Source organism: Patella vulgata, chromosome 6 (assembly GCF_932274485.2).
Source record: "Patella vulgata chromosome 6, xgPatVulg1.2, whole genome shotgun sequence".
NCBI classification, from domain to species: Eukaryota; Metazoa; Mollusca; class Gastropoda; family Patellidae; genus Patella; species Patella vulgata.
The window spans coordinates 16,089,823-16,234,001 of record NC_065884.2 but is presented as its reverse complement, the minus strand read 5'-3'; the positions used below and the strand labels follow the sequence as shown (position 1 = coordinate 16,234,001).

Here is a 144,179-nt window from a genome sequence, read left to right as displayed (position 1 = left end):
ATTTCAAGCTTTTGTTCGTATGTGCGAGTAGATAACTTCCGTTTTGGTGCGAGTAGATAACTTCCGTTTTGTAATCATCTTTGAAAAATGTCCTACATTTTCCCGGAAAGTGTCTTGTACAGCAGACAGCGAGTTTCAATTTTCCGGGAAAATTCTATTATTGCGCCGCATCAAATAGGCTGATTTAGGTCAAAATGATAGAGGAAAGTATTTTGGAGCTCTGTGCATGGAATACCTAACCGTATTTTAGACCATTGGGACGAAACTGATAGTGAAATTATGAACATACTGCCGATCCGACTTAGATGAAGGAAAAAAGCCGAAATTAGATCAAATGGACCGAACATTTTGATCCGAGTTGAGCAAAGATCCAACTAAGGAAATCTGACTTATGCGCAGAAATTTAATAAGAAAAACCTGCAGGATCAAAGGGTCCAAACGATTTTTACCGAGTTGAGCGAAGATCCAACTTATGCAAGGTTTACTGTACATGTTAAGACACAAAGTTCAAAATGTCCGGTACAAGTTGATTATTTCCAGACCTGAGTTATTATCAGAAGAGTTGTATATTTTGAGAGAGCCTTAATAATATCCTAGTGTAATTCAATATAGTATTTAGTTTTCTTCATTAGTAACAATTCTAACAAAGTTAGCAGGAAATATACCAATATTACCATGACACATCCCTTCCCACCAATCATTCTGTTTATCTGTTTTTGTTAAAACTATAATTTCATCTCCTGAAAAAGGACAACATAACAAAATAAAATATTTTATGAACCATTGGTATGTTGCATATATAGTGCCAAAGCTTACTTTTAAAGCATTCTGTCTTCAACCAATCTAATTAGGAGATGAACATTTCCTGTTTCGCATTTAGAGGGGTGTTATTATGCAATAGACATGAAATGAAATGAAATGGGGTTTAACGTCCTACTGTTCTGCTCCTAACCTGGGCTAATGAAGACGGGGCAATAGACATGTCCTGAGATCATTAGGACCCAAGACACGTTAGCATCGTGGGTTCTAATGTAAAATCTCAGGACATGTCTATTGGACAAGAACACCCCTCTAAATGCGAAACAGGAAGTGTTTATCGACATTGTAACATGCTATTTTAGCATTTTAAAAGAAATTACTAAAACAGAGGGGTGTTATTGTCCAATCGACAGTGTCTAATTGACCAATCAAAACGCAAGATTCACCCATAAGCATGTTACAATAACCAATTCATCTCCTCCATCTAAGTTTAATTGCTAAATTGCACTGAAACAATTTAAATTATAATGGCCTATGTAATCTCTTTTGATTGATAATCATCCACATCTTTTATAAACTCTACAGGTCAAGAGTTTTTGTCCCCCGCCTTTCGAAGAAAGCAGGGGACTATTAAAATGGGTTCGTCCGTCTGTCTGTCTGTCTGTCTGTCTGTCTGTCTGTCTGTCTGTCTGTCTGTCTGTCCGTCCGTCCGTCCGTCTGTCCGTCCGTCCGTCTGTCTGTCTGTCTGTCTGTCCGTCCGTCTGTCTGTCCGTCACACTTTTTGGGACACAATAACTCTCTTCCTAATTGAGCTAGAATGTTCAAACTTGGTGTATGTGTTTATTAGGTCAATGCCTTGATGGAGTTCGAAGATGAGCATTTTCCGCTTAGGGTAAGCAGAGATAAGCAATTTGATTAGTTGATGCTTTGGGACACGATAACTCTCTTCCTAATTGGGCTAGAATGTTCAAACTTGGTGTATGTGTTGATTAGGTCAATGCCTTGATGGAGTTCGAAGATGAGCATTTTCCGCTTAGGGTAAGCAGAGATAAGCAATTTGATTGGTTGATGCTTTGGGACACGATAACTTTTAATTGAGCTAGAATGTTCAAACTTGGTGTATGTGTTTATTAGGTCAATGCCTTGATGGAGTTCGAAGATGAGCATTTTCCGCTTAGGGTAAGCAGAGATAAGCAATTTGATTGGTTGATACTTTGGGGCACGATAACTCTCTTCCTAATTGAGCTAGAATGTTCAAATTTGGTGTATGTGTTGATTAGGTCAATGCCTTGATGGAGTTCGAAGATGAGCATTTTCCGCTTAGGGTAAGCAGAGATAAGCAATTTGATTGGTTAATGCTTTGGGACACGATAACTTTAGTTCTAATTAAGTGAGATTGATGAAACTTGGTGTATAGATTTATTATATGAATACCTTAACTAAGTTCGATAATGAACATTTTTTGCTGAGGGTAAGCAGAGTGATAAGCAATTTGATTGGTAGAAACTTTGGAACACAATAACTCTCCTTCTAATTGAGGTAGAATGTTCAAACTTGGCATAGGTGTCTATTAGGTGAATGTTTAAACTTGATGTATATGTAGATGTTCATTAGGTGAATGTCTTGACTGAGTTCAATAATTAACATTTCGAGCAGAAGCTAAGCAGAGCTAATCGATTTCATTTGTCGATGGTTTGGGACAAGATAATCTTGATTCTATCTGATAGAGAGTGATGAAACTTAGTGAAAAAAATAAATGTGCGATTAATTAATATGTGTCATCTATTTATTTTGCAATTTCGGCGGGGGACATCAGCCTCACTGTTGGCTTGTTTAGATTTACTTTTCAGACTATATTAGGATAGTTCAGCAGGTCCTGTAGAGAGGAACGCTATTGGAATTTGGACTTGCCCATCAATTTATTGTAGAGTTACTGTCCACCTCACTGAAACCTGAAAGTCCCCATAATCAACATTATGTAAATCACATGCTGTAATGTCTAATCATACATCTACTATTGTAACTGTCAAAATTTGATTCTGTCACACGTTTGCAATTCTGTCACATGTTCGCAATTCTGTTAATTCTGAATGTTTCTCTTAATCAAGCACCCCGAAGATTGAAATTACGTACCTTGTTTAAATGAGAGATCTGCTGGTATTTGACCCGGGAAATCAAACTCGGCTACAGCTTTACATGCATCATCACTTGTCATCTGTGTTATTCTATCCCATGGTGAACCACCAGGACTCTTAGTTCCAACATGAGCTGAAATTTATATATAGATAACTACTGTCTACTACAAAGAATTATCTTGTATTAAAAAAAAAGGCGTTGCCATGTCGTAGTGCCCAGACTTTGCGAGAGATAGACTGAGAACTGGGGAAAATTGATATGGCTCAGCCTCTCAAAAGATCTGTTAAAAAGTTAAAAACTAACATCTATTGCATTTACAAGGATTTTGGAAAGGGGAGGGGGCTAACTCCGGAATGGAAGGTCAGAGAACACTGAACATTGATAGGGTTTGTTTGTTCTCTCAACTGCTTCTCACCAAATTCGAAAAAGAGCTGTGGAAAACTGTGGCCTCTATCCTATTCATAAAGTTTTCAGCTAAGTGGGATATAGCTCTGAAATAAAGGCCATGCAATGTTGATTATCAGTAGGGTTCTTCATCCAATGCTTCAACCGTGTTCACAAGGTTTTCGGAAAAGTAGGCATAACTCCAGAACAGAAGATCCAATGCATACCAAAATCAAGCTCATCCAAAATCTTTTGACGCTCAACATATTGATTTTAAATTTTCTTTAAAAGGGACACCAAATTTTTGTCCACAAAAGTACATTTATCATGATGGTTTCCCCTACCTCCAGCATACGATTTAGTAGATCTGACTGTAGTTACTGTTCTTCTAGTGACAACAGTTCTACTTTCTCTACCATGACTAGTCAATGGAGATCGAGGTATAGGTGGTGAATATTCTGATTTTGTTGGTGTATTTTCATTAGATCGGAAATTCTGAAATAATAAAAATTTAACATTTTCACTAATGTATCCAATTTTAACATTTATAACAAATCCAGACACAGGGAGAGAGAGAGAGAGAGAGAGAGAGAGAGAGAGCAATGGGGTTTAGCGTCCACTTGACACAAACTAGGTCATTTCGAGACTAACACATGGTTCAAATTTATTTCAATAATTCGCTTGCGTGTAGGGGCCTTTAGCAGTGGGAGGAAACTGGAGGACCCGCCAGAAACAGGGATTTAAACTACCAGTACATTAAATTGATGATGGACACCCAAGTAGAAGTATTACAATAAAAACAGTTTTGCTTTTCAAGACTTATCCTGATAGTGACCAAAATGATATGTCACTGGGAAAGTATTTGAATCAACATGGATTCACACTAGAACTTTCGTACCAGTTGGACCCCACCCTCTTTGTAGACTTTTGTCTTCTTATAACTTTTAGTACATTAAGTCAGGCCTCTTATGAGTGCCTAATTTTTTAAATGAAATGAATGGAAAAGAGAGAAATGGTTTAATGTCCACTCAATACAAACTACGTCATTTCGTGGCTAACATGGTTCAATTTTATTTTAATAATTCACTTGAGTGTAGGGGTCTTTAGCAGTGGGGGGGAAACTTAAGGACATGGAGAAACAACACAAGGGTAGACAGGTAACCCTACTAGATCATTTCGTTGCTAACATGGTTCAATTTTATTTCAATAATTCTCTTTCGCGTAGGGGTCTTTAGCAGTGGGGGGAAACTTAAGGACATGGAGAAACAACACAAGGGTAGACAGGTAACCCTACTAGATCATTTCGTTGCTAACATGGTTCAATTTTATTTCAATAATTCTCTTTCGCGTAGGGGTCTTTAGCAGTGGGAGGAAACCGGAGGACATGGAGAAACCACACAAGGTTAGACAGGTAACCCTACCCATTGTCAAGTTCAAGTGGGGAATCGAAACCATGCCACTTGACTCAATGAAAGACCTGCACGCGTGAAACCACTAGACCACCCAACACCCTTAAATGGAAACCGCAGGACATGGAGAAACCACACGAGGTTAGACAGGTAACCCTACCCATTGTCAAGTTCAAGTGGGGAATCGAAACCACCCCATTTGACTCAATGAAAGACCTTGTGATTTCACGCGCACGCATTAAACCACCAGACCACCCAATACCCTAAAATGAAATTGGGTTTAATGTCTTACTGTGCTGCACCAACCGAGCTAATGAAGGCGGACGGTGTGCTATTGGGCAATTTTGTCCTTAAAGTGAAGCTATATTTTACTCTTATTTCAGTTTCCAAAAGTCAGGAGATGGTTAATGTGCTGCCAAGGGTTTAAACAGAACCTCATTGTTTTTGTACCATCGAGACAACTAAAGACACTTATTCTTGCCAGACCTTTGGGGTCTCCACTACCGCACCAGGAAACCAGACTGGAAAATCCCAATAAGCTTCTCTACCAATATCAGGATAGAACCTAAGAACTTCTTGTTAGTGAGTCTGCCCAATAACTCATTAAGACTCTTTTCTGACAGTGCTGACTTACACCAAATTTAGCTGATATTCCTTCTGTAACTTTAGTTTTAATTGTGTCTTTATGTTTCATGGCTTGTTTTTGAGCAAATTTTGCTGCTGATTTCAAGGCTAAATCTCGATGTTCTCTTAATACATCATATAAAGCTGTACATTCATCTGGTGGTTCAACATCACCAGATAATATCTGATGAGCTCGGATAGCTTCTCCATAAAATCTACAAATCAACAGAAAAAAGGTTTACTCGCATGGTAATTTTGATTCAATATTTCGCACTCCACAAAATTTCATAAGAATGGTTCAGAGTCCTAACTACTTTCCAGTCCATTTAAATTACACCAGCAATTAAGGTGAAGAATCAATAAAACAGCCATTTAAAACTATCCAATCTGATTAAAACACAGGCCCTATTTCGTTTTGTTTTTTATCGTTCAAAATTCTGTTTTACTTGTCTTTACTACACTAGGATCTGGAAGAGTTGTTATATTACCGGTGTTCTAGTTGAAGTGGGAGATTTACCAATCAATCGGTCTGTTACGGCAAGTTCTTGGCGTGCGATGCATGAAACTGTGGGTAAACCATTAGAAATGTCAATGCTGATTGATTAATCAATGTCTGATGTCACAGGGTCAAAAGCCGCATGTACGACCCCTGACATGACCTTCAAGTACAACCAGTCAGATCTTCATGTAGTGTAGGCCATCGAAAGAATAAAAGAACGAAACGAAATATAGATCTGTATTTTAATCAGATTGAAAACTATCATATTAATGTGGATGTATATGGCAGTCACCTGTGGCTATTGCTCCATTCCACTTTTCTTGTAAATGTTCTTTTTTTTTCAAATTCAAAATAATTAGACATTTGATTGAATGTAAGATCCTTATCAAATTCATCGTGTTCATAATAGGTATTTTAAACATACTCTTTGAGATATGTCGAAAATTATTTTAGAATTAGAAGGGATGATTTTTCTGCTGGTGTATTAACAAGCCCCATCTATGTTACTTTATTTTAGATTTTAATTAAAATTAGCTTCGGATATTATATTAAAATCATTCAAGGTTTTTACTCTTTAAAAACACTTGAATTAGTGGTGATATTCAAAAATATCTTACTTTCTATTGGCATCTTTTCTTTCAATAAGTGCACTTCCTTCAACAGAAATTCCAGCAAAAATTCCCTTTGTTTTAGAATATGTGTAAATAGCTGCAGGACTTCTCACAGCTACATCAGCTTCCAAATTTCTTCCAAGTGGCCCAGCAGCTATGGTGAAATTACCACCTAATGTTAAATTACCTCCCTTAGAAAAGGCATCAACTGCGGATCGAGAAGTCAAGATGATAACAAAATCGGTGACTTCAGCTCCAATTTCAAATCCTCCTCCAAGTCCAGCAATAGCTATAGCAGATGGAGCTGACCAACCTGAAACATATACAATTATATAATTGTCACTGTCATAGTCAAAATATACAATATAAAAGGTTAGTGCTGGCATGATATATCGTTGAATCGGTGTATGTCGAATCGTATTGTAGCACCCAATCGCAATATGAATCGTATCGTGACTGCAGTGGCAATACCCAGCACAATATAAAGGTCTGAGGTACATGGAATGGAATGGGGTTTAAAGTCTCATCATTATATGGTCATTTTGGTTTCTATGGCTTTGTGTAAAATGTGCGAATCTTGCCCACGCAGCAGCATTTTTGCCATCTTTAAATTCTAACTGCCAATGTGTAATTAGTTGGACCTCATTTTTTTTTGTACTATCCAAACAACTAGGCACAATTTCCTTGTCAACTATGCATCACTCCTGACTGACAAAACCTATCAGGCTTGACAAAACAGAACTTTATTCTAGTAGGATTCAAGGCCAGTTCCCTACAGCTTGAATACGGCATCCCCCCCTCCCCACCCTTGGGTCCTAATGATCTGCAGGACATGTCTATTGGACAATAACACCCCTCTAAATGCGAAACAGGAAGTGTTTATCTCCTAAATGTCAGGAATTTTTTATGGGGAAATAGACAATTATTTTCATGAACACATAACATGTGGCATGTGAGAATGATTTGAACTTTTACAATATTTTCATGCTTTATACATGTATGTGCAATAAAGTTTTTGTTGATGTCTAAGTTTGGCTGCAGTATTAATAATAATTTTATTAGTACCTGTACTGTAATCTATGTCATCATCGTTCTTCTTAGCTATAACAATTCCACTTCCCCCTCGAGCTGTCACTAAAAATCCCATTTTTACAACTGTCAGTATAGCTAAGCCTTTTGCCTTGACAAACATTCCAGCTGAAAACAGCAAAGTAAAGAAATGGATTATAAAAATATGGATCACAGCATTGTTGGCACATGCCCCATTCTAGTGTTACGTCATTTGAGGTATCAGTTTAAAATTTTAACCCTTGCCCTGCTGCTTTTAATCACAGAGAAAGAGAGTCACGGTGGCTAAGTGAGTAAGACGCTGGTTCGTTAGCTTGGAGGTCGCAGGCTTGCTCCCAGTGTTCATTGGGATTTTCCAGCGTGGTGCAGAAAGGAGGGCCTGACCAGGATAGCTGTCTAATCATTCGGATGGTACGAAAAAACAAAAACCTGAATCACAATACGCATCGTATCATGACTGCAGTGGCAATACCCAGCACTATCCACCCATGATCTTCAGTGTGAACGCTAACCACTCGGCAACCCAATCCATCTTCTGAACCAAATCAAAACAATACTATAATATTGATCTATTGCAGCCATCATTGTCAACAAGTCTACAGTTAGATCATTGTTTTGCGATATTAGTCATTGGTTGATTAATTATATCAACTGACATAAAAATAAATTTCATATAAAGGCATAAAGTCAAATAACTAATTACCTGGAATGAGTTTATCAGGTCCAACTTTGGCATTTGGAATGGTAAATTCTCTTAGAATTTTAGCAGCTTTCTTTGCCTCTGATTTTAGACTGTGTGGTATTGGTGTATTAACCATTTTGGTTTTTTTGATCACCTAACTATCATTGGTCCTTCTTAAATTATACTCTTATATTTTCTTCTTATCTACAAACTCTGAGAAAGAACACAGGCCTACAGTTTCTTAGTTAAAGATACATTTCTAATAAAAGTATAGCAAATTTGGTAGGCTCTATATGTGAAAAGTAGCGAGATACTCAATCTTACATGAAAAATACTGGCGTCCCCCCAAACATGTACACGGGGTGCCCACGAGACAAATATCTTCTAATTAAGGATGTCCGCAACTGACAGTAGCCTACCAAGCTGCCCGTATGATGTAAGTAGCGCTTTTGATGTGATAATCTAATGGCTAACACTTGTCAATCTTACGGCTACCATAATGGACAGTGTCTACCACAACCTGATAATGGATTTTCCATAAATCAAGCCATGCCATGTGTCAAAGAAGGATGCTTAAAATAGATTCTCTTGACAAATGGGATAGATCCAGATTTCTTGAGATTAAAATGTTTTGAGAGAGATATGGAATAATCTCTTGAGGGTTTGTCTTCAATTCATCCTTAAATTTTAAGAAAAACTCTTGTCAGAAGAGCAATACGGATGTCCTGACAAGGAAAGACAGTGTATGTAGTTCGGATGGGGATAAAAAAAAATAACAACAACAAAGATCCTGACAAGTGACAGATTAAAAGAAAAGTAGGCCGCAGCAGTGCTGCCCGGGCAAAGTTTCTATCCTAGCACACTGCATGGTGTCTGCCGGTCTTCATTTGTCCGGTTCATGCAGAAAAGTAGGCCGTAACAAGGTCTACCTCATTTCTTTTCTTGAAGTTTTGAAGTAAGTGTATTTCAGTGTCGAAGTTTCCGTGCATTACTGAACAATCTGGACTATCAAAAACAAATCAGAGTTGTCTCCCATACATGTATTAGACTTAGAGAAACACTCCAAAGTGATCCATTCACTTGATTTGATATGAAAATTTGTTTATTTCTGGCAATGTTCCTTCTGTCTTGTCCGCAGGTTTATCTTGTAGATTTTGTTTTTCGTGTAGTACGCGGTCTTCATGCCTTAGGCTTAGTCTACAATAGTAAAGTTTAGGGTGAACTACAGAATTCTATCATCATTATAATATAGTATCAGTCATAGAAAATCTTATAATAAGTTATAGCCTCCGGTAGGCCCTACACAAATCTAGCTTTTTGAGACAATATTTATCAGGGGCGGCTACGTATGTTACATGCAAAAATTGCATAGTTTTGGTCCACTTTACTAGTCCTATATGTTTCTTAAACTAAGAACTGGTCGCAATTAACCGCTACTCATCTTCTTGTTCTACTTGGCTCTTCAGAAAACGCCCCAGCCCAGACTCCGTCAATTGAAGTCCGATCGACATGAAAATTGGTATCGATTGGTGAATTAGATTTTTGAATTTCATTCAACATAGTCACTTCCTGGTCCATAGTCTGATCGTACTTGTTTTTATCTGAAAACTCGTAGGCCTAAGAAAAGGTTCCATAGATTTTTGTCAATTACTTACTACTGATGTGTCATTATGCTTATATTATATCATAAAAAATTTATAAAATTTGAAAAGGCATAATCAACATGAAAACGTATAAAGTAGGCCTATATTTGTATAATATCAAACTTCAAAGAAATGAAATGAAATGGGGTTTAACGTCCTACTGTTCTAAACTCAAAAAAGCTAGAATGAATTTATTTGGCTATGTCGGTCCTTCCCTCTTCTTTCTTTTCTTTATGTCTCTTTGTCAGGAATGTCGGGAATAAGAATGTCACAAATTGTTTAAATGTAGGCCTATAACAAACTGCACTTTCTTAGTTTACTTACCATGGGCCCGGGTTTATTCCGAGAAATCGCTCCCCGCATTTCACTCAAAGTTAACTTTTGCGGTGCAATTTGTTTTGGGAGCTTTTCTATATTTACCAGCATATTAAAAGAGAGTCAATGCCCATATAATTGGATGAATATTAGATGAATGACTACGTTGCAGGCTCATAGTTAAACACTATAAGAGTCGCCGATTTGAACAAAGACGTGCAAAATTAGAATGGGAATATTGCCCGGACAGCAACGTTTCCATCTGCTCTCCTTCGAATTCCAAACGGTAACGTTTCTTTAACTGTACGCCATTTAACAAAATTGCAAAAAAATTAAATACAAAGGGATTTTTAAAATAATTTATTGCGTAATACAAATGTTTCAAAACAGTCTATTAACCTAGCACCATCCAGGACTCCAGTTACCGTCAAAATATTTCGGGTTTGATTTGGGATCTGGAGTACTGTGGAATGGTGGGACTGCTGATGCCGTGTAGAAATCCAGACGAGCTTTCAATTTAGCAACAATGTCCGGATATTGTTTTGAAATATCAAAATGCTCGGTAGGGTCACCTGAAAAATACAGAACCTGAGTTACGAACGAGGCGACAATATTGACAAATAAAAGTTACACACGGATCCGCGACACCATAAACAATAAAAGTAGAGGCTGCAGGATAACTGCACAACAGAACAAAGAAATACCTTACAGCAAGAAACGGGCAGGTGAGGAGGAGTGTCTTTTTTTGTTAATTTGCAGTTCTTGAAGAGCATACTACACAAATAGTTAGTTGCCCGTACGTATTACTGAGTACAATTTATAAGGAATATAGAAGAAAAAAAATGGTTCTTTTAATATGTGGTCGTATACTTGAGTTTCCCGTAATACTGAGTTGGTCGTTAAGCGGGATTTAACTGTATAATATATAATTGTGCCATCGTTTTTGTACCAGGTGTGCGTATAATTACATGAAAACAGTAGTCTGTACATTAAAATAGTACATATTGTTTACTTTTGAAATATATGTGAACGATCTGGGTTTTAAATAGTGATTATAGCCGTTAACAAACAAGGTGGGTCGTCAAGAACTTTATTTGAACATCATGAAACCATTCAGTTATGGATTGCACTATAGGCTAAGAATATAGTGCAGTATTGAAAATATCCGATATTTCGACATATCATTACTACCCCTATGGATGTTCCATACAATTGAAACGTTTCGTGCCAACGCACCATCCTACTTATTTTTCACAATATTCAGAATTCACCCCGTGGCCAAACATCCCTGATGCGCATGTGAATTAATCAAAGACTTACTAGATATATTAAAAAGTTGGATTTTATTTGAAGATTTATAGTAGAGTTTATCATCAGTACAATAACCATATTGATCAGTACATTGTGGTATAGCAGGATTGCTGTCTGTAGGTAATGGTGTCCAGCCATCTGGTTTACCAGCATCACCAACTATCAACTTGTAGTCACCCATTCTGTTGCACAAAATGAAGGCGAAAGTTAACTGGTTGATCAAAAATGAAATGATATAGGGTTTAGTTTAACATTATACCTCTCTGCATCAGTCGTGCTAATAAAGATAGGCATAGGCCATGCAGTTTTTTTGTGGGGGAAACTTTGCTGGGGCAGCCGTGTGTCCGCCCACCTTTGATCGAATTCCAACTGCCATGGGTTCTTTTCCGTGCATGCCAACCTTTGATCGAATTCCAACTGCCATGGGTCCTTTTACGTGCATGCCAACCTTAGATAGAATTCCAACTGCGTGACAACCTATACACGGAACCTGAGTTTTTCGTCTCATCGGAACTACTAGAAGTCGTTTCCTACCAGGCACAGATTTAAATGTATTTAATTTGGTTGCAGGTGGTAATTTAAATTTTTAAGCCTGTAGTTTGAGCAAGTGTCGAAATGACCTGCTCCTTCAGCTGACATAGAGAGAGGATAATCATCGCAAAAGTTCGAATGCTGAATTCTGTAAAGGTATGCAATATAAAGATTCCAGCACAGTACCCGTCATTGTGCAATGAGTCGTGTCATGTACTTAAGACTGAATTATCTTTTTTAATAACGATGTGCAACTTCATATCTATTTTTTGGTTTTGTCAATTTTCTTACCCTTTTACCCACTTAAAGGCTACAAAAGCGAAATTATACCTTATTGCTGAATTATTTGATATTTGTTCAATGTTATAAATAAATTCTGTCCTGGCACTTGGAGCTACTCCTGTACGCAACATCTCCCATTGACTCACACCATCCATGGACGTATCTATAGTTAATACAAATGTTCATTAATGAAACTGCTTTTAACCCATAATATAAGTTGTATTAAAGTTTCATTTAAAATTGCAAACAGCACAGTATACACAGAATAATCAATCAGAAAATATGAGTCAATTTACTATACCTGGCGTTCCTCCAGCGAGAGAATATAAGTTGTATTAAAGTTTCATTTAAAATTGCAAACAGCACAGTATACACAGAATAATCAATCAGAAAATATGAGTCAATTTACTATACCTGGCGTTCCTCCAGCGAGAGAATATAAGTTGTATTAAAGTTTCATTTAAAATTGCAAACAGCACAGTATACACAGAATAATCAATCAGAAAATATGAGTCAATTTACTATACCTGGCGTTCCTCCAGCGAGAGAATATAAGTTGTATTAAAGTTTCATTTAAAATTGCAAACAGCACAGTATACACAGAATAATCAATCAGAAAATATGAGTCAATTTACTATACCTGGCGTTCCTCCAGCGAGAGTTACTAAGGTTGGATACCAGTCAACAGCATGCATCATTCTGAGAAATATATATATAAATAAAATCACGATATGTAACAAATAACAAAACAGGCAAGACCGTACATTATCCAGGAATCTCCGGTACGTAACGTCATCAACGCATTCTTCAAAAATCGAATTCAGTAAGTCGATGCGCAACTTCCCAAAGAACAAACTTGTCCAGCCTCATATTTTTATTGCTTACCAACTGAATGGAACCAGTTCCCAGTTCAAAAACACGACTAATTGTTTCGGGTAAATTCTCGATAGCCGATGCACTAATATGGAATATTGACATCTTGGTCTTGCTTCAGCAGCAACTCAAAATGCCATTGGGTTTTGAACTGATCTTTTTATAATACAGAGTATAATAGAAAGTCTTAGTTCATAATCGTTCATGCGTGCATAGATAGTTTAATTTTTTACCTAATAAAGTAATATGAAATACGAAATTTCTGAGTAGCCATACATCAAAAAATCCTTCGATGCATAAAATAACGTCCATTGATTCTTACCCTGTTTGTATGTAACCTGTTTTCTCCAGTAAACTGGTGCTATAGATGAATCCTGTTCCTTTCGTTCCACCTTCCCATAATGTATGTTTACCTCCACGTAATGGTAAATTATTGGCAGCATTTTCTACTGGTCCCCCATTCTAAAGTAAAAAAATTAAATACAGGTGTTGCTGTGGGTCTGCGTATATCTGTGGTGTCAGGTATTGCTGTGGGCTACTTACATCAGTAGTATGAGGTGTTGCTATGAGTTACTTACATCAGTAGTATCAGGTGTTAATGTGAGCTACTTATCTCAGTAGTATTAGGTGTTGCTGTAGGCTACTTACATCAGTAATATCAGACGTTGCTATGCGCTACCTTTATAAGTAGTATCTGGTATTGATATGAGCAACTTACATGAGTAGTATCAGGTATTGCTAGAGGCTACTTACATCAGGTGTTGCTACGAGTTACTTACATCAGAAGTGAAGACGAGTAATAAATTATCCATCAGTCCACTATCTAATAAAGCCTGAGTTATATTTCCTATTGCTTCATCTAATGCTGAAGTCATTCCTGTTAATTACACATACAAGATTGGATTGACAATATATGATACACCCGCGAAGACATGGTAATAATACAATACGTATCTAGAAATCATTATTATATCTTTAATAATCTTAAGAGGACGTCTACTGGAAAAAACATAAATTATGGTATCTGTTATTGAAATGTTCGGGAGATTCATTTTCTAAAGTATCAAAGTGATCACGGTGCAGTATCTAAATGATCACGATGCAGTATCTAAGTGATCACGATGCAGTATCTAAGTGATCACGATGCAGTATCTAAGTGATCGATATGATGCAGCATCTAAGTGATCATGATGCAGTATCTATTAAGTGATCATGATGCAATATCTAAGTGATCACGATGCTAATTTCTCTATAGTATAATGTTATATGACACATCTAATGATATCCACGAATGTCCTTGATTATCTAAGCTGATATGAAGTGATCACAATGATAGATTCTCTACTAAAATAATAAATGCTACTCTATTATGATGAACATTATACTTTGTTATTAAATAAGTTCAAATATTTACCACAAAATGTTCGTCTGTTCAAGTTGTGTATGTTCAGATACATGTTTTCATACTCGATTGGTACCTTTTTAAAACAATGCAAAGTATTATATAATACATGTATATCGGTACCCAGCTCAGACAAAGACAATGTTTGACCCATACACTCTATTAACTGAGAGCGTCAATTTCAATATGGTACTTGATATAAAGTTCCGGTTTGGATCACAATGCTTGCTGAGACAATTCCTCTGGGCTTTCTAATCTGGTTTTCAAATACCAGAGGACAGAGGTGCATATGCGACAAAATGGTACCTAATATCCAGAATGGCGCTGGCCTACTAGAGGAGGTTCCGGTTAGATCACAATGCTTGCTGGGAAAATTCCTCGCGGCTCTCTAATCTGGTTTTCAAATACTAGTGGCGCAGATGCGTAAAAACCCTAGATTCCATGGATATCATATTGGAAATAGCACTACGAGTAAGCCGTAAAGCCGCTGTCCGGGGAAAATGTCACTCATAACACACGGTTTGGTGTATACCCGTCATTAACCCAGTTTGGTGCCGAAAAGTACCCCCCCCCCCCAAACGTCATTTTATCTCGATTCCATTAGCTTCGATCCCTGAAAAACAGGCACAAGTGTACAATATGGATTCAGGAAGCACACATGTCGTCAAGCTACGGCATATCAAAAATCATAGTTCGTCAGTCAATGCACAATTGTCCAAGAATCAAGTATGCCAAGTGTCGATCGTGATTGAATTGACGGGCCTTGGATTTTGTTTGAAGAGAGACGGTTCCCAAGAACGACAACAAGAACAACAAGAGGTGGAGCCATTGGGGCCCAGTCACTGATCCAAATATAGAGTATTGAGTACAAGATAAGAAAGGCGCATCATCCAGACAGAGCGTTTCCGGTCGGTTTACAAGTGTGCACCAACGAAGGCAGTAGCCAAGTGCACATATTATTTTTATCATTATTAGCATTTTAATGCTTGTTTATATTTTACTTTACCTGTAACGGTGCGTGTACTGATTGGAAAGGTAAATACAGATAGAGGGGTTTACTGGCATCATGAGTGCGTATTATTTCTATAGCCTTGTCAGCAAATACATGCTGAAAATAAAAACATCTCTCATTAAAACATTCTGGAAACAAACATACCCCTCATTAAAAAGTACTGGTAATAATAACATTACTTATATTAAAATATGCTGGAAATAGAAACATACTGGAAATAAAAACATTACTTATATTAAAACATTCTGATAATGATAACAGTACTTATATTAAAACATTCTGATAATAATAGAATTACTTATATTAAAACATGCTGGAAACAAACACATCCCTCATTAAAACATTCTGGAAACATACACATCCCCCATTTAAAAAAGAAATGCTGGTAATAATAACAATACTTATATTAAAACAATCTGATAATAATAACATTACTTATATTTAAATATGCTGGTAATATTAAAATTACTTATATTAAAATATTTGTATTTACTTACAGCTGAATATCGTCCTTTATCTTGTGCGTCGACTGTGGAGTTCCTTTCAAAATCATGTCGAAAATCATAACCCATCTCTCCCTGATAACCTTTGAAAAATAAAGTATTTAATTCAACTTGAAGTATTAAATTTGGTTTATCGAACGTGTTATTAGCATTAGTAATGGGGTAAGCTCCAGATGATTAAATGTTTGTTACGAAAGATAAAGTGGAAGTCGACGTATTTACTAATTTCAAGTACCAGCTAAGGACAATCTCCTATTCGTTCACCAATGTAAAATTTTGCGTGAAAGAACCATTGTCATTCAATCAGTTATGTTCGGCGAACATTTGGAAGAGTCCAAAATGAATGGCAGTCTTCGGCGTCTAGTTATTCTAGTCTACACTGGTAGTATCCTCCTGTGGGGTATGTTTAGCCTTGTTCATCGAGTCGCTTCGTTACAAATGGCACTCTAAAGCATGCTGGCACGCGATTCGTGTGCCAATTTTAAAATTTTCATTTGTCTTAAATAATGGATGTCAGAAGCTCATCTTTTCACGGTAAGATAACAACATCAATGATGATTTAAACTGACCAACAAGTCGAAGCCTGTCGATGATACTGAGTTAAAGGCTTGCTTCCTTTAAACCCCGTTTCATTTTTTTGTTTCATTTCGGTATAATAAATCTTACCTCGTGTATGGTTAAAATAATCCTCTGCCCCAGTGTAATAACCAGAAAAACTGTCGAAACCTCGGTACGTCGGTGTACAATTTACATTACAAAATCCTACATGCCATCTGTGAAAAACATTAGATATAATTTGTCAGGCAACTTAAAAAACGCCCACGCAATTCCATAACTGTTTGTCTAATTCCTTACTGGCCTGCGACATTATGACACATTGAAAAATATTGCGAGGAATCAGTTCAGGAAAAATTATAAGCATTTTTAGCTAATTAAATAATATTTGAAAATTGGGTTTCGATGTTATGAGACAAAGTGCTTTCATAACTTTTATCTACCTTAGGCTATATCCTATACATATAATATCGTAACATTTACTAGATGAACTGAATCCGACATGTTGTTGATAATATTATAGGTTGTGTTTAATTATCGATTGTTACATGTTATTGACAATATTACCTGTGTGTTATATCATAAGATAAAGATAGCCTTGATGGTCTCAAAGAAACAGATACGGGTCAGAACATATGGTATGTAGGATTCCATATTTAATGACCAAATTTCTTATTAGATGATAAGATCCAATTTCTATATTGTTAGAAGGTATATAAAAGTAAAAAATTTGGCAGTTTAAATAGTCAAGACAGGGTGGTGGGGGAGCTTCTTGACCCAACCGAGTCACTGGGCTCGGCAGAAATGAGGACTGGTTACTTAAGGACTAGGAGTTGACCATCCTTGTTTACCCCGCATTATGCACCGGTTACGCACGTGTGTAATAATGTGTTCATGTTCTTATTTATGTTCCTGGTGTAAATAAAGTTTATATCATTTACAATACAATAGTTTAGATGGGGAAACATACTTTCCTATAGCGCGTGTTGTGTATCCAAGTTCCTTCAGTTTTTGTGGTAAGAATGTATATTTCAATGGAACACAATGTGGTTCTGATGGTCTGATTACACCATTCTGTAACGATAAGAAAATTTATGCTTCATGTTCTGATTTCTGTTCCACTGGTCCAGTCTATTAAAAGCAAGTACGAAAATAATATACAATGTACAAGGAACCGAAAATGACGTGATCGCCGCCATCTTGGAATTTTTACTCATATCAAAAATCAAGGAAACAATCATGCCAGGTACATGGATTGGTGGAACCTTGGGTTTCTTTAGATTAGTGCTTGAGGACTAGTTTCTGTTCCAAGAAGTAGTCCATAAGTTAGTATTTTACTGACTTGAGCTAACCTCTCATCTAGCCTTTGGTTTCAGTCAATCATCATTTCAAAAAAGGCTTCAAAGAGAACAGATGCACATAGTGATGGGGAATATAGTTGGATTCGCGCAGAATATTAAAATCGGAACTAAATAAAGGATTCGATTTATGATTTCAATAATTTTTCTCAGAAGTTTCTAACCTGTAATCCAGTATGGAATGGATAGTAACCAGTCATAAAACAATTCCGGGTCCTGGAATGTGAAATATATGTGTTATGGATGTAGCCATATAGTTTAATTATTTTACCACCTCATATAACTCATATAACCCTATACTATATTTACTTAATCTTCACGATAAAAAAGCCGACCGTTCCTAACAGAAGATTTTAAGCCTTTAATTTGTCTGCGATATCCCCGTAGATGGAACTATTATTACTATAACTACTACCAAAAGGGACATTGGGTGAAGAGAGAACAAACAGTTGATGATGGCGTTGCATTTTCGGTAGTATACTAATTAATTCGCGCCACTTCATTGGTGGCCAAATTAACAAGAGGGTTTACTTCTAAGCCGAACAGTAGCTTACCCACTTGTCGGGACATTAGCAATACAGTCTGATTATTTTTGGTGTGTATTGAGTTGTACTATTCGCGAGTTAGCCCCGGGCGGGACAAACTCTAGGTACGACCCTGAACTGCGAATCTGTAATTGATAAGCTTAAGTATTCACAAAGTTTAAACCAAGTTTTGTGTATTAAAATCTTCCTCTTGACTTGAGAAATACTTACGGTGAACAAACTGGTTGTACATATGAAGAATTGAGTATAACACCTTCTCGTGCTAATTTATCGATGTTTGGGGTTATCATTTGAGGATTTCTGAAGCCAATATCGTTCCATCCTTTAATAAAATTAATGTTATATCTCAGTGGTTATATTTACACCCATACACACGAAGTCGTACTATTCATACAACAATAAATGAAATGCAATGATATGGGGTTTTATTGTCCTACTGTTCTGCTCTGAACTGGGCTAATGAAGACGGGCATACGCCATACAGTGTGCTATGAGGGAAATTTTGCCCGGACGGCGGCACTACGGCCTACTCTTATATCGAATTCCAACTGTCAAGTGATCTTTTACGTGCACGCCAATGTGTACACGTGACCTCGGTTTTTCGTCCCATCCGAACGACTAGACAGCTGTCCTTGTCCCTCCGTCCTGCATCACTGACAAGGGGGAATCATACGGGAAAATCTGGATGAACTTTCTCGTCCAATGCAGGGATCGCACACCCGACCTTCAGGCTAGCGAGCCAGGGTCTTACCCACTCATAGCCACTGTGACCCCCGCAATACAACATACAACAATAACAGTAATTAGATAAATAACTATATTTAATAATAAATTATATTGTATCCTTGTTTATACTTCACATAAAGGGTAACTTATCGTTTATTATTGGAGCAAAATCACCAGCAGACACATGCACCTTTTAGACAAAAGAAGAGTAATGAATAATAGAACAACACATCATCCTCTATTGAGCACCTAGCTTGTTCTATAGCTTATCCAGGAAAGTTATTGTTAGTTAGGGATGCCAATATTTTAGAAATAGTTTTTATAGATTATTATAATGCAATATGCTAGAACCTTTAATGTAGACTAGCAAATGTTATTATATTAACTATCTACGTTTCAAATATCATATAATACATAATAAATAGTTAGTCTATGTTTTCACTATATTGGATGAACCTGAATATAATATAAGTTTGAAGTTATACATTTATAAAGGGGTTTACCTAGATCGTCTGCTGCTATAAATACGATATGTGGTGGAGTTGCACAGTTCACTAAACACAAACCACTCACTACTAGTATTAAAACTTTACAATACATGTAGATAGTAGCCATTTTCTAACTGGCGTGTAGTCACAACGAGTTCAATATCGCATATCATAGCACAACAATCGATTTATACCAAACCGCTGATTAGTTCATAGCTTGATTATAAAATGATAAGTTATTTAATCTTTACACATAGTCATTTAAGCGTATCGCTATAATACAACGCACTGATTCCTCAAATATTTTAAGGGGCGTTTATAGTAGGCCTACGAGCTATTATTCCGCAAAAGCAAATTTAATGTTACCCTAATTAGAATATATGGAAAGCAATTTGGGTCAATAATGATACAAAGAATTATCCCAGTCTAATTAAAATTATATCTTTATTTCGTTTCGCTTTTACGGTACATATTTGCTGCGCTACATAATACTTGTGTATAATGGAAAGACATTTCAAGCCCTCGACTTCAATGTTCAGTTCGACGAGATAGATATCTACAACAATACACTATGACACTAAGTTTCAGTCAACTATCTGCTAATGTGAGGAAAATCGCTACATTTTAAAGCCCCTGTCACACCACTGATATTTTTCGATACGATTCACCACGATGTGATATCCGCACTGATATTGAAAGTGCTTCTTGGTCGTTCTTTACTGGTCTCACTTTGCAAACCGTGACGACTCGCAGTTTTAGGCTTCAGTTTGATCGAAGTCTTAAATGGGCATTATCATTAAAACCGTGCGTAGTCGGGGCACTTTAACCTCGTGATATCTGTTTATCCAACCATCCGAAATCATGAACATTGAGCAAAACCTGGTATGGTCTGTTAATTGTAAATTCGAATCCTTTGTGAGGCCCAAAAGTCAATAGACGGAGATGGAATTATCTAGACCCTATGTCTAGTGGAAAAAGGGAAAATAGTTCAATATTCAGAAAAGTCGTATTACACGTGGCTACGAGGGCTGTATCGGGAATGACGTATTGAAATAGCAGGAAGAACCTCTTTTTTATTGGCGGTTTACAATGCACATGTAAGAACACAACAGAATGCTAAAAGTTGCAATATGTTATGTAAAATTTGGTCATGAATAAAGAAAAAAACAGATATGGAATATGAAACGAAAACGAATTTGAAACATGATTTCACCAAATTGGATATATTTGCTTTAACATTTGATTGATGTGAAAAAATATTGGTATCTAATTTAATCCTGGTGCGTAGATCAGCTTAGTTTACGGTCTGTCTGTGTACATACACATCTGCATAATGTATGTTTTGACGAAACATAAACGACCTCTTGAAATCGGAAGTTAAATATTTATGCAAATTGTTGTTGAAGTTCATGACTTTAGGCATTAAACCTTGTGCACAGTTGCCTAATATTGACACCAAGGAGCTGATCGCCTTTATTTGAACATGGTCTTCAAAAGAAAATACTTGAATGGAATCCATCGCAGCAGAAGGCGAAAATGTAACAAGTTAACGGACAAACGGACGAACAACAGCCATGGCACAATCCCTTTGACTCGATCGACTAATATCGAACACTACCTTCCGCACTAACTTTCCCCCTTTTACGACCGATCCATTTCATTTGAGGGCCGCCCTGGTAATGCTTACGTATATAAACTGTTTAAAATCCAGCAAGCAAAAGGGAGTTGGCATGGTCTAGTGCTCCAGAGTGTCGCGCTTGGAACTCTAGCTGACAGGTCATCTCTGACTTGCAGTCGTAGTTTCGATCCCTGGAGTGAGTGTATATACCTCTTTAAGGTGCCACCGACTCGCAAACAAATCTGAAACAATCGTCACCCAAACAACATACCTAATATGGTTGAAATTCATAAACCAAATTCGTAGAAGTAGGAAAAGTAAAAACTTAGCAGACTATGATAACGTACGACCATAAATAAGCCCTTTGGATGAAAAGAATTCATAATTATCATTATTTTAATAAATTACACAAATAAATAGAGATGATGTCGTATAATCTAATCTGTCCATTTGTGCAGAGATATAATTACATATAATCTGATTAAAACACAGATCCTATTTGGTTGCGTTTTTTATAGTTCAAAATATCGTTTTACTTGTCTTCACAACAGTGTAGGACATCGACAGTATAAAAAAACGAACCGAAATATAAATCTGAATTAAATCAGATAGGGGTTTAACGCCCACTCGACACAAACTAGGTCATTTCGGAACTAACACATAGTTCAGTTTTATTTTAATATTTAGCAGTTGGAGGAAACTGGAGGACCCGGAGAAAACCCACGAGGCTGTACAGGCGACCCTACTCCTTGGCACGTACAACCGGGGAATCGAAACAACGTCAGTTGACTCAATGACAGACCGTATGATACAGCGCGCACGTGCTAACCACACCCCCCCCCCCCCCGTTAATCAGATTGAATCACATATTAATTATCACTAAAATCTTTAACATTGCACTCCGATTGAATTGGGCATATTTTTTAAATAATATAGTTTAAACTATGTGGTAATTACAAATATTTAAAGATAAACATTTACAAGACATGTACATGTACGAAAATATGTAAGAAAATATGTCTTAGATATTTACCGCTATGACCACCCGATCCGCCTATTGTTAGCCTGCTAGTAGTAGAAAGTTGTTAGTCATTTTTAGATGCTCGTAGCAGCGCTAAGGGTGCCTCTGCGCCTCTGGGGGTAAATTGTTAGCCGCTACAGTAACAACTAACAAGGGCAGCCTTTGTTATCTACTATAGTAGCAACTAACAAGGGCCGTATAGTTTTTATTTTCCTAATAAATAAATCGAGACTTGGAAAACTAACTTTATTCCCATTTTCTGGTTATTGACGAAATGTGGACTTCTTTAATAAACAACTAAATTACTCATATTTTACTGCGGCCAAAATATTTATGAATAATACTAAAATAGGGATTAAAGATGAGATTTTGTGTAGATAATCAAGGCCCTATCCTATTTATAGGAGGAAACTGTGCGCTGTATGCATATATATTATTATTTAATGAACTTTCTTTTCAGAGGTCCCTATATTCTAATTTCGACAATTATAACATATACACTGTACATTGCATAAACTTCTCTCGAACAGTTCTGAGTCGCTTTTTGATCCACCATTTTATAATTTGCTCCCTTTACTATAGGAGTATTCTTCCCGTCGTAATGGATGTTTTGGTACATTAAAATCTGATCTTATCTATTATCTATTCCAATCGTATTTCTGACTATAGCAGTAACGATTTGTAGGCCTACTAATTTAATAAAAATAAAAAACCCCACGTAATTTGTCCTTTCGTTTTAAATGTATCGAACGTTAAATTGTTATTCGTAATATCTCTTTTCAATGCTAAAGTATGAAAACATTTGTTAGCTATGTAAATTCATCAAATCAAAAGTTCTAGAAAGATTTGGAATATTCTGATTCTGTAACAAATGTAAATTTATATTTCGGTCATTTTTGAAAATAGTGAGTTACTAGGGATTCGTCGTGGCCTAGATTCCGATTTGACTTTTAATGGAGGTATAACCGTGGCTGTAACAGGGACTTTCTTCTTGTCAAAATTTTATATCGAATGCAGCTAAGTCAATTTATTATGTCACACAGTTAATTATTATCTTTAATCCAGTCAAAAACTGGAACTATTTTGCGATATGGTTCCATTTCGAGCGGTGATCTGGTTATGCGACGCGTTTACCCGAATAATTCGCTTTCAGAATCTGATTATTCTGTTACCAATTTAATAATATAATTTAAAAAAAACAAAACTGTTTAGGATTATCTTATTTACGGAAGAGAACGTGTAGTGGGTCGAATGTCTCGTCAATACAATATCAGACATTCTGAGATTAATTTCTTTTTATCGTTAGATAAATTTATCGTCTCAAGGAATGAGGCCGAAAGTTTTGAAACTGAATCAATCGGGTTGACTGAAAAAAACAAAACAAAAAAAACCCCTAAGCATGTCGCCACGGCCATGGCATCATTATTTATATCTAACCTTTTCCAATTACCCCTAAGTACCACTAGAATTTCCAGTCAACAAACTCGGTCGATGGTTGGGCTAAAATTTGGGAATAGTTTGTTTGACTGAAATAAAAAACGCACTAACTCAAATATGATTACATCGTTTTTTGTCTATTTTGATTATTTTCCCCCAAGTTCAAATCTGACAGTTGAAGTCACAATTTTATTGAGATTTTCCTTCCAATAGCAATACCCTAAACAACGTGTTGACCTCTCTTTGCGAGTAAGGTCGTCATCTAGGGTTAAGGGTCAACGACTGACGTCATCAACTGAAAACAATGGCCGTACTAATATAAACAACTTGAATTAAGTCTGTGTCCGATGCATAAAACTGATGACAGCATAGTATCTAGTCGCTTCAGTATTTGACATTTTCATGTGGCCTCGCCCAGTCGATAAAATCAATCAGTTAGTTCAGTCGAATAATCCAGTCGAATAAACCAGTCGAAAAGTTCAGTCGAATACTTCAGTCGAATAATTCAGTCGAATAAACAAGTCGCTCAATATTAAGCAGCGGTGGCAGCGGGCTAAGATAATATAGTAGCAAATCATGCTCGTAGCCATAGCTGAAGGAGCCGGGGGCATGGGGTAGGGACCGGGGGGCTTCCCAACTAATTTCAAGAAATGAAAAGAAATGAAATGGGGGTTCAACGTCCTTTTGTTCTGCTTGGAACTGGGCTAATGAAGACGGGCATACGCCATACACTGTGCGATGAGGGAAATTTTGCCCGGACAGCGGCACTACGGCCTACTCTTATATCGAATTCCATCTGTCAAAGGGATCTTTTACGTCCACTCCAATGTATACACGGGACCTCGGTTTTTCGTCCCATCCGAAAGACTAGACAGCTGTCCTTGTCCGCCTCGAAAAGAATAGAGTCCCTATATATGATATGAACGAAGAAAGGGGATGGGGTGGGGCGGGGGTGGGGGGGATAAGGTATTTGACATTTTCATGTGGCCTCGTCCAGTCGATAAAACCAGTCAGTTAGTTCAGTCGAATAATCCAGTCGAATAAACCAGTCGAATAATTCAGTCGAATAAACCAGTCGAATAGTTCAGTCGAATAATTCAGTCGAATAAACAAGTCGCTCAATATTAAGCAGCGGGCTAAGATAATATGGTAGCAAATCATGCTCGTAGACATAGCTGAAGGAGCCGGGGCATGGGGTAGGGACCGGGGGGCTTCCCAACTAGTTTCAAGAAATGAAAAGAAATGAAATGGGGGTTCAACGTCCTTCTGTTCTGCTTGGAACTGGGCTAATGAAGACGGGCATACGCCATACACTGTGCTATGTTGGAAATTTTGCCCGGACAGCGGCACTACGGCCTACTCTTTTATCGAATTCCATCTGTCAAGGGATCTTTTACGTCCACTCCAATATATACACGGGACCTCGGTTTTTCGTCCCATCCGAACGACCAGACAGCTGTACTTGTCCGCCTCGAAAAGAATAGAGTCCCTATATATGATATGAACGTAGAAAGGGGATGGGGTGGGGCGGGGGATGAGGTATTTGACATTTTCATGTGGCCTCGTCCAGTCGATAAAACCAGTCAGTTAGTTCAGTCGAATAATCCAGTCGAATAAACCAGTCGAATAATTCAGTCGAAAAGTTCAGTCGAATAAACCAGTCGAATAGTTCAGTCGAATAATTCAGTCGAATAAACAAGTCGCTCAATATTAAGCAGCGGGCTAAGATAATATGGTAGCAAATCATGCTCGTAGACATAGCTGAAGGAGCCGGGGCATGGGGTAGGGACCGGGGGGCTTCCCAACTAGTTTCAAGAAATGAAAAGAAATGAAATGGGGGTTCAACGTCCTTCTGTTCTGCTTGGAACTGGGCTAATGAAGACGGGCATACGCCATACACTGTGCGATGATGGAAATTTTGCCCGGACAGCGGCACTACGGCCTACTCTTTTATCGAATTCCATCTGTCAAGGGATCTTTTACGTCCACTCCAATATATACACGGGACCTCGGTTTTTCGTCCCATCCGAACGACCAGACAGCTGTACTTGTCCGCCTCGAAAAGAATAGAGTCCCTATATATGATATGAACGTAGAAAGGGGATGGGGTGGGGCGGGGGATGAGGTATTTGACATTTTCATGTGGCCTCGTCCAGTCGATAAAACCAGTCAGTTAGTTCAGTCGAATAATCCAGTCGAATAAACCAGTCGAATAATTCAGTCGAAAAGTTCAGTCGAATAAACCAGTCGAATAGTTCAGTCGAATAATCCAGTCGAATAATTCAGTCGAATAAACAAGTCGCTCAATATTAAGCAGCGGTGGCAGCGGGCTAAGATAATATAGTAGCAAATCATGCTCGTAGCCATAGCTGAAGGAGCCGGGGCATGGGGTAGGGACCGGGGGGCTTCCCAACTAGTTTCAAGAAATGAAATGGGGTTTAACGTCCTTCTGTTCTGCTTGGAACTGGGCTAATGAAGACGGGCAGACGCCATAAACTGTGCGATGAGGGAAATTTTGCCCGGACAGCGGCACTACGGCCTACTCTTATATCGAATTCCATCTGTCAAAGGGATCTTTTACGTCCACTCCAATGTAGACACGGGACCTCGGTTTTTCGTCCCATCCGAAAGACTAGACAGCTGTCCTTGTCCGCCTCGAAAAGAATAGAGTCCCTATATATGATATAAACGAAGAAAGGGGATGGGGTGGGGCGGGGGTGGGGGGGATGAGGTATTTGACATTTTCATGTGGCCTCGTCCAGTCGATAAAACCAGTCAGTTAGTTCAGTCGAATAATCCAGTCGAATAAACCAGTCGAATAATTCAGTCGAAAAGTTCAGTCGAATACTTCAGTCGAATAGTTCAGTCGAATAATTCAGTCGAATAATCCAGTCGAATAATTCAGTCGAATAAACAAATCGCTCAATATTAAGCAGCGGTGGCAGCGGGCTAAGATAATATAGTAGCAAATCATGCTCGTAGCCATAGCTGAAGGAGCCGGGGGCATGGGGTAGTGACCGGGGGGCTTCCCAACTAGTTTCAAGAAATGAAAAGAAATGAAATGGGTTTTTAACGTCCTACTGTTCTGCTTGGAACTGGGCTAATGAAGACGGGCAGACGCCATACACTGTGCGATGAGGGAAATTTTGCCCAGACAGCGGCACTACGGCCTACTCTTATATCGAATTCCATCTGTCAAAGGGATCTTTTACGTCCACTCCAATGTAGACACGGGACCTCGGTTTTTCGTCCCATCCGAAAGACTAGACAGCTGTCCTTGTCCACCTCGAAAAGAATAGAGTCCCTATATATGATATAAACGAAGAAACGGATGGGGTGGGGCGGGGGTGGGGGGGATGAGGTATTTGACATTTTCATGTGGCCTCGTCCAGTCGATAAAACCAGTCAGTTAGTTCAGTCGAATAATCCAGTCGAATAAACCAGTCGAATAATTCAGTCGAAAAGTTCAGTCGAATAAACCAGTCGAATAGTTCAGTCGAATAATTCAGTCGAATAATCCAGTCGAATAATTCAGTCGAATAAACAAGTCGCTCAATATTAAGCAGCGGTGGCAGCGGGCTAAGATAATATAGTAGCAAATCATGCTCGTAGCCATAGCTGAAGGAGCCGGGGGCATGGGGTAGGGACCGGGGGGCTTCCCAACTAGTTTCAAGAAATGAAAAGAAATGAAATGGGGTTTAACGTCCTTCTGTTCTGCTTGGAACTGGGCTAATGAAGACGGGCAGACGCCATACACTGTGCGATGAGGGAAATTTTGCCCGGACAGCGGCACTACGGCCTACTCTTATATCGAATTCCATCTGTCAAAGGGATCTTTTACGTCCACTCCAATGTATACACGGGACCTCGGTTTTTCGTCCCATCCGAACGACTAGACAGCTGTCCTTGTCCGCCTCGAAAAGAATAGAGTCCCTATATATGATATAAACGAAGAAAGGGGATGGGGTGGGGCGGGGGTGTTGGGGATGAGGTATTTGACATTTTCATGTGGCCTCGTCCAGTCGATAAAACCAGTCAGTTAGTTCAGTCGAATAATCCAGTCGAATAAACCAGTCGAATAATTCAGTCGAAAAGTTCAGTCGAATAAACCAGTCGAATAAACCAGTCGAATAATTCAGTCGAATAAACAAGTCGCTCAATATTAAGCAGCGGTGGCAGCGGGCTAAGATAATATAGTAGCAAATCATGCTCGTAGCCATAGCTGAAGGAGCCGGGGCATGGGGTAGGGACCGGGGGGCTTCCCAACTAGTTTCAAGAAATGAAATGGGGTTTAACGTCCTTCTGTTCTGCTTGGAACTGGGCTAATGAAGACGGGCAGACGCCATAAACTGTGCGATGAGGGAAATTTTGCCCGGACAGCGGCACTACGGCCTACTCTTATATCGAATTCCATCTGTCAAAGGGATCTTTTACGTCCACTCCAATGTAGACACGGGACCTCGGTTTTTCGTCCCATCCGAAAGACTAGACAGCTGTCCTTGTCCGCCTCGAAAAGAATAGAGTCCCTATATATGATATAAACGAAGAAAGGGGATGGGGTGGGGCGGGGGTGGGGGGGGGATGAGGTATTTGACATTTTCATGTGGCCTCGTCCAGTCGATAAAACCAGTCAGTTAGTTCAGTCGAATAATCCAGTCGAATAAACCAGTCGAATAATTCAGTCGAAAAGTTCAGTCGAATACTTCAGTCGAATAATTCAGTCGAATAAACAAATCGCTCAATATTAAGCAGCGGTGGCAGCGGGCTAAGATAATATAGTAGCAAATCATGCTCGTAGCCATAGCTGAAGGTGCCGGGGGCATGGGGTAGTGACCGGGGGGCTTCCCAACTAGTTTCAAGAAATGAAAAGAAATGAAATGGGGTTTTAACGTCCTACTGTTCTGCTCGTAGCCATAGCTGAAGGAGCCGGGGGCATGGGGTAGGGACCGGGGGGCTTCCCAACTAGTTTCAAGAAATGAAAAGAAATGAAATGGGGTTTTAACGTCCTACTGTTCTGCTTGGAACTGGGCTAATGAAGACGGGCAGACGCCATACACTGTGCGATGAGGGAAATTTTGCCCGGACAGCGGCACTACGGCCTACTCTTATATCGAATTCCATCTGTCAAAGGGATCTTTTACGTCCACTCCAATGTAGACACGGGACCTCGGTTTTTCGTCCCATCCGAAAGACTAGACAGCTGTCCTTGTCCGCCTCGAAAAGAATAGAGTCCCTATATATGATATAAACGAAGAAACGGATGGGGTGGGGCGGGGGTGGGGGGATGAGGTATTTGACATTTTCATGTGGCCTCGTCCAGTCGAGAAAATCAGTCAGTTAGTTCAGTCGAATAATCCAGTCGAATAAACCAGTCGAATAATTCAGTCGAAAAGTTCAGTCGAATAAACCAGTCGAATAGTTTAGTCGAATAATTCAGTCGAATAAACAAGTCGCTCAATATTAAGCAGCGGTGGCAGCGGGCTAAGATAATATAGTAGCAAATCATGCTCGTAGCCATAGCTGAAGGAGCCGGGGGCATGGGGTAGGGACCGGGGGGCTTCCCAACTAGTTTCAAGAAATGAAAAGAAATGAAATGGGGTTTAACGTCCTTCTGTTCTGCTTGGAACTGGGCTAATGAAGACGGGCAGACGCCATACACTGTGCGATGAGGGAAATTTTGCCCGGACAGCGGCACTACGGCCTACTCTTATATCGAATTCCATCTGTCAAAGGGATCTTTTACGTCCACTCCAATGTAGACACGGGACCTCGGTTTTTCGTCCCATCCGAAAGACTAGACAGCTGTCCTTGTCCGCCTCGAAAAGAATAGAGTCCCTATATATGATATAAACGAAGAAAGGGGATGGGGTGGGGCGGGGGTGTTGGGGATGAGGTATTTGACATTTTCATGTGGCCTCGTCCAGTCGATAAAACCAGTCAGTTAGTTCAGTCGAATAATCCAGTCGAATAAACCAGTCGAATAATTCAGTCGAAAAGTTCAGTCGAATAAACCAGTCGAATAGTTCAGTCGAATAATTCAGTCGAATAATCCAGTCGAATAATTCAGTCGAATAAACAAGTCGCTCAATATTAAGCAGCGGTGGCAGCGGGCTAAGATAATATAGTAGCAAATCATGCTCGTAGCCATAGCTGAAGGAGCCGGGGGCATGGGGTAGGGACCGGGGGGCTTCCCAACTAGTTTCAAGAAATGAAAAGAAATGAAATGGGGTTTAACGTCCTTCTGTTCTGCTTGGAACTGGGCTAATGAAGACGGGCAGACGCCATACACTGTGCGATGGGGGAAATTTTGCCCGGACAGCGGCACTACGGCGTACTCTTATATCGAATTCCATCTGTCAAGGGATCTTTTACGTCCACGCCAATGTGCACACGGGACCTCGGTTTTTCGTCCCATCCGAACGACTAGACAGCTGTCCTTGTCCGCCTCGAAAAGAATAGAGTCCCTATATATGATATGAACGAAGAAAGGGGATGGGGTGGGGCGGGGGTGGGGGGATGAGGTATTTGACATTGTCATGTGGCCTCGTCCAGTCGATAAAATCAGTCAGTTAGTTCAGTCGAATAATCCAGTCGAATAAACCAGTCGAATAATTCAGTCGAAAAGTTCAGTCGAATAAACCAGTCGTATAGTTCAGTCGAATAATTCAGTCGAATAATCCAGTCGAATAATTCAGTCGCTCAATATTAAGCAGCGGTGGCAGCGGGCTAAGATAATATAGTAGCAAATCATGCTCGTAGCCATAGCTGAAGGAGCCGGGGGCATGGGGTAGGGACCGGGGGGCTTCCCAACTAGTTTCAAGAAATGAAAAGAAATGAAATGGGGTTTAACGTCCTTCTGTTCTGCTTGGAACTGGGCTAATGAAGACGGGCAGACGCCATACACTGTGCGATGAGGGAAATTTTGCCCGGACAGCGGCACTACGGCCTACTCTTATATCGAATTCCATCTGTCAAAGGGATCTTTTACGTCCACTCCAATGTAGACACGGGACCTCGGTTTTTCGTCCCATCCGAAAGACTAGACAGCTGTCCTTGTCCGCCTCGAAAAGAATAGAGTCCCTATATATGATATGAACGAAGAAAGGGGATGGGGTGGGGCGGGGGGGGATGAGGTATTTGACATTTTCATGTGGCCTCGTCCAGTCGATAAAATCAGTCAGTTAGTTCAGTCGAATAATCCAGTCGAATAAACCAGTCGAATAATTCAGTCGAAAAGTTCAGTCGAATAAACCAGTCGAATAGTTCAGTCGAATAATCCAGTCGAATAAACAAGTCGCTCAATATTAAGCAGCGGTGGCAGCGGGCTAAGCTGATATGGTAGCAAATCATGCTCGTAGACATAGCTGAAGGAGCCGGGGCATGGGGTAGGGACCGGGGGGCTTCCCAACTAGTTTCAAGAAATGAAAAGAAATGAAATGGGGGTTCAACGTCCTTCTGTTCTGCTTGGAACTGGGCTAATGAAGACGGGCATACGCCATACACTGTGCGATGAGGGAAATTTTGCCCGGACAGCGGCACTACGGCCTACTCTTTTATCGAATTCAATCTGTCAAAGGGATCTTTTACGTCCACTCCAATGTAGACACGGGACCTCGGTTTTTCGTCCCACCCGAAAGACTAGACAGCTGTCCTTGTCCGCCTCGAAAAGAATAGAGTCCCTATATATGATATGAACGAAGAAAGGGGATGGGGTGGGGCGGGGGGGGATGAGGTATTTGACATTTTCATGTGGCCTCGTCCAGTCGATAAAATCAGTCAGTTAGTTCAGTCGAATAATCCAGTCGAATAAACCAGTCGAATAATTCAGTCGAAAAGTTCAGTCGAATAAACCAGTCGAATACTTCAGTCGAATAAACCAGTCGAATACTTCAGTCGAATAAACAAGTCGCTCAATATTAAGCAGCGGGCTAAGATAATATGGTAGCAAATCATGCTCGTAGACATAGCTGAAGGAGCCGGGGCATGGGGTAGGGACCGGGGGGCTTTCCAACTAGTTTCAAGAAATGAAAAGAAATGAAATGGGGTTTAACGTCCTTCTGTTCTGCTTGGAACTGGGCTAATGAAGACGGGCAGACGCCATACACTGTGCGATGAGGGAAATTTTGCCCGGACAGCGGCACTACGGCCTACTCTTATATCGAATTCCATCTGTCAAAGGGATCTTTTACGTCCACTCCAATGTAGACACGGGACCTCGGTTTTTCGTCCCATCCGAAAGACTAGACAGCTGTCCTTGTCCGCCTCGAAAAGAATAGAGTCCCTATATATGATATAAACGAAGAAAGGGGATGGGGTGGGGCGGGGCTGGGGGGGGGGATGAGGTATTTGACATTTTCATGTGGCCTCGTCCAGTCGATAAAACCAGTCAGTTAGTTCAGTCGAATAATCCAGTCGAATAAACCAGTCGAATAATTCAGTCGAAAAGTTCAGTCGAATACTTCAGTCGAATAATTCAGTCGAATAATCCAGTCGAATAATTCAGTCGAATAAACAAGTCGCTCAATATTAAGCAGCGGTGGCAGTGGGCTAAGATGATATGGTAGCAAATCATGCTCTTAGACATAGCTGATGGAGCCGGGGCATGGGGTAGAGACCGGGGGGCTTCCCAACTAGTTTCAAGAAATGAAAAGAAATGAAATGGGGTTTTAACGTCCTACTGTTCTGCTTGGAACTGGGCTAATGAAGACGGGCAGACGCCATACACTGTGCGATGAGGGAAATTTTGCCCGGACAGTGGCACTACGGCCTACTCTTATATCAAATTCCATCTGTCAAGGGATCTTTTACGTCCACGCCAATGTATACACGAGACCTCGTATGTCGTATGTCCGTCTTCATTAGCCCAGTTCCAAGCAGAACAGAAGGACGTTAAACCCCCATTTTATTTCTTTTCATTTCTTGAAACTAGTTTGGAAGCCCCCCGGTCCCTACCCCGTGCCCCCGGCTCCTTCGGGTATGGCTACAAGCATGATTTGCTACTAATTATTTTAGCCCGCTGCCACCGCTGCTTAATATTGAGCGACTTGTTTATTCGACTGAACTATTCGACTGGTTTATTCGACTGAACTTTTCGACTGAATTATTCGACTGATTTATTCGACTGGATTATTCGACTGAACTAACTGACTGATTTTATCGACTGGACGAGGCCACATGAAAATGTCAAATACCTCATCTTCCCCCACCCCGCCCCACCCCATCCCCTTTCTACGTTCATATCATATATAGGGACTCTATTCTTTTCGAGGCGGACAAGTACAGCTGTCTGGTCGTTCGGATGGGACGAAAAACCGAGGTCCCGTGTCCACATTGACGTGGTCGTAAAAGATCCCTTGACAGATGGAATTCGATAAAAGAGTAGGCCGTAGTGCCGCTGTCCGGGCAAAATTTCCATCATAGCACAGCGTATGGCGTATGCCCGTCTTCATTAGCCCAGTTCCAAGAAGAACAGAAGGACGTTGAACCCCCATTTCATTTCTTTTCATTTCTTGAAACTAGTTGGGAAGCCCCCCGGTCCCTACCCCATGCCCCGGCTCCTTCAGCTATGTCTACGAGCATGATTTGCTACCATATTATCTTAGCCCGCTGCTTAATATTGAGCGACTTGTTTATTCGACTGAATTATTCGACTGAACTATTCGACTGAAGTATTCGACTGGTTTATTCGACTGAACTTTTCGACTGAATTATTCGACTGGTTTATTCGACTGAATTATTCGACTGAACTAACTGACTGATTTTATCGACTGGACGAGGCCACATGAAAATGTCAAATACCTCATCCCCCCCCCGCCCCACCCCATCCCCTTTCTTCGTTCATATCATATATAGGGACTCTATTCTTTTCGAGGCGGACAAGGACAGCTGTCTAGTCTTTCGGATGGGACGAAAAACCGAGGTCCCGTGTCTACATTGGAGTGGACGTAAAAGATCCCTTTGACAGATGGAATTCGATATAAGAGTAGGCCGTAGTGCCGCTGTCCGGGCAAAATTTCCCTCATCGCACAGTGTATGGCGTCTGCCCGTCTTCATTAGCCCAGTTCCAAGCAGAACAGAAGGACGTTAAACCCCATTTCATTTCTTTTCATTTCTTGAAACTAGTTGGAAAGCCCCCCGGTCCCTACCCCATGCCCCGGCTCCTTCAGCTATGTCTACGAGCATGATTTGCTACCATATTATCTTAGCCCACTGCCACCGCTGCTTAATATTGAGCGACTTGTTTATTCGACTGAATTATTCGACTGGATTATTCGACTGAATTATTCGACTGAACTATTCGACTGGTTTATTCGACTGAACTTTTCGACTGAATTATTCGACTGGTTTATTCGACTGGATTATTCGACTGAACTAACTGACTGATTTTATCGACTGGACGAGGCCACATGAAAATGTCAAATCCCCCCCCCCCCCCGCCCCACCCCATCCCCTTTCTTCGTTCATATCATATATAGGGACTCTATTATTTTCGAGGCGGACAAGGACAGCTGTCTAGTCTTTCGGATGGGACGAAAAACCGAGGTCCCGTGTATACATTGGAGTGGACGTAAAAGATCCCTTTGACAGATGGAATTCGATATAAGAGTAGGCCGTAGTGCCGCTGTCCGGGCAAAATTTCCCTCATCGCACAGTGTATGGCGTATGCCCGTCTTCATTAGCCCAGTTCCAAGCAGAACAGTAGGACGTTAAAACCTCATTTCATTTCTTTTCATTTCTTGAAACTAGTTGGGAAGCCCCCCGGTCTCTACCCCATGCCCCGGCTCCTTCAGCTATGTCTAAGAGCATGATTTGCTACCATATCATCTTAGCCCACTGCCACCGCTGCTTAATATTGAGCGACTTGTTTATTCGACTGAATTATTCGACTGAAGTATTCGACTGAACTATTCGACTGGTTTATTCGACTGAACTTTTCGACTGGTTTATTCGACTGGATTATTCGACTGAACTAACTGACTGATTTTATCGACTGGACGAGGCCACATGATAATGTCAAATACCTCATCCCCATCGCCCCCCTAACCCAACATATCATATATAGGGACTCTATTCTTTTGGAGGTGGACAAGGACAGATGTCTAGTCGTTCGGATGGGACGAAAAACCGAGGTCCCGTGTACACATTGGCGTGCACTTAAAAGATGGGGGCATATGGGGATGAGGGAAAAAGTCAAGCATGACTTTATTAAGCCGCGGTGGCAATAACTAAGATAACACCTTAAAGTTTTAATTTGAACAATCAAATTTGAACATGAGAGGACGTAAAAAATAAACAAAAACAATGATAAAAGATATTGGAATTAGTGCGTTTTTTCTTTAACTTATACAGATTACAAACGATTCCAAAATTTTAATAAGCCATCGACCGGTTTATTCGACTGACTATTTGTTTTGGACTTAGGGTCGACTCACCTTTTATGCTTTTATGAAGTCAAAGAACACGTTGATTTGTTTCGCGACCTATACATAGGCCTACAGTATTTGTTTAAAGACCCAAACGGTAAGTATTTCATATAGTTTATTAATAATTAAATTTTGCTATACATAGCCTACTAGATCTACTTCCTCTCACAGCCAAATGTGGTTAGAACTAAAACTTAGAACTTAAAAGGCCAGGCAAATTTTCTGATTTCATGTAACAATGGCTGCGTTGTTATTTATTGTTACTGTTATTAGGGCCTATAATATTAGTTATTACTTATTATAAGGGCCTGTGTTGAAGAAATTCCCTTACTGAAAAAGAAGACAATGATGCAAAATTAGATATCATTTTTCGATTTTTACAAAATAGATTGAATATGAAAACAGGACGAAAGCAAAAAGATAGGCAACGTATGACATATTAAATTATTGCGGCTTTAGTTTTAGTCTACTTTTAGACACTTTAGTCTTACTGAGCTGGAAGGAATTAACAGTGTGACCTGCTCTAGTAGTCATTCAGTTGTTTTGTTTCGTAACGGTCACTCACGGACAAAGTCTTCTGTGAATTCCTGTCCGTCCTTATTATTATTAAGCCACAATATGAAAATACAACTCTTTTAGCCATTACCACAGTCTCTGTCTAAGGCTATTTTGGAGTCTTTTCCTTCTATTTTCACTGTATTTCTTTGTTTGCCAAAAGGAATCATTTTCCACAACATTTGATAATAGGCTATATATTGATAATAATCTATCACCATTTTCAAGTGTTTTGAATCACAAAATTCTATTTAAAAAAAGCAAAAAATTTGATTATTATTATTTATGTACAGTTCTATGGATTGCAATTACCAGTGCTGCTTATTACTGAGCGATGTTTCGAGTAGGGAAGCCCAGTCGAAACATCGCTCAGTAATAAGCAGTAATTGTATTCCAGAGAATTGTGACCTGTATATTCCAGTTCAATTACTAAATGCGATTGAAACAATTCAGTATTTTCTTATTGAAGCTTTCCATTTGGACTGACAGGAATGGTCAAAGAATTTTGTCTGCGAGATACAGTTCTGACAGGAATTAGTCATTCAGATGGTACGATAAACAAGTTCCCCTGTACACGGCATGCACGTACCGGTAACTAAAAGAACCTTTTACAGTTTGAAATTGAAATAAGAGTAGGCTGGCAAACCAAAATTTCTTTATACACGTACTAGTACACTGCATGTCAGATATCGGTTTCATTATTCTCTGGTGTGGTTACCCCATGTCAGTGGTGCAGGACAGGGGACCTGACCAGGACAGCTGTCTAGTCATTTGGATGGGACAAAAAACAAGGTCACATGTTCACATTGGCGTGCACGTAAAAGATGCCGTGGCAGTTGGAATTGGATATATAACTTGTAAGAGTAATTCATAGCTGTCCGGGCAAAATTTCACTCATATCATGTGCTCATCTTCATTAACCCAGGCGGAAAAGAACAGAAGGACATTAAACCCAATTTCATTTCATCTCCGTCTTCCATAGCTCGAATAATCCCATTTGGAATTTAATTCCCCAAACAACCTTCAATTGTTGTTTTCTACATTCTACACTAGTGGGATTAGTTGCAGAAAGTATGACAATAAACACCCCATTTCATTTCTTTAGTATAAATTGTCATGTAATTTTGTCCATGCTATCAGTCTATCTATCCATTTCATATAGTTTACGTTTGTGCCTTTTTAGAAATGAAATGAAATGAAATGAAATGGAGTTTAACGTCCTACTGTTCTACTCCATACTGGGCTAATGAAGACAGGCATATGCCATACAGTGTGCTATGAGGGGAGATTTTGCCTGGACAGTGGCGCTACGGCCTACTCTTATATTGAATTCCAACTGTCAAGTGATCTTTAACATGCACGTCAATGTGTACATGGGACCTCAGGTTTTTGTACCATCCGAACGACTAGACAGCTGTCCTTGTCAGGCCCTCCATCCTGCTTCACTGACAAGGGGAAACATGGACTGGTAACAATGAGTGAACGAAGGGAGGAGGGTGGCTGGTACATAAGTTTACCTTACATATAAAAAAGAAAAACAGTCCATGGACCCAATAACTATTCCTAAGCACATGTGTATGTCATTAGTAAGGGAAAGTGAGGTAATGTTAAATATTATGTTAATTTTGGAAATTTCATTTGTAAACAAATTAATCGCCACCCAGATTCTTTCCATAGAAAAAGCTAAGCTTATTATTACTGCACCAAGTTATTAGTAAGGGTTAGATTATCTGTACAAATTTACCAGCACACAAAGACTCTCCTTTTATATTACTGGATTGAATATCGTCTGAACACAAAGGTGGGACCAAATAAACCAGTTTAACAACCCCACCTGTAGCCGTCTTAAAATCTCTGGCTCCAGCTTGCTTTGGGCATGCACAGTACCGTAAACTATAGCCTGTTCCTGGCAAAATGACGACATGTGCAACAGCATTTGGTCTTAAATACCCTGCAATTTTGAACTAGTTTGAATATAAGCTTCTGAATAGGCTACCAGAAGGAAATAAACATTTTAAACCCACTTACTTTACAATTTTCTCAAGCTAAAAATAAATTGGGGGGTTAAACTGACCAGAAATAGAACAGACAAATCCAGTTTGTGGCGATTTACAACGTACAAGGACATTGATGCATCTCAGAATAGTTTCTGTAAACTATAGGCCTAAACATGCACAAGGCCTCCAATCTAATTCTGAATTGGCCTTTTGTGTAGTGAAGTGAAGGTTAACCAATGCGGTATTTTTAACTATGTTAGTGTACATGTACATGGCAGTAGCTAAATAATTTTTCACATTATGTTTTATTTATATTTTTTAGAAGTTGATTTGGAGAAAAATAAAGCTCCTTAAGCAGAGAAAAGACACAAGAATGTATTGATGTTGGATGTTTAAGTTGAAAAAATCAAACTAAAGACTTCAGCAGAAGTGAAATGATCCCAAAAAGAACTTAAGGGGGGAATATGTTTCAAGTAATTTCTTTATACTTTCTAATTATGTGCCTTCATTTCAACTTACAGATACATTATGTAAGATTTAGATAGAGAGCTAGCCATTCTTGCTATAATAGTTCGAAAATAGATAATGTAAAATGAATAATATTGAAAATTTCATTCAAATTGCTTTATTGCCAGCGAAGATATTAGAATTTGAAGTTTTGAAAAGACGTGTGCAATAATTGCATCGACCGTACTGGTTGTTCAAAGCTAAGTCTCGTTCCTCCTTTTTAAGATTAAATCAAAATATGGCTGAACCGTTCTAATCTAGCTAATATCAGAGAAATCAGGTGACATCAAGAGATGATTAGTTAAACTTACATTATGCAAGAGCTAAATCTGCCTATTGCAGGTCTTTCTTTAGCCTGAAAAGTTATCTAAATTATTAATAAGATATTAATAAACTGATCCAGACCATAATCAACTCTTGATGCCATGGGATGTCTCCGATATTAAATAGATTAGAACGGTTCAGCCGTATTTCGATTTAATTTAGAATTGGAGTATCAAGGCTTAGCTTAAGGAAAAATGGTTGCAATTAATGCACACATCTTGTCAAACTTCAAAGGATCATATCTTCATTCGCAATAGAGTAATTTACAGGAAATTTCAAATTATTCATTTTACATCATCTATTTTCAAACTGTTATAGCAATAATGGCTAGCTCTTTATCTAAATCTTACATAATGTATTTTTAATTAATGTCTAATTAATAATTTAGAAAACATTTCAGGCCTAAAGAAAGACTTGCAATAGGCAGATTTAGCTCATGCATAATGTATGTTTAATGGTTGTTACTGTACAATATACTTCATAAACACCCTACAGGTCAGAATTTCTGTAAGGGTTTGGCTAGTTCGAAGAGTCACCCAACCATCACTTTGTTAACGTTCACTGTGTATTATTTTGTGAATCTTGTATTGTGAACTCTCTAAAAAAATTTATTGTCCCCCGCCTTTCGAAGAAAGCAGGGAACTATTAAAATGGGTTCGTTTGTCTGTCTGTCTGTCCGTCAGTTTGTCTGTCCGTCACACTTTTTGGGACACAATAACTCTCTTTCTAATTGAGGTAGAATATTCAAACTTGGTGACGGTGTAGGTGTTTATTAGGTCAATACCTAATAAAGATGAGTGCAAAGATGAGCATTTTCTGCTTAGGTTAAGCAGAGATAAGCAAATTGATTGAGTGATGAAGCTTGATGTATAATTTCATTACATCAATACCTTGACTATGTTCGATAATGAGCATTTTCTGCTCAGGGTAAGCAGAGCGATAAGCTATTTGATTGGCAGAGATTTTAGAACAATAACTCTCCTTCTAATTGAGCTATAATGTTCAAACTTCTTGTAGATGTTTATTAGGTCAATGCCTTGATGGAGTTCGAAGATGAGCACTTTCTGCCTAGGGTAAGCAGAGATAAGCAATTTGGTTGGTTGATGCTTTGGGACACGATAACTTTAGTTCTAATTAAGTGAGAGTGATGAAACTTGGTGTATAGTTTCATTACATCAATACCTTGACTAAGTTCGATAATGAGTATGTTCGGGGTAAGCAGAGCGATAAGCAATTTGATTGGTCGAGACTTTGGAACACAATACCTATCATTTTAATTGAGTTAGAATGTTCACACTTGGCGTAGGTGTTTAGAAGATGAGAATCTTCTACTTAGGGTAAGCAGAGATAAGCAATTTGATTGGTTGATGCTTTGGGACACGATAACTTTAGTTCTAATTATGTGAGAGCGATGAAACTCCTAATATATTAATCCAATAAACTGAAATCAAGGCCTGAAATGTATTACTAGATTGTAAAAATGGATAAGTACTGCAAAGTTTAAGCAGTACCTTGTTACAGGAGTATTTCCGGCTGCATGAACGGTCATGTCCTCTGTATTCACTTCACCTGTGTTGTCATTTTTAGATTTAATGGCATTTATATTAATATTGGAGCCCTGGAGAAGACCATCCTGGTTGATTTTCAGGTGATCTATATTGGTATTATAATTCATGCTGATCACATAATGTGATGGGTTGTGTACTGTATGTAACATAAATTATCTGATCAAATATATCATTGTAGGGAATAATGAAATCTAGAGAAGAATACCAGAAGAAAAATGGTACAGGAGAAATTTCAAGATCTAGATTGGTAAAATGCTTTCTAGATGGAGCTTAGTAAATGCATTTCAAGATTGAGCTTATTAAAAATTGAATTCTAGAAATAGAAACCTTTGATTACCGTGCACCACAAGCTTTTGCTTACGATAATGTCGAATCATTTTGGTGTTGCAGAAATTGCAAAAGAGTGGATGGCGTCATATCTACAAAACAGGAGTTTTCGTGTAAAAGTTAAGAATGATTTCTCCGATGTAAAACATGTCAATTTTTCAGTTCCACAAGGTAGCATCAATGGTCCGATCTACTTTATCTGCTATACCAGTACACTAGCATCCTGCATCAGACACAATCAAACATTAGTTGGCTACGCCTATGACCACAGCTTGTATGACAGTTTTAAAGCCGGAGATCTTGATGCAGAATCTCATATTGCTTCCCGCGTATCAGAGTCCTTAGACGACGTTAAAATCTGGATGCTGCATAATCGACTAAAGATGAATGACGAAAAAACTGAGGTTATTATCTTCGGTGGTAGCCGTCAGCTCCACAAGTCTACCATCCACGAATTAAGAGTTGGGGATTCTGTAGTTGGGTCTTCATCCCGTGTTAAATTCCTGGGGATGCATTTGGACGAAAACTTAAACTTAAAGAGTCATTTTGCCCAGAAGACTTGTTGTGCTGCTTCGGCAATGTTCAACTTGCGGAAATTGAGACCGTTTCTTTCGCGAGAATCATCTCTTCAAATTGCCAGTTCTTTAGTTTTGTCCCATATGGATTACAGAAATAGTCTACTCTGTGGTTTGCCAGCAACTACTCTTCAACCTCTCCAACGAATTCAAAATTTTACTGCAAAGCTAATTCTTGGTGTTAATTACGGCCATAGCTCGACTGGTGCTCTGAAAGAACTTCATATATTGCCAGTTGAAGTCTGATGCCAATTCAAGCTACTGGTACTGGTGTATAAGTGTCTCCACAACCTTGCCCCAGTCTACCTTTCTGAATTATTGCAGTCCTAAACTTCATCATGCAATACGAGATCGTCATCAAAAAACATGTTATTTATACCCAAGACAAAAAGTAAAACATTTGCAGACAGATCGTTCAGTGTGCTAGGACCGCGGCTCTGGAATACCCTTCCAGAAAGTGTGAAACAATGTCAAACTGTAACGGATTTTAAAAAGAAACTCAAAACATATTTTTTTCGTAAAGCATTTCATTTAAGGTTTGTGTAAGACTTTGTGAAGCGCCATTGAATGCATGGCAGTAATGTGCACTATATCAAATGTAATATGTTATGTTATGTTATGTTATTACATCGTTTCTTCACAGACAGTTGAGTTGATGATAATGTAACAATAAAGAACTTTTTTCATTGGATCTTATTATTTCATTACAAATTTTGAATGTAAATACATGTAACATTTTGTTTTATATTTTGAAATATTGTATATATTATGCAAAATTGTGATAATTGTTTATTAATTTTGAAATATCTAGACTGTGATTTGGTTTTAATTCATGCATATGTAACGTAATCATTATTGATTAAACTTTGTGAAATAATTAGATCAGTTTTTTACGCCCACATTTTGATGTGGACGTATATTGTTGTCGTCCCTGTCTGTCTGTCCGTCCACGATTTGTTTTTGGGTGGACACGCTACAGGTCACAATTTTAATATAGGTTTATTGTCCAAAAATCACGTTTTTAGCTTGTGGACACTCCAGAGGTCACAAGTCTTATCCGATTTTGATGAAACTTAAAACGTATGTTTACAACCCAAACATCTCGGTTTCTTTCGAAACTATTCAAATACATCATGGTTACACCCTAATGATGGTTGAATTCGAATTTCGTGAAAATGGACGCTCCTTGTGCGATAATAGTGGAAAAGTATGTAATGTTTTAAAGAGGTCACAGTTTTTATCCGATATTGATGAAACTTAAATAATATGTTTATATCCAAAGGATCTCTGTTCCAGTAGATATTCACATATATCGAACCATAGCTTCCTGAATTATGTCCCCTGATTGTACAAAAAACACGTTTTTAGCTTGTGGACCCTCTTGAGGTCATAAAGACGCTCTAAAGGCTAAAGTTATAATCCAATTGACTTATACAAGAGGGGGGTTGGATGGCCGAATGGTTAGCATGTGCCCGCTGTATCAGAAAGCCTGTCATTGAGTCAACTGGCGTGGTTTCGAATCCCCGGTCGTACGTGACAAGGAGTAGGGTCGCCTGTCCAACCTTGTTGGTTTTCTTCGGGTCCTCCGATTTCCCCCCACTGCTAAAGACCCCTATGCGCAAGTGAATTATTGAAATAAAATTAAACCATGTTAGTCCCGAAATGACCTAGTTTGTGTCGAGTGGACGTTTAACCCCATTTCTCTCTCTCTCTCTCTTATACAAGATGTAAGTGTTATGGCCATCAGACGAAAAAAAAAACATTGATTTTCAGTGACTACCAATAATTACTGGCAGAGTTATAGCCCTCACTGACATTGAAACATATTGTGGACTCTCTACAGGCTAATTACTTTATTACTTATTAATAGGTTGTTTCTTTTGATCAGCTTTTGTGTCATTTTGATGTTTCCACCTGCAAAACAACAAATATGACCCACACGGACTTCTCCGAAGACAAAGGTGCTGTGGGCGCATGTTTAGTTGCCAGTCAACCTATCTTTTGATAAACTTGAGACAAGTTTGCAATCAGCATGAGGCAATTAGCTACAATTAAATGTATAGTTAAACACACAGTTTAACGCTACAATTGATATAGTAATTCTATCACAATAGTGAAGACTGGACCACTAAAGTAGTTACTTTGTGGTAATGCGATCTACATTTTCAAAGCGGTGTTTCTTATAATGTGAAAGCCGCCATGACACCGGCCAGATGAAATAAGTTCGGTAGGCGAAAAATTACTCGTAGCAGTTTGGTTTCATATCATATAATTATGCGGTAAGGCTTCACCTTTATTTCAATGGGAATTGGTTTATTATATGTTAAGCTATGTGCAGTACAGTTTTGGGCCAGTTTATGTATAAATTAAGGGAGCTGTAGGTCAGTAACCTTTTTGTAGTCATTTGACTAAAAAACTTACGCAAAGGAACTCCGCAGGACGAGCTACTACTGTGGCTGGAGTAAGGCGGAAGACATCAGTAGTGGAACCATCTCTACCCAACCAGTAGCCTAGTGGGTTTTCGTCGGGTTCTCCATATTGACTGACTGAGATACACATAACTACCGGTAACATCGATCGCACAAAAAGGTTAGGGAATATGCGTTGGGAGGATTACAAAATGAAATGCGGTTTTACGTCCTACTTTTCTGCACCAACTGCAGGTGATACTGAAGACGAGCATACGACATGCATTGTGCTATGTGGGAAATTTTATCCGGATATCAAATCGCACGGCCTACTCTTATTCAACTACTCAACTGTCAATCAAGGGTTCTTTTACTTGATTACCAACGTGTACGGCTAGACACTGTCTGCATCACTGACAAGTGGAAACCGCGATTGGAAATCCCAAGAAACTTCCTCGGCCAGCACCTAGATCGGATACCCTGATTAATGAACCAGCGTCTTACACCGTGGCTCGTTGGGAGGATTACGTCTCCTCACCCACAAACGTATAAATGCATAATTATATGACGGATTTATCATGTTCTTTGGCGTGAATGTGTGTGAATTTCACAAAATGGTATATCTATACTTACACAATTCGAGAGTCGGCCGTCGTAACCCTAAAATACCGTGCACAAATGCATGTAATACGCATTTAGGGAGTGTGCCGATTACAAAATTGCCATGTTAAACGCGTAAGGTGTGTGGGGATAATATAATTGCCATAATATATTAACTGGCTGCTACAGTTATCTTGTTTGGTGTAAGTTTTCCATACCGATCGATCTGTTATTCCCCAAAAAACCCAAATCATGGGCGCAAATATATGTACTACACATAGGACGTGTGGCGATTGAATATTACTTGCCTGCCACAATTACTTTAATTTGTGTGAATTTTCCATACCGATCCATCTGTACTTGACATATTACTATATTAATGTCGGCCATAGTAATCCTGATAATAATAATAATGATATCGTTTATTTGTAAAGCGCGTTAATACAGAACAAAAACAGTTTCTAAGGCGCTGTTGGTTATATTCACTGATTATTTACAGATCAGGGTTTTGAAACAAGAATGTTTTGAGTTGAGATTTAAAATGGCCCACAGACGGTAATTGTTTCATTGACTGTGGTAGTCATTCCAAAGAAAAGGGCTAGTATAAGAAAGGGTACGTTTTCCAAGTTGTAAGTTAATAGCTGGAGATTTTAGAATATGTTTTTTCTGAGAACGAAGATTTCTGCTGGTGGTATAGGGTTCTACAAGACTTTTTATATGAGATGGAGCTTGGCCGTTTAAAGCTTTGCAGATAAAGAGGAGTAAATTGAACTTAATTCTTTGCTGAATTGGGAACCAATGTAGAGATTGCAATACCGTGGAGATGTGTTGCTATTTCTAGTTTTAGTGAGGCACCGAGCTGCTGAATTTTGAACATGACGTAGTTTGTTAATCTGATAGTCTGGTAAGCCGTATAGTAAACCATTTTGGTAACCTAGTTTAGTTGAGATGTATGCGTGAATGAGTTCTCCTTTATTTTCATAATTGGGATAGCGTTGGATCTTTCAAATTCGATGTATATGATAGAAGGTGGTGGAGCAAATACTTTGTATGTGATCGTTCAACGATTGGTTCGAGTCTAATACAGCACCAATATTTCGAGAGTTATAGGATCCTGTGATCACTTCTTTATCAAAATTAACTAGCGTTTGATCAATTTTTCAGAGTTGTTAGTTAGTTCCAACGACTAGATTTTCTGTTTTATTTGGATTTAATTTAAAAAAATGTTCTGTCATCAACCAAGAATTTCCGTGGGACAAAGTTCTATATTTTGTATCGTGGAATGTTGAGAGTCTGTCTCAAATTCAATATAAAGTTGGGAGTCGTCTGCAAACACATGAATATTTAGCCCATAGCCTTCATCAATCTTAATGGTAGACTTTGTGAAGATGATAAAAAGTACAGGTCCGAGTACAGAACCTTGCGGTACCTCACAAGGCATTATATTATCATCGGATGTTGAATCTCTAATTCTGACAGCTTGGGTGCGATTGGTTAGATATGACTTAGCCCAGTTAAAGACAGAACCACGCAAGCTAATTTCACACCATAATGCATCATGAAAATCTTCGGTATCGAGCATATCAAATGCGGCTGAGCGATCTATATGTATATAAGATCTAAGAGTACCAAGATAACACATTTCTGTTGATCTAAAGCTCGGTAGATATCGTTGGTGATTTTGAGTAAAACAGTTTCTGTGCTGTGGTATTGTTTGTAAGCAGATTGTAATGGATTTTGAAGGTTATTGGAATAAATATGACCATTTAATTGATTTAGAACACACTTTTCTAGGCGTTTTGAAATGTAAGATAGATTACTGACTGGACGGTAATTCGACAGAATATCTGGATCCATGTTGGATTTCTTTAATAATGGTTTAACAATGGCTTTTCCATTAAATATTAATGTCTGTTACAATTATTTTAATTTGTGTAAATTTTCCATATCGATCAATCTGTACATGACATATACTAAGCAGCAAACGAAACGTCGGGTTGGTATGTTAATCTGAATAGACGCATTGCATAAAATATGTCAAATGTTTTTATTATTTGTGACCACATCTCCAACCTTACCTGAGCAATAAGGCTCCTTCTCAAACACGGAATTGAACCCAGGAAATATTCTCAAAAACGCAACCTGACTTCTGAGATGGTAATGTGTTCTCCATGATTTTCAAGTAACTCATGCTGTTCACCGGGACCAGTCCTATAAAATGCACCCCATACCTGGTTGAATCATTCACACTACAACGTCAGCAGCATGCCACGACTCACGACAGCTCAGAGGGACCAGGCGCTTGGAAGACTCGACGCTCGCCACACTGCCCAAGCCGTTGCCAATCACTTCCAGGTCAATGTTCGGACCATCTACAGGCTTCAGCAACGCTTTCGAGCCACCAACACCACGAATGATCGCCCCACAAGGCCAAAAGACTGCCATGTTCTGCGACAGCAATTGTAGAATCCCTTCACACAGGCATCTGAGACAGCACGTCAGACAGTGGGAACACACGGAAGACCCATTAGTACCGATACAGTGCGCCGACGTCTTAACAGAGAGAACATCCATTGCCGTAGACCTTACCGTGGACCGATCCCCATCCCACGCCATCGACGTGAACGTCTACAGTTTACCCAACAACACGAGAACTGGTGAGACAGACAGTGGAGAACGTTTTTTTTCACAGATAAGAGTCGGTATTGCTATCAACTGCGGATGGCAGGACAAGAATATGCCGTTGAGGTGGCCAGTGTTATTCTGACCAATGTGTCATGTGTCATGCTTTGATCCATTTAGTAAGTCGTTTTCTAGAATGATTTAATTAAAGTGCCTCTCTGATTTTGAAATCGTGCTGACATTTATCAAATTGCCATTGAATATTAATTGTCTGCTACAATTATTTTAATTTATGTGAATTTTTCATATCTATTTTCCTTCAAAATAGCAAGTTTTCTCAATTTATGAAGAATTACAACAAGAAATATAATATCGACATCCTTTTATTAATCAATCAATAAATTATAGCTGATAAAATGAACAAATTATTCACACCATAATTGATAAAATGACAATAAACTATCTACAATATAGTTAACAAAATAAAATCGCCAATAAATCAATCACACTATAGTTGATAAAATAAACAATATATTAATTTCACTACAGTTGTTAAAATTAGCAAAATAAATTATTTTCACTATAGTTGATAAAATGAGCAAATCATTATTCACAGTATAATCAATAAAATGAGAAATAAATTATTCACACTATAGTTCATATGAACAATAAGTTATTTTAACTAATGAGCAATTCGCCATGTACACTATAGTTGATTAAATGAAAAAATTATACATACAGTCAATAAGCTGATGAACACTTCCTAACACTGAATAAACTATGTATCAATGCACTCAATATGTTTATAACACTTTATCAATACAGTCAATATTGTGATCAACAAAATTTAACAATACACTTGATACACTATAGTTGATAAAATGAACATATTATTCACACTATAGTTAAGAAAATAAACATAAAATTATTTACAGTAATATTGATAAAAGTTTGTAATCCTATATCAATACAGTCTATAAGCTGATAAATAAACATTTCTTAACACTTAATAAATTTTATCATCCAAATACATTCTACAGTAGATATCGCTTGTGTGATATATTTCATAATCTACTGCGATATCTCCTAAGGAGATATCGCTTTACATGAATTTGATTGGTCAGTCAAAAAGGAACTACTTTTTTTATTTTCAAAGAACAGTTTTTTTCTTATTAAACGTAACTTTTTTATTTATTAAAAATGAACTATTGTTATTCAATTGACCTTGATGGAAACACTGGGTCAATATAAAAGACTTTGCAATGGTTGAATTGCTGTCAAAAATGATGTATCACTACGCCGTAATGTTCAGTAAAAGTGAAATCTACAGCAAAGAATTATATTTATCTATTTGTGGATGTAAGAAGGGATTGGGTGATACATTAAATCACCTACTCGTCTTTTTTTATATCAAAAAATATCAACACTCGTTGATAAAGTAAAAAAAACTCGGCAGAGCCTTGTTTTTTGTTACCTTATTAACTTGTGTCGGTGGAGTAAACGCCTGTCAATCAAACGATCGGCCATTCTCTGAGATGGCGAAGAGAGAGTTGACGCCTATTTCTAGTCAAAAATTACAATGGTGATAACTTTGTTCAGAATAAAGTAATTTGACTGAAATTTTCAATATAGTCCTCTTTCATCATCTATTTTTGGACTTTTACAGCAAGAATGGCCAACTCTCTATTAAAATCTCCCATAATGTATCTTTAAGACACATAATTTTAAAAGAAGGGATTGGGTGATAAATAAAATCACCTACTCGTCTTTTTTTATATCAAAAAATATCAACACTCGTTGATAAAGTAAAAAAAAACTCGGCAGAGCCTTGTTTTTTGTTACTTTATCAACTTGTGTTGATATTTTTTGATATTAAAAAAGACTGATAAGAGATTCTCTATATGTAACAATGCACTCAACAAGTTTATAACACTTTATCTAATGCAGTCAATATGGTGATCAACAAAAGTTATCAATACAATCGATAAGTTGATAAAAAATTATTTTTCAGTACACTAAATATGTTTTTTCACCCAATTCTTTATCAATAGCCTACACTCAATATGTTGATAAACAGTACACTCAATATGTTGATAAACAATACACTCCATATATTGATAAACAGACTATTTATCAATACACTCGGTAAATGAACTATTAGTCAACACATGTACACATTCTATATCTTTATCATTATCTCCGTCATCATCATCTTCATAATAGTCAAACAAAGTGCTTTCTGTGAAATCATCCGCAAGATCAATTTTCCGAACATGTTTTATATTTTTGCATATTATCACTTTAGGCATTAAACAAACCTGTTCTGTTTGTAAACTGTGAGACAATGTTGAGGCATTAGCAGCTCCTTCAGATTTCTAGTAATCAGTTAATTTGTCCAGTTGAAGTAGCTCGACTTCTTCTCAGAGTGTATCATAGTAATAATTTATTAACGGGTGTAGAGAATTAGATGTTACACTGTATTCAAATGTATCTGTTTTTTGCTGAAGATTTCCCTTCTGGTATTTGTTGTGTTGTTAGGTAAGTTTAGTGATCTTTAGTTAATACTGATTTTTTTCAGTTGCCTTCCAGCCTTGACTCCTGTAAAAAACAAATAGTATTTTTGAAGAAAAAGTAAGTAAGATAATAATAACCAAGGTGTGTATTAAGATAAAAGATAAGGTACCAAATATATGAGAACTGAGGGTATTAAGTGATCATTTAGCATTTCAAAGCAGGACGACAGGATTTCAACTAAACAGGACGATAGGATTTCAAAGAACTTAAAAAATATTTTAACATACATTATGCACGAGCTAAATCTGATTATTACAAGTCTTTATTTAGACTTCAGATGTCATAGAAATTATAAATTAGATCTTTATTTACACAACAAGCACAAAATCAACTCTGTAGACCCACGGATGGCTTGGATTTAAACAGGATTTCATTGATTGATTAAATTTTTAAATGGCGTCGTAAGCGGAGATTAAATTTTTAAATGGCGTCGTAAGCGGAGATTAACCGTTAAGTTGACGTCATACTCCCGGAAATTTAAGATCGAGGCTAAATGATAGAGTGTACGAAGCTAGGCCGCTGTTGAGCGATGCCGCATGTCAGTCAATGTGATTGAAAGTTCGATATATACAGCTATAATTATCCTCATTGTTTTGGTCCATTCTTTTCAAACTTTCGCTTCTTATATATATATTAAAAGTCTTATTTTTAATTTGTAGTAAAAATAAATGTGATACGAATTGAATTGTGCAACCCCATCTCAAACCGAATAGGCTAACGGTACCACAGTCATTGAAAATGTTACTTGATAATCAAGATTATGTAGGTGGAGTTAACGCCTGTCAATCAAACGATCGGCCATTCTCGGAGACGGCGAAGAAAGAGTTGACGCCTATTTCTAGTCAAAAATTACAATGGTGATAACTTTGTTCAGAATAAAGTAATTTGACTGAAATTTTCAATATAGTCCTCTTTCATCATCTATTTTTGGACTTTTACAGCAAGAATGGCCAACTCTCTATTGAAATCTCCCATAATGTATCTTTAAGACACATAATTTTAAAAGTATTATTTTGCTCAGTGAATTGCTCAGCGATACTGATACCCATTTAATCTATTCCTTACTGGTCACTGTGGTGACTAGCTTTGTGATCATCATTCTACTACAGCTAGGCCTATTCACTTTTGGTCCTACTTTGTTTAATTGAATGTGGTTGTAAGCATTCTAGTTAATTCATGGCTTGGAATAGGCCCAGTTACTGGATCCCACAGAAAATTGTTACCTAGGCTGTGACCTGTGTGATGACCCAATTACTGGGGCCACGTGTATTGAAAAGATTAAAGATACATTATTGTCATTATGCAAGATATAGATAAAGAGCAGGCCGTTCTTATTATAATAGTTTGAAAATAGATAATGCAAAATGAATATATTGAAAATTTCGTTCAAATTACTCTATTGCAAGCAAAGATATTAGCCTTTGAAGGTTTGACAAGACATGTACAATAATTGCAACCACCGTACTGGTTGTTCGAAGCTAAGTCTCGCTCCTTCATTTCTAAATTAAATCAAAATATGGCTGAACCGTTCTAATCTAGTTAATATCAGAGATATCCGATGGTATCAAGAGTTGATTTTATGCTTGTCATGTAAATAAATGTCTAATTACTAGTTTATATAATATAAAATTTCAGGTCTAAAGAAAAACCTGCAATAGGCAGATTGAGCTCTTGAATAACGTATGTTTAAGTGATTAATTCTTTGCAACATACAGAATTTTCAATATTGAGACTGATGAAGGTGCGAACCTGAAGCATTGCTTTCCTCCATTGATAATTTTTTTACCTCATCTTTTGACAAATCTAAAATAAATACATTACAGGAGTATTACGATATGAAGAATCCATCATGCCCAATGATAGTGTTATGGACCAGACAAAACAGACATGTAACTAAATTTTGGGTTGAGTAACCATTACTGGTGCCATCTTACAGCAGATGGGAACAAATAAAATCTGACCTGTCAAGCATACATTAAACATGTACTATTAGTAAAGAACTATCTGTAGTCCTGATGTAGGATGAAAGGATTATAGTAATGTTGTAAACACAAAAAAAAACTGTAATCCGTAAGCTTATTGAAGAAAAAAAACAATTAAAGACTTTGAACAAGGAATAATTTGAAAATTTCAGTAAAATTACTGCATTCAGTGTAGTCTCTATTTTCATTGCTACTGTTTGTTACGATATACACAAAGTCTTGTACATCCATTTTTAAATTAGATTATTAAATGGCAATTCCGTTTCAATCTGTTCATAATCACAAGGTTGATTATGGGCTTTATTCTGACGTGGTTTCATCTTGTCAGTGGTGCAGGACGAAGGGGGAGGCCTGACAAGGACAACTGTCTAGTCATTCAGATGATACGAAAAACCGAGGTCCTGTTTATACATTGGCTTGCACGTAAAAGATTCCTTGGCAGTTGGAATTCGATATAAGAGTAGGCCATAGTGCCGCTGCCCGGGCAAAATTTCCCTCAAAGCACACTGTATGGCCTATGCCCTTGTACATTGGCCCAGTATAGGAGAAAAACGATAAAACGTTAAACCCCAATTCATTTCATTTTTGATTATGTGATCAAGGACCGTAACTCTGGCAGTAATTATTAGAAATCGTTGAAAATTAAGACTTCTTCGTCTCATGACCTGCAATGAAATGAAATGGGGTTTAAAGTCCTATATCATGTATCATGACCTTAAACACTATAAATTCAATGTCAATACGATAATAAGAACCATAACTTTCACTGAAAATTTATAGGCTTCTTTGTCTCATGACCTTAAAAACTGTTTATCAATCGGATATTAACTTTAATAGACTTGTGGATGTACAGACGGCCGGACAATAATATGCCCACATTTCAGTTTTGGCGTATAAAAAAAAGTAGTCTATCTGTCCATTCATGAATTCTGATACACCATCCACTGGCATTGGTTTATTTACATCATATTCGGGAGGTCAGGGGAGAGAGAAATGGGGTTTAACGTCCACTCGACACAAACTAGGTCATTTCGGGACTAACAAATGGTTTAATTTTATTTCAATAATTCGCATGCGCTTAGGGGTCTTTAGCAGTGGGAGGAAAACGGAGGACCCGGAGAAAACCCACGAGGTTGGACAGGCAACCCTACTCCTTGTCACGTACAACCGGGGATTCGAAACCACGCCTGTCGACTGACTCGACTCAATGACAGACTTTATGATACAGCGCGTGCAGGGGAGGTCAGGGATACAGTACAATGTTCAATAGCTACAATAGGCATAACCATTTGGATTGATATACTCATTTATCAGTTATTGTTGAGAGGAAGTGTGATCTATTCTGAACTCTGAGCTAGGCCTACATCCTCTGTAAAATGAAATGAAATTTTAATAATGTTTCTTAACACCCGAAGCAAGCAAAGGACTGTTTAGTTATCGACTGAAACTTTACTATGAGTACACTTTTAATTCTATAGGTCGATTCAGATTATTCTTTGACAATACGAAAGAAAAACATTAATTATATATTACCGTACGGTACCAGGTAATGTGAACAAAAAGTGCTATCAGGTGTTCTAAAAAGAATAAGTACGCCCCCCCCTGCATATGCTGCACACATACATATGACTTGCTGTTCAGTTCGCTAATTAGCATGAATAGAAAGGCCCAGCCTAGAGTCGCATTATAGATGCTTTTATAGATCAGTATATGCTTTGCCATTGGAATTTGTTAAACCACAAAAACAGGCTATAATGTTTCTGGTTGAATTTTGCATGGAACAGTGCCTAGTTGCTTGGATGGAAAGAAAAATGCGTCCTGCACATAGAACTAAAAGAACCCTACAGACAGAATTCCAAAAAAGAGTAAGCTTACGTAGGCTACATTAGTGTCACTCTGTCCAAAATTTGCCTCATCATAACATATTGATAGACGATAGTGTATGCCTTCTTCATTAGCCCAGAAAGAGCAGAAAAGTAGGATGTTAAACCCCATTTCAGCATTTCATTTCATTTTGTTTCATCATCATATTAATATCTTCAAAATTCATATCATCAAAATCCATATCATCAGAAATGGCATTAGTACCAGTAGGTCTACATAGTTAACATAGGCCTAGTTTAGTAGTTTAGGCTACAAGTACAAGTAGGCTTCAAACCTAGTACGGCCAAATACTAATAGTGCTTGATCTTGATGGCAGTAGGAATATTGTTTAGCACTATCTCACAAAATCTGTCATTGAGCCTAACACGGCGTGCATGGGTCGACTGTCAAGTGAATTTAACAATAGGCCTATTAGTCCCGAAATGATTTAGGCCTAGTTTAATGGATTGTGTCAAGTGGTCGAGACGAGTGGACTTTAAAGGAGCTAAATCAAGTAAATCGCTAATGTTTGGGACCTAGAAATTGACCCAAATGGGTCGCAACAAATAATAATGTAATCTGATTGTATATAAATAAACTGATTTACATTCAATTGTTTCCGTTTTGACTCTAATTTCAAATCAGTTATCTCCAGCGAAATATGGCATGAGTCTCAACCGAATCGCTATTTCTAGTATCTGGTTATTTCAGTCTATCGCGCATGCTCTCATGGCGTCACCGTTTGATATAAGTATTCAGTTGTGGAATATGTCTAGCCTCGGTCCTTTGTTACAAATGACAATCAAACGTACTATGGCACCGTACACGATTCGTGTACCAATGCAATGGTAAAATATTTATTTTATTTTAAATATTGGTTATCAGAAGCTTACCTTTTCCCGGTAAGATCACAACATCAATGTTGATTTGAATTGACAAATAATTCGTGTTTTCAACGAGTAAGACTTTGGTGGATGATATTGAATTAGACTTAGAGACTAAGTTAGTTTAGCTAATCTTAGTTAGACTTAATCCCCATCTGCCATCTGGCATCTCTCACTCCCGAGTCCGAGTCTCTCTCTGTCTCTCTAACTATTAAAGCCCAGTCTTTGGATGGGTTTTATCCCCTGTTTAAGTCTGATCTTTTATAAAATAAAGTAAGATACCGGTACCTCGTATTTTGGATTTTCTAAGTTTTAAGTATTAATATGGCGCTCTTTCCCACCTTGTTGACCTTGGACCTTGTCCAAAAGAGCGCAGGAAAGTAGTTCGAGAGACAGCGTAGCCCTAGTAACTCACAATGCGATTCTTGAAGACGATTTCCGTTCATGAAATGAAATGATTGGGGTTTAATGTCCTACTGTTCGGCCCCGACTGGGCTAATGAAGACGGGCATACGCCATACAGTGTGCTATGAAGGAAAATATTGCCCGGGCAGTGGAAATATGGTCTAGGCCTACTCTTATATCGAATTCCAACTGCCAAGGGATCTTTAACGTGCATGCCAATGTATACACGGGACCTCTTTTTTTCGTCGCATCCGAACGACTAGACAACTGTTCTTGTCAGGCCTTCCGTCTTGCACCACTGACAATTAAGGGGAAACCATGTCGAATAAACCCGATGAAATTCTTGGCCAATAATGCAGGGAACGAAGATTCCCGTTCATGGAGAAATGAAATGGGATTTAACAATAACATCATATAGACCCAATGCAGCATGCAGTATGCTATTGGGGTGAGGGGGGGGGGTCCCGGTCTTCGGCGGTACTGGGTACGGCGTACTCTTATTTCGATTCAAAACTGAAGGATTCCTCTACGTGTACGCGGGACCTCCTTTCTGTCCCATCTGAACGACTATATAGCTTTTCCTTGAGGCACTCCGCCCTGTCCTACTGACAAGGGTAAACTTTGCCTAAAAAATCACGACGGATTCACACCGGGAGCAAACTCCAGACCCCCCTCCAGCCTAATAATAAGCAGTACGGTATTTGTGTTGCATATAATCTTTTAGTGTGACCTGTATATTCCAGTTCAATTACCGAATGCTATTAAAACAATTTATTAATTACTGCACTCCATAGTCTTTTACGCTATAGACTAATCTACACCCAGGTTCAACGCTACGGGTTCGATCCCCCGGTAACATACAGTGGCGAGGATCGACGGGCGGTAGGCTATATATTTTAGGCCAAAGTTTTTTGAAAGATTTGTTCTAACTTGGAAGATTGTTCGGGTCGTCATAAGAAGGCAGTCTATACAAATTCTATCCTTTATTCCCATTTATCGGAGATCGAGAAAATAATGATTTATAAATAAGCTAATAGCGGATAGGTCTACTAACTATTACAGCCTTTGTTGGTTGCTAATAGTAGATAACAAAGGCTGCCCTTGTTAGTTGTTACTGTAGCGGCTAACAATTTACCCCCAGAGGCGCAGAGGCACCCTTAGCGCTGCTACGAGCATCTAAAAATGACTAACAACTTTCTACTACTAGCAGGCTAATAATAGGCGGATCGGGTGCTATGACATACTGCAATGACTAATATAATACGTGTAACATGAGATAATAATCTTACTTAAAGTAGCTAAGTCTCTAACTCAATATCATCCAAAATCTTCAACATCGAAAACACCTTTTATTTGTCAAATTAAATCAACATTCATGTTGTGATCTTGCCGGAAAAAGATGAGCTTTTGATATCCAATATTTAAGACAAAATAAACATTTTACCATTGGTACACGAATCGTGTACCATAATGCGCTTCAGCGCCAGTTGAATCAAGAGACTCAAGGGACGAGGCTAGACACATTGCACCAAATCAAGCAGCGAATGTAGACTGGAATAACCAGACGCTAGAAATTTGCACTCGCTTGAGACTGCTGGCTTATTTCGCCGAACATAACTGATTTGAAATTGTAGTAAAAACGGAAACCATTGAATGTAAATCAGTTTATATACATTCATATTACAGTATTATATGCGTTGCGACCCACTTTTGTAAATTTCTAGGTCCCAAATGTTAGCGATTTAGCTCCTTTCATAACGTGGGCTATGTCATATTATCACACATCAACGGTTTGATCCAAAAGTACAACAAAAGTATTTTAGAAATGCGATCTATATACAAGTTAGAATTGGTATGAGGTTTTCCGTGTAGACAAGAGCGTTTAAATTGTTGATGGGCGTTTGGAATAAAATGCATTCTTTCTTAGTATTCATTTACTGGTATGTGAGTGTCAGAACCAAAAGTATGGGATTTCCTCAAGACCGGATTAACCTAGTGGGGGCCTCAGACCTGTCGGACCCCATCACATTTCTGCATTTACGGATGCAACCTGTCCCGTACTCATGAATGAGTATATTTTCCCAGGTGGCGTGCTGAGATTTTTGGAGAGACCCTTCCGACACCAGATAGTTCGATAAAAGGGGGAAACGTGACATGGGCTTATCGGGTTTTGTTTGTGTGACTGACATTTGTATTTTACAGGGGGTGGGGGGTGGAAGGGGGCAGTGGTTGGCCCTGAGACCCATGCCCCATTTCGCCCAGTAGTCGATCCGGTACTGAATTTCCTGGAAAGCTCTATAAATTCTCCCATAAAATTTCCCGTTTTTAATGCATGACTTGCACGGTGTCAATTGGCACGTTATTAATACATGTTGTTATGGGCGTAACTAGTGTATGTCAAATAAAAGAAATACTTGTGTTATAACCAGTTTTATTATGCGAAATATTTCAAATTTCATACAAAAACAGATGATAAGAAATGATATGAATTAAAATAAACCTGGGAAACGTTTTGTGTAAATATTGACTAATTCCAATTTTTGACAATAATGTCATGAATAATATTATTTTCTTTTCTTGCTATCAAGGGTGGGGCGAGTGTGGTGAGGTTTCTTGACTAGCAAGTATACCTGGATAAGACAGCTGTGACAACTAACAAATACGCTATTTAGTAATATAATTTGTTAGGTAATTGCTGAGTTTAAATCGTCTTTTGATTTGATGCGTTTATCGAGTCCCTCAATCAAATATTGGATGTGACTGTGAGCATAATAAAGGGGTTACCTAAAACCAATAAACAGTTTTGACGCTTATTTTCAATAGGCTCAATATTTTCCGCTGAATTGAAGTTAAAGTATACTTAGCTATAGCTAAGTCCGTAACTCAATATCATCCAAAATCTTTGACATTGAAAACACGATTTTTTTGCAATTTAAATCAGCATTGGTGTTGTGATCTTACCTGGAAAAGATGGGCTTCTGATATCCAATATTTAAGACAAAATAAACATTTTACCATTGGTACACGAATCGTGTACCATAATGCGTATCAGCGCCATTTGGAACAAGGGACTCAAAGAACAGGGCTAGACATATTCCACAAGTCATGTCAAAACGGTGATATCATGTTTTTATTTGGAGAGCATGCGCAATAAATAATATCGGTGTTGACCGGAATAACCAGACGCTAGAAACTGACTTCTGGCGTATTTCGCCGAACATAACTGATGACAGACAATTCACAGTAAAACGGACACGATTGAATGTAAAACAGTTTATATAATGTGTATATAATATATAACATTATTATATGTGTTGCGACCCATTTGTGCCAATTTCTAGGTCCAAAATATTAGCGATTTAGCTCCTTTAAATTGGTTTAACGGCCTGCTTTTCTGCACCAACTGAGATAATGAAGAAGATTTTCAGCTGAAACCTTCAAGTCAAATAGATAGACTTTTACTTCACATTTTGCGCACTTTTCATAGGGGCATTAGGTAAGATAGGTAAAGAGTTGACAGATAAATGTAACAAATTACGTTCAATTATCCAGGCTAACGATGGCATCGAGAGTTGATTATGGTCTGGATTATGTTGGCCGAGAAAGTTCCCTTTGTCTGGGGCGCAGGGCGGGGTACTGGCAAGGACCAATGTCTAGTCGTTCGGTGGGAGCAAAAACGGAGGTCCCTTGTACACACTGGCACGGCATGCACGTAAAAGAATCATCGACAGAATTCGAAATAGCGCCGCTGTACGAGCAAACTTGCCTCGTTGTACAATGCATGGCGTACAACGTCCGTTTCCAGATTGGTTTCTCTTTTGTCAGTGATACTGAAAGGGACTTGCATCTAGTTGGTCGCACGGGATGAAAGCACGGGGTCACGTAAAGGAGCCCTTGACAGTTTAAAGTCGAGGAAGAGCTGTCGAAAGCGGCCGTTCAGACCAAAGTTTTTCTCATTACCATAACACACATTAAGCATGCCCCTATTTATTAGCTCAATTGGTGCAGAAAAGTAGAACTTTAAACTTCACTTCTTTTCCTTGCCAACATGATTATGTGACATGACTAAACAGCCTATTAATAAACAGGTAAATATTATATCTATATGTCCTTTATATTAAATATGTGTCAAGTATGTCTACATGACCATGAACATATTTATAATTTTTATGTCATTCGTCATTGATTTAATATAGATCAAAAAATTTGTTTGAACAAAATGGAAACGATAATTCAAAATTTCGAGAATAGAATACCACGGATATTTTTAACATCGAACACATCATCGCATGAGTGTGTGCTAATTGTAATTAGTTCAAAATTCTTATTTAATCTACCTGATAACGGAAGAGGAGATGCAGTTGAGTGGGCAGCAATTTTATAAAGGTTGTTGTTTTGTGGCGTGACCTTATAGCTTAAAAGAAACGTACGCAACCCAACCCACCCCACCTCCACTATCAATAACAATAGGATAAAAGAAATCTCTATCTCTTATCTTTAGATAATCAGAGTCAAAATTTCGTCACAAATCATAAATTAATTGAAAACAACTTCTGTGTATTGTGACTTGATTAGCTTTACGTCCGCTTCTACCCAAGGCTATATCGCAGACAATGTATTGCCACACATAATATTCATAATTATAGAACACATATAAACATCTTAGGGAAAGCAAATTTATAATTTTGTTAATGATTCTGAATCTATTTTGCACGGCCTATAGTCGTAATACCCAAAAGCAAATTTATAATTTAGATGCTGATGCAATATCGCATGTCTTTAATGTCATGCCACGTGGCATACAGAGTGGTGATTTTGCTTTATTCCAAATATACAAGATCCTTCTTGGAAACCCTATATCAGCCAGGGGCGTGGTGAACCATGCTTTTGCATTAGGAACAAGAACCTGTCCGGGCCCTCAAAAAACAATATGTGTGTGCGGGGGAGGGGGGTCCGTCCCATTGCCGCCGAGTAAAATATATGGCTGTGTGCAACATGCTCAAGTCGATTTGTAGCATTATTATGTGACCCACGGTATATGTTTGACACTGGTTAAGCATTATGATTATGATTATAAAACCATTTGGGGGGGTTGGATGGCTGAATGGTTAGCGTGCGCGCGCTGTATCATAAAGTCTGTCATTGAGTCGACTGGCGTGCTTTCGAATCCCCGGTTGTACGTGACAAGGAGTAGGGTCGCCTGTCCAACCTCGTGGGTTTTCTTCGGGTCCTCCGGTTTCCTCCCACTGCTAAAGACCCCTACGCGCAAGCGAATTATTGAAATAAAATTAAACCATATGTTAGTCCCGAAATGACCTAGTTTGTGTCGAGTGGACGTTAAACCCCATTTCTCTCTCTCTCTCTCTCTCTCTCTCTCTCTTGCCATTTGCCAGGGGACGCAAAAACTCAAAGGGGCGCAAAACTTCAAAACCATGACTCAAAGCTCGTCATTGCGTCCAGATCACATACCCCTTGACATCAGCTAGGTCAACTAGTGCGTGTAAAATAAAGATAAACTTTTCGGACATATCTATAAATTTCGTAAAGACGTCACTACAACCGCTAATCCAAGTAAATTGATCAGCAATTAATAAAACAGAGATGTTAGTGTCAACAGTATCTGTTATCGTAGCGTCCATAAAAATGGTCAGCTTTACATGTGGTCAGCATGTTTACTGTTTGTAAATAAAGTATTAAGTTTTCCGCGAAGCATTAGTCACTGATATCAGACCACTTATCTTATTTAAATATGAAAGGGATTTGCTCATGTATAACATTGGGAATAACCTAAAATTACTGTATAAGACCCGCACAACTTTAATTTAAGGTTCATCAGAGAACTAGAACCCAACCGAGATACATCACACACAGGTAGGTAAACTTTACTCAATATTTTTTTGTTTTATTATCGAACTCTATATTAGCATTTTAACTGAAAAATAATTACATTGAGACATTGGAATAAACTATAATATTTTATTTGTTTACTTGGTCCGTATTTTTATTTTTATATTTATTTATTTATTTAATAAATGGTCGTTAGTTATACAGCAAATAAAAAAGCGCTTTATTTACAGAACGTTGTTAGCAATAGGAAGTTCACAATGATTGAAAATCAATTGTTTATTTATTACTGGCAAACTAAACGTTTGAGGGGAAAATTTAATTCCATAACAAAATGAACGCACAATTGAATAATGTACAGAAGTCTGTACACGTCATCGCCAGAAAGCAACATTAATTGCATATTTTATTAATATATCAATATTATCATTGTATACTTGAAATGTCTTCATTAGTCCGGTTGGTGCAGAAAATTAGGACGTTAAGCCCCATTTCATTTCAAATACACGAATTAAGAACGGCAATTAAAGTCTGGACCACCCCTTTGGACACGCGCATGAAGTGATTGATGGAACTAAATAATAATAAAATTATGAACTAATATACCCGACAAATTATTAAATCAAACTGCTTGTTGTTGTTGTTGTTGTTGTTGTTGTTTATAACAAATTTAACATCCAACACGTTATAATATTATGAACAGAAGGGTTTAATTAAGTTAATTATTTACATATGAAGGCGTAATATATATAAAAAAAATAACATAACAAAAAACAAGTTGTTGTATATCAAAATATCAATGGTATATCGAAATTGCTTGCACAAGGGGATCATTGTAAATGGGAGGAAACCGGGGTGCCCGGGGGAAGCCCCCTCCCCCGGATAGGTTGTTGTACCATGAGAAACTGGACGCCTTTTATATAAGGTTATTTCAATTAACTCCCAATTTTAACTATTTTCCCATAGATCTATATTTCGTTTCTTTTTTTATACTTTCGATGGCCTACACTACATGTACTGGAAGGTCGCGTCAGGGTTCGTACGAGCGACTTTTGACCCTATGCCGTCAGACATTGATTAATCAATCAGCGTTCATGTTTCTAGTGGTTCACCCACAGTTCCGTGCATTGCACGCAAAGAAATCGCCGTAACAGGTGGTTTCATTGGCCAGTCCCTCACGCCACCCAGAACGCAGGTTATATAACAACTCTTTCAGTTCCTAGTGTAGTACTATAAAACTATAAAACTATAAAAAAAAAACGGAACGAAATAGGATCTGTGTTTTAATCAGATTGAAGGTGATCTCGTACACCCATTTGTAAAACAATTCAATTTCTAAAACAATTCATTGACCAAGTTTCATCCAAAATAAAAGATTTCATTCGTTGATACGAATTAGTCAAATGTAAATAGTGTTCTCAGAAAAAAGTATGCTATCCACAATCACCCCCCTTAGTGGTAGCCGCAAGACGTAGGCAATATGGAAAACCCGATTCTATGACTGCACTTGTCATCTGAGCTTTGGTTGATGAATAGGATAACATAAACGTATTTACTATTTGATATGAACCGAGCGACATTAGACAAATACTAACTACAGATAACATCAATTATATCAGTTCTAGACATTTGATCATTTCTGGAGAATTTGATTAGTTTTGTCCCGTTGCTTTTTGTTTGAATTATAATCATTATCAGGTGATTCATCGTAGTCGAGATCATTCAGTCTCATGCTTTACGCTGTTGGGGTTTGGTGGCCGAATCATAAGGTCTGTCATTGAGTCAAGTGGCGTGGATTCGATTCCCGGCTTTTACCTGACGCGGGTTTTCTCCGGTATCTCCAGATTCATCACATTGTTAAAGACACCTACGCGCAAGCGATTTATTGAAATAAAATTGAAACATGTGTTAGTCCCAGAATGACCTAGTTTGTGTAGAGTCGACTTTAAACCCCATTTCTATTCCTCTCTCTATCTGTACTCATGTGAGTTTTTTTACTACGTGGTGTTTGCACCATACGGGATCTCATCGCCGTCCTCGTTCTCTTCTATTGTTGGGAACAGTTCGTTTGAGACCGGTATCATCCGTTTATGACTGAACCAAACAAGGTATACAGTTTGTAGTCATTCGATTGGGATGAAAAATCGGTGTCCACGCATGTACTATTTCCCTAATACTAGGTTCTCACTATCACGATTCATGCTACGATTGAAATCGTGGTTTTAATCATGGAGTAACCGTGGTGATCCTGTCAGGGGCCTGTTTCACGAAATTTTAACTAAGATAAAATCCAAATTTTCGCAATTTGATTGGATAATATTAGATTGATTTTAGTGTTAGCCAATCAAAATTGAAGTATCTACTGAAATTTGGATTTTATCTTTAGTTAAAATTTCGTGTAACAGGGCCCAGGTCTTGTCATATATTGTGGGCAGTCCTATAGCAACCGCGTTGGTGTATCGAAACGTATCCGAACGTATCTGCACGTATCTGCACGTACCAGATCGTGGACAATATTATCATAACGCATCTCACGACAATGGGAACCTAAAATTATACAACACACTGTATGACGCATGTCCATCGTCATTAGCTCAGCCGATGCAGAAAGGTAGAATGATAAACCGGCATTTCGTGGGGCGTTAGCATGTATGGTTTTCCCAAATCATCTCCTCGTGACTTAAATAGAAAGCCAGCAGAGTGTTAAATAGATCACATATTTATATACGAGGGCAATAACGTACGATCAGTATGTTGTTAGAAGGAAGATATTCATCAAATATTCTAAGCAGTAACTGGGGATTTCGGGGAAATGGTTATAGGAAATAAAACAGTAAAAGGAAATCACGGACCCTATAATAGATTAGGTCCATATGATTTTCAGAGAAACAAAAATTAAACGTTCTAATTTTGTATTTTATTTTTTTTTAGAGAAACAGAAATAAACAGAAGTTAACGTTCCTATTTCATTTATTTTGAGAGAAACGAAAGAGAAGTTTTGAAATGGATCATCTACGAAATTTGTTCACAAAGAAAACCCGAAGAGTTATCTCACCGGAACGAATAAGCGTGTCCTATAGTAAACAACACAGTGAGATCGAACAGACATACGAAGAGCAAGGAGAAAACCATTACTTGAAACAACAGAAAAGCCCGATTGAGAAAATGAAATCCTGGTTTTCCAAAGAATCTCTTCAAGAACTAAGCGAGAATTCGGGCGTGGCTTATCGTCGACATCCAGATGACGTGAGATCAACTTTCGTAAGACCTAAATCTATGACTACCAGCGTCGCGTGTTATGGTCGATATTCGTCCTTAGAGATCCTGGATATCGGGACATCACAGGAAAGTCTTTGCTTTGACGAAGACCTATCGGTGTCTTTGATCAGCCTGGAGAGAATCGAAAGCATACAGAAGAAGTCTCTTAATGTCACAAGAAATCGTCGAAAACACTTGAAGAACAAAGAAAACAAGAAACGCCGACATGCGGAATTAGACGACGAGGGCCTTAAAGGTTATCAGAGCATGATCGAATTACCCCTGACAAATAAAGTCGAGGTCATTGTTACGCAACTCTCACCAGATGTCAGAGTTCGCGCCGTAGTCATGCGCAAGACAAGTATTCAGAGGAAGAGCTGGGAGATCAGACGACAGAGAAAGGCGACGATGAAGAAGAGAAGATCTGATTATTGTCCTATTCTAGAGACCCAAATAGACTGAATACTCTTCATACAAACAATTGTGTATGATAACAGTATCCAGTGCTGGCACCTACAGTAGGCTCACTTATTCTCTGGGGCTGCTTCCTTTCTCCCTTCTTTCTGGATGATTCACAGGAGGTATTTAAGAAATATATCATCTTTATGTATATATACCCATATATAGTGTACCTGGCCCAACGTCCTTATGTCCCTAATCGTATTTTAGGGAACAACCTTTGTCCGTCAAACCATCATCGCAGCCGAATTTGCGGAATCAAGCTATGGCAGACCATTCTTTAACGAGAATAGGTCTGTATAAACAGTATACACTGTGAAAGACGACTTCTTGACGTGGAAATATAACTATGACACTTAGCAGGGCGGGGTGGGGGTGGGGAAGAATCCAGACCATGAAATGGGAATATTTTACTGGGTAGATCCAGTTGACAACCGATCACTTTTTAACGCTGAAATTTGGCTTTAAAAAAGACCAATTTTGACAAGGTGGGAGCTGAACCAGGAAGCGTTTTTAACACTGAAATCTGGCTATGAAAGACGAATATAAGCGTAACATTGCACCGGGGAGATCCGGGTCATAATATACCATTTTTTTTTAAAATGATTAGTCTAAAGCAATGAAAGACCACTTTTGACAGCGGGGTGGAATCCAGACAATCCACTGTCTAACGGAAAGTTCAAACCATGATAGACCCATTTTAGCAGGGAAATCCAACCGACATGGACCACAGTCTAACGGAAATTCCACGGAAATTCCAACCATGACAGACCACTTATTAACGCAGCTACTCAGGTAATGACAGGTCACTTTTAACAGGGAAATCCATATAAACAACAGTCTGACGAGAAATCCAAGCCACGATAGACCACCTTTAATCAAAGAAATCCATACCACATTTTAACAGTCACACCCAATCCAATGGCTATCGGGGAAATCCAAGCAATTACTGATATTTAGTTCAATAAGTGCTCGGGTTTCACCATTAAAATTAAATTTACTAAGAACTTTCAAAAGTCATTCTAAACTGTGACAAACAAATGTAATCCGAACGAATTCATTATAAATAGTGTTCTAATTTTCTGTAAAACTTCACGCATGTGCCATATGTAAATAATATAGTGTTCTAATTTATTTTTAAAACGTCACGTATGTGCCATATGCAAATAATATAGTGTTCTAATTTTTTTTTAGAACTTCACACATGGGCCATATGTAAATAATATAATTGTTGTACATCTATGATAATCTTCTATGATATTTCGTGAGTTTCGTGTTCATTGAAAATTATAATAAATGGATGAAATAAAAGACCATATACTTGATGTAAATTGTATAATAGACACATTGGCCTGTATTATAAATTTAGTATGTTTTATTTGTTAGAAAATATAATCTATACCCAATATATATTGACATGTATGGTATTTTCTTGTAATTGTTTCATTAACAAATATAATCCACGTGTTACCATTGCGTTTTCATTTCATTTTTATATTAAAGACCCAGATCAAATAAAACCACCGAATCGCGTATAGTTCAATAAATAATTATAAGACATGAAGACAATTCGGAGATCCTGTTTATATCTGGTTCCATCTATGTATCCAAAATAAATCCCCAATTGATTTTTGTCGACCGATATTAATATAAGATATGGCACCAATTCTGGAAAATATAATATGGATATTTCACGTAAGAATACTATTTCTTGAAATAATATTAGAGATTCGGTGGTTTTATTTTATCAAGAGAAAGCGGAAGTGGGCCTTTACTGGGGAAATTTCGGCTATGCTTCTTTAGTCTTTGTCAAGCAATCACAGTGATAGTCGAAACGTCGCTCAGTCATAAGCAGCAATTGGATTCTACATTTCAGGAGGGAAGGGGGTGATAAAGTTAGTTAGAATGTTTTAATCCCATTATCAATATAGGAAAAGCGTACTTGAGACTGACATCAATATTTACAAAGATAAACCCCCTGACTGTTAAATAATCTCACCCCCAGTGACAGATCTAACCACAATGACGCAGTATACAGCCAACAGAAGACTATTATATCCTCATGTACACAGAACACTATAAATGTTATGGTACTGATTTTACAATTTTCGTTGTTTGGCAACCTAAACAATATTGAAATGCAATAGGGTTTAACGTCCTACTCTTCTGCTCCGACTGGGTTAATGAAGACGGGCATGCGCCATACAGTATTCTATGAGGGAAATTTTGCCCGGATAGCGGAGCTACGGCATACTCTTATATCGAATTCCAGCAGCCAAGGGATCTTTTACGTGTATGCTAATGTGTACACGGGACCTCGGTTTTTTCGTCCCATCCAAACGACAATACATTGTCCCTTGCCAGGCACTCCGTCTTGCATCACTGACAACTACGTCTGAAAATCCCGATGAACTTTCTCGGCCAACGCAAGGATAGAACACGGGACCTCCAGGTTAGCGAACCAACGTCTTACTCACTGACCCACCGTGGCTCCATGTCCATTGTTAAATAGCGTAACTGAACTGGATATATACAGTTGATCTCCTAAATTTCGGCTAACTAAATAATTGGTCCTGAGATATTGCCAGCTGTAAATTGACTTTATCAAGAAATTATGGAATGATACACCGGAAAGATTTTTATACAGTTGAATAAGAAATAATACATATTTTATGATACATCTACATCCATACAACAGTTGCTAAAATGGGCGTTTTCTTCTAGAGGGGATAGTGATTCAACGTATACATATATAGATAGCAGGAGAATTTGTAATAATTATTTGTAGGAATAATGCAGGGGCTGGTCCAGGAAATTTTGCAAGGGTGGGGGGGGGGGGTGTCAGGTTCTTGCCATCATCGTCTCCAAATTACGTAGGCATCCATAGTCTATATACACTGAGCTTTTTAAAGAGAGAATTCCAACAATTTTTATATTGGATTAATAGGATAACATTGTGATTGAATTTCATTGATATTACACATGCGTCTATATCATTATCACTGTCGGTATATATTAACAAACTATACTTATAATTTGTCCATGAACCCGCGTACAAAATAGATTTGTGTACTAAATGAACGGGTGTTATCAGTGTTTGGTTAAAGTATTTATATTATTTTGGGATTATATTATCAAACTTGAAAAGGACATTGCTGAATTTGGATGACCTTGAGATAATGCGCTATTATTTTCAGGGGAGATAATAAAGACGTGTCTCCATTGTACCGTTAAAAACGTTTGTGATATTAGGCAACATTCCTTTAATTTAGATTCTGGTACACAGATGTCTGAATGGCCGCCTGTCAAGAGTGTACGCTATAAGTGGCTAAAGAGTACGTATGTGGGGAAATACTCTAACATGACAAATATTCGAGGGGTTTATATTAGTTATTGTTGTTTTAACATTACACATATTATCTGACATGTCTGTAAGTAGGTTAAAAGGTGCAATATCTTGCACAACTTGTTCAGATTTTGTTACATGACGTCATTCAATGAACTAGTTGATATCAAAACCTGGAATGGAAGAACTCAAGGAGGCAGCAAACTCACACTACATCACAAAACAAAATATCAAACTGAAAATCTAAAATTCGACGCGACAACTGAACTACAGAAGTCAGAATATCAATTGCGAGATTATAGGTGTACTCAACTTTTATCATTTTATCTGTAGTGGTTACTGCGATGGGACAATAAGAAACTTTTTATTTCACGCGGATATACGATTTAAAGTGGAGGTGGTCTAAGTGATAACTGGGGAGTTCCCTCTCACAACGATGTAAATATGGGGTTTTAGTGCCCCCAAAAAGGATGTTTTTCCACATGCAAAATCCCTTGTGAGTAATTTGATAATCGCGACAACCACATTTTGAGATGACATGCTGGGTTGGTTTGGTGTTTTTTTACAATTAAAAACAACGTACAGAGATATAACTACAAGAACAGATTGTAATATTAAGTGCAGGAAGACCACACAACATGCAAAATAGAACTGATAAGACAAACCTGTTGTCAAGATAAACTACACACACATTGAAATAAATAAACAACAAATATTAAAACAAGTGAATGGATCCGGGGACCAATCGTAAGCGTCCACTGTGCTGTACAGTCCCAATAGATAAATTCCGTGAAGCATGAAAACAAATCGTGCAACAGAAATGCAGTAGATGGATAATCTTCTACGATGATTAATCATTTGTGAAGCTAGCGTGTGTTCAGTATGTTGATTTATCTTTCATTTTGCGATTGGTCTTTATTAAGCTAAACAAGATAATAGAGTCGAGTCTTTAATTGACTTTTTTGATATTGTGACGGTAAGCTTAAACGGACGGCGTCATATTTTCAAGGGCCCATCGCTATATTTATAAGTAATGATGGACAGGCGCGGATGTAAGGGAATGCAGTCGGGCCCATATGAGGTCATGTAAGCGACCCCGTGAGACAAAGTCCCCTCAGGCCAAGCCCAAATAAATCCAAAGCTCAGTTACATATCTGAATTTCGTTACTTTATCATTCTTCCACTCCTTTCTTATACTTTCTCATCACTATCATATTCACGGTTATTGTGAATCGCCCAGATAGTTATAGTACTACTATTGAGTGATTCTCGGTCGACAGATGGTGACTGTACAATTCTGTCAACTCTACCAAACAGATGGAATTGACAGGCAGATCTCGAAATTTTTGTCCCAATGACTTTCATTTCTGGTCCTATCGTTCGCATGAATTAGTTTACAGCAATGACCTCAAATGCTAGATTATTAACTCAATTTTTCTAAATTTTCCCTGGAGGAGACACCCTCCCTCCTTCGGGCGGCTCAGTGTTATAGTCACAGCCCCTAAAGTTCACGAAACTTTAACAACAAAATCAATAACAATCACATGACATTTCAACATGAATAAAACTGCTTTCCGGCGAGATAACGATCGACAAACAACTATATTTTATATATATAGGCAACACGATCTATGTTCTCACGCCCAGTATTTTGTTTACATTCACTGTTGGTGAGATATGGACCCCCACCCCCACCCCATTCTCAGCTTCTAGATCCGCTACTGATGACAGAGGACAATTTAAAAAGTTCCCAAAATGTAACATCTTTCCAAATATAACAATATTTATTCCGCAACAGTATTATAATTTCATTAATATAAATAATATCTTCGTTGTTGGTTGTTTTACAGGAATATACACAATTTTAATGGGACAGAACATGATAACACTGATTTAAATCAAATAGGCACGACTCTTAATGATATTTATATTTATAAACTGCTTTAACTCGACGTTTATTTTTATCGGTGGAAGGTGTTCTGGTACCGAGCTGAAGTCTGCATGGAGCTTGAAATGTTTGCACTGCTTCCGGTGATTTTGTTCCTTCTGTTGTTGATAAATCTATCTTCTGTACCATTAATGGCAGAAACGGTATCCTGGAAGCGAAAAGATATCGGAGATTAATCAATAATAGAAGAAGATTTAGATATAAGCCACTGGGCACCATTCGTCACTTGAATTAACCAGCGGTTGTCGTGCAAGAAACGCCTACATTTTGCAAGAGATGGGTAGAGAACAAGTTAAAAAAATACACCGCGATTTTTCGCCCAATCAGGAGTCATACTTCAGTAAGTTATGGTATGAACTGTGCGAATACGGAGAGGAACCGAGATCTTTGGGATATAAACATTATATCCATCAAAATCGGATAAAATTGTGACCTCTAGAGTGTCCACAACCTTGGTATTACATACTTTTACACTATTTGCGTTCAAGGAGCGACCATTTTGGCGAACCCAATTGAAATAATATGACAAGCCTGACAGACACCAAATGTATGATATGTGTACTTAAGATTCTTACTCCCGTTCCTTGGGGGTAGCTGTTGCTCTTTGACCATAAGCATGTAGTATTCTATCACGACATGTCTGTGCTCTTTCTTCTGGGGTTTGCTTTTGAGGTTTCTTATCCTGTGTGATTCTGTTACGTGCCGGAACTGAACCAGATCTGACTTCCTCCGGATTCTCTTTACTTTCTTCTACCTGTAAAAAAATTAGTGTTTTTTATATAGGTTAACTGATTGGCTAAATGAGCAATAGTGTATGGCGCGAGAAGCATTTTACATAGGGTAGCTGTGCTATGTGTAGAGATTATAACCTTATTCACGGCGCTATTCTGACTTCAGAAAATGAGTGACAAGATCGAAACGAGTCTGACCTATTAGACCAGGCTAACCAACGAGGTTAGACAGACAATCCTGTTCCTTGGGATGGAACCCCCAATACTTGCCACATTAACAGACCTTATGACCTAAACTCGACGTCCACATGCTAAAGAAACAGTATCTTACACTTTTCGTATCGGACATGGCAATAGGATACAACAGAATTTATCAGATTTGAAATCCTTCGATGCTCTTAAAGTATCGATATTTTTATAATTAATAAAACCCAACCATATCCAGCCTTTACATGGATTTAAATACTATATTATGGTCATCAACAAATTGTCTTTGGTTGATAACGACGAGAGAACACTCGTCAAAACATCGCCAGTAACAAATTTCTAAGTATCTTCTCTACAATCTCACAAACCTCCACATGGGCAGATAACCGATGGGCACCATTCAAGAATATTGCAAGTTCCGGAACTTGAACTATTAGGACGTCTAAATCAATATGCATATTCAACAATTAGTACGGTATGATTAAATGCGTATTAATGACGACAAATTATACTGACTTATTCCTGCTTTAAATGAAACTCTAAACGTTGACGAACTTACCGTATCCAGTTCGTAAAAAAATCTATCTGGAATCTCCATGAATTGTCCAATATTCAAAAAGGCATCGCTTGTATCTTTTGTATTCGTAATTGGTGTTTTTTGTTTTGAGTAACTATCGAAGACTGTCTGTTGTGTTGAATTGGCTGGGGCTGTAACTTTGTTTTCATTGGGAGAATAGCTGTTCACCGGTAATGGCGGTGTGTAAGTTACGGTCTTTGTTTGCCGGATATTTTGTGTGTTGATAGGTGATGTCTCAACATTTCCATTGGCCTGTAAAAACTGAAAGAAAATAATAACATAACATTACAAGAGAGAGAGAGATGGGTTTAACGTCCACTCGACACAAACAAGGTCATTTCGGGACTAACCTATGGTCCAATTTTATTTCCATAATTCGCTTGTGCATAGGGGTCTTTAGCAATGGGGGGAAATCGGAGAACCCGGAGAAAACCCACGAGGTTGGAAGGCAAACCTACTCCTTGTCACGTACAACCAGGGAATCGAAACCACGCCAGTTGACTCAATGACAGACTTTATGATACATCGCGCACGTGCTAACCATACGGCCATCCAAGCCCCCCCCCCCCCCAAGATGGTGACAAGGTATCGTTGTGAAGGTACCAAGGTGGGAGTGACAGTATTGTCTCAGTGATGTCAAGGGGATGGCAGCAGTATAATAATAGTGAAATAAAATGGAATTTAACGTCCTTGTTTTCTACAATAAACGTGGCTTTGGCAATGCAATGTCCTATAAGGGGAATTTTGCCCGGACAGCGGCGATTCTACCTATTCTTTAACGTATACGCCAATGACTACATGAGTATGGGCCTCTGTTTGTTGCCCCATCCGACCCATACTCACTTACCACAACAACCGTATAGTGGCGAAGACAAAGATATAATTGGGGTGATACCGTTCTGCTGGTGGTGAAGACCATACCGCAAGGATTACGATGAAACTAATTGCGATGATAAATATCTACTATGAATATAATATTACGATGGCGGAGATAAAGACGATGGTATAATTGAAATGATCACACGATGATGACGATGACAGAGATGAAGACGATGGTATAATTGATAATGTCACGATCATGGCGTCGAAGATGGAGATAAAGACGATGGTATGATGATGGTCATAACGATGATGTTATCATTAAAATGATCTGAAGATTTTCTGTTACGGTGTCATACTTATGGTGGAAGCGATATCCGTAAGCATTTTGCTTGTTGTCGTACCCTTCAGACTGTACTGTTGTGTGATTATTTGTAATGATAATGAATTTAATATTGCCTTAATAATTATGAAGGCCAAAATACATCAGTACCTTATACATATACATCAATGGTGTGTAGATATCTTTGTACATGTATGTGCCGCTGGTTTTGGTGTTTTGGGTGGATGTACGTGCTCGCACTCGTTTATTTGTGACGGCCATTAATTGTTTGATTCTTTCATGGTTTCTTTTATCAGCACTGGTTGATCTTAATTCCGCTTTGATCTTATCAGCCTGTTCTTTTACAGATTTAGGCCACGTTTTTGGTCTTCGTTCAGTTTTCTGGTTGATTTCATTATAGCCTACAACATTAAGAAAGGTTTAAGAAACTAAACTACAGAATATACAGGTCACAATTATATGGAATACAATTACTTCTTATTACTGAGCGACGTTTCGACTAGGCTTCTCTAGTCATTATCAAGCAATATGACAAGACAATATATATACTATTCAAAAAAAGTAGGGGATATTTGATTTTTAAGTGTTATTAAAGTCACCTAATGAAACTGACGAAGAAACAAATGACAAAATGAAATGAAGTTCACATTCATCGATTTATTCCAAATGATCGTTAGACTAAGTAAGGCACAGACTGACCATTATAAGGGTAAAATGATACCCGGGGTCAAACAGCAAAGTTACCACAGCATCACAACCAAGTCAGTAACGGGTAAATCCTCCTCTGTTTGCCAAACAAGCATTGATCCGACGTGGCATACTCCTAATGAGACGTCTAAGGTCATTTTGGTCCAGATTGTCCCATTCCTGTTGCAACGCAGCAGCAAGTTCTTGGACATTGGCAGGACGTTGTTGACGTTGACGTAACCTCTGTCCAAGCATGTCCCAGACATGCTCGATGGGGGAGAAGTCGGGACTCAGTGCTGGCCAAGGTAATGTGGTGATGTTCTGTTGTTGGAGGTAACCTGTAACGATCCTGGCCCTGTGACATCTTGCGTTGTCATCCTGGAAGATGAAACGGCGGCCATGACGTCGTGCGAACGGCACAACATGGACTGCCAAGATGTTGTCCCGGTAGTACTGGCCTGTAACACGCCCTGCAACAACATGTAAAGCCGTTCTTCCAGCAACATTGATGCCTCCCCACACCATAACAGAACCACCCCCAAATCGATCATGTCTGATGACGTTAACGTCTTGGAAGCGCTCGTTTCGACGACGCCACACCCTCCTACGTCTGTCCAAAAAATCAACAGTGAACCTTGACTCATCTGAAAACATCACATTGCTCCAGCGTCGATTATCCCAGTGTTGACGATCCCTACACCAACGACGTCTTGCCTGAATGTGATGATCTCTCAAACAAGGGATCACGCGAGGACGTCGGGCGCGAAGGTGACCCCTATGCAGTCGATTCCGAATCGTCTGGCCACTCACTCTCACACCAGTGTCTGTTTGAAGACGAGCGCTGATCTGATTTGCTGTGATGACACGATTTCTCAAGGCCAAGGTACGGATAAATCGATCCTGGGCTTGAGTTGTCGCCCTTGGTCGACCTGAGCGTAGTCTGTCCTGTACAGATTGTGTATCACGGTATCTGGACCATAGCCTGCTTATGACAGACTGAGAAACATTCATCGTCCGCGCCACAACCGCCTGTGTTGTGCCGATCTGTAGCATGCCAAGGGCACGTAACCTTTCATTTTGGGTAAGCCGACGCATATCAAAATTTGTTTTCTGGTCACTAAAACAATTAAACTGATGTTTCCACCCTGGAATTCAATGCCACAATGACTGTAACATTCAAAGTCAGAGTCGTGCAAATCTTGGGTTGGACCCCCATGATGATCCCAAGCATCACCTGCATTCCATGCGGTAGCTATTGGTGCGTTTGGGCGTCACATGTAACTGGAAATGTTTCTTCTGTTAGGTTCTATAGTGACTTTTTTCGTAGTCATTTGCATATTTTAGTATTATGCCCCCAAAATCAAATTTCCCCTACTTTTTTTGAATAGTATACAATGTACACAACAATACTTAGTTAATGCTGACCAACCAGAGATACCCCTTAATTACATGCACCTAAAGGGAATCTAATTTAATTAATGATTACAAAGTTTAATGCTAATAACAACATTCAATAAGGCCAATTAAGACCAATTAACACAAATTGTGAAGACCGATTAACACAAATTGTTAAGACCAATTAACACAAATTGCTAAGACCAATTAACACAAATTGTTAAGACCAATTAACACAAATTGATTAATTGATTAATGGATAACTTGTTATGGAGTATATAAAATGATTTATTAGGTTTTAATAATAATGACAAACGATCAAAGAAACAATTTCAACTACAGAAAACACGCATACACATGCATACTATTTTAAGTCATAAAGCAGGATACGATTTAACAAATCTTTCGCAAACTGCTTTAGCAATATCGTTTGTTGTCCTAATAATGAATGGGGTCATTTGGTTCCGGTTATTTTGAAATTAAATGTAACTAATATGTGATAATATGGTCACATGTGCAAAAGAAAAATTTGCCATGTGATCTTAACCATCTTCGAATTTCCACTACAATTATTTACACTGCAAATTTGTAACAAAGTACTGGGGTCTTCAAACGACGAAAAACAGTTTCATGCCAGTCCAGATGGGAAGGTTTTCTCGGAAAAAGCTGGGATTCGAACACGAAAAATTCTAGCCATGAGTCCAGTGTCCAAACCGTTTACAACGGCACGGCGATTCGCTACAGGAAATAAATCTATAAAAGTATACATGTAGTAGGAAGTTATATTGGTTACATTCTGTTATTTTCTTACCATTTGCCTGGCATCTACTTTTGAGAATTATGGTCTCTCTTGCACCTCTACTGAGCACGACGGCATCTTTGATACCTGAAGTGGTAGTTCTCGTTCTTTCAGGAGTTCCTGTTCTATAGTAAAGTGGGGAAGTGAGAGGTGCGTTGCCAGGGTTCGAACCATCTACTCTCAGTTTATTTGAATCTTTCCCATCTTCATTTGATTTATTCACAAAATAGGCATTCTAAAATATATATAAGTCTGAATTGGAAGGCTATTTATTATATTACATTAAATTCTAAAAGTATATAATCAAGTCTGCATCGCTCCAAAAATGATTCAATTCCGGTTATTATCTCTACAAAGATATAATGAATTGAAAATTTTAAAACATTCATCACCCTCATCCTTCTTCAATCGACACAAGACTCTAACCCGGGAGATTATCGGCTTTTGATATTCCATGCGTCTCGACATGACCATCGCGTTATAAGTACCCCCCACCCCACCCCCTCGCAACCATCTTCAGACTTGTGTATACTTACCGTCCATTTTGGTTTATTTAATTGTCTTGGTATGGGCTTCTTCCCTGTTATCCACGGATCTTTTAATATTTCACTTAAAGCCGGTCGTAACATAGGCCTATACTGTAATAATTTTCTCACCAAAACCATACAATCTAGAAAATAAATTTTAAACACGCAGTTGTCATGCAAGATAAGAGATGGACAGAGAACAAGCTAAAAGAAGCGATTTTCCTTACAACCATGGACCATAATCCTGGATGTTACGGTCCGACATGCGTCAGCATCGAAAGGTACCGAGAACTTTGGGATATTAACATATGTTTTAAGTATCATCAGAATCGGATAAAAATTGTGACCTTGGCATGCTTATCATTTTATTTGCCTGAAGGGTAGCGGCCATTTTGTCAAACAGTCTTGGTCCGATTTTCACGTAATTATGGTGTATAGTGATAAAAAGGATGTTCCATTTCATTCTGAAGCTCTATTATTTTATGGAAAACTAAAAGCCACCTACCAAAAGACACATTTCTCTCAAATCTCAGTCGCTGCATTCTCATGTCGTCATCCATCTCTGTAAGTTGACCATCATTATATGGTAATCTACCATTAATCATTGCACACAGAATTATCCCACTAAAAATCAAATTAATCTTTGCACACATAGTTATACCATTGAATTATCAAATTAATCATTGTACACAGAATTATACCACTGAAAAATCAAATTAATCTTTGCATACATAGTTATACCATTGAATTATCAAATTAATCATTGTACACAGAATTATACCACTGAAAAAATCAAATTATCATTGCATACAGAATTATACCACTGAAAAATCAAATTAATCATTGCACACAGAATTACTGAAAACACAAATTCAAGTACATGTACATTAATATATCGGGTAATTAATCTACTAATTTTTTAAATGTTATTTTCCCTTGAGACTAAGGACTTGGTGCAAATATTAAAAAATAAATAAGTTCGTTTAAATTTGCATTCTCCTATATAGGAATGCGTATCAATCAAGCATACTAAACAGCTTGCTTTATTTTCCCAGTCCTTTTATCTGTTTTTATTGATTCTGGATTTTAACTTTTAATAGATCATGCGTATTGATAAAAAAAGGTGGCAAAAGACCTGTAGATATTTTGCGTGCATCAGAATGTAACGAACAATGTAAAAGAAAATGATGGTATCTTTTGAAGAAATGACCACAATCACACTCGAGGCTGTCCAAAATTTGCCTAAAAATGACTTACATGCTCCAGATATCAGCACAAATGCCATCATACGGCTTATTTTTAATAACCTCGGGTGAAGTGTATGCGTAGGACCCACAAGACGTTTTCAGAAGAATACTTCTATCCATATACTGACATGAAAACCCAAAATCTGAAAAAATAAAGATTTTAGTAAAACATGGAGTACACTGCCAATTTATGTTGGAAAATATTGCCATTTTCAAAAATATATTTAATCTTTAACAATTTCTTTTTCTTTACATTGAGAATAAACTGATGAATATGGAAATGGTAATATGAAACTGGTGGGTACGTGGATGGTAATATGAAACTGGTGAATACGATAATGGTAATATAAAACTGGTGGATACGAGAATGGTAATAAGGAACTCGTGGATACGATATTGGTAATATAAAACTGGTGGATATGAAAATCGTAATATGAAACTGGTGAATACGATAATGGTAATATAAAACTGGTGGACACGACTTTTATTACGAGAATGGTAATAAGGAACTGGTGGATAAGAGTGTATAATATGAAGACGATGGTTACCTGTGATTTTTACATCAAAATTCTCAGAAACCAGTATATTCTCACATTTCATATCTCTGTTAAAGATAAAAAAAACAAATGTGATCGAATTATCCTTATAAATAAATTTCGTTGTTCCTTGACATATTTCAAGCAGGCAAATACCCCGAACTACGCATCATAGTGGATTTGCGTGTGAATCTTTCTAAATCTGGTGAATGACGAAAATTGCGATGAAAACTGTGGGTGAGATTGGAAAGCTATCACTAAAAGTATGATGAATGTTAGCGTAAATGTTATAGAGGCTAACTCAATGGGACGCAATGACGCGCTTTGTGCCCCCTCAAGTGGGAAAAAAATCACGTGAGTTCAATGCGGTTTCCCAGCTTCCCAGCTTATATTGAATACCAACTGTCAGGGGAGGGGGTCTTTTACGTGCACGTCAATATGTAAATGGGGGCCTCGTTTTTTCGTCCTATCCGAACGACTATACGTTATCCCTTGCCAGGCCCCCCTGTCCTGCAACATTGTCAAAGAGGAATCACGTTCTCAGGGGCGGATCCAGGAATTTTTACTGGAGGGGGTCTGCCAGGTTCCCGTTAAGGAAATTTGGCAGTTGACAATGCATGATGCCATCATCGTCTCTAAATTACGTAGGCATACATACACACTGAGCTTTTAAGAGTGGGGAGCCACGGTGGCTAGATGGTTAAGACGCTGGCTCGCTAGTCTGGAGGTCGGATGTTCGATCCCTGCATTGGCCGAGAAAGTTCATCGGGATTTCCCCTTGTCAGTGGTGCAGAACGGAGGGCCTGACAAGGACAGCTGTCTAGTCCTTCGGATGAGACGAAAAACCGAGGTCCCGTGTATACATTGGAATGCACGCAAAAGATCCCTTGGCAGTTGGAATTCGATATAAGAGTAGGCGATAGTGCCGCTGCCCGGACAAAATTCCCTCATAGCACACTGTATGGCGTATGCCCGTCTCCATTAGCCCAGTATTGGAGCAGAACAGTAGGACGTTAAACCCCATTTCATTTCATTTTTAAAGAGAATCCAACACCCCACCCCGTGACACTTTTCTCATGAATGTGTTGTTTTACAATTTTTTTTATGTAGCTGAGCGTGGGGTGGGGGGGGGGGGGGCAATCTCCACCCACCTCTAGTTCCCCCCCCTGGTTCTCGTAGCTATAGTCTTACCTATGAACAACACCGTGGCCATGTATATGATGAAGACCAAGACATATTTGTTTAAAGAATCGTTTAGATAATTCGTCCCCCAGTCCTCGTTCACTTCTACTGATATTCTGATTAATGAGATCTAATAGGTCGCCTTTAGACATATATTCCATCACAACATACGTGAAATCTGGTGTCGAAAAATGCTCAAAAATACGAACCTACAAATACCAAAATAAATACGAACCTATTACAACAGAACAAAAAATAAATAAAAATAGATATTATGTAATATCAGCCTTAAAATTCCACTGACGAAATTCAGTGTTAATATGAATGTCGAAAGTAGGTATATTATTCCGGGCTAAAGTGACATTATACTAAAACTCAATTCCATTGGAATTTACAATGATGCTACAAATGATGCCATTGATACCAATTCTATGGAGAGCAAACAAATAGGTGTGGATGAGTTTGATCAACAGTAAAGTAAAACATCAAGCTTTCAAATGCAATGACAGGATCGGCTTTAAAGTGGCTTTGGCGTGATTTTTCAAAGATTCTCGGCCAAATATGTTATTTATGGTATGGAGTAAGGAAAACAATCAACAGAAAATAACTACATCTTAGCAATGATCTGAAAGGGGCCAAGCTGGGGCTTACAAATCGCTAGCTTCTATATAAGCCGATTTTTAAGATTTATTAAAATTTGAGTTGATCCTTACTAAATTGAAATAAATAAATAAATCCAAATAGCGCTTAATTAATACATAGACATTAAAAAAAAAAAAAAATCTACGACCCTGAAATCATATCTTCTTCGAAACATCGTAGACATTTCAAATTACATACCACGTTTTCATGACGAGGTAAAGCTGTGTGGTTTTCTAATTCCCGCGGTACGAACTTTGTGAGAAATTCTTGTGGTACAATTTTCTTCTGTATTGCTTTAATAGCCACCTGAAAGACAATAGAATAACAGAATAGTTTCTTCTGTCTATACAATATTCTGGTTAAAATAGGAATGAATGAATGAAATTGAGTTTAACGTCCTCCTTTTTTGCTCCAATCGGGATAATGGAATGCAGTGTGCTAGAAGGAAAATTCTCCACGGACAGCAAGCAATTGAATTTCAACTGTCAAGGGTTCTTTTACGTGCACACCAATGTGTACAGGCAGTACAGGACCTCGTTTTTTTGTACTATTTGAGCGACGAGACGTCGTTCGTGTACCGCTGACAAGTGGGAACCACGCCGGAAAATCGAGAGATAATTTCTCGCGACCTCTTGGTTAGCTAGCCAGAGACCCACTCAGTCACTGAGCCACAGTTTATTCGGAATTCGATAGATTATGACAATGGTACCGTACCTGTAGTTTTCCATTTTCAACATATTCAGCCATCATCGCATTTCGAGCAAGTTTTGATACCTGAACATCCGCAAGTTTAACCTTCGCATAAGCCCCTTCTCCTAGAGTTTTCTCCATAATTCGATAGCCTTTGTTCATGCATTCTCTCCGGACTACATCGGTCGCTAATTCTTTCCGTTCGTGTGCCTTATTTGTAAAAATTGACTTTTGCCTGATATGTCCATCTACAATTTCTGTTTTCTTGCGTTCAGTTGGAACGCGAATTTCTGTGGCCATCACAAAACCTGTTTCGCGGCTAACGTTTTATTAAATTTTGATGGAATGACGTAATACCTATTATTGCGTATGCATGATACTTTTAGTATTACGTCATCCATTGTGACGATATTGAAATGTTTACGACTGGAGCCACGGTGGTCTCATGAGTAAGGTCCTGGCTCACTCAGGGCCGGATTAACCATGGGGCACAGGCCCCAGGGCCCCCCACATTAGAGCCCCCCCCCCCACAAAAATCTCAGTTGCGTCCAGCCCCCTCCTCTAGAAATGCCATCATTTCATAGCACTCGCATGGATTTATCCACTGAAATAACGCCAGAATGCGCTAATTTTGTGGCAGAATTTTATTTTTTTCTGGAGGAGGTACCTCTAAACGGCTCCACACAAGTGCCTGAAATGCCAGGATATCACGTTTCCGGCCTCCAATTTCTGAAAATTTTCGGGGGGTGGGGGGGTCCCCGATCCACCTTGCGGGGCTTCGCGCCTTCGGCGCTCGCGGTGGCCACCGGCCACAGTTCCGCAGTTGGTGATCAGGGGCCCCCCACCTGATCCAGGCCCCAGGGCCCCCACCATGGTTAATCCGAAGCTGGGCTCACTAACTTGGAGGTCCGGGGATCCATCTCGATGTTGGCCGAGGGAGTTTCCGGTGTGGCTTCCCTGTGTAGGTTAACGATGCAGGACGGGGAGCCTGAGAAGGAATAGCGTCTAGTTGTTCAAATGGGACGTGCAATGTGCTTATTGCCGAAGAACCCTTGATAGTTGGGATCAAATTGTTGCCCGGGCAAAACTTCCCCTACTGTTTGGCGTATGCTTGTCTTCATTAGCCCGGTTCATTCATTCATTGCTTTATTTATCGGATGTGATAGGCTATAACGTACCCCTCCGCTGTGGACCATGAGGCTGGTTATCTATGCAAGGTATGTGTTGCCAGCCTAACCACGTAAAGTACCTGGGTCCTGTTTCACGAAATTTTAAATAAAGATAAAATCCAAATTTTAGTAGATACTTCAGTTTTGATTGGCTAAGCACTACAATCAGTCTAATATTATCCAATCAAATTACTAACCATAAATGTGTATGATAGCCTCTACGTCACACACATAAGCCGCCCAAAATATGTATTCCGCATCTAATGTTCCTGTCAAATTCACTTCATCAAAATACTCCCCCACCCTCCCAGCCCGCCTCCTACTTTAGTACTTATTCTACCACCGGTAGGGGCCATTGGGGGCGGGGGGGGGGGCTACCGTCCTAAGACTTTAGGCGAGGGTCCCGGGGCGGCGGGGCCGCCAGTGCCGGATTAAGGCTCTGCTGGCCCTAAGGCACATTTTGAAAGGTGGCCTGAAAATACAGATATGTTGGGCTCATTGACAAAAGGAATTAAGTTAAATTTAGGAACAGAAAATTTATTACAAAATATGAAATTACTTACGAGATTCTTTCCCACAACAAATGTAAACAAACCTCACGTGTGTAAAGGGACGAAACACAACCCTTTGCCAGAGTATGGAAAGCTTTTAAGGACAACGCGTAGATGAAGAAGGATGCAATTTATTTACATAAAAATAAAGGCAAGCATTTTTGTCACCACCTGATAATTATCAAAAAAGTTTTACTTTATTATTTTGTGGCCTGGATTTTCGGCTGGCCCTAAGGCACGTGCCTTATTTGCCTTATGGTTAATCCAGCACTGGTGGAAGCGATTTCTGGCTTGTAAAATTACTCAGCAATGAAGTTTATATATTTTTTTTATTAAGCCCTTACCACGAACGCACTGCAGTTGATTGTGATTTCCTGTGATGTTGAACTGGACAAATATATACATAATATTACCAAGGTTGTGGACGCTCTAGATGTCACAGTTTTTATCTGATTTTGATGAAACTTACAATGTATGTTTATAACCGTAACTTCTTGGATTATGACCCCCGATTGTATGAAAACTCACATTTTAGCTTGTGGGCATCCTAGACTTCACAATTTTTATTGATTGTAAAAACCGTTTAAATATATCACAGTTACACCATTACGACTAAGTACAAACTCGAGTTCAAATGGCCGCTCCCCGTTACACAAATAATGTAAAAGCAGATAATACCCAGGACGACCATCGGATGTAAACTGTGGTCGCAACTACAGTCAAATATATCACCGTTACACCATAACTGTGGTTGAGTCCGAATTTCCTGAAAATCGGACCGAAACTTCCCGTCAAATGGCCGCTCCCCGCAAATAGTGTAAAAGTAGTCTATGTCAAACCAGGGTTGTAACAATTTTTTTATCCAATTTCGATGAAACTTAAAACGAATGTTGGGCGAGTTCAATGTTTGTGCGCATCGGACCTTCCGTTCTAGATTTATGCCAAATGCCTTTTACGCAAAATGTGAAATATGAATGGAGTTTGTGGACCTCTCAGAGCCAACAATTTTTGTCTGATTCATGAGATAAAAATTAAACTATGTGTTGAGGATCAAAAGTTCTTGGTTGAGTTTCACTTTGGTACATTGAGACCTTCCATTGTAGAGCTTTAGCCCCTGCAATAGAATGTTAGAAAAATTCTATCACGTCGTGTTTTAATTAGTCAATCTGTCATAGATACAACGGAAATGAGATGGAATGAAATATTCGACTGCTCAGTAGTCCTCGCAACTGAGGGGTGGGGTGGGTGGGGGGAGCTCTAAAGTCTTAACCCAGGGATCTGTATATAATAGCGGTTTTTTTTTTCTTCGGAAAGTCTACGTTTTACTTCTACTCTAGAAGTCTCACTTCTAATTCTATGTTAAAATCAGGTCTCTTCCAGTTAACGTCACTGTATCTAACTGAATAGTTACTTGCGTGCAATAACCTGGAGAAGGTACTTGTGGCCAGACTTAAGTTAAATGGAGTTGCTTCCCTTGTACCCGTTCCGCCAAAACATTAAAATAAATTAATTTTACTGATGAAAAATAATATCGACCTATTAAAATTCAGAAGTATATGATATGATGTAAGAAATAGGCTATTTTATATGGGCTGCTTATAAATTATTCAGCTTTTAATATTTAGAAGTGTTTTCATCTAATCCTACAAATTTCGTTTCGTTTTTTTTTAGACCAATCTGAGGCCAATTTCATAATTTTACGTTGATGTTTACGATTGACTTTGACAATTACAGCTCCATTTTCTAATTCTAAAACAAAACCTTTTCACTGCCATTTGAAAATCGACTAACATTTATAATATGGTATGTATACAATATTTTTTATGTTCAACGAGACTAGGCCTCTAGTGTATAGACATTTAGACTTGCACTGGGTCAGTTCACCCTGATTCAATAAGTTATTGACCTTTCCGAACCAAGTCACCCAAGTCGGCAAGTGACAAAAATTGTCGCAACACCCGGAGTGAGGGGTCCTTAAAAATACATTCACAACAGCATTAGTGCCCTTATTTCGGTATCTAAATGTCCTTGAGATGAAACTGAACAATAAAAGATGGATGAAAATCAAAAATATTAAGCAATACCATTCAGCACTGCACATCTATAGCCAGGGTAAACAACACAACAGTAGTCAACACTAAACGTACCGGTACTGTAGGGGAAATCACAGAGATTCCAGAATATACACTACAAGTACAACCAACAACACTTCAGATTTTGAAAATTATCTTTGTTTTAGCACACCATGTATGGAAGCCTATAACTACCATTCATAATTTCTACTTTTTGCCCATAACTTACAGATGAATAATATTGAATGTTAAGATGTGACAGATCACAGTTCTTACAAATCAAGATCAAGATCGATTTACCGCCAGTTTTATTAATAGTTTTAATAGTTTTGATAGTATAAGTCAAAAAGTATTTACTGCATCTTTATTTACCTTTTATCAAATCCTGTAAATGACACCTCATAATAATTGTATATGAATTAATTTTATACCATAGTTGTTTGAATTAAAAAAGTTGTATTGAAAATTAACACTTTGCTCATTGATAAGAAAAAGGTCAAGGGCGTTTGAAAGAAACCTTTATAAAAGACAATGTTTACGTTTATAAAAACTGAAGTGTTTTATTACTTAACAGAATACGGCATAATTGTGTGTATGGTGGTATAAATGAAACCTTTTACATATCAAAATAATGTTCCAGTAAACGTTGCCATTTTAATGATTGTTCATATCGCTCATCTAAAGATATGAAGGGTCATTTTCAAGATTGAAAAAAAAAATAGATCAGAGTATCAATTGAGAGACAATAGCTGTCCTCAACTTTTATTGTTTTATCTGCAATTAAAGATACACAAGTACATTATGGGAAATTAGATAAAGAGCTGGCAGTTCTCACTATAATACTAGTTAAAAACTAGATAGTAAAGGGAATTTGCTAAAAATTTCAGTCAAATTGATCATCATTTCTAAAGTCGGTACGATAAAAAACATAGTCTTGATTATCCATTTCATGATTAATTCATGAATGAAAGTTGAACAGCAACTGGGATCCTAATAGGGCCTAATCCAGTAAATATCACAGGCTAGCATTGACATCGAGAGTTGATTATGGTCTGGATATGTTAATTCATGTCTCATTAATAATTTAGATAACATGTCAGGCCTAAAGAAAGACCTGCAATAGGCAGATTTAGCTCTTGCATAATGTATATTTAACGACGATGAAAGTGGTGAAATTGAAATTTTTGTTTACATGTTAACACATGAGTGTATGATTTAAAGGAGTAGTGACAGTGAAATAGTGTATTGTCAGTAATGTAGTTTATTTTCGACTGTTGTATCCAAGGGAAACTATTCTGGGTTAAAATAATATGTTCAGCCTTGTTGGTATCGATTTTAGTTTGTAACAAGATGCTGTCACTTTACCTTGTCCTTTATTATTACAACCAGTCCAGGATAATGATTTTATTAGTCTAAATAAGCATCTCATTTAGAGACAGTACCGGTATATATACAGTGTACATAATTATGACAGTGACCGTATGATATAATTACTACACATGGGTAACACTATTTACCCAAATTCACCCAAATCTACCCAAATCCATGATTAATATTTCAACTTAAAAACAATAATGTATATCGATATTTGATAATACCGTTCTTTCTGCTCATTTTTGATTTATAATCCAATCTGATTAAAATACAGGGCCCTTATTCACGAAAACTTAAACTAAGATACAATCAAAATTTTAAGAAATACTGCAATTCGATTGGCTGACCAGTAAAATCAATTTGCATATATCCAATGAAGTTGCAGTATTTCTTAAAATTTCGGTTGTAACTTAGTTTAAGTTTTCGTGAATAAGGGCCCAGATCTATATTTCATTTCGTTTTTTTTTTATACTTTTTTTGGCCTCTACTGGATGAAGATCTGACCAGTTGTAGTGAAAGGTCGCGTCAGGAGGTCATACAAGTGACATCAGATATTTGATTAACCAATCAGCATGTGCACCTCATGCCAAAAACGCTCTGTAACAGATCGTTTCATTGGTTAATCCCTCACATCATCCAGAACGCGAGTTATAACAACTCTTCCAGATCCTCATATAGTAAAGACAAGTAAAATGAAATTTTGAACTATAAAAAACGAAACAAAATAAGATCTGTGTTTTAATCAGATTGTTTACAATCGTAACATTTTTGTGTCGAAATGCCCCTAAAAATGTGATTTCCAAGCAAGTTTGGAAGTTGTAACCAAATGCACCATTATTTTAATCATATCACAATAATCGATATTTGATAATAATTAATATACCGTTTTTTATGCTATTTTTAATTGAAAATCGTAGCATTTTTGTGTCAAAAATGCCCCTCAAAATGCGAATTACCAAGCAAGTTTTGAAGTTGTAACCAAGGGACATAACTCGTGTATTGCACGAAATTGCATTTTTGAAACAGAAACATTATGATTTTAAATTAAAATGACAATTTGGAATAAAGAACAGTATAATATTATCAAATATAGATATAAATTATTATTATATACGTTGAAATATTGGTGGATTTGGGTAAATCATGCTACCAGACATATTAACATGCATTAAAATCATGTCTTATTCTGGATTGTTGTAATTTTATTTATAATTGTTATAATAATTATATTTTGGGGATTTAGGCTTGATATTCCTAATCTCAGCTCATGGAAGTTTTCCCATTTTTCATCATGGGTACTCCTACTAGTTACAGTCCCTAATGGCTAACACATATCATGTTCAGTAAGATGTAAAGTTTTGCTATTTTTTCACCTAATATCATTATTCTGGTTGAAAAGCCTTACAAATTTTATCCTTGTATTGTATGTCATCAAGTTATCGATCAAGCAGGATAAATGGAAGCCATGTTGAAATATGTTTCTCCAGTAACACTAGTGTTGTCTGAAACCTCTAATTTTATCAACAGTTGGAAAAATAATTGAAGCTGTAAATATCTCCTATTTTTCTGAATACTTTATTTTGAATTAAAAGTTTAAGAATATACGTACATGTACATTACATTTACACAGTGAATGCATTACATGTAGGGAGCCACAGTGGGTAAGTGGTTCGCTAACCTGGAGGTCGCATGTTCGCTCCCAGTGTTGGCCAAGGAAGTTCATCAGGATTTTCCGGCGTGATTTCCCCTGGTCAGTGATGCACGGCGAAGGGCTTTACAAGGACAGCTGTCCAGTTGTTTGGATAGGATGGAAAACTGAGGTCCTGGGTACACATTGGCGTGCATGTTAAAGATTCCTTGGCAGTTGGAATTTGATATAAGAGTAGGCTGTAGTGCCACTTTCCAAGCCAAATTTCCCTCATAGCACACTGTATGGCGTATGTCCGCCTTCATTAGCCCAGTCACAGTAGGACGTTAAACTCCATTTCATTTCATTTTTATAAGCCCACATTGAAATGTGGTCGTATATTGTCGTCGCCCCCGTTCTAGAGGCTAAAGCTAATATCCGATTGACTTTAAATTTATACACAGTGTTTAAGGTCATGAGACGAGGAAGCCTATTGATTTTCAGCGATTTCCGATAATTACTGCCAGAGTTATGGCCCTTAATCACCTCAAAAAATCTTGTGGACGCTCTAGAAGTCAAAGTTAATATCCGATTGACTTTCAATTTATACACAGTGTTTAAGGTCATAAGACGAAAATGTCTATTCATTTTCAACCATTTTCAATAATCCCTTCCAGAGTTATGGCCCTTGATCACTTCAAAAAATCTTGTAGGCACTCTAGAGACCAAAGTTGATATCTGATTGACTTTAAATTTATACGCAGTGTTTACGGTCATAAGGCGAAGAAGCGTATTGATTTTCAGCAATTTCCGATAATCAGTGCCCTTGATCACTTCAAAAAATCTTGTGGATGCTCTTGAGGCTAAAGTTAATATCCGATTGACTTTAAATTTATACACAGTGTTTACGGTCATAAGACAAAGAATCCTATTGATTTTGAACGATTTCCAATAATTACTGCCAAAGTTATGGCCCTTGATCACTTTGAAAAATCGCTGCGCTAGAGGCTAAAGTTATCATCCGATTGACTTCAGATTGATAATTACTTCATGAGTTGTTCCTCTTAATCAGATTTTAGTGTATTATAAATGTTTCGTTACCCAAATAAGTAAAAAACATGCGACAACACTTGTTGACTGCCTGGACGATTTAGCTGCTGTGGGCGTATGTTTCGTTGCCTGGCAACCTATCTTCTAATATCTAGTATACTCTAACACTACTAAGAACTTGATAACTAATGTCATTTATTTCCATATAAATATGTAAATGTTAGATGATATTTGAAAAAAAAACTAAATGAATAAACAGAATTCATATCTCATAGTTAATGTGTAGATTGATTATAATTACAGTAAAAATCTTTACATTGAAGAAAAAGTGACATCGGTATTATAAGAAAAAAGCTTTTCAGATCATTACCTTAAAGGCTGAATAACAATGTTTTAGAAACAGATTACCATGTCGATTCGATAGAGTCTTAACGGTTAGATTATTTTATTAAATTACAAATTAATAATGTTTTTTTTTTAAGCTTCCTACATATTGTGATAGGGTTGCTGTCGGCACATGTTTTATTTCCAGGCAACCTATCTTGTGTTGTACGTCGTGTGTGTACTATCCTGATTAAATCAAAATGTAGTGTAAAAAATCATAAAAAGTAGATGAAACTAATCTTTGTTGGTAAATGACTAAAACACACCAGCGAATCCAATCAAAAATGCAAAGTTAAGAAAAAAACCTGATGAAACATAACTATACACAGAACAAATTATCGAAACACCTGAATGAGCCCAAGAGAAATGTATTATGTATATATTTGCGAGAGTGAAATGAAATTTTGACATATATTCTGTCTGCCATACATGAACGTCAATGAAAGCTGTCTGTGCAGCTCGTAACACACATACAGCACAAGGAAAGCATTAACCAATTGTGTTCTGAAAATAATGTTTGCAAAATCAGCCATTTCATTGTGGAAAGTTTTAAAATCGTTGTGTTCACTGTATTTCACAATGGGACCTTGACAACTCACTACACAGAAAAAATGACAAGTTATTAACATAAGGAATGTCAATATGACAGATTGCATGACAATTGGGTCACCATCAATCCATTATTGGGAAAACAGACTACAGATGTAAAGGCCTGTCATTCTAGTAGACCTAGGCTAGCAGTAAGGCTTGTGACAAGTCGTCCCTTTGCACTGAGAACTATATGTTGAAATAGGAATGGTTACATCACCCCCCTCACTCCCACCTCATATTTTTGTCTTTCTTTGCTGTATCATTTATTCCTCGATGCATTTTATGACAACCGAATACCTTTGAGAAAGTAAAATAGATTGAACATATCTGATCAGTGATAAACCACTAGCACTATATTCAAATAGGTGTGCATGTCACCATACATTTTACTCTGTGTGGGCCTACATTAAACAAGCTAGGACAAAACTCCTTCAAAAAATACATGGTAAATCAAAAATTCACAAGTAGACAAAAGCAAGTTGGGACTAAAAAAAGGGCATGAAATATATGAATAGAAGTTAGGGTTGAAATTAAAAAGAAAATGTCAAGTTACTTTTGAAATTAAAAAGTAAACATTGGCTGAAATTTGGATCTTGTGGTTAGGTTATATGAGTCACAGGTGACTCTGCAGTTTTTCATACAACAGCACTCTTAGATAGGTATACGGTGAGTGTATGGATCAAGTGAAGTAATTTATGCACCCAGTTTATAGTGTTCTGTATCTCTGTCAGCCTACAATAAATACTATATAATGCATTTCTGTTGGCACATATACCAGTAATGAGATAATCGATGTAACAAGTTCCTTGCCCTCTGTGCAGCGAAATGATAATAGAATACCAGGGTTCAGGTGTAGTTATTCAAGTATAAAAGACATTGATTAAGTCCCTACATTTTAATGCAATTTGAGACTATGATAATAATAACTTTGGGTTATATGCACGATTATACTGCATGATATTATGCAACTCATAAGGTGACATTGGAATGTCTTATCATGATCTTGAAAAAATTCTCTTGTTCATCTCTTCCATGCATGTATATGTGCCAATAGACTGAAGCAGTAGAATAATAGGTGTATGCTCCACATACATGTATGAGCTATTTTAGAGATAGTATATCAAGTAATACAATGAACTTTACATAGTCAAGTTATGAGGGGACAGTAGATCACACTATTTATACATGTAATATACTCAATAATAGGAACAGATTTTTTTTTCTTATGTTCTATCAATATCAAGGATAGATTGTAAACAATATATGGTTCAATGTCTATAAACACTGAATCTATTTCTGCGTATTATATTATTGGAACTGGTCTAATAGAAACATTGCATCATCTTTGACATTTGGTTTTAAAGCTCTTGTTTATAATAAATCATACGGTTGGATTTGTGGATTATGAAAGGTTGAGAATATAGATTTATTTTCTTTCTATTTTAGTGTAAGACAGAATGTATTCCCGTGACAAACAGCCTAGTATAGAGGACAGATTGGAATAGTCCAGATTCTTTCATCAGTATAGTGTTTTGTACCTTTAATAGTGGAAGTGTATTCATGGTTGTGTTCAAAATGACCCAAGATAAATTAATAGAGGACAGTGTGGATGGTGATCTACCATCAAGAATCCAAGCAAAGGAATTCTATGCCAAGTATGAACCTAGGGAAATATTGGGAAAGTAAGTCAAATGCTATTTTTTTTTTTTTTTACCTTGACCTCAAAGTATGAAAAAAAAAAAAATGGTTGTAAAATTTCTTGGCTCATTTCCACACTTTATAAATGTAGGTTGTCGGTGGGTTTATTCCTATAAAATTTCAAATGTGGGCATTGGTGCATGGAAATTGTTTGATTTAGGTGATGGTTGATTCTTGGGGCATTTTTAGGTGCCCGAATATCACTAGACCACTAATTTATACTAAATGCAAATGTATCAAAAAGTGACTATCACAATTTTTACGAAGAAAACAAATATTGATCAGTGAGATTCTTGGTAGTACTATTAGATTATTCTGGAAGATTCTAATATCATGACTTTGACACCTAATGTTCAAAAAGTGTTTTAACAGAACTGCAATGATAGCAAAATTTTTTGTGACCGCCTTTGCCTGAATGTTAGGTCTCTTAAATATTTTGGAGGCGTCTTGGCTCTGCACCCTCCCATTTCCCCATACATTGCCTGTATGTCACTGAGACACTGAGTGTATGTAAACATATTAAATAATCTTTTAGGGGCATTTAGTAATTGGATAGAGCAATAAACTATAACACATACTTATTTATGGAAGAACAATTACTTATTTATTTAGGGGACATTTTGAACAGTATTCTCTCAATATTTTCAAGCAAGTTCAGTAACAAATGTGTTGGGCAGTTGAATAAATCAGTAATGGTTCTTCCATAAATATGTGTTATAGTTTATTACATGTAGATATTAGGGGGGTTGGATGGCCGAATGGTTAGCACATGCGCGCTGTATCATAAGGTCTGTCATTGATTCCCTGGTTGTACGAGACAAGGAGTAGGGTCGCCTGTCCAACTTCGTGGGTTTTTTCTGGGTCCTCCGGTTTCTTCCCACTGCTAAAGACCCCTATGCGCAAACGAATTGTTGAAATAAAATTGAACCATATGTTAGTCCCGAAATGACCTAGTTTGTGTCAAAATGACCTAGTGAATTATATTGAAATATAAAATGACCTAGTTTGTGTCAAGTGGATGTTAAACTCTCTCTCTCTCTCTCTCTCTCTCTCTCTCTCCTATTAAATCTGTATATATATGGTAGTACTAGTAGACTAGGTGATGAAAATACAAATGTACTGGTTTCATGATCTATAGAACAGCCCTCCTTGTTTCTATATCTAGACCATATACATCTGATCCTTTACTATTAAATGTTATAAACAAAATGCTTGAATAAGCTAATGGAATCTCCTTTGAAAATCATATACACAGAGCATTCCTGTGTTCTGTTGGGTCTGGTAAAAGTCGTTCAGTAACCTTGACTAGAGTGTAATGCCTAGCAAGGTCATTATTCCTATCACCAGTGTGTACATTTATAAGTTGCTACTTTGGCTGGTGTCCAAACCCATTATGTAATTGAGAATAATGTCCAAGATATTATTACATTGAAAATAATATCCCACTAGCTGCTGGTTCTAATATTACTGATCTAGTCCATAAAGTATTCACCATGTGACTGTGTATTAGCATTTTGTTGAGGTTAGATATTGATTGAAATGACATTAGATTTGCTGTATATCACACACCACTACAGGGTAGTGTACTAAGATAGAATTCGGTTTATAGGCCATGGTGTCAGTTATGTACATTTACATCAAGCTAAGTCAAACAAACCTTCTGTATGTATATATAAGCATGTAAACACATACAGAACATCTGTTGTATCTTTTATTTATATAGAAATAAATTGATTTTTTTTTTATTTCAAATAACGATTTTTACTCTGGATTTCTACAAAAGTGTCACTATAGTGTTCACTCGTTTTTCTCTCCTCTTTTTCTCTTCTCTTCTTCTTTTGAAGTCCTATTTCCTGTTTGTTTGTGACTGGACCTGAATGGATCTTGACAGGGAGATCCTCTGGAACAATCCCAAAGCATTAACGAAGACAAATTATACTGTGCACCCTCCTCGAGATCATCGGGTCGCCAGGCCACTGATGGGGTGGAGGTCGTCTTTGCCCCCCCCTCCATGTACCTCATTTAATTACCTCCATGCATATAATCTGATTTTATTTACTGTTTTGACCTCTACACAGCCTAATTACTTATTGACCAAACTAATTCATTTATTTATTGCTTTCTAATTACATAGATATACCATAACTTGTCAATTGATAATTAAACCTTGTACAAGATTAACACTAATTATCACCCCTTCTCCTTGAATGAGTAAATCTTTTAGTATTTAATCTAAGGGCTATAATCATGTTTGTTGTAGTTGTAAATAAGTTGTAACCATGACTGAGTCAGCCCTCTCTATTTTCCGGTATTAAATCCGTTGATTAATTTAATCCAATGGATTACTCACTTATGTGAACAGAGGGTGTGTTTCCATGTGAATTAGAACAGACAGTTACACCCAGTTTCTTATTCCCTACAACTTCAAATATCCAATCAGCAGGCTTATATTGTGTGATGTCATCATTATATATTCCTTCATGCTTAAAGTGTCTTATTATTGAGGTCATGTTTGAAGCTGAGGTCAAACATGTGACTACCACCCTCACAGACTTCATAAATGGATAGCCCTACATAATGATTGAGAAGTATTATGCAGAATTTAACACTTCTATGAATGGAAAATTTGTTTTAAAGGATATCCTAGGAAAGTAAGTTATGTTGTCTGAATAGGCAGACATTTCTAATGATTTTCTTCTTGTGTTGAAATGTCAGAATCAGGTTATAGTGTTTGAGATTTGATAAACTATGTGTAGCCGTAGTCTATACTACTAGCCTAGATATTCCAATAATACTACATCTAAAGACAGAATGATAAAACAAAGTCGCGTATATCTGGAATTCTGTATACCCGTATATAATATATTATTAATATAACTTTTTGTTAAAAACATTTTAATATTGAAGTTTGTTATTTTGCTTAAAATTACTACAATTCATGTACATGTACATACATGATTGTCTGAAAGAAATAGACATCATTGATATAATATATTAATCATTAAATTCCTCACTACATGACTAGCCATCTTGATTAATTTGTTTGAATTAGGACATTTTGATTTAATTAATTAGTTTTCTTTAGATCTCTTTAATTTGGAATTTTTTTTATGGTTTGACCTAGTGTAAACATGACACAGAATTTCTGGTTATATTTTTAATTTTTATGTGTGTCCTTGGATAGTTGTACATATTGTGACAAATATTGTGTAGGAGAGTAAAGGGGTATATGCATATTTATAAATGAAATTGGGTTTATCATCCTGGCTAATGAAGACAGGCATAAGCCATGCATGCAGAGTGGTTAACACGTGCACGCTGTATCATAAGGTCTGTCATTGAGTCAACTGGCGTGGTTTCGATTACCAGGTTGTACGTGACAAGGAGTTGGGTCGCCTGTCACCAACCACGTGGGTTTTCTCCAGTTTTCTCCCACTGCTAAAGACACCTACGCGCGCAAGTGAATTATATTGAAATAAAATGACCTAGTTTTAGTCAAGTGGATGTTAAACTCTCTCTCTCTCTCTCTCTCTCGTCTGGACGCTGTTCCTTTCCACGTCCTCCGATCTGCACCACTGACAAGGGATCACACCGGAAAATCCTGAGGAACTTTCTTGACCAACATTGAGACCTCCCAGTTAGCAAGTAGTACTTTAAACAGAATAAAATAATGACTATACATGTATACAACATAGTCATATAAACAATATTATGTCTAGGGTCATGCTAGTACAGCCTCTGGTTATAACAAACACATATTTTGTATATTTATAGCTTAGAGATTAGGGAGATTATATAAGAATTGACTTTGAAATTCTCACCGTGGGTGTGTCATTAAGAAGGTTATAAACCTGACAGTCATCAATCATACATGTAGATGTAACACAAGATATTTATCTGTCAATTCAACTGAAACCATTAATAATATCTTATCTTTATCAGAAATATTTCCACTTTTACTTTCATTTTATAATGCTTTATGTTCAGTTAAAAGTTAAATATACAAAGCTACATGATCATCATTTTTTGGACAATATCTAATAAGCTTAATTCTTATTGTTTAACATTTAGTTAAAGATGCATTTTGTAAGTGTTAAATCTTCCTATTGCAGGACTTTATTTTGGCTTCAAATATTATATATTGATTTTACATTTACTATGACAAGCCTATAATGAATTCTCTAGACTATCATATTTAAATGGATTGAAAAACCTTCGCCATTTAATTACCGGTAAAAAAACATTGCTATATGATAATAAACAATCTACATGTAAGGTATGCTATATCTTGTCAAACTTTCAAACACTGATAACTCAGAGGGGAAATGGAGTTTAATGTCCTACTGTCCTGCTCCAACGGGGCTAATGAAGACTGACATACACCAGTGTGCTTTGAGGGAAATTTTGCTCTGACAGCGGCCCGACTGCCTACTATAATATCGAATTCCAACTGCAAAGGAATCTTTTACGTGCACGCCAATGTGTACACTGGATATCAGTTATCATCCCTTCCGAACAACTTTACGTATATATGTTGCTAGACCTTCTGTCCTGCACTACTGACGAGGGGGAACCACGTCGGAAAATCACAATGAACTTTCTCAGCCAACGCAGGGATCGATCATGGGACCTCGGGGTTAGCGAGCCAATGTCGTACTCCCTGAGTACCAACTTCACTTAGACTCTCAGAGAGAGTCAGAAATTTAAAATATGTATATACATGTATATTCAATTTTCATTATCTTTTTTTTGGAACTAGTATAGCAAGAACGACCAACTCTTTATCTAAATCTTAATTAATGTATCTTTAAGAAAACAAAATCAAAATGAAATGTCAACTCAAATAATCTTGCTGTAGGTGCTGCTGGTTTGTTTAATTTATATCGGTATTGAATTTATTTTTGGATTGACATTTCATTCAAAATATTGTTATTTTAAAGTAGCTAGGTCTCTAACTCAATATCATCCAAAGTCTTCAACATTGAAAACTCAAATTATTTGTCAATTTAAATCAACATTGATGTTGTGATCTTACCGGGAAAAGATGGGCTTCTGATATCCAATATTCAAGACAAAATAAACATTTTACCATTGGTAACCAGACGCTGGAGATTGTCATTCGATTGAGACTTCTGGCGTGTTTGAAAGTTTGAAATTTGAGTAAAAACAGAAACGATTGAATGTAAATCAGTTTATATACATTCATATTACATTATTATAATATGCGTTGTGACCTATTTGTGTCAATTTCTAGGTCCCAAATGTTAGCGATTTAACTCCTTTAAGGATAAAGAATCCGTCAATTGAGGATCGTCAGCTTTAAATATAGTACTAGGAAATTCCGAAATTAACACAAAATTTGGCTTGACTGGAAATCCTATTTTGAACACACTGATACACAGTGTATAAAGTTGATTATTAACTAGGTTATAATGTTAATTATAGATTGGATAGACTACAGATGCTGTAATCACTCCTAAGAATCTTTCTTCCTTGTTTTCTACAACCTTACTGCAGTCCAAAGTTCATAATTATTTCAAATTGTTACTGTATTTTGTCAATCCATAAACACTGTAGTAGTGTAAGAGGCATCAGAATTTCTGTACCCCAGGGCTATAAATTTATTTGGGCCAATCATTGAACAAAAATATATCTTTACTATAGGAACAGACTTCCCCAATACACAATGGATATAAGAAGAAATCTTTTATTTCTAAGCAACCTCCTTTTTCACAGTTTTTTTGTTTTTTTTGTATGATAGACATATGGTTGATTAAATCAAAATCATTATTTATTCATTGATGCATGCTAAAAGGTTGTTAACACTTTTATTTGTTAAGTTTAAAAAAAGTTGTGTCAATATACAAGGGTTAGTACATGTATAAATGATGGTACATGTATTGTCGGGTTGTATTTAAGGATTATTGGATTGTTGTTTTCTCTATAATAAGTATACACCTGGCTGCACTATACAGTTGTGTGGACTTTGTACCTTGCTTTCATCATTCAACAGTTAGTAGTGGTAGTAGTAACATAACAGTAACATTTGTGTACTATAGTATGACTATAGTTTTGTTTTGAATTAGAAATGTCAGTTGCCAGGATAGTGAGACTGACAAACTGTACTTGTCTTAAAAATAGGTATACGTTTACAGATGTAAATATTTCCATTCTTTAATGAGTTCCAAGAAAATCTGAAGTTAGTAATATATTAAAAGAATACTAATTTTGGGGGGAAACAATCACTGGTTTTATTCTAAAAGCAGGACATATTCTCTTATCGTTAACAAACAGAATGACGTAATAAGTAAATTTGAGGTCTCTGAGTACAGTGTATACATGTACATGTATTTGATCTTCATGGTGATAACGAAAAGAGGATACTTGTCGAAAATGTTGTCCTTTTACTTTTACTTTCAGAATAAAACAAGTTGTTTCCCATAAAAATTGTATTCTTTTTAATGTGTTTCTCAATCACTAAATGTCACTTTATAAAGATGTATATTATATATGTAGATCTAATTTTTGTAAAGGAATAAAAGGTAGTGGTACCGGTAGTTTGTTTTTTATTGAGCTGAATAGTTAACACAAGGTACAATTTTATGGATACGCAATTACTGAGTTTAATACTAAGCGGTGTTTCAACAAGGATACTCATTTGCTTGATAAAGACGAGAGTATCCTCGTCGAAGCGTCGCTTAGTATTAAACTCAGTAATTGTGTATCCATGAAATTGTACCTTGTGTTAATATGTTCAATTACTAAATGCCAATCAAAGAAGCTGAATAGTTGTCTAGAGTGGAACCAGGAAATACATAGGTTTATTTAATCGGAATCTTTTTTCTTTTAAAAAAACGCATGTTTATAGAGATGTAAATAATTGTGTTTGGTATATTACAGAGGTGTGAGTAGTACTGTAAGAAGATGTTTTGAGAAGAAATCGGGTAAAGAATATGCTGTAAAAATTATAGATATCAGTGGAGAAAAGGGTGAAACATATCAAGTAGAACAAACAAAGAAAGATACATACAGAGAAATTAATATATTACGAATGTGTGCTGGTCATGATCATATAAGTTAGTATTTATTAGTTATTTTTTAGTCATTTATTTTGTACTAATCACGACATACATGTAAAAACAATGGAATATGTCTTTTAGACTGTTGTATTCCGAAATTTAAGTCTCATGGGTTTTTCTCTGTGTCTCTCTAGTTTCCTTCCACTGTTATAAGTATTGAAATAAAATTGTACTACATTTAGTCCTAAAATGACATGTTTTTTATACCCCAACATCATCCCATTGACTTTAAATTCATACATAGTGTTTAAGGGCATGAGACAACAATGCCTATTGATTTCTAATGATTTCTGATAAATATTGCCTGAGTTATTGTGCTTGATTTTCAACGATTTCTGATAAATAGAACCGCTAAATTCATGATTATGTTTTGTATATATACTGAACGTTAGCATAGGCCAGAACTAATAGAAGCCAAACAAATTCTAATTATTTATGATAATGGGTTGTTACTCTTAATCAGAATTTATTCTGTTGTAAATGTTCTCATTAGTTAAAAAAAAAAAATATGTAACAACCCTCGTTGACTGACTGCTCTTGACGACTTAGCTGCTGTTTCATTGTTCTCCCACTGTAAGTTATTCAAACAATGTTTATGAGATATGATATTTTTAATGCCCTTCCCTGGTACATGTATGTACTTAACAACAACAGAATATAATATCATTGGTTATTTTTTAAAATATATCCTGTTGATACTAGTGTTATGGGAACTGTAGAAAGACACAAATTCTGTAAGGATTGATCCATTTGAAGGGTTTTGAACTAAAAGTTTTATGTATATCCTCTTTAAACATGCATTATGCAAGAGCAAAATCTGCTTATTACAAGTCTTTCTTTAGGCCTAAAATGTTATCTAAATTATCAATTAGACATTAATTAACTTATCCAGACCATAATAAACTCTCGATGTCAAGGCTAGCCTTCGATGTTGGCTGGATTAGATTCCTATATGGCGCTAACGGCCACTGATAATTAAACCAGAAAAAGTGGATAATCGAGACTGTGCTGTTTATATTAACAATTTTAGTAATGATGACCGAGACCATGCAAAAATATCGCCCGCTTCTTTCTCGGCTCATAGTGGATGAATTTGACTGAAATTTCCAGCAAATTACCTTTACACTATCTAGTTTTTAACTATTATAGCGAGAACTGCCATCTCTTTATCTTATCTCCCATAATGTATCTTTAAGTTTTATGTTATGATAATGTGTGTAGTCTGAAAGTCTATATTTGATATTGTGTATGGTCTGAAATTTATATTTGATATTGTGTATGATCTGAAAGTCTATATTTGATATTGTGTATGGTTTGAAAGTTTATATTTGATATTGTGTATGATCTGAAAGTCTATAATTGATATGGTGTATGATCTGAAAGTCAATATTGTATGTTATGAAAGTCTATAATTGATATTGTGAATGACCTGAAAGTCTATTATATATATTTGATATTGTGTATGATCTGACAGTCTATATTTGTCTTTGGTCAGGAATATTGTGCCTTTAATTATTCTGTATTTTTATTTTCAGTTGAGCTTCATGACTGGTTTGAAACGCCTACATTTATATTCTTAGTGTTTGAATTGTAAGTTTAATATTATTATTTTATTCGGTCAAAATTTTGGATCATACCCAGTATACAAAAAAATAAAATCTTCTAATACTCCTTTGACACATAAAAAGGGCTTCATTAAGGGTCACTTAAGAGTATATGAAATAATGACAGTCTCATTGAATACCACATACATTTATTTACCCTGAAAGGAAGTGTTTCAATTGATATCATAAATGTACCGTAGACTCATTTATCAAAAACACAACCCTGATAAATGTTTTTGACATCATAAATAATACTGGATAATCATATATTCCTATAAATAAAATTATGAGATGAATTTACTGCCTTGAAAAAATGTGATGGGGGGAGGGTGGAATGGTTAACGCGTGCAAGTGTCAGGGTTTCGATTTCCCACTTTTATGTGACAAGGAGTAGGGTCGCCTGTCCAACCTCGTGGGTTTTCTCCGGGTCCTCCAGTTTCCTCCCACTGCTAAAGATCCCTAAGTGCAAGCAAATTAATGAAACAAAATTGAAGCATATGTTATTCCCGAAATGACCTAGTTTGTGTCAAGTGGACGTTGAACCCCATTTCTCTCTCACTCTCTTAAAACGTGATATTTATTTAGCTAGTAGTGATGCTTTGACAAAATAAAAGCAAAAAACAGAAAGCTATTTATCAGGATTACAATGATCAGGATAAAAATAGAATGTTATATAATATGTCTTATATTATAATCTATTGAAGGCCATTAAATATTCTTTACAAATGTGCTCGTTTGTAAGGCCACTCCAATTTGAAGTTTTATTTTTCAGAAAAACCTGTTTATTTAAATTTTGCCTTTAAGGCTTTTATTTCTTGGGTGGAAATGATCTTAGTTTTAAACAAAAACTAGTTCATAAGACACAAGTGATTATTTATTTATCGTAACTTCAATAAACTAAAAATTGGATTCGTTTGGTCTGAATTCAACAAGAATCTTCTGAGTAACACTGGATTAAGTAATGTTAAATAAATTATCTATTGGGTAACATTGATTAATAGTATTTAACTTATCAAGTAGTAAAGCCTACAGAAAAAATATCCTGGTTATCAGACAATCCTTCTAAAATATCTTGGTACAGGAAGGAGGGAGGGAGGTGTTATTTTTTTGTATTTTTTATTTTGTCAGAGATAGTCAGTCTATGTCACAATAATATTTAGATTGTTAGTATTGTCAATAAATTTAGAAAATTATGTTCAATTAATTTGTGATTTTATTAACCATACGGTACCATTAAGACTAAGATTGGCATCTTTCAGTCTAACCTTTAAAACAGATTATACTGTTCCTGACATGCTTTAAAATGGTAATGTCAACAGAGTTTATGAGGTTGTATCTACATGTAAGTGATACAGCCTTGTCTTAGAACCAGAACATTATTTTCTATATGGCCTAATTTTTTAAAAAGTTACTAGGGTAATTTTTTGCATCTTTTGCAAATGTTGTATGAATAATGAATTAAATAATATATTATGCAGTAAACATGCCGTAAAACATAAATTTCAACAATCTGAAAGAACATATTTTATTATAATTTCTTAAAATCAGACAACTTGATCTGTCTCTATTTATAAATAAAACATGTTTACAGTAATATTTTCAAAGATATAAACAACATGTAAATGAGGATAAAGAATTTCATTCATTCGTGTATAAAAACATACATTATATTATATCATTTCAATCATCTATATCAAGTGGGTGGATGTTGAAGAATTCAAATTTTTTATTTTCTTAACTTTTAAAGTGAGGCTGTTTGGACTATTTTTATGTGATGTGTTCGTAAATAGCAGGCTTTTTGTATTACTTCTACTTACACTTCCATTGGTTTCAGTTTGTACATAAATCAGTTTATACATGTACACATACATGACTTTGTTAATATAACAGTTTGTGAATGTATGAATTCGTTAGCTCCATTCATGCATTAACTCAAAACCTTACAACCCACCTTAAAATTGGTTCATTTATATATCTTTAAAATTAAAATACATGAATGAAACATATTATATTATTACTCATTACATGACCATTACCATTACCCATTGCCATTACCCCATCATAAATAGAAAATTTTGAGTTTGAGTCTGGCCTTCACTTGTTAGGAGTAGCCTTGTCGTTTTGGAAGCTATGAAAAAGAAAGCTGGACATGGAAATTGATAAAGAGTAGTCGTCAAAGTCTCAATTTGGTCAAAATTCTTCTCCCTTGCAAAAATTACCGTGTTTGTCTTAAAGGGATGACTGAAGATTTACGTTGAGGAGACATCAAGTCTGAAATGAAATAAGGTTAAGTAACTATTATTGTTCTGCACCGACTGGGATAATTGACCCGGACAGCAGCATTAAGGCCTACTCTTATTTCAAATTCAAATTGTCAAGGGTTCTTATTTAGGGGTACAGGACAATTTGTCCCTGAATAATTCGTTCCTTAGGACTATTCATTCCCTAGGATTATTCGACCCCGGATAATTAGCCCCCGAGGACAATTCATCCCCTGGGTTTATTCGTCCCCTAGGACTATTCGTACCCAGGTTGTTAAAAAAAATGAAGGAAGGAATTAGTAGTTACACCTCTTCCTGCCTATGAGGACTACTATTTTTCTGCCAATTATGAGACCCTTTGGTGGACGTGGGGAGGTGCATGCATTCTATCAAACCCCAATCCTTTCAATTTTCCTTCATAGATCAATCAAATCCACATTGAGAAACCATTTAAACATATTAATTATCAATTATTACTTCAGGAACCATTAAGTTAAAGTCGAGATTTAATACTAAACGTAAAACGATGTAAAACTAGCATCAAAACTGAGATTTAGGATAAAAAGTAAATATTGATTCAGTTTTTGATAATGGAACTACCATTATTGTTCTCCGGGGACAAGTTCTCCTAGGGGATGAATTGTACAAGGGAACAAATAGTCATGAGACGAATTGTCCTGGGACGAATTGTTCTTGGGGATGAGGTGTCTTGGAACGAATAGCCATAGGAGACGAATAGTCCTAGGAGACTAATAGTCCTGGGACGAAATGGCCAGGGATGAATTGTCCTAGATCCTGCCAATTTGTACACAGGACCTTGGGTTTTTGGCCCATCCGCATGACTAGACACTTGCTAGCCAGACCCACGTCCTACATCACTGACAATGAATGAGAAACCGCTCTTGAAAATTCTGGGGTCAAACCCGGGCCACCTGGTTAGTGTGCCAGTGCCTTACTCACTGAGCCACCTTTGATCCATTTAGCTCAATATAGCTTGGTGTGCTGACGTGCCATAAAATCACATTTCATTCATTCATTACCTTGGATCCACATCAAGTCAGATTCTATTCAATTCCAGATACATGTATATTACCTAGTTTAATTTTAAATAAAGAAAAAAGGTCAATGTTCGCAGATTGATGGACCCATTTGCATAGGTTTTAAATGTTCCAGATACATGTATAATACCTAGTTTATTTTTAAATGAAAAAAAAGGTCAATGTTCGCAGATTGATAGACCCATTTGCATAGATTTTAAATGTTGTTTAAAAATAAACTGAAGACCAAGTTCTTTAGTATTGAATGATTTTAGTTTTACGTTAAAATACAGGTCATTAAAAATGGGTTAAATATGAAAATAGAAACCATTTAATATGACCTTGTCAATCACACCATGTTTATTTATATATTTTGGTTTGGAATGAAGTCAGGATTAGTTTTAAAAATGTATTATTTATTTTGTCTTGTTGAAATTTCCTGTTCATATGTACACTAAGGTAACTCGCACTTAAAAGTCCTTGATAGAAATATCGGTCAGTGATTAAATCTTCTTTTCTTTTGGTTCATTCATACCAAAAGACATTAACGGTTAAAAACAAATAGAGAATAACTATAGGGGTGGTTTTCTACAATGCAGTGGACATTTACGGTTAGCCGCTCCTCCTCGATTCCTTCACTTGATCTGATATTAGTTGTTTATTATTTGAAATGTCTGTATACTGTGTCCTGTCTGTGCGTTTTTCTTGTATAATTGTTTATGTATGGTGTGGTCCTCCTGCAATTACTAGTTGAAAATAGTAAGTGCAGGAGGACTGCACAACACATCATAAAGGCTGTTAAACTTTATTTTATGGAATACAATTACCGGGTACTGTTTAATACTTATAGAGAATATTGCTCAGTAATAGATTATTGTATTCCATTAAGAGAATATAGATATTGGTGGACATTGTGATTTATGTAATTCCCTTTGGCATTTTGATGCAATATATCTTTATTTTAGACTAGGTTTTAAAAGCCTAGCTTTGTTCTATCACATACATGATGTACTAGTTGTCTAGACTTAGTTTATTTTAGATACACAATTTTCTAGCTGAGCTTCTTCCAAAGCAATCTGATTGATTTTTGACATGCTCTGGCTAAGATCTTTTATAGCCCATGGCAATATCGATTGACCTTTTACATTTATATTTGACCTTGTATTGTTAGGTCATAAATGACATAAGGTCATGGTGATTTCTTTTCAGCAGGTATCAGCTAGTTTAGTCTGATCCCCCCACCCCCCATCACCCTAATTATGGTACCATTGTTGTATTAGGTATTAAGGTATAATAGCAGTACATTGTACTTGAATTTGATTGGTTAAAATTAGGTGACCCATATTTAATGTCTTACTGAGTCTTAGTTTTACTCTTATACACTAGATATACATGCATAAGACAATAAGCACATGGCTTGACATGGAGTATATATATAAACTGTTTTTGTGAATATGAGAATGAAGAAACTGGCTAGACATCCAAGGCTGGATCCACTCTTTGTTATATATTTACAACACTGTTTACAAATAACTCAAAATCAGGATAATTTCATGTTTTACTTCTTGGCAAATGCTGGGTAATTTTTAAAAAACATAGGTAAATTTAGTAAAGGTGAAACTCTTGTTAAATATGTCAAAAATTAAGGGGTGTGAAATTAAAATGGTTTTTCAAATCCGAATAATCATGATATAATCATACAAAAAGACATTTTATAAAAAAAAAAGTCTACACTTTTCATTTAATGCCATATATATGTGTCTTACTATTTTACTGCAATGGACCTTGAATATAATTGGCTATCAACCCCAGTTCCTTGGGCGTGTATATTGAGATGTCTAGACTGATTCATGCCATGATTTTATTCCATTTATTGAATGTGATTGTATTCTATGTTAATATTGTCGAATATTGGATTCCTACCCTATATGTATATGTATGTACCCAATCCGTCCTATTATTAGACGCAAGTTTCATACTATAATTTGAAATATGAATTATTTACCACATAAAAATAATCTGTGATTTTATATATTTTAGATGTAAAAGAGGTGAATTATTTGATTATTTAACAGAAGTTGTATCGTTATCAGAAAAACGTACAAGGTAAGCTTTTTAGTTTGAATATTTAGTAAGTAAAATGTAAGTATGGAACAAATAGTTCTATATGAACACATTTAATTTTCATTGTATACATGTATTGCCATCACCCCTACTCTTATCCACAATTCTTTGTTGACCCTCTGAAGGTTAGAGTAATCATTCGATTTACTAAAATGTATACGCAATGGTTAGAGCATTTTCATATTTTTCTGGAAATTATTATCAGCTGAAACACTTTCCATTTATTACTTCTAGAGTAATTGAAGGGGGGGGGGGAATGGTTAGCGTGTGTGTGCTGTATCATAAGATCTGTCATTGAATCATCTGGCGAGGTTTCGATTCCCTGGTTATACATGGCAAGGAGTAGGGTCGCCTGTCCAACCTCGTTGGTTTTATCCCGGTCCTCCCATTTCCTCCTACTGCTAAAGACCCCCTACGCGCAAGCAAATTATTGAATTTAAAATAAAATCGAACGATATGTTAGACCCAAAATGACCTAGTTTGTGCCAAGTGGACGTTAAACCCCATAAATTTTCTCCCTCTAGAGTAATTGAAACAATTGATCATTTTGCAGAATCTTGTAAAATTCATCATCTAATCTTCTTGATTGTCTGATTGTTCAGAAACTTTAACAGTTGTTATTTATTTACAGAATTATAATGAGACAATTATTAGAAGCTGTATTATTTGTACATGATAAAAATATAGTACATAGAGATTTAAAGGTGAGTGTAAATTTACTTCTTCTACTATCCTGGAATTTGCTACATAGTTTGTAAATATAGACAACAGAACTATTAATAACACAGGAACAGGTTCCATATACACATCAGCGTGCATGTAAAGAACTCTTGACACTTGGATTTCGAAATAGATAAGGCCGTAGCACTGCTACCTGGACAAAACGTCCCTCATAGAACACTGCATGGTGTATGTCTGTCTCCTTTAGGACATTAAACTCCATTTCATTTATAATTTAAAGTTGAATATAAAGGCCATCTTTATCAGCAATTGGTCATCAAACTGGCTACTGTTTATATTATTATTTATATTGTGGGCCTCAGATTTGTCAACTGAAATTATGTACAATGGACCCATAGACTGAATATAACTTAATAATCAACTGTCTATACCAAATATACCACACTTGTGATCTTAAACATGTGATCAACATAGAATCTGTCTGACAACATTGTGACCCACTGGTTTTCACACGTTTTGTCCCTGGAATAAGAATTGGATTAATAGTGATAGACACTGTTGTTTATAAGGCCAAAATATAAATACCTTGTTTTCAGCTACCAGTTGACTCTATTTTTTTTTTTTTTTTTTTTTTTTTTAGTCAAAATCGATTTCCCAGGCCATATCACTACTCGGTCTTGGGGAAACTTACTCAATAATTAAGCTAGAAATGCTTGGAAATAGATAATAAAAATCCCACCTTATTTTTCCGGCAAAGTAATCGTAAACACAGGTTGTTTTTTTTTGCTTTACCCAACACCAATGTTTATATTTCAGCCAGAAAATATTTTACTAGATGATAATTTAAGTGTAAAAGTATCAGATTTTGGTTTTGCTACAGTTGTCAACAAAGATGAAGAATTAACTGGTAGGTTTTTCACAACTTGTTCATATCAGGACTAACATTGGTCAATTTTATTTCAATAATTCATTTGCGTATAGGGGTCTTTACCTGTGGAAGGAAACCGGAGGAACCGTTAAATACCCGAAAGGTTGAACAAGTGACCCTACCCCCTGTCACTTACAAGTGGGGAATAGAAACCATGCCACAGACCTTATGCTAACAGAGTCCATTTTGCCTAATGTTTCATTCTGTATAATGTATAATATGGTTGATTTCTATATAATATATAATATATGGATGTTTATTACTTGTAGAATTATGTGGTACACCTGGTTATTTAGCACCTGAAGTTTTAGCTGTTTCTATGTATGATAATGCTCCAGGTTACGGTAAAGAAGTAGATATGTAAGTATTCAAATCCAGATAATCTCTTTAAATTTTTCAGCGATTCAGACTTTATCAAATCAGAATCTAAAATGGAAATCATGAATATTGATGAAATAAAGATCGATTGCATCATATTTTTGAACTATTTATATGCAATGAATAATAAAAATGAACTAAAGTGGTTTTTTTTTTCTTTTAATTTTACAGGTGGGCATGTGGTGTTATCATGTTTACATTTGACTTTCAATTTATACACAGTGTTTAAGGTCATGAGACGAAGAAGCCTATTGATTTTCAGCGATTTCCGATAATTACTGCCAGAGTTATGGCCCTTGATCACTTCAAAGAATCTTGTGGATGCTCTAGAGGCTAAAGTTAATATCCGATTGAGTTTAAATTTATACACAGTGTTTGAGGTCATGAAACGAAGATTCCTATTGATTTTCAACGATTTCCGATAATTACTGCCAAAGTTATGGCCCTTGATCACTTTGCAAAATCTTGTGATGCTCTAAAGGCTAAAGTTATAATCCGATTGACTTCAGATTGATACACAGAGTTTAAGATCTTGAGATGAACAAGTATATTTTTTTTTCTTTTAATTTTACAGGTGGGCATGTGGTGTTATCATGTTTACATTGTGAGTAATCGCTTTCAATTTTCTATAGATCTCTAGATAAGAAACTGTCAGATTTACTAAAACAAACCATTCTCTGATGTGGGAGCCACAGTGGCTCAGTGGGTAAGGCGCTGACTCACTGACCAGGAAGACTGGTGTTGACCAAAAAATTCTTTGTGGTTTCCCCGTGTCAGTGGACACTGCAAGGGCCTAGTGTCTAGTCGTTTAGATGGGACAGAAAAATGACAGCCTGTATACCTGTTGGCGAGCGCATAAAAGAACCCTTGACAGTTGGAATTCAATTGCTGTCCTGGCAGAATATCCCTCACAGTACACTGTTTGGTATATTGCCATCTTTATCAGACTAGTTGGTGCAGAAAAGTAGGATGTTAAACCCTATTTCATTCATTCATCCATTCATTCATTCTGATGAGACGAAAAAACAAGGTCCCGTGTACATATTGGCGTGCACGTAAAAGATCCCTTGGCAGTTGGAATTCGATATAAGAGTAGAAAAATAAATATTAGAAAAATAAATCTCATTCCATTTTAATTAATCAATTCTATCTTATATGTAAGATCGGTGAATATCAACATTGTCATTTAAAATTAACATACAGTTTAAAAGATGATGTGCCATATATTTCAGACTCTGCGGCTCTCCTCCATTTTGGCATCGAAAACAGATGTTAATGTTACGAGCTATTATGCAAGCTAATTATTCATTTGGTAGTCCAGAATGGGATGATATTAGTGAAACCCCTAAAGATCTGGTAAATTTTTTTTTTCTTTTAGATAAACTCAACGAATGTTTTAGACCTAGTAAAAGCAAAAGGAAAATACTGTTCTTGCCTAACCCATGTGCTTCGAAATTATTAATTGTACTAAACCAAAATATTCCGCTCCTAGCAGTATAGTTAATGATATAGTGAATTTAAAAAAGAAGCCAATGTAATTTTCTAAATCTGTTGTAACAACCAACAAGCTATATTAGGCAACACAAATAAAATAACTTGTTTCTCGGGCACCGCCCGCACGCAAAATTGGTTGCGCGTGCAGTCTATTTATTAGTCTTGATGAAAAAAATAAATATGTAACGCCCGCCCGCACATCGACAAGCAAGTCGTAAAAAAAATATCCCGCATGTACCTACATCCGCCATACATGTATATCTATTCAAATGTATTAAAACTGATTCAGATGAACATGCTGTCTTTTTTATCCGAACAATGGCGAAGTTTGGCAGATTTGCCTTTTTTATTGATATCGAAAGAACCTCCATTTTGTATCACGTGATATTAATTACCTCCCCTGATAAACTAGAATTTGATTCGTGTTAAAAGTCATTGGCGACAATATTTCAATCATTCGATCGTAATCGGCTCATTATTGCCGGCTTCAGTCGGTCCTTGTTTGGAAAATCCTATTGATAAAATAATGAACCGTAGAACAGGTTAATTAATTATAGCTAAGAATACGATACGATGACGATAGTCGTCATAATGCATACCTTAGAATCTGGGTCATTATTAGCACATTTACGGTAGTTTCGATAATCCAGAAAATAATAATTGGATTACCGATTTGATGGTTTTACTGACCAGTTGTTAGTTAGATTTAAATAGTCATTCAATATAAACACCGGATAGAACACCGAATATCCTGAGAAACACACCGAATATCCCAAGAAACAATATTTCCGGCAATCTCCAATACCGATGACACGGTGTGACATGCATTGGTTGGAATTCGGTAAATAATTATAAATAAACCGGCGATACTAGATTTAGTTTTAAATACTGTTTACCATGATTATTATTTTTGATACACCTGGTGAAAGAGGCTTAGTTTTTAAAAATATTGTTGTCTTTATGGAGGGCTATTACATAGTCGTATGGAATTTTATTTTAAACCAATTTCAATTATGTGAATTAAATATGGAAAATTATTTTCCTTTCAGTCAGTGTTCAGTCTCAGTGTTTTAGTAGACTTGATTTTGGGTTTATGTTTTAAGTATGTACAATAAAGTTGAATATAACGGAAAGCAAAAACGTAAACAAGTAATGACTTTCTCATTTTAAAAAAAAAAGAAAAGAAAGACCGCCCTCCCGCCCCAACAATTTTCAGCAATAGCCAAATTTTATTTTGCACCATCAATGAGTAAAAAAAAAAAAGAAACCGCCCTCCCTCCCTACAGTTTCAGCTGTCAGTTGCCCGAGAAACAAGACATTTATTTTGTGTGGCCTTACTGTAATTTGGAATGTTAACAATAGATTATTTATGATTTAATTTCACATGAGATGGCTATTTATAGGCTAATACAAGCTTCTCCAGTTTATGCATTATCTGCGTGTCTGTCTTCTAATGACTTGGGAACTGGCTATTTGATTGTGATCATCGCTGTAGAAAGTTTATTTTTTAATAGATCAAATTTTGACTCAGTGGGTTACCCTAACATGAGTATTTTTATACGCCCACATTGAAATGTGGTTGTATATTGTCGTTGCCCCTGTCCGTCCGTCCGTCCGTCGGTCCGGCATCCACAATTGCTTGTGGACGCTCTAGAGGCTAAAGTTAATATCTGATTGACTTTAAATTTATACACAGTGTTTAAGGTCTTGAGACGAAGAAGCCTATTGATTTTCAGCGATTTCCGATAATTACTGCCAGAGTTATGGCCCTTGATCACTTTGAAAAATCTTGTGGACGCTCTAGAGGCCAAAGTTATATCCAATTGACCTTAAATTTATACACAGTGTTTGAGGTCATGAGACGAAGAAGCCTATTGATTTTCAACGATTTCCGATAATTATTGCCAGAGTTATGGCCCTTGATCACTTCAAAAAATCTTGTGGATGCTCTAAAGGCCAAAGTTAATATCCGATTGACTTTAAATTTATACACAGTGTTTAAGGTCATGAGACGAAGAAACCTATTGATTTTCAACGATTTCCGATAACTACTGCCAGAGTTATGGCCCTTGATCACTTCAAAAAATCTTGTGGATGCTCTAGAGGCTAAAGTTAACATCCGATTGACATTAAATTTATACACAGTGTTTAAGCTCATAAGATGATGAAGCCTATTGGTTTTCAGCGATTTCTGATAATTACTGCCAGAGTTATGGCCCTTGATCACTTCAAAAAATCTTGTGGATGCTCTAGAAGCGAAAGTTAATATTCGATTGACTTTAAATTTATACACAGTGTTTAAGGTCATGAGACGAAGAAGCCTATTGATTTTCAGCGATTTCCAATATTTGCTGCCAGAGTTATGGCCCTTGATCACTTTGAAAAATCTTGTGGACGCTCTAGAGGCCAAAGTTAATATCCGATTGACTTTCAATTTATACACAGTGTTTAAGGTCATGAGACAAAGAAGCCTATTGATTTTCAGCGATTTCCGATAATTACTGCCAGAGTTATGGCCCTTGATCACTTCAAAGAATCTTGTGGATGCTCTAGAGGCTAAAGTTAATATCCGATTGAGTTTAAATTTAAACACAGTGTTTGAGGTCATGAAACGAAGATTCCTATTGATTTTCAACGATTTCCGATAATTACTGCCAAAGTTATGGCCCTTGATCACTTTGCAAAATCTTGTAATGCTCTAAAGGCTAAAGTTATAATCTGATTGACTTCAAATTGACACACAGAGTTTAAGATCTTGAGACGAACAAGTATATTGATTTTCAATGAATTTTTATGACAAACAGTTAAATCCATGATATTAAAAGCTTTGCATACAAAACGTTAGCATGGGGCAGAACTTTATAAAAACCAAACAAGTTCTAATAGTTTTCTGATAATTACTTAGTGAGTTGTTGCTCTTAATCAGATTTTAGTGTATTATAAATGTTTCATTACCGAAAAAAGTAAAAATATGCGACAACCGTTGTTGACTGCCCGGACGATTTAGTTGCTGTGGGCGTATGTTTCGTTGCCTGGCAACCCAACTTTTTTTCCTGTGACATAAATCTCTAATAATATTATGAAATGTTTTATTCTTTTTTCTTTTTTTCAGATCTCAAAATTATTAATTGTTGAACCTAAAAAACGGCTGACAGTTAAAGAGTGCTTAGCTCATCCATTCTTTGTTAGAGAGGTATCTATACATTCATTTATAAATTTATTGCGATATAAAATGACCATGAATTATCCATAGTAACACATGTACTAAAACAAATGATCTCACAGAATTACCAGTAGAAGCGCTTTTCCTTTCTTGTCAGACCCTAATCCCTGCACCACCAACACGGCTAACCCAGTTGAAATATACTGAGGAACTTTATCAGCTAGCATCGGGATCAAACCCTGGACCTTTGTGATTACTGGTCCAGCGTTGAACTTACCAAGCCACTGTGGCTTCCTATTTCTAAAGGCGTTTCTCAAGTCACTTCCACTCCCCTTTTGAAACGTTACTGTCACAAAGGCACACAGATTTGATATCAATAACTATTTTGTTTTGCAGCTTGGTCCCGAAAAGAAATTTTATGCACGAAGAGTGTTCAAGGTTTGTATATTTGTTAAAATGTATTGGTAACTTTTTTTAATTTTTTTTTTGTATGGGCAGCAAATTATCAAGTGTAAATCCAATATTAGACTGGCAATTTTTCCACACAGGACAAACCAGCAAACATATTTTTCCTCACTGGTCACAGTTCTGTGGAATACAATTACTGTTTAGTACTGAGTGACATTTCGATATGACTTGGCTAGTCCTGATCAAACGTTCAATGTGTACCATGTATTTCCGATTGAATTACTAAAGTGCCAAGAAAAAGGGATGCCAATTCCATTCTTTTTTTGTATGAAATTAAATTACCATCTGAAAGGACTATGTGCTGTCCTTTGCCAGGCCCTCCATCCCGCATCACCACAACAGAATATCTGGACGAACTGTCTTGGTCAACACCAAGATTGAACACAAGACCTCCAAGCTAGCGACCCAGGGCTTTACTTACTGAGCCACTACGGCACCCCACAGTATTCCAAATAACAATCCTGCCCAACCTCGTGGGTTTTCTCCAGGTCCTCTGGTTTCCTCCCACTGCTAAAGACCCCTAAGCGCAAGCGAATTATTGAAATAAAATTAAAAAAACATGTTAGTCCCGAAATGACATAGTTTGTGTCGAGTGGACATTAAACCCCATTCCACTCTCTCTCTCACTCTCTCTCTCTCTCTCTCACTCTCTCCAAATAACAATCTGATTAAATTAAATCAAAACATAATCCATTATTGTTTCTTTCTTTTTCAGGCGGCAATATTATGTGCTAGGTTTTTCTACAGATTAAAATTCTTCTATGTCAATCCATTACCAATATCAAGTGACGTTTTAAAAACTAATCCATACAGTGTCAAATTGTGTAGAAAACTTATTGACGGAGCTGCATTTGGAATGTACGGACATTGGGTTAAAAGGGGAGATAACCAAAATAGAGCAGCGTTGTTCGAACATACTTTAAGAGATGACTGGAAAAATACAATTTTAACCCAATTCTGATGCTCAAGTTAACTCAGGGATTATGTTTTTATCAATTCAACTGTGATGTGGACCCTTTTTTTAACGCGATATTTTAATGTGTGGTTCCAAGTTTTGGTTAATGCTTTCTTCAACTCAGCTTGAAGATGTTTGTTTAGTTGTGTTATACGTTATAAATGGATTATGTTCATTGAATGGGATTGTTAATCTATAATACACCTGTTTCTATTGAAATACCTTTAATTTACACAAGGTACATGTATATGCACATAAATATATGACTTTATAAAGTCCTCCTAAAGATCTAATATTCAAAATATACTAGAGTGAGGCAGACATGAAAGTTGTATTAATTCAAGTCTACTACCATCTAAAGTACAGGAGTTAAGGAAAGACATGAGGCAGACATGAAAGCTTTATTAAAGACTACTACCATCACCATCTAAAGTACAGGAGTTAAATAAAGACGCGAGGCAGACATGAACGATCTTCATACAGCTGTAGTATAACAACTGGCCAGTGGTGCATATACCCCCATTTATTATCACAAAACTAAAGATATAGTCAAACCCTAATATGCACAAATCTCAACATATTGAACAAAATGTTTTCTGCCATGAACTGTGATTTTAGATGTATTGTATTTATAATGTACATGTATGTTTAAATACATGTCTATTTGATCATTACGAAAATACCATTAGTTTCACCAGAAAGCTTTAAATATTGTAAAGTCATTATTAAAGTCAGTGTTCATATACATGTATGTCAATACATATACATTATTCAAGTAATTTTTTTATTTATTTCAAATACTTGAAGGAATATTAATTCATACCATTGAAAAATCTATTAGATTGTAATAAAATTAGTACAAGCAATGAAATAATTATTAAATATTTTAGTGCAATTATTGTGGGTGTCAAATCTATTAATAGATTTACTTGAATTTAAACACATGCATAATTTTGTCAACGAAAAAGCATGCAATGAAATGCTGTTAAATGTCTTCATATTGATTAGGCCGTATATTAAAAAATATTGTGTTTCTCAGATACTCCTGTGGCACTTAAATAGAGCTACATGGCATTTTTTATTTTTTGTCATCATTAGCTCAGTCGATGCAGACTTTAAACCCATTTCCTTTCATTTTTTGGAATAGTTACATTAATTACGGGACCGAAAGTAACTCTATAAAAATTTTGTAATGAATTTGGAAATATACCGTAGACTCGACCATCAAATAGGCTAGTCCCATAAAAAATACTGGATAATCATGCATTCCTAATAACAACATGGTGAGATAAATATAATGCCTTAGAATGTGATATTTACATGTATGAGCAGTCATATTATTTACCCCAATTACCTCAGATTTTTAGGGGGGAATGTCTGAGAACCAGAATAATTTTTTTTGTGGCCTTACATGTAGCTGAATGTAAATTTAATTTCATATTTACACTATTTTATGATCTTTCATAACTACCATATTCATTATGCCATTAAATTTATCATTATTTATTTTCTCATTTTCATGATATAAATTATATCCTTCCTTTACCTACATTGATAATTTAACAAAAATCATATTTTGCTCTTATTAAATATGCTGATGGTCATTTACTTTTTTCTGACAATATCCAATACTTCACGATTTATTATGTACTAAAATATGACTATTTTACAATTTAATTAGAAAGAAGACAAAACCGAAATATCCATAGTAGATGATCTCCCCACTTTGAATCCGTGAGATTTAAAAACAACGCCCATCAAAAGATTTTGTTTTTATCGTCTGCAGACGATGCTAAATGTTGAAGAATTTTCAATTAATCATATACGGAATGCAATTTAACCATATTTATAGAGATATTCAGAAAGTCACCCTTTAAAAAATTGCAGTTTGCAAGGGATTCAAAATCCCCCCCCCCCCCCAAATGGTGACAATCAGATTTAATTCTTTGAGGTAAATACAAAACCCATAAATGATAATCAGCAGCTTTACAGTTTAACTACATGTATTTTTGCTGTTGTTATTTTTGATATGATATTACTTTTGAAAACCTCATTGTTGTAAATGTTATATGGTTATAAATGTAAGATGTGACTCAATAATTCCAACTATTCAAAAAACCAAAGTTGCTTCTTAGAATAATATATTCTTTTTATTACCGTATATGTGAAGCATAATTTCTGTTTCAAGTAAATGTTGATCTTCAACTATTTAATAGAGCAGGTATGAAATTAATATTTCTTTTTGTGAACCATTGAAATCATATGATATGCTTTTCATGTTCTGTCAGAGAATAAAAATCTCTCCGAAAACTAAAATTGTCTTCTTCTTTTTTTGTTAATTTCCATTGCCTTTCCGAGAAAGCAGGAGACCATTTTCCATCCATTCATCTGAGTATCACAATAAATATGCTTCTAATTGGAACACAATATCAATGTTCGACCTTGGTGTAGATATTCATAAGGTGAATAATGAGCATTTTGTACTTTGGCTGAGCAGATATAAGCTATTTCATTTATCCAGATTTTGCAATATGATAACTAATTCGTAATTAAAGAAGAGTGATTAAACTTGGTATAGTTTCATTACACCTGCAGCTTGACTAAGTGTGCCAAAAAAAAATAATCTCAATTTATTTATTTGGATTAAGGCAAGCGGGTATCAGTTTCATTATTGGCTATTATTATACATGGAATTTAAATTCCATATGACTTATTTGATCTTTGCACTAACCTGTCAAATGAAGATGAGTTGCCATGCAACGTGCTTTGAGGGAAATTAATCCTGACAGTGGTAAATACTGCCTACTTTTATTTCCAACTGTGAGGGCCTCTTATACGACCTATCAATGGTATGCAGGGGTCCTTGTTTGGTTTTTTTTTTGTGTCATCCAAATGACTAGACCCTTTTTGTTGCCAGGCCCTGACAATGGAAAAGCAGGTGAGAAAATACTGAGAAGCTCAACCTCCTGGTTAGTGATTCCATTTGCTTAAAGGGCAGATGGCTCTTATTTTTTGGAACCTTGAAATAGACAAAAATGGTTCTAAAAGCACATATTAATTAATATGATATGAATGTATATAAAGTGATTTATAAAAAATATTGTAATTTCTTATCAATTATGTTCAGTAAAATAAGTGAACAGTTCAAATTGAATGGCAGTCGTTTATGCCTGCTTAGTGCATTCTACACGTTTTTTAGATTATTATTTTGTCTATTGTGAATCAGCCTTTACCAATTACTTCCACAGTGTGTTGTGGGATATGTTTTTATTTAAAAAAAACACAACACAATTTATATGTTTTTATTTGGCAGCCGAAATGGCAGCCGAATCCATAGGGTACGAGGGGATCACGTGGCTAAGATGCTGGCTCGCGAGTCTGGAGGTCGGGTGTTCGATCCCTGCATTGGTCGAGAAAGTTCATCCAAATTTTCTGGTGTGGTTCCCAGGCCCCTTGTCAGTGATGCAGGACGGAGGGCCTGACAAGGCGGCTGTCTAGTCGTTCGGATGGAACGAAAAACCGAGGTCCCGCGTACACATTGGCAGTGCCCTTTTTTACTGCTGAAAGTGCCTTTTCTCAGACTCAAATATGTCCGTTCCCAACCCTTGTAGGGATCCCAAATGACTCAAACCATTGACTCAAACACACCAGTCTGGGAAATAGCTCTTGGAATGGCTACAGATGCAAGGAAATGTCGGATAATTTTCTTGGGGACCCCCCCCCCCCCCCACAGCGGCGTGCCCCGTCTCCGCGGTCAATGCCTTCATTTTGCAGCGCCCCCCCTTTTCAAAATTTTTAGATCCGCCCCTGATATGTGTAATCTTACTGGCGGGTGGCTCTATAAATTACAATTCAAATAAAAGTATGCCATGGCTGATGGATGTTTGACAAGGAAGGTCAAGGAATATTATATTATTTACTAATATAATCATGAAATTAATGCAACCTAAAGGATATTGACATTAACCAGTATCGCATGTGAAAGACTCTTTTCATCTTTTTTTTATAGAATAGATATCAGTTAACGTAATTGTCTTGATTTTATCTTGAAAATCTCTGTCAGATAAATACCTTTGTTCTCAAGCACAATGATTAACATTTCAATATGATAAAATAACACAAACACAACTTTATGGATAACAATAACTAGCATCTTTAAAGGAGCTAAATCCCTATTCATTGGCACCTAGAAATGGACACAATTATAAATGGGTGACAACGCATATAATAATGTAATATAAATGTATATAAACTGATTTACATTAGTCTTTCTGTTTTTACTGTAATTTCTAATCATTTATTTTCCTCAAAATATGCGAAGAGTCCAGATTGAATGGCAGTCTTGGCGTCTGGTTATTCCAGTCAACACCAGTAGCCCCTAGTATTCTCCTGTGGGATATGTTTAGCCTCGTTCATCAAGTCGATTCATTACAAATGGCACCCGAAAGCATTCTGGCATACGATTTGTGTGCCAATTTTAAAATTTTCATTTTGTCTTAAGTACCGGATATCAGAAGCCCATCTTTTTATGGTAAGATAACAACATCAGTGCCTTACAAACAATATAATATCAATATCAGTTCATAGTTGATGATACTGTCAGATTACTGGGTTAGATAACTGTCCAATACTTTATTTTATTTATTTTTATTAAATTAATCCTTCAAATTCTAAATCTTTCAGTTAAAAAGTAACGGTTGACAGTTGTAGTGAGATAGACCAGCATTGAATTTTTTTTGTTTGTTTTTTTGTTGGAATTTCCATGACCAAAAGCATAAACTACTGTGGAAGAAAAACAGTCTGAACTCACAAAGAGTTGTGGTTTGATACCATAGAGCTATATAACTCTATGTTTGACAATGAGTTTTATGGATATCGATAGCAGTCTGATTCCATTTGATTAACTGGAGTTACGTCCCTTAAAAGGGGAAATTTAGTAAATATTCACGAATTGGATTTTAAATGCAAGTTTTGCATGATGTAAAACTTCAATTTGTGTCAGTATTTATCTCAATAAGAACAAATACTATTTCAATAACACACAATCAAGTAAAACCTACAAATATTCTTAAAAGTTTTGTTTTCAATTTAGTATCCCTTCCAGTGCCAACTTGTAAACTTCCGGTGGCAGAAAGCACGTGTGGAGCTGTCAAATTGGTCAAATTTTTACAAAGATTCAGATGATCTGAGTGTCCAAAACGGTCCAAGGATGAACAACTCAGATGATTTCACGACAGTAAAACATAAACGAGGCAAAAAATTCAAAACACCAAGATTAAAAACAGTTACAACACCATCCAGAAAAGTGGATGACGAGTGTGATGAATCTGAACTTCTGATAAAAACAGAAAATTTAAAAAGAAAACAATTAATATCCAGGTACATGTACACTTAAAATGACATGACAATATTGGTTAAGTTGATATGCATTAGTATAATCATGCCAATTTCATAGGATTTTAAGTTTGGATTTCTTTTGTGGGATGTCGACAAACTCTGTCAGATTTTGTTGAATATATTCATTTTATTAGTAAGTCGGACCAATTTAATATATCACTTTCATCACAGCTGTATGAGGTCAAAAATGATTCTCCTTTCAGCCAACTTTTGCAACAAACAGGAATACACCCTGTCAAGCATGCATCTCTGCTTATATCAATCCTTTTTATGAGAGAGAGAGAGAGAAATGGGGTTTAACGTCCACTCGACACAAACAAGGTCATTTCGGGACTAACATATGGTTCAATTTTATTTCCATAATTCGCTTGCGCGTAGGGGTCTTTAGCAGTGGGAGGAAACCGGAGGACCCGGAGAAAACCCACGAGGTTGGACAGGCGACCCTACTCCTTGTCACGTACAACCGGGGATTCGAAACCACGCCAGTTGACTCAATGACAGACTTAATGATACAGCGCGCACGTGCTAACCACTAAGCCATCCAACCCCCCTCCTTTTTATGAAATATTATATTGAGAAGGGATTCAATAGGAATTATAATGCTATTTTGCACCTTTTTTTCAGGGATATCTTCAAGGAAACCAAGTTTTTCAAGGAAGTGTATGGTAATTTCAAATTTGTTTAATTATTATATTAGTCTTATATTTACCAGTAAGCTTACTGAAGTAATTTTGAATTTGATCACCTGTAAATTAAAAGCCATTCAATATCTGCTATTATGTGCCCCTCTGAAAGCATAATTGGGTCATTTTAACATTTATTCATCCTCAAAAGTTATTTTTATCTGAAAGTATGATATTTGTAACAACCAGGGAAAATCTGACGGTGGACTTGAATTGCATAGTAAACCCATAATCAATTAGACAAGTTAATTAGGACTGAGTCAAACACTAAGTCAGACCTCATCCATTGATTGGTTTGCAATAATACATAATGGTGAGGGGGGTTGGATGGCCGAATGGTTAGCACATACGTGCTGTATCATAAGGCCTGTCATTAAGTCAACTGGCGTGGTTTTTCGAATCCCTGGTTGTACGTTACAAGGAGCAGGGTCGCCTGTCCAACCTAGTGGGTTTTCTCCGGATCCTTTGGTTTACTTCCACTGCTAAAGACCCCTACGTGCTAGTGAATTATTGAAATAAAATTAAACCATATATTAGTCCCGAAATGACCTAGTTTGTGTCGGGTGGACGTTAACCCCATTTCTCTCTCTCTCTATCTCTCTCTCTCTCACATAATGGTGACTATGATAACATTTGTAGAATGTCAAAAGTTTACATTGTACCTTAACATAACAATTACACAGGCTATGTTCCTTATTATCAGCAGAGAATATATATATATACCTTATTTGTACTTTATTTTCAAGGAATGGTAAAAGCCATAAAATATTTACCGAGAGCTTCCGGTGATTATGATTTGGTTGTCTTTGGACTAGGGAATTTTTCTTCTAGCTTGATTGCTAAGCAACAGTTGGATTTAGCTCTTGCTCTGAGAAGTGAATTAAATGTAGGTACAAAATGATTTCATTTATTTGATGAATTCAAATTAAAAGTTTGTGCGTGTAATATATATATATCTTAAGGTCAATTAGGTCTTCTGATCGGCCTTTATGGTCAAACCTTTTTTCACGCCCATATTTTTTATACGCCCACGTGGTCGTATATTGCCGTCCGTCAATCGTCCACAATTTTTTGTGAACACTCTACAGACTACATTTATCATCTGATTGGTTTGAAATTGATATATGTTGTTTGCATTAGTGAGATGAAGAAGCCTATTTAATTTCAATAACTTCCGTTAATTTCTTCTGGAGTTATGGTCCTTGTTTCACTTTGTTGCACCTTGAGAACGCTCTAACGACAAAAGTTATCAACCGATCATCTGTATGAAACTTATATGCATCATTTAAATTACTAAAACAAAGAAGCCTATTGAATTTCAGCAATTTCCATTAGTTATCATCAGTTATCATCCGATTTGTTTGAAATTGATATCCATCATTTAAATTAGTGAAACGAAGAAGCCTTTTGAATTTCAGCAATTTCCGTTAATTACACCTTGAGTTATGGCCCTTGTTTCACAAAAGTTATTATCCCATCTGTATTAAATGTATCATTTAATTTAGTAAAACGAACAAGACTATATTGAGTTTCAGCAAATTTCCATTAATTACATCTAGAGTTATGGCCCTTGTTTAACGTTGTTGAATCTTGTGAACAAAATTTATCACCTAATCTGTATGAAATTCATATGCATCATTTAAATTAGTGAAATGAAGAAGCCTATTGAATGTCAGCAATTTCCGTCAATACGTCTAGAGTTATGGCCCTTGATTTACTTTGCTGAACTTTGTGAATGGTCAAACGACAAAAGTTATCATCCGATCTGTATGAAATTTATATGCATTATTTGAATTAGTAAAACGAAAAAGCCTGTAGAATTTCAACAATTTCTGTAGATTACATCTAGAGTTAGGGCGTTGTTTTAGTTTTTAAGAACCTTGTGAACCCTCATCTGACGAAAATTATAATGTAATCTGTATGAAATTGTCTATTAAATTCCCCTAATTACCTACAAAAGAATAAATATGTGACAACCCTTGTTGACTGCTCAGACGATTTAGCTGCTGTGGGAGTATGTTTTGTTGCCTGGCAACCTATGTTAATATTGATGCCACACTTGTTTGTCTGTTGGTGTGTTGTTAATGATTTACAACAATTTTTGACAATTACTTCCATGTTACTCCCTAGTTAAAAAGTTAATCCTTTTAGCACAGTACAGGCCTCAATTATGATCCAATCTTTCTCAAATTTATATTGGTTGTCTATCCAATTGAAATGATGAACCGTACCCTATTGTTCTTCAATCAAAAACACATTTGTTTACATTCAACAACATTATTGAAAGATAAACCAAGGATATTATTTAAGAGTGTTAGAATTTCTAAATTAATATGCAGGTTTATCAAAGAAGCAAGCAATGTATTTCGACTTGCATAAATTGCCACTTTAAATGTGGTAATTAAATCAAGGCTGGGAAAACATTTCACCTATGAACTTTGTCATTTAGCCTCGTTAAAGTGTATATTCTTATATCTTTTAGATATCACATGGACAGACTTTATGTTATGATCCTGTTTTTACATCAGTAGAAATTAAAACTCTTCAAGATTTAGAATGGATTGTTCCAGAAATAAATCAGGTACAAGAATAACATATCATCAATGACAAGTCTGCAAACCTACTTGTATCCATTTACAATTGCTTTAATTTTCGAACAACAAAATATTTTTAAGGAGCCTTCAAAATTCCAAAATAGTGTACACAAAAGATAATTTTAGCGAAATGGGGTTTAAGGTCTAATCGATACAAACTAGGTCATTTCAGGACTAACATGGTTCAATTTTATTTCAATAATTCGCTTGCACGTAGGGGTCTTAAGCAGTGGGAGGAAACTGGGGGACCCAGAGAAAACCCATGAGGTTGGACAGGCGATACTACTCCTTGTCACATACAACCGGGGAATCGAAACCACGCCAGTTGACTCAATGACATAGGCTACCTTATGATACAACTCGCACATGTTAATCATTCGGCCATCCACCTGATAATTCAGTTGAAGATGAAAAGTTATATGAGACGTTGAGAGGATATCTGACAATTCAAAAATAGAATTGGCTGTTAGTAGATAAAAGATAACGAACAAATTAGAAAAAGTCTGTGCATTACCATGTATTTACTAAGAACAGAATGAATAAAAATTGGGGAATGCATGGGATTTTTCCAATTTTTTTCGTTTTCCCTTATCTAGTGACAGCCAATTCTATTTTTGAATTGTAAGATACCCTCTCACCGTCCCATATAATAACTTTTCAACTTCAACGGAATTATCAGTGAAATGAAACGTGATCGTTTGTCTGTTATCGCTCGTTACTTTAGTCAGTTGTATAGAAGGATAACTCGTGTTTGTCACGTGCTTGTTACATATCTCCCTCGTTACATATCTCCCGTAGCAATGATCTTTGTGTTAATATTATATTTGGATTGTATTTAACCAGTTCTATCACATATGTAATAATGACTGACACCAATATTGTCCTTCAACTTTATCAAAGAAAGACTTGCAATGATGATATTTATTATGACTTTGTCTTAACAATGATGTTTATTTACTAACAGAATGTGAAGTAAGACTGAATATAAAATGTATATAATGTAATTGTATTATAATGATGTTGTCTGACTATGTTTTATTTTCATGTTTTACTATAGGAAGGTAAAGGACAAAGTAACAAGACCTGTATCTATTATCTACCTCACTGTCATAAAATATTATATAATAATTTATTATGGGCTAACTGGAGTAAGGAATTATTGTCTAAAATAGTCATTATTGGAAATAGTTTTTCTTCCATGGTAGAAAGGTAATTATTTCCTGAATTTATGCATGGTTTAATGATCAAGTGAGGGAGAAATGGGGTTTAACATCCACTCGACACAAACTAGGTCATTTCGGGACTAACATATGGTTCAATTTTATTTCAATAATTCGCTTGCGCGTAGGGGTCTTTGGCAGTGGGAGGACACCGGAAAACCTGGAGAAAACCCACGAGGTTGGACAGACGACCCTACTCCTTGTCACGTACAACCAAGGAATAAAAACCACGCCAATTGACCATTCACCACCCCTTAATGATCAAGAACCAGACATCATGTTGTATATTGATACTGCACAAGGACGTTGGCACAAGTGTTGCTTCATTATATTATGCAATGTCTGGCTTGGGAGTTGAGACCATTAAACAACTTAAAATACAGACATTATTCCACACATACATATCAATGCAATCATCACACAAGTCCAATATTTCATTTGGTGTAAAATAATATACAATTGGCATGTTACCTGTATATTATTTGAAATAATAGGATGCCAATATTAAAGGATGATGTCACATTTGTATTTTGAGATAGAATATTACTTGACTGTGTCAATATATATCTGTATAGAGTGGTCCATGTTAAACATGCATTATGCAAGAGCAAAATCTGCTTATTACAAGTCTTTCTTTAGGCCTGAAATGTTATCTAAATTATCAATTAGACATTAATTAACTTATCCAGACCATAATAAACTCTCGATGTCAAGGCTAGCCTTCGATGTTGGCTGGATTAGATTCCTATATGCCGCTAACGGCTATTGATAATTAAATCAGAAAAAGTGGATAATCGAGACTATGCTGTTTATATTAATGATTTTAGTAATGATGACCGAGACTATGCAAAAATTTCACCCGCTTCTTTCTCAACTCATAGTGGATCAATTTGACTGAAATTTCCAGCAAATTACCTTTACACTATCTAGTTTTTAACTATTATCTTATATCTCTTATATCTTATCTCCCATAATGTATCTTTAATATTTAAAACTGATCTAAATCATAATTTAGTCAATATAACCTTACAATTGTCAATTCTTTTTTTTTTAAAATAAACTATACATGCTACTCAACATTATTAGAGATATGACCTTCTTAGTTCTGTAAGTATTTATTTTTTGGGAAATTTACCGGTACTTTTTTCAGAACACCTAAAAGGCTGCTTGAGAAGAATGGTAATTACATTTTGAAGGTATCCTTTTTAGTAATCAGAAATCAATAAAAACTGAATCAAGTGATTAAGAATGACTATAACTAGATCTGCTAGGTAGCTTTCATAATACCTTCTGGTCACATGTTACAGATTTTGTCAAGAATCTTAAAGAAAAATCAAAGCTTCAGAATGATTCTATAGTTTAAAGATTCCAAGATAATACATTTGTGAGTAATAATAATCTTAAAAAAAAAAAACAATAAGCTTTTATATGAAAACTTAATTATTGTAAGATAAAAATTAAATGAAATGGGGTTTAACGTCCTACTCCGAACTGGGCAAATGAAGACGTGCATACGCCATACAGTGTGCATGAGGGAAATTTTGCCCGGACATTGGCACTGTCGCCTTCTCTTATATCGAATTCCAACTGTCAAGGGATCTGTTACGTGCACGCCAATGTGTACATGGGACCTCGGTTTTTCCGTCCCATCCAAACAACTAGACAGTCGGAAAATCGGGATGAACTTTCTCAGCCAATGCAGGGATCGAACACCAGACCTCCAGGTTAGCGAGCCAGCGTCTTACCCACTTAGCCACCGTGACCCTCCCCCCCCCCCCCCCCTATTGTAAAATAAATATCCTTGACTCTTGGTTAGATAGAACCATATATGTCTGAACTACCTTTACCCGATACCTATAGTGAGAAAGATGTTTTTAATGATACGTCTATACACACATTCCCTATAGAAAGATTACAGTCGTTGCCAACTATATACTGGGAAGAGAACATAGAGCCTATTTATTCTAATGAAGAAACAGATTTTATTAGGGACAGTAGTCATTTATGATAATGATGATGAGTGGATGTGAGTCTAGCTAAGAGAGGGTCACTGTGAAACTATTTAACATCTAAAATAAAAGATCACTGCAGGATTTCAGTCACTGAGAGGGCTACCAGGAGACTTTCCATCACTGAAGGAAAAATTGTGAAAGATCACTGCAAGATTTCAATTGCTGAGGGTGTTACTGTGAGACTTTCAATCATGGAGGGGGTAACTGGGAGACTTTCAGTTCTTGAGCCACGGAATGAGAGGACTATTATAAGATCTCCAATAACTTAGAGGGACACTGTGAGATTTTCAATCCCTTAAGAGATCTTGTGAGACATCTTCGGGATAATGAGTGCTTTGCTGCACAATTTTATAACAAATATCTGGTTATTTTTAAGAAGGGGAGAGGGAAATGAGATCTTTTTAAAGAGCTGAAAGACAATAAATAAATCAATAGTTTTATTTATGTTGTTGATGCACAATCACAATTCTTCACTACTTCTTCTTTGCTACTTTCTGTTTGTTTACAACTTGCAATATCTGAACTGCTATCTTTACCACTTACAATATCTGAACTGCTGTCTTTATTACAACTTACAATATCTGAACTGTTATCTTTACAACATGCAATATCTGAACTGGTATCTTTACCACTTACAATATCTGAACTGCTGTCTTTATTACAACTTACAATATCTGAACTGTTATCTTTACAACATGCAATATCTGAACTGGTATCTTTACAACTTGCAATATCTGAACTGGTATCTTTACAAAAAGCAATATCTGAACTGTTATCTTTACAACATACACTGTCTGAACTAATATTGTCTTTACAACATGAACTGGCCAATGTTTTTTCTTTTTTACTTTTAGATTTGTTCCCTCTCTGAGGTCTGTGAGCTTCATTGTTAACAGTCCATGGACCCAAACTATCATTAGCATAGAAATCCATGGGATAGACTTCCTTCCACTTAACATTGTCTAAAGCTACCGACAGCTGAAAAAAAGATTTCAAAAATAATATAATTTGAAAGCTTTAACCCCAGATGTCATTTTAGGTATTTTGAAAACCATGCAAACTGCAATATCATGAATGTTTAACAGGGCTCACACTGGCTTTCAATTTTTTCCGCCAAAATTGGTGATAATTTTTATTTTAAAAAAATGTTAATATTTTTTTCCGCCAACTGGAATATTTTATATTGCCAAAAATGTGTGTTAAAAAAGACAACATCTAACAATGTTATGTCTCAGCTAGACTTATAAAAAAAAATACTAATATATACAATACATTATACAACAACTTTAAAAATCTGTCTTTACATAATAGATTAGCAAAGTTTGGATTTAATAAGATCGGATTATTTTTGGTGACTTTAGTCTATTTGAACACCGTACTGCACAATATATTTTCAGTATTTACACGTCAAATCTCATCCAGGGATTGCCAATTAATTTTCTATAAATTTTTGTGTTGCGTGCACAATGGGGCAAATTGTTATTTTCAGGTACGGTAGAGGTATCAGAATCTGAATCCCTCACAGAATGATATAAATTTCAATTATATTTGTAAGAGATGCTTACAATTATACCCGTTAACTTTTAGAGCATTTTGGCGACAATAATATGATACAAATGGCAAACTGTTTTCTCGCTCAAGAATCGTCACTATTCAATTCGTTTTTACGTTTTTCGACCAAGGGTAATAATATAATTTGAAATAATGATATCCGATATGCATGCTTGTATATTTTACATGACGTATTATCAATATGAAACCACTGTAAACGGAATTCAGCTATCAAAATAATTAATTCTCTTCAAAAGTAACTGTCGGCCATTTTGATTACATATTACCATTCTTTTCAAGATGAAACGAAACATCAATTAATCACCGCTTGGATTAATGTAATCATTAGGAGTAAATAATGACTTGAGATAGGCTTTATATATATCATTGGTAATTATCAATCAACTAATCATTAATCCAAGACAACTGATTAGTATTACTCATTGACGCGATCCAGATTATTAGTCAGTTGATTAATTTAAAGTATTCCGACATGTGATTGACACTTAATAAGAGTTAATGCAGGATAAATACGATTAGAATTTGAAGATTTTTTTACGCCAGTTTTCAAAAAGAATTGCCAGTACCGCAAAACATTATCGCCAAAATCAAATTTAAATCGCCACTTACATATTTTTATCGCAAATTGCGACTTTGGCGACCGACAGTGAGAGCCCTGATGTTGAAACTCTAGAAGTAATATCAGTCTAAAATGGGTTTAGTTTCATCAACAGTATTCATATAGCGTAAGGAGAAGTGTTGGGTTAAATTATGATAGGCCTCTTTTTTTTAACGGATTGAGAGATGATATTTTAATTTGGTTTTATTAATTATTTGCAATCAATGTGAATATCTTTTAGCTTGGATTGAGCCATGAAAAATGGATATTGTTAGAAAAATCACTGATTTAATAATAATTTATTTATAAAGTGCTGATTATCCAACAAATGAGTTGCTCAAGAGGTGTAAGTTCAAATTGTCATATTCAGAAGACTATTTGTCCAAGTCTTTAAGATAAGTTTCATTATCTTTATGTAAATTATAATTAAAATACCTCATATGGATTAAGGAGTGGTTTTTTATATGCTGCTCCCCAGTCTATTGACAGTCTCGGACATGCTACCTGAACCCATCTGAAATATTAATTAATGTTATGTTAGTTTCTATAATTAAGCTCAGTAAAATGACCTTTTTCTTTCATATACATTATCAAAATGTGCTTTAAATGTTCATCTGGGATTTTCAAGACATTACTGTATTCCCCAATCACCAGGAACATCTTGCTGTGAACTGTAATGCTTTTCTTCACCAAACAGGCTAATGAAGACAGATCTTGGATTGTAAACAAGCATCTACTTATCAATCACACACTTTGCTAGAGCAGTGGTTCTCAATATTTTGACCCCTTGGATCCCTTTTAACATTTTACAAATCCCCAAGACCCACACACTTCTACGACCACAATATTACTGTTAATTATAACCATTTTATTCCTTCTGACATCACATCAAAACCCTGCCATGAGCGGCCATTCACTCCCGCCAACCTGTCACTCACTTCCTGTCTACCGCACATGCCCACCCGAATAACTCACATTACATCATAGACATAATTGACATGAATGATTCACATTATATGCACACAGATAAATACACACACATCTGCATTTATTCTATACCATCAGATTTCACATACCATAAATCTTTGATAAACCCAAACCCTAACAGTTAAATAATCACCACAATTTCAAGATAATATATTTTCTGAAATCCAAGGTGTAATATAACTTACGCATCAATATTTGAAAACAAGTCTAGTTTAGAAGGAAATATTTCTGATAATAAAACTACAACAGATTTACGTCCACTATCCTGTATTTTCTTCTCTAAATGCTGAAAAATATACAAAAAAAAAATTCAAAGAAATGGGGTTTAACATCCGACTTTTCTGCAACAACTGGGCTAATGAAGATGGGCATATGCAATGAGGGGCCCTTAGAAGGTAATTTTGCTACATGGGACCACAATTGTTCAGCCAATCATTGACTAGACAACTTTTAATTGTCAGGCATCTATCCTACACCATTGGCATGGGAAACCTGACCTTAAAATCCTAAGCAATTTTCTCTGCCAACTTCAGGCACCAGTTTCACAAAGCATTCTCAGACTTAAAGGAGCTAATTCGCTAATAATTTGGACCGAGAAATTGACACAAATGGGTCGCAACGCATACAATAATGTAATATGAATGTATATAAATTGATTTACATTCAAACGTTTCCGTTTTTACTGTAATTTCTAATCAGTTAGGTTCGGTGAAATACGCAAGTATTCTCAATCGAATTTCAATCTCTAGCGTCTGGTTATTCCAGTCTACGCCGATATTATTAATTGGGCTTGCTCTCCAGATAAGAATATAGCGTCACCGTTTGACATGACTTGTGGAATATGCCTAGCCTTGTTTTTCGAGTCCCTTATTACAGATAGCGCTGAAACGCATCATGGTACATGAATGGTAAAATGTTTATTTTGTCTTAAATATTGGATATCAGAAGGCCATCTTTTCCCGGTAAGATCAGAACATCAACGTTGATTTAAATTGACAAATAATTCATGTTTTAAATGTCGAAGATTTTGGATGATATTGGGTTAGAGACTTAGCTACTTTAAGTTAAGAATTAACTCAACTTTCAAGCACTTTTTATTAGAGAGCGAGCGAGAAATGGGTTTAACGTCCACTCGACACAAACTAGGTCATTTCGGGACTAACATATGGTTTAATTTTATTTCATTAATTCGCTTGCGCGTAGGGGTCTTTAGCAGTGGGAGGAAACCGGAGGACCCGGAGAAAACCCACGAGGTTGGAGAGGCGACCCTACTCCTTGCCACATACAACCGGGGATTCAAAACCACACCAGTTGACTCAATGACACGCTTTATGATACAGCGCGCGCACGCTAACCATTCAGCCATCCACCCACCTCACTGTTTATAAGAAATATCTTTAATCCAGAAGCACAAAAGTTTGCATATAGTTTCTTATTAATGTATTTAATACATTAAAATAGCAAAGGATTTATAAAGGGCTATATTTTAGTTAAATTAAAGCAAACAATATTCTTAAGTTAAACATGCATTATGCAAGAGCTAAATCTGCCTATTGCAGGTCTTTCTTTAGGCCTGAAATGTTTTCTAAAGTATTAATTAGACATTAATTAACTGATCCAGGCCTTAATCAACTCTCGATGGCATCAGATTTCTCCGATATTAAATAGATTAGAATGGTTCAGCGATACTTTGATTTAATCAAATATGGAGGACCGAGACTTGGCTTCGATCAACCAGTACGGTGGTTGAAATTATTGCACACGTCTGTCAAACCTTCAAAGGCTAATATCTTCGCTTGCAATAGAGTAATTTGAATGAAATTTTCAAATTATTCATTTTACATCATCTACTTTCGAACTATTATAGCAAGAATGGCTAGTTCTGTATCTAAATCTTACATAATGTATCTTTAAGTCTGAGAATGTTTTGTGAAATTGGGACCAGGATCAAACCATAAACATCCTGGTTAATGAGCTTTGACAAAATTCTAAGTTTTTGTTGCATATATTTCAATAGAACAATCTGCATATATGATTTGTGCATATTATTTGCAAAACATTTGCTTCTAATTTTTTTTTTATTTACAAGACAATTCCTTTACCAACCTCCAATACTTTAGGTGAACCTTGTCGACCCAAAGTACCGAGAATTATACCAATTCTTTTTGCCTTTGAGGCAGTTTTTATTGCTGCATATCTCATTTCTTTCATTTTATCATGATCATAATATTCTCTGGTAAACTTCTTGTCATACGGATCATATCTGAAATTATATCAATATTTAAATCATTCTTGTTCATTGTCAAACCATTGTTGATGGTGATGTGGGAGGAAAAGTCAAGTTATTTCTTCAGTGAGAGTTGTCTTGTGTATAGACTTTCAGATCATACGCAATACAACATAGTCTTAAGAAAAGTGAAAGTGTCCTGGGCAAAACCAACTTGAACCGGCTAGATCTATTTCTTAAGGCCACCTCCAGATTTCGTCACGGTCACTGAGATGTAAATAAGGTTAGGGCATGTGATTGTTGACGAGATTGTGGGTTAGTGCTAGTCTTGTTTACATCTTGTGACCTTTGACCAAATCTGGAGATGGCCTTAAAAAACAGATCTAACCGAATTAAATCCTGGATCTTCTGGTGACCCAACACAGTAGTTACTGAGTGGCCACTGTGGCTCCATGAAATATACATGCTAGAGATTTTTACCATCATATATTTCCACAGCTCCGGTAATTATAAAAAAAAGTCTGATTGAGTGTGTAATACAGCACTGGCTACCCCCCCCCCCCCCCACTAATGACTTTATTTTATCTTAAATAGATATTTTATTCATAATACTATTATTTACCTGTAGGCAGGAACTGTTGGATTAGCTATCATTATAGATTCTAAATGGAATCTTCCATCTCCTAAATACCTGTTATTAAATTAAAATATTTATTGATTAAAAGTAACATTTTTAACATTATATACAAATGGTTACCAATATTGCAGTTAAATTATGAATTATTTCACAATAACAGTATTTAATATTTAAAATTTATTATCCCGAGCAGAACTAGGATAGAGACTGAAATCTACACCATCCATAAAAACATCTCTTCCGATTTTGAGTCTGAAGCAAATCACATAAACTATTAAAGATATCTTTATGGATTTTCTACATGCATCAACCTGTTATTTGCTAATTAGAAATTTTGTGGATATCATAGTTTCCATGACTTAGTTTTTTGGTAGATGTTGATGATTGAATGTGTATTCCAAGAAAGATGTTTGATGATTGAATGTGTATTCCAAGAAAGATGTTGATGATTGAATGTATTCAAAGAAAGATGTTGATGATTGAATGTATTCAAAGAAAGATGTTGATGATTGAATGTGTATTCCTAGAAAGATTAAGAAAGAATGTGTATAAAATGTAGAAGTAGTAGAACTTACACAAGTGCATCAACATCAGTTAGTTTAGGTGATGTACAACCTAATATTTCACCAGGTGATAAGGGTTTCGACTGGGGTGTTATGATTTTAAAATCACTGCTTAAATCACGACTTACAGACTAAAATAAAAATATAATGAATTGAGTAAATGAGGAATAATTACTACAATATAGTGTAAAGATGGATCATCATAAATTAAAAGATAACTGAAATAAAATGAGGTTGAACATCCTATATGTCCTTTTCTTCACCATCCAGACTAATGAAGACATGAAGTGAGAGAAATTTTGCCCTGTGAAGGGATCTTTTACGTGCATGTCAATGAATACAAAAGTGGACCTTGGTTTTCTGTTGCATCCGATTGAATAAATGTTTCCTGTAAGGCCCACGTTATACACATACCACTTGCCGGTAATGGTGACTATAATATTCAGAATATGAATTCATTGCCATTAATAATTTTGACAAAGATAATGAAATGGGGTTTATATCCTATCGTTCTGCTCCGACTGGGCTAACGAAGATAGGCATAGACCATACAGTGTGCTATGAGGTGAATTTTACCTGGGCAGTGACACTATGGCCTACTTTCATATCGAATTCCAACTGCCAAGGGATCTTTTTTGCCCCATCTGAATAATGTGACAGCTGTCCTTGCCAGGTCCTCCTTCCCGCACCACTGACAAGGGGAAACCATGTCGGCAATGATAATAACACTAAGCTACAATACCTGAAGAGTTGCCACAAACTGTATGGTACTAACTAGTGCTAAACAACTACCATTTTTAAAGTTATATTTTATAGTCTCTATAAAATGGTTTGAATCAATCTTTATATCAACAAACACATATAACATCTGTATACCAGATGTAGTATCAATAGGCACTGAAATAAAATAATTATAATGTGTACATTTACTCCACACCACTACCAGACACCACACAATGGGCATGCTCGATTATTAGACTGAAACATTTCAATCTGACAGAATTACAATTCAGTGCAGTCACAGTTCTACCAGTCCAGGGGCATGTTTCACGAAATTTTAACTAAGATAAAATCCAAATTTTAGTAATTTGATTGCATAATATTAGACTGATTTTAGTGCTTAGCCAATCAAAATTGAAGTATCTACTAAAATTTGGATTTTAACTTTAGTTAAAATTTAGAGAAACAGGGCCCTGATAACTAGGGTAGTGCGAGTATAATCATGACCAAATACATTTTGGAGTATATGTTTCAGTCATCATAGTTGGTAGATAGAGCTGTGTATTGCTGCCAAAAATCGTATTGCAATATATTGTGATACTTGACAAAAAGTATTGCAATACTTTGATAAAGTCAGGGTGTATCACAAAGCACAGTTTTATTTTGAATAGTTTTACTTTTTTTACAACTTTGGTCTTGGACACTAATATGACTGATTATGTGAATACACATTTTACTTTATTTGTTTTTACTACTTTGATCTTGTCTTTGCAGACATATTGTTTACTGCAAAGCCTAAATAATATGACTGAAGTCTTTATAAAGAGTATAGCTAACATTTGAATATAAAATAAAACTAGAAAAATACTGATACCGCAAAAATACATCGACACAGTGTATCACAGACGTTCATATTGCAATATATCAATATAGCAATATTTTTGACAGCCCATATTGTTTTCTTAGTCAGTCAGTGACTACATTGTAGCCTGAAATTCCTGGTTTCCATCGATTGTCACTGTTCGTAAAATTGAGAAAATTTAGTTCATGAACATTCGATTGAGTATCCCCTAGGTGTCTATTTTGTCAATTTATTTTTCTGATGGAGACAAGCTGATCCTACATACCAAGGCAACTATGACCATAATGTACCATTAAATCTGCTCCCAGAGCTTTAGCAGTAGCATCATCAACACAACAAGCACCATATGTTACATCACCCATTATAATAGTTTCTGCTTCTGTAAATCTACAATATATATTATACATGTAGCTACAATTATAATAGTATCCACAATAAATAATATTATAGCTATAATCATAATAGTATCCACACCTATAAATCTACAATATACATGTATGATATTATACAATTATAATAGTATCCATGATAAATAAGCTGTAGCTACAATTATAATAGTATCCACAATAAATAATATTATACCTATAATCATAATAGTATCCACAATTATAAACATAATAGTATCCACACCTATAAATCTACAATATACATGTAGCTACAATAAAATTATAATATTATCCATGATAAATAATATTATAGCTACAAGTATAATAGTATCCATACCTATAAATCTACAATATATATTATACATGTAGCTACAGTTATAATAGTATCCATGATAAATAATATTATAGCTATAATCATAATAGTATCCACACCTATAAATCTACAATATTATAGCTACAATTAAAATAATATCCATGATAAATAATATTATAGCTATAATCATAATAGTATCCACACCTATAAATCTACAATATTATAGCTACAATTAAAATAATATCCATGATAAATAATATTATAGCTATTATCATAATAGTATCCACACCTATAAATCTACAATATTATAGCTACAATTAAAATAGTATCCATGATAAATAATAGTATCAATGATAAATAATACTATAGCTACAAGTATAATAGTATACACACCAATAAATCTGAAATAATTAATACTATATCCCAATAACTATTTCTTTGACATTAAAATAAACAATTTGAATTGTTTTTCTTGACTGCTGAGACTGGTTTATAAATATTACATCAGGGCCCTTATTCACGAAAACTTAAACTAAGATACAGTCGAAATTTTAAGAAATACTGCAATTCGATTGGCTGACCAGTAAAATCAATTTGCATATATCCAATGAAGTTGCAGTATTTCTTAAAATTTTGGTTGTAACTAACTTTAAGTTTTCGTGAATAAGGGCCCAGTATCAAAAGCAAACCAAGAATGTCCAAACCTTTCTATAATATCTGCTATTGTACAGGCAAACATCAGTAAGCCCTCTGGTAGTTGTAGGGCCACCATCTTGGAACCAGTAGATCGTATTTTCCATATTGTTTTATGAATTTCAAAATTATAATTTTCTGGTAACTGTAATTTGAAAGGGAATTTGTTTTCGATACATGTATACATAATTTATCAATGTTATAATAATACTGTTATAATAATACTGTATATTCATTGGGAATGATAATATGCTTTTGAAATTCAAGGTTGCCACTTTAGTTCTGTATTTCACTTGCATGCTAACAGGCCCAACAGGATTCGATCCTGCAGTTTCTCAGGATTTTCCAGACAGAGGACCTTGCAAGGAAATGCATCTAGTTGAACGAATAGGAAGAAAATATGAGATCCACCCATGTACTTGTTGACGTAGTGGGTTTGGGTGGCCGAATGGATAATGCATGCACGTGAAATCACAAGATCTGTCATTGAGTCAAGCAATCTGATTAAAATACAGATCTATATTTCGTTTCATGTTTTTTACACATTCGATGGTCTACACTACATGAAGATCTGACCTGTTGTACTGGAAGGTCATGTCAGAGGTTATACAGGCGACTTTTGATCCTATGACGTCAGACATTTGATTAACCAATCAGCGTTGATGTTGCCGTGCACCTCATGCTAAAAACTCGCCGTAACAGACCGTTTCATTGGCTAATCTCTCACGCCATCCAGATGGCACGTTATATAACAACTGATCTAGATCCTAGCGTAGTAAAGACAAGTAAAACAAAATTTTGAACTATAAAAAATGAAATGAAATAGGATCTGTGTTTTAACCAGATTTTTTATAAACATAACATTTTATTGAAAATAAAAATTGAACCATATGTTAGTCAAGAAATGACCTAGTTTGTGTCGATTGGACATTAAACCCCATTTCCCTCTCTCTCACTTGATATAGTGGAAGTGAAGGAACTTGACGGTTCATTTCCAGTCTTCTTTCGTCTGGTTTGTAGAGAGAGAGAGAAATGAGGTTTAACATCAACTTGACACAAACCGGGGTTTTTTTGGGACTACCATTTTATTTCAATTATTCACTAAAGGGATCCTTATCAGTGTGAGGATCGGGAAAAAAAATAAATAGTAGGGTAGGCAGCACAACACCTTGTTATGTAATGGCTTTAGATCGAAAAAATGACAATCACAGGCGTTATAATTGAAAGTGCACATCCGACCACTCGACTATGTAGAAAAGTAGGACGTCAAATCAAATTTCATTTGTAGAACAGCAAGACTAAAAACTCCATTTCATTTTCAATAATTCTAATTTAAAACAGTGTTGTTACCTACCGGTTTCATAGCCTGTTGTATTTCTACATTATTTAGAATTTCATCTGGTATCTGATGAGCAGCTCTCTTTTTTGGACCTACATATGTAAGCATGAAAATATGTAATAAAGACAAACATATATAGTCTGCAAATCATGGATTAATAATTGTAACTTCCACTCATAACATTACTCAAAAAACACAAATTTGACAATCTTTGTTTAATATTGTCTGGGGTTTTCCTGTTCGAGAAGATCGCTTTTTCAATGCAAATAACTCCAATTACAAAAATTAGTATTATACATTTATTATAAATTTCATTTAATTGAAGTTGAGTGTAAAGTCAATGTACAAATCTTCAACGTTTCATGAAATAGCTTCTAAAACCATAAATAAAATGGGATACACAGAACAACAAATGAATAGCAATCGGTCCATTAAAAATCATTTTTTTGCTGGTTATTCTATCAAAGGGTGCAATTCTTAAAATTATTGTACTTTACATTTTCAATAATTTTCTTAAATTAATAATTAGGCTATATAATCAATCAATGCAATACTTCATTCATTCAAATGGCGACTCGAAAGAAACAAATGGGGATGCTTGTTTGTCAGACTGGAACATTTCGGTTTGACCGAACTGCAATCGATTGGTGTAGAATTCAGTCCTGACACGCAGTGACAGTCACAACAACTGGGGTGGTGTGAGTAGAACACAACGAATATGTTTTACCGGCTATCGTTGGTTGAGATATTTTCTTATGCAGTTGACCGAGTGGTCTTATGTCACCGTTGTACACAGCCTGAATCGACTTTTACACCCGATTGTCGCTTTTTGGGATTGAGACAAATCAGTTCTGGCAAACCAAATCAGGTATCCTCAATGTTACCAAATCATCGGTTACTTATAATGTAACAGAGACTATATGCGACTACTTGTTATAAATTGAATTATAGTAACTGGCCGTATGTCACTAGGCTTTATATAGGCCTACATCTCAATTAAAGGAGCTAAATCGCTAATATTTGGGATCTAGAAATTGACACAAATGGGTCGCAACGCATATAATAATGTAATATGAATGTATATAAACTGATTTACATTCAATCGTTTCTGTTTTTACTGTAAGTTCTAATCAGTTATGTTTGGCTATATACGCCAGAAGTTTCAATTGAAGACAATTTTAGCGTCTGGTTATTCCAGTCTAAACCGATGGTATTTATTGTGCATGCTCTCCAGATAAGAATATAGCATCACCATTTGACATGACTAGCTTCGTTCTTTGAGTACCATGTTCCAAATGGCACTGAAACACATTATGGTACACGATTCGTGTACCAAAGACAAAATGTTTATTTTGTCTTGAATATTGGATATCAGAAGCCTTAGTTTTCCCTGTAAGATCACAAGACCAATGTTGATTTGAACTGACAAATAATTCGTGTTTTCAATGTCAAAGATTTTTGATGATATTGAGTTAGAGACTTAGCTACTATTAAATTATTGACATTGTCATCGATCTATTGTGAATTACCAACTCTGTTGTGAGCTAAAATGGAATATCTTATACGTATCAAACAAGTCACAGAAAGTTGAGTGTAGTACATTACAAGAAACTTTGAAAGGCGGGGCATAAAAACTGCGTTTGTTCTATTGAAAGTTCATTCAAGTAAATCACGTAAACACTAAACTGCGTCTTAAGTCTTGTGGACTATACATATAAATATTGCCATCGAGAAAAATATATTACTGTACAAACGACTGGTTAGAAATGTCTTACCTTTTTTACTACTAAATTTTTTTCGGTCTGCGTTAGCGGACACAACAACAGGACCAGATGTTGATTTGTTTTCACTGCTGGGCGCCGACATATTGGAATGGGACATAACTCTGTTTGACAATTTGTATAACTCTGTTTGCAGACAACTTCATCTTTATTTGCTGTATTGATCCGTGTTCAGTAATATTAAAAAAAAAAGCCTGGTTGATACCCCTGAGAAATTAAATTTGATATCCAGTGGAGTGACATCCATAACAATCACTTATTGATCATCAGGAACATTTGGACGGGCGAGATACCATATTGTTGACGTACGCCCCCCCACCCCCCCGCTACACCTTTTCCCAAGACGATCGGATGCGCTAATTTAACGCCATCAGTTAACGGACTCCTGTTCCCAATGGATCTGGGTCAGCTTATAATATCAGACGCATGAAACTAGTCTGAAATGTTCACAAAAAGTCCAAAAAGAGAAAAAGAAGCGTCACGTTTATGCGTAATATGAGATAATCATACAGGATATATATTTACTAAAAGTTGTCATTGTGATGAAAAAGTGATACCTTTACAAAGAATTGTTGATGGTGATAAGAGGTTATAAAAACCTTTCTGAATTAGGTCAAAATAAAGTATTGTACTAGTATTTGGTTAATTTCGCATAGATAGTGATGGGAAAAGCTGTAGTCTATACAATTAAATTTAGTTTAAATTTTGGTCCACTCTGTCGTCAGTCGAACACAAGATTGGTAATATTTCAACAATGGCCTTACCGACAGCTAGACGTAAATTGTTTAACCAAGACAGATTATCACACCACAAAACAAATCCAAACCTAACATTCGATGAAATAGACAAATTATTTTTGACCCAATTCAAAGAGTTAAGCATTTTAAAGACTCGGATCGCTTACCCAAACCCCCTTAAAATATGTTTTGAAAAGCACATCCAATAAGATAGCCTTATACCGTATATTGAATGTCAAGATCAAAAATACACAGACCATACATTAATAATATTTAATTCATAATTAACAATTATAAAACATTCAACAGAAATACATGTAATTAAACTATTATACACATCGGATCAGAGTATTATTAAAATATTTCATTCATTTTTTTTTAAAAATTGACAATAACTTTAATTATGTGATTTACAAATCAATTTAAAGGTACAATCATAGCATGTTAATACCACATAATGCATACATATATAATACAATATCTAAATTAGTTTTTCAGTAATTTTTTCGGAAAATTGCCCTTAACCGTTCTGCGTTTCTCGGCAATGATCGCGTACCAGCCGCTCTGGAGAAGAAACGGCGTCTTCCAGTTCCAGTTGTGGGTACCTTTCGGTCGAGCTCTGACATTTCGTCTTTACCCGACATCTCTATGGATACGGCTCCCTTCTCTTCTGAATTGCCTAAATAAAAAAAAAATCAACAGAATTTATTTCACACAGTAAAGTGGACGTTTTCCATGTCCGGATAACTACATGTAGTCGACTTGTCTAGTTCAGGACTTTTGGTATATGTTTTATTCCAAGTTACGGTAATTGTTTTGACTGTCACTCAATATTTTAAAAAAAAAAAAATCTTTGTAGGCCGAAAAGAGCATTCAGATGTCCAGGCCCTGAAATAACGGTTTTAGCTGTACCTTACAACATGTCAGGCACTAAACATGCATTATGCAAGAGCTAAATCTGCCGATTGCCGGTATTTCTTTAGGCCTAAAATGTTATACAAATTATCAAGGCCATACTGAACCCTCGATGGCATCGCTAGCCTACGATCTTTAGTGGATATGAATACATTTTGTGATGGATAATCGAGACATTGTTTACTATAGAACCAAGGTTAATGATGATCGAGGCTAGCCGAAAATTGAATCGTTAATATCTCTGTTCAGAGTTAAGCAATTAGGATGAAATTTTCAGCATTTTTTGTTTTCATAATTAGCGAGAACTGTCAGCTCTTTATCTAATCTTACCTAATGCCCCTTTAATGAACTAAATTGTTTCAATGACATTTAGTAAATGATCCTGGGTCCTGTTTCTCGAAATCTTAACTAAAGTTAAAATCCAAATTCTAGTAGATACTTGGATTTTGATTGGCTAAGCACTACAATCAACCGAATTTGGATTTGATCTTAGTTACAATTTCGTGAAACAGGCCCCTGGAATATACAGGTCGCTTATTACCGAGCGACGTTTCGACTATAGGCTTCTCTAGTCTTTATCACGCCTAGTCGGAACGTCGCTCAGTGTCTTATTGCCACATTTCATATTTAAGGTGATTTGAATTATAAGATTTTTTTAAATGCTAAGAATACAAAATCGTTTACCCGTATCCAATTCTGCGGATGGTAATCTTTTTGTTTGTATCAAATGTACCGGTCCTTCTAAAGTATCTACTAAAACTTCTATATGTGGTGGTTTGTCCTTTTCTTCTTTCTGGTTTAATGTCCAACTTCTTGATCTCCATAAACGAAATGCCTGTAAAATAACCATAATTTTCACTTCAAAAAAAGAACGTCTGTCGCTAGACAGGCAGTAAAACATACACTCCAGCAACAAAGTCGCCCGTTTACTGCGGAGGTCATTATTTGAATACATGTACTTTAAAGTTGCTTAAAACATAGTTAGACAGTAGTCCTTTGTTGTTTTAGGCCATTATTTCAAAGAATGTACTGTTTTTGTGAACACCTACTCACAACTTCCAAAAACTGTACTTTCTTTGACCTAAGAATGTAAAGTTTTTGGAAAAAATAGTACATTATTAAACTTAAGAAAGAACAGATTTTCAGATAACTAGAACAAACATATTTATTGCAATTTTTGAAGCAATACTACAGTCAAATGAATCAAAATTTCATGGACAAGTTCATTCCTGGCATTGAAAGTTTGAACTCTCTGAGTTCCTTATGTTCTTTGTCATTGGTTTCCTCATTAACGCAACGTTCTTGCTTAAATTTAGTTGGGCTTGTATCCACCAATTCTTCCAATTTATGTTTTTTGGAACCACTATGCAATACTGAACTCACAGAGGCTTGCTGGGCATCACTTGTTCTTTTATATGCTCGTACAGCATTAGATCGGTGTCCAGTCTTTTCAGTGATCAATTGCTCGTCCACTCCAGCTTGATATAAACGAGTAGCAGCTGTGGCACGAAGGGAATGATTAGTAAAGTATCCAATTATACCAGCCGACTGACATAATCGTTTAACAGTGGACTGTATGGTATGAATTCCTAGAGGAGAATCACAGTACCAAACATCAGAGCATGGCATCTTCTTGGGACGCAGATAAAATGCATCTACTGTACCGTTTTTTGGACGCAGAGCTATATACTTTTCATATAATCTAACTGGACATCTTAATGGGTTAGAATTTTCATAAGCTCTTGTCATTTTAGGACTGACTTTCCTGTGATCTAAACCACCTTGGTTTGTCTTTGAAACATCTTCTATGAACTGCAGATATTTTTTACCTTCTAAGTCATACATAACAGACAATTGAGTGTTCATACCAAACCTTAAATTCCTGTGTTCTTGAGCAGCTCGCAGTGCAAAATGTAATCCAAACAAGAAAACAAGAGTATCCAATAACTGCTGTGGGTTACTTTCACCTAACAAGCCTTTACTCCATAAAATCTCTTCTTGTTCTATTGTAATAACTTCTGACTTCTTGGTATTAATACCCAGTCCAAGTCTCGACAACTCCTTCATTTTACTGTTCAGAACACTTCTTAAACCCTGATATTCTTGATCATCCATAAAGGCTATTAAACGTCCATTCTGACGAAGGTAGTGCTGTATAGATATAATAATCTCATACAAAGTATTTGGTTTATAATTATCACCGGATTCCTTACGCACTTCAGCTATAAAAAAGGAAAGTGCCTCATTCAATTCTTGACTGGAAAGATTTAATAAACCTTTTTCTTCAGAGTTATTATTGTTTCTGTGTTTCTTCCACATACTAAACAAATTAACTGCCCATCTAGTTTTATTTTCAGTTTTAATACTAAGACCACTTTTAACCAAATTCTTTAGATCAGAATCGTCCAGGGGCTTGGAAAACCTCAGTGAAGTCTTGGCATTTTCTGGCAAATTTGGTGTTTGAACATCGCTTATATCAGAGTAGTTCAAATCAAAGTTTGGTAACTGTTTGGATTCTTTTACATAATTTTCCTCCAAATTCAGAGCATCACTAAGAACAGTATCCGTTTCTAAATTATAATCATCTATTTCACAAGTCTTTGTTTGGGTAATAAATATTTCATCATCACTAGAACCTGACATCTTGACACTTGAAGCATCAACTATTCAATGAATGAATGCATGAATGTTTAAAAGTGTACATTCTTAAAGTAACAACTGTCTTAAAACAACATTCAGTAGTGAGCTGTGTGCATGCTCATTTAATGCAGATACTATGTTTTAAGACAGATAAAGGCCACAAACTGTACTTTCTGTCAACAGAAAAAACAACTTCGGGGTTAACACCCCTCAGTTGTTTCTTCTGTTGACAGAAAGTACAGTTTTCGGCCTTTATCCCTTACAAATTAAAAAAATCTTCTGCAGAAGTTTTAGATATAAATATTTTTCCAATATATTGCCCGGATAAAAAACCCAGCATAAAACAAACAAGTGGTGCAGAATGGAGGGGCTGGTAAAGAACGGTCGGTAGTCGTTCGGTTGTGACGAAAAGCAGGTCCCGGGTTCACGCATTCATGCTGAAATTAGAAATAAGAGCTGGCTGTGTCTAAGCAAAATGTCTGTAATAGCACACGTATTGATAATGAACATACGGACTGAATGCAGTGGACCGAAGCAGCTATAAGTGATTGAAGAAGAAAGGTGGAGACACATGTAGTGAAAAGTAATCCGTGTAAGTATTTATATTGGAACTGAATGGACTATAAGGTTGTTGAATTAATGAAAGCCTTGTCGATTTCAGAGCTTTATGTTGGTGGGTACTTAAGTTTTATTGAGACGGTATATATATATTTAACACCTACCGAGACCGCCCTGTCGAAAAATTTCAATGCCCTATTTCCTTTCTTAGGTTTAAAAGCTGATGCACCCTCTGCAGACAACGAACCTACAAGAAGATAAAGTAAACATTAGATAATCCACTTGGCGTTTGAAAAATTAAAAATTCCGACCGTTTTTTTTCGAATGCGCCAAAGCCATTGATCAGAATTTAATCATACCAACTATTGAAAATACATATTATTTAGAAATATATATGGTAACTGTTTAAGCTAGGGTAGTACTTGCAATGTTATCGAACAGTGCTCATTGGTTATGTGTCGACTACGTGGCTAACCGTGCAGAACCCTCCATGCTTTGTTCCCACTGTCGTGCGATGCGTTAGATAGGACTGTCCCTATGCTAGTGAGGCCACGATCTGGTATGTGCAGAAACGTTCGGATTGGTTTCGATACGATTAACACGACTGCTACGACTGACCTCAACATATGATAAGACCTGATAGGATCACCACGATTACTCCACGATTAAAATCACGATTTCAATCGTAGCATGAATCGTGATAGTGTTGAACCAAGCATTATTTTGGCTGCCGATGTATTTAAGAATTACAGTTTTCAAACTGTATTTAGGTGTATCTCACCGTCACAAACATAACCAGTTTAGAATTAGAAAAATTGCATTTCGATAGGCTTCTTTCCTGTTGGACAATCCCACAGAATTTTACAAAATTCCACAGAAAACTCAACTCAGTTCTATAATTGCTTTCGCGAGCTGCAATGAGTTTAAACGTAACCGGGCGCCAAATTCCCATTTCATTAATCTTCTTGACGGAATATTCCTGTGTTCACAAGGAATTGTTGATACCCCACCTTTTCCACAATGGGACATTGTATGTATCATGATTAGCATTTATGTTTTAGTCTATTTTGATTTTTACATGTCATGTTGGTTTGGACAACTTATGTTATTTATTTTGCTGGGTATGTCGTTACTCAATAAGTAGTTTCTAAAATTTTAAGACAAATAAATGACCACTCCAATTCATACATGTCTTTTTGTATGTGGAAAATATAGCCATTCCAGAGCAGTGGGTGGGGTACAAATGTGATTCACCCCAACGTTATCAATACTAAAACTACCTTCAACTTTACTGTGCATTTCTATAGTTTCTGGTTTGATATCTTCTATTGTAGTTATTTCAGTTTTATTCAGCGTCTCTTTAAATTCTTCATATTTCATCAGCACTTCATTATTGAGGTCTGTGTGACTGATCACAACAAAGCCACACCCTTCTTCCTCATCAGAGGTAAACCCAGCATCTTTTACTATCGTTTCTTCAGGTTTAGTTGCATCCGGAGTTTTCAATGATCGGCGTAGTTCTGTTCCAGTGTCATCATCCATGTCAGACAACCCAACTTGCAAATGCATGTCGGTCCTAGTGTCAGTTGATCCATTTCCACTTATAGTATAATTAAGCTCGTCTCCATCCTTTTCAGCCATATACAGCAACGCGTTGAACGTTTCTTCAATGTCTGTTGTCATTGGAAATTCTTCTTGTATTGTATCGGTAACCGCTGGCTTTTCGTTGGCTTCTGTTTCTATATCAACATACTCTGGCGTTGGTGTTTCATCTTTGAAGTAGTCAACATAATTTGGTATGTATTGCTCTAACGGTGTATCTGCATACTCTATTAATATTGAGCTGTCTCTATCGTCAAGTTCATTCAAGTTTTCGTCGTCATCATCAGAAACAATACTTTCATCAAGATTTAAAATAGAATTTAAAGTTTCATTAATTTCTGCCAAAAGCTGAGCTGATAAAACTGGTTTCAGAGGTGACTGTGCATCTTCTTGAAGCGGGATGTCTTTCAAAGTAAATTCCAAGGAGTCTCCACTGGCCTCGTCAGTTATAAACTTATCTTGCTTTGAAGTTAATTCCATTTGCAAAGGTTCTTCTTCATCTCCTTCAGATCTAGGGGAGTAAAAGATGTCGGAATTCTTCTCGCAAGAAAGGGTTTCTTTTGGGGATCGGAAAACAGGTTCTTCTGTAGCATCTGATGTGGGTTCGGGAGATTTTGTCTCTGATAACTGAATTATCACACGGTCTATCAAAGTATCAATATATTCATCTACTTCAATATGAAGCGATGTATCCGAAAGTCGTGGTTCTATTGGCACTTCTTCCCGACTGCGAGATGTTTTCGCTGAAAAAAATAAAGCATATATGCCATTAAAGGGGTTGTAGAAGTCGTTAAAAAATGCGATTTAAACAG

General features: G+C 36.5%; 6 protein-coding genes and 1 long non-coding RNA gene across 14 annotated transcripts in view; 3 read left to right on the top strand and 4 right to left on the bottom strand.

The window, feature by feature from the left end:
- Positions 1-9,270, bottom strand: part of LOC126823669 (SH3 domain-containing YSC84-like protein 1) — a 9,559-nt gene extending 289 nt beyond the window's left edge. Inside the window, exons 1-8 of the mRNA XM_050552642.2 lie at positions 9,102-9,270; positions 8,194-8,385; positions 7,488-7,619; positions 6,429-6,735; positions 5,323-5,527; positions 3,624-3,774; positions 2,893-3,027; positions 1-740 (exon numbers count right to left, since the gene is read on the bottom strand). The exon at positions 1-740 is cut by the window's left edge and continues 289 nt beyond it. Coding sequence (XP_050408599.1) covers positions 616-740; positions 2,893-3,027; positions 3,624-3,774; positions 5,323-5,527; positions 6,429-6,735; positions 7,488-7,619; positions 8,194-8,308 — 1,170 coding nt within the window. The 5' untranslated portion in view covers positions 8,309-8,385; positions 9,102-9,270 and the 3' untranslated portion in view covers positions 1-615. The remainder of the gene's footprint in view (positions 741-2,892; positions 3,028-3,623; positions 3,775-5,322; positions 5,528-6,428; positions 6,736-7,487; positions 7,620-8,193; positions 8,386-9,101) is intronic.
- A 1,205-nt stretch (positions 9,271-10,475) lies between these two features.
- On the bottom strand, positions 10,476-20,066 carry LOC126823662 (arylsulfatase J). Its single transcript, XM_050552628.1, has 14 exons — positions 19,732-20,066; positions 18,713-18,824; positions 18,122-18,173; positions 17,570-17,673; positions 16,711-16,817; positions 16,039-16,127; positions 15,536-15,637; positions 14,542-14,605; positions 13,907-14,004; positions 13,450-13,589; positions 12,895-12,953; positions 12,303-12,417; positions 11,451-11,623; positions 10,476-10,702 (listed from the first exon to the last, which is right to left on the bottom strand). The coding sequence occupies exons 1-14, from the start codon at positions 19,841-19,843 to the stop codon at positions 10,530-10,532; spliced, it is 1,500 nt and encodes a 499-aa protein (XP_050408585.1). The 5' UTR covers positions 19,844-20,066; the 3' UTR covers positions 10,476-10,529.
- Positions 20,067-22,381: 2,315 nt separating this feature from the next.
- On the top strand, positions 22,382-41,887 carry LOC126823684 (uncharacterized). 5 transcript variants are annotated; one of them, XR_007681248.2, is made up of 4 exons: positions 22,382-23,314; positions 35,244-35,312; positions 38,090-38,240; positions 40,345-41,886. It is a non-coding gene; the product is annotated as an uncharacterized LOC126823684 (long non-coding RNA). The 5 variants fall into 5 exon arrangements; XR_007681252.2 differs by lacking the exon at positions 22,382-23,314 and adding an exon at positions 36,240-36,361 and having other exon boundaries at positions 35,238-35,312; positions 40,345-41,887; XR_007681249.2 differs by lacking the exon at positions 22,382-23,314 and having other exon boundaries at positions 35,224-35,312.
- Positions 41,888-69,075: 27,188 nt separating this feature from the next.
- LOC126823658 (uncharacterized) lies at positions 69,076-83,658 on the bottom strand. The gene is made up of 12 exons (XM_050552621.1): positions 83,448-83,658; positions 79,152-79,259; positions 78,321-78,520; positions 77,142-77,197; positions 76,604-76,736; positions 75,852-75,970; positions 75,356-75,489; positions 74,832-75,054; positions 72,089-72,339; positions 70,759-71,037; positions 69,837-70,015; positions 69,076-69,409 (listed from the first exon to the last, which is right to left on the bottom strand). Exons 1-12 carry the CDS (start codon positions 83,448-83,450, stop codon positions 69,229-69,231), a joined length of 1,866 nt encoding a protein of 621 aa, XP_050408578.1. The 5' UTR covers positions 83,451-83,658; the 3' UTR covers positions 69,076-69,228.
- On the top strand, positions 83,054-114,647 carry LOC126823666 (phosphorylase b kinase gamma catalytic chain, liver/testis isoform). Of its 4 annotated transcripts, none has more exons than XM_050552634.2 (13): positions 83,054-83,166; positions 89,908-90,143; positions 97,060-97,235; positions 98,774-98,828; positions 104,181-104,246; positions 104,896-104,968; positions 105,762-105,852; positions 106,143-106,233; positions 106,826-106,855; positions 107,484-107,607; positions 110,858-110,938; positions 111,305-111,346; positions 112,092-114,647. In XM_050552634.2, the coding sequence occupies exons 2-13, from the start codon at positions 90,022-90,024 to the stop codon at positions 112,335-112,337; spliced, it is 1,197 nt and encodes a 398-aa protein (XP_050408591.1). In that variant the 5' UTR covers positions 83,054-83,166; positions 89,908-90,021; the 3' UTR covers positions 112,338-114,647. The 4 variants fall into 4 exon arrangements, with proteins under 4 accessions (XP_050408591.1, XP_050408594.1, XP_050408592.1 ...); XM_050552635.2 differs by lacking the exon at positions 83,054-83,166 and adding an exon at positions 89,590-89,648; XM_050552636.2 differs by lacking the exons at positions 83,054-83,166; positions 89,908-90,143 and adding an exon at positions 92,652-92,810.
- A 2,664-nt stretch (positions 114,648-117,311) lies between these two features.
- Positions 117,312-124,866, top strand: LOC126823872 (SRR1-like protein). Its single transcript, XM_050552922.2, has 7 exons — positions 117,312-117,710; positions 118,353-118,393; positions 119,158-119,297; positions 120,894-120,992; positions 122,063-122,214; positions 123,376-123,421; positions 124,042-124,866. Exons 1-7 carry the CDS (start codon positions 117,541-117,543, stop codon positions 124,231-124,233), a joined length of 840 nt encoding a protein of 279 aa, XP_050408879.1. The 5' UTR covers positions 117,312-117,540; the 3' UTR covers positions 124,234-124,866.
- LOC126823871 (2-(3-amino-3-carboxypropyl)histidine synthase subunit 1) lies at positions 124,662-137,057 on the bottom strand. Its single transcript, XM_050552921.2, has 11 exons — positions 136,910-137,057; positions 135,150-135,226; positions 133,807-133,940; positions 132,669-132,790; positions 131,564-131,718; positions 130,834-130,952; positions 130,244-130,312; positions 129,501-129,657; positions 127,580-127,680; positions 126,843-126,921; positions 124,662-125,215 (listed from the first exon to the last, which is right to left on the bottom strand). Exons 1-11 carry the CDS (start codon positions 137,013-137,015, stop codon positions 124,679-124,681), a joined length of 1,656 nt encoding a protein of 551 aa, XP_050408878.1. The 5' UTR covers positions 137,016-137,057; the 3' UTR covers positions 124,662-124,678.
- Positions 137,058-144,179: the final 7,122 nt, after the last annotated feature.

Bases quoted from the DNA above. Each gene is read 5' to 3' on its own strand.
- LOC126823662 (XM_050552628.1), bottom strand. From the start codon at position 19,843: ATGGCTACTATCTACATGTATTGTAAAGTTTTAATACTAGTAGTGAGT. The intron at 18,825-19,731 runs GTAAACCCCTTT...ATTTTATTAAAG, and splicing joins TATAGCAGCAGACGATCTAG to GATGGAACGATATTGGCTTC. The intron at 13,590-13,906 runs GTAAGTAACTCG...TTTTTACTTTAG, and splicing joins TACTCGTCTTCACTTCTGAT to AATGGGGGACCAGTAGAAAA.
- LOC126823658 (XM_050552621.1), bottom strand. The intron at 75,490-75,851 runs GTAGGTGGCTTT...TTTATTTTCTAG, and splicing joins TGAGAGAAATGTGTCTTTTG to ATTGTATGGTTTTGGTGAGA. The intron at 71,038-72,088 runs GTACTGATGTAT...ATTTTCTTTCAG, and splicing joins CATTGATGTATATGTATAAG to TTTTTACAGGCCAATGGAAA.
- LOC126823666 (XM_050552634.2), top strand. From the start codon at position 90,022: ATGGTTGTGTTCAAAATGACCCAAGATAAATTAATAGAGGACAGTGTG. The intron at 98,829-104,180 runs GTAAGTTTAATA...TATATATTTTAG, and splicing joins ATATTCTTAGTGTTTGAATT to ATGTAAAAGAGGTGAATTAT. The intron at 105,853-106,142 runs GTAGGTTTTTCA...TATTACTTGTAG, and splicing joins CAAAGATGAAGAATTAACTG to AATTATGTGGTACACCTGGT.
- LOC126823872 (XM_050552922.2), top strand. From the start codon at position 117,541: ATGAACAACTCAGATGATTTCACGACAGTAAAACATAAACGAGGCAAA. The intron at 122,215-123,375 runs GTAATTATTTCC...TACTTTTTTCAG, and splicing joins TTTTCTTCCATGGTAGAAAG to AACACCTAAAAGGCTGCTTG. The intron at 123,422-124,041 runs GTATCCTTTTTA...ACTCTTGGTTAG, and splicing joins ATGGTAATTACATTTTGAAG to ATAGAACCATATATGTCTGA.
- LOC126823871 (XM_050552921.2), bottom strand. From the start codon at position 137,015: ATGTCCCATTCCAATATGTCGGCGCCCAGCAGTGAAAACAAATCAACA. The intron at 130,313-130,833 runs GTAAGTTCTACT...ATTTAATAACAG, and splicing joins ACTGATGTTGATGCACTTGT to GTATTTAGGAGATGGAAGAT. The intron at 127,681-129,500 runs GTTGGTAAAGGA...TATATTTTTCAG, and splicing joins GTTCACCTAAAGTATTGGAG to CATTTAGAGAAGAAAATACA.